Source organism: Venturia canescens, chromosome 7 (genome assembly GCF_019457755.1).
Source record: "Venturia canescens isolate UGA chromosome 7, ASM1945775v1, whole genome shotgun sequence".
NCBI lineage: Eukaryota > Metazoa > Arthropoda > Insecta > Hymenoptera > Ichneumonidae > Venturia > Venturia canescens.
Window position 1 is genome coordinate 3,514,959 of NC_057427.1, and position 135,449 is coordinate 3,650,407.

The 135,449-nt window shown below is 43.8% G+C and overlaps 3 protein-coding genes across 5 annotated transcripts; 2 read left to right on the forward strand and 1 right to left on the reverse strand.

The window, feature by feature from the left end:
* Positions 1-7,053: 7,053 nt before the first annotated feature.
* LOC122413382 (uncharacterized) lies at positions 7,054-78,063 on the forward strand. 2 transcript variants are annotated; one of them, XM_043423687.1, is made up of 10 exons: positions 7,054-8,360; positions 36,873-36,942; positions 37,081-37,544; positions 37,720-38,104; positions 54,944-55,302; positions 58,680-58,743; positions 71,934-72,509; positions 72,630-74,276; positions 74,909-75,010; positions 75,135-78,063. In XM_043423687.1, exons 2-10 carry the CDS (start codon positions 36,912-36,914, stop codon positions 76,736-76,738), a joined length of 5,232 nt encoding a protein of 1,743 aa, XP_043279622.1. In that variant the 5' UTR covers positions 7,054-8,360; positions 36,873-36,911; the 3' UTR covers positions 76,739-78,063. The 2 variants fall into 2 exon arrangements, with proteins under 2 accessions (XP_043279622.1, XP_043279623.1); XM_043423688.1 differs by lacking the exon at positions 74,909-75,010.
* Positions 78,064-87,417: 9,354 nt separating this feature from the next.
* On the forward strand, positions 87,418-94,036 carry LOC122413325 (uncharacterized). Of its 2 annotated transcripts, none has more exons than XM_043423606.1 (3): positions 87,418-87,979; positions 91,452-91,752; positions 92,095-94,036. In XM_043423606.1, the coding sequence occupies exons 2-3, from the start codon at positions 91,665-91,667 to the stop codon at positions 92,706-92,708; spliced, it is 702 nt and encodes a 233-aa protein (XP_043279541.1). In that variant the 5' UTR covers positions 87,418-87,979; positions 91,452-91,664; the 3' UTR covers positions 92,709-94,036. The 2 variants fall into 2 exon arrangements, with proteins under 2 accessions (XP_043279541.1, XP_043279540.1); XM_043423605.1 differs by lacking the exon at positions 87,418-87,979 and adding an exon at positions 91,146-91,270.
* LOC122413324 (alkaline phosphatase, tissue-nonspecific isozyme-like) lies at positions 94,034-96,938 on the reverse strand. Its single transcript, XM_043423604.1, has 8 exons — positions 96,778-96,938; positions 96,494-96,696; positions 96,183-96,375; positions 95,847-96,010; positions 95,408-95,755; positions 95,132-95,330; positions 94,746-94,964; positions 94,034-94,495 (listed from the first exon to the last, which is right to left on the reverse strand). Exons 1-8 carry the CDS (start codon positions 96,917-96,919, stop codon positions 94,311-94,313), a joined length of 1,653 nt encoding a protein of 550 aa, XP_043279539.1. The 5' UTR covers positions 96,920-96,938; the 3' UTR covers positions 94,034-94,310.
* Positions 96,939-135,449: the final 38,511 nt, after the last annotated feature.

Below are 135,449 nucleotides of genomic sequence, written 5' to 3' on the forward strand. Positions count from 1 at the left end.
AATTTCGACGCGGCTCTCGCGCATTTGATCGCGATACGCCGAGAGCCCGGAATGTGATCGGGCATGTCGAAATAGGAGAGAGCGCAGGGACCGAAAAAGTTTACGAGGAATCGTTCGTATGCGCCTCGACTGAGGGTAGAATTCGCTCCTGCTCTTCGAGTACAAGCTCGGCTGGTACTTGGCTCCTCGAAAAAGGGAGGACTCGCAACCACCAGAATCCCGAACTGCGTTTCCTCCGAGCCCTCTCTCAAGGAGGCGAATGCATTTGTGTGTGACGAGAAGACTCGGCACGAGGGAGGGGGGAGACAAAAATGAGAGAGCAGAGACCCGGACGGGGGAGAGCAAGAGAGAAGGAAAGACGACTCTCGGCGGCGAAGAAGAGAAGGAGAGAGAGAAGAGACTACTACATGGCAGGCGGAACGGATCCGCAACATGAAATGAAATAATAATTCATGTAATTACAATACGCGAAGGCCAGGAGCGTATCTATCCCAAGCACGTGTGCGCCCGCGTCCCTGTGCGTTCGTGTGAGCGCGAACGCCCGTGTGTGCACGTGTGTTGGCTGGTAAGAGCTCCGCGCAACAGAATCCGATGTGGTTCACTCCGAGGAAGGCTCGAAACAAGAAGAAGAAGAAATAAAAATACTAAGAAGAAGAGGAGGAGGAAGAAGAAGAATAAGAAGTCAACGAAGAAGAGCAACGGGCATAAAGAGAGCAAGATAAAAGGAAAAGCACGCAGAAGAATGAAGAAGAAAAGTTAAAAACGATTGCCAAGTCCGGGGATAAAGGAATGGCGCGCGGACTCCGAGGAGATCGCGAGCGAGAAAGACGCCACCCCGCGCATCCACCCACGAGAGCCCAGCCCGGCATATTGTAACGAGGAGTACACTCCATTAAGTGCGCGCCTCTATTATACCTAATGCATTATAAAATAATAATAATAATAATAATAATAATAATAATAAAAGAAAAACGCAGCCAGGGGAGCGGGCTGCGGGCGCTCGAGAGAATAAAAGGAGAATGAGCCACAGACGAAAAAGTGCAGTTCGCGACTCTCTTCGCGCTCTTTCTCTCGCGCGCTCCTTCCTCGACCAAAACTTCTCTCGCAATGTGTAACTCACGTGCGTCGGGATCCCGTGACGACCGATGTGTGGGTGTGTGTATATGCTACGCTCAGTCGCTCGCGCGCCGGGCGGACCACATTCCACGTTCGACGCAGCTCCGGAGTAGTGCACTCCGCACAACACACGCGCCCACACTTACACACGTCGATGCGAGAAACTCCGGAGATGTCTGGGTGTTTTGCACCGATCTACCCCCCACCCCGTCCTCGTCGCTTTTGCTCGTGCAATGCATCGATATACATCGCTACGAACGGCCACTCAAACTCATACCGACTTTGATATTTCGACGCTTTTTCACCAATTTCGTTGCGTTCTTGGTGTTTTATCTCCATTTCAGAGCAGGAGGGTTCGTGTTTTTTATGTTAATTTTTTACGCTGCCTCCGTATCGTTGAAATTGTCGAAACATTTACGAAATTATTCGCTACTTTTTTAGTCGATTTTTCTTGAGATTTTTTATCACTTTGTTTTCATTCGAATTGTGCAAATTTTAGTTTATTCTCGGTTTTGAGAATTGGTCTGATTTAGTGCGAGAAAAGTTTTGTGCAATCGAACAAATTAGAAAATGTTTTTTGATTGCGTGACGTTATCATAAATCTCGTTATTCAAGTTCATTATTAACCGTTTATTTATCGTGCGGTTTGAGAAAATGATTTTTTAAAATACAGCTCAATGCGGGAAGCTTTTCCAGTCGCGTCTTCGTTTTATGCTCGTATATGTGTTTTCACTTAACCCAACCGGAGGCCAATCCATAAAGATAAAATAAGTGTGTCGGCGAGAAAAGCTCCCTCAGCCAAAACAACTCCAGATTACTGGAGCTTCTCTCTCGCTCTCGGTCTCTCTTCCGAGTTCTTTGTCTTTCTTCCTCCGGCATATCCTGCAAGGTTTAAAAATACTGGCAAGTCGCTCCCGCAGTAGCAGCCCTTCCACGGTGGAAATATTAATTTTTTTCATTCTCATCTTTTTTTATCTCCGCACTGAGCCATATGGCACGTAGCGAGAGACGCTCATCTTTCCGAGGATGGAAAAAAGGAGAAAGGGCTTCAGAGGTGTACGCGAGTGAGGAAGAAAAGACAAAAAACAACCAAAGCAAAAAAAAAACCCTCGCGACGGATGAAACTCCACGAAACGATATTTTTAGTGCCCCCGTACGTACACAGACGTCAGCACTGAAGAGAGAAAGAGAGATATCAGAAAAGGTGGTACGGCCAAATTTTTCATGGTGCCCTCTACTGCTTAATATCATCGGCGATATGGGAAACGAAAATTTGGAAAAAGGATTTTCCACGTGCGTCCTCAAATACTCCATTCGTTTTATACATTTTTTACTTCCGGATTAAAGTTTCTTGCTATTCGAGACGTTTCGAAAACAGCTGACTAAACCCTTTTTACGATTTAATAGTTTCTCAATCGATAGAATCTGAAACTAAAAGCGAATCGGCAGCTTTCCTTTTTTAATATTTAATTAAAATGAAAAAAAAAAAAAAAAAATTGATTTCAATTTGAAAATATTTTTTGTCGTTTTGATGAATATTTATCAGGATTAAGCCGATCGATTTGGACGAAATGCGATTGAATCGAAAGTTGTAAACGATCATGACAAATGTGAAGGGAAATAAAAATAACGGTGAGGTTCAAAAGTAAACGTTCTGTCAGGGTTCGGAATGATATATTTTATTTGATTTTTTTCGAAATTGCGTATGTTGAAAATTTCACGTGGTGGGATATCCATTTGGCTACCTGGAAATATGGAATAGCCCGAAAAGATTTTTCGTCCTTCCGAGCCTCTATTCAACCCTTCGGATGAAGGAGGCTGGGACAGCAACAGGAGACCCCCGTAGTCAAAGGGTGTCCTTCTAATGGTTTTCTCACACGCCGCATATACACCTTGAACCCGAGAGAAAGAGAGAAAGATTGAGAAAACACAGACACGTAGACACACGGTGGAAGGAAAGCAGCAGCCAGTATCACGTGAATCTCGCCGAACGGGCAAAATCAATGACAGAAACCCAAAGAAAGCCCTTTTGGCTCCTTTTTTCTCTCTCTCCATCTTTCATAGCAAAAAAAGGACTGATTCGTGACCCTGGACGATTATACGAAGATACCTTCTACAGAGGAAGAGAGAGAGAGACATTGATGCAACGTAGGAACCCAAAAATGACCTGCTGCTCGAACCTTCGGAAGGTTTCATTGCATAAAACAAGCCTGGGAACAATTTTGACCTTTTGACTACGATGGCAATAAGAATGCTGGCAAAAACTGAAAGGTTGTAATTACGTAACGTGATCAAACTTCTTAAATAGTTGACGGGAAAACATAAAAAATGGCGATTCGCGGAGAACTTCCTCCGTCGTGTTCGAGGGCAGGATAGACGAAGGCGTAATTAATATTCTGACGACGAATCGTCGCAATTTTGACGTTTGAAAATTTTTTTAATTTTAAAAAATCGAGGAAAAATGTTTTGAATTATGAGAAACGATGGTGGTTCGAGGTTCCAGAGAGACCTCGAACGAAACGACTTTTCTGATCCATTATGTGGAGCGTTGAGAAACGTTGTAAACAGCCCATTGATGAGTGAACTTGTTCCCTGAACTGTTTTTTTTTCTGCAAGGACCGAGGCAACCTGGTGTTTAGTGAAAAGTAGGGAAAGGCGATACTTTATTTAGGCTTAAAGGGCCGTTTCGTTGAACGGTAAGAGGCCACTAATCTGACCTATTTCCTCATTTTTTTGGGTTCCTTGCTCAACCCTTGCCTCGTTCAACCCTTTGATCGCGGCCTCGAAGACCTAACGGAACGTTGATGGCTGCGATGGTGGAACGGATTGATATTTTTTTTCATTTTCCCACATTACCGCATCCACAGGAAGCGTTTATTTAAGGCTCCAGCCGAATACATCCACCGGGTTGTGGAACTAATACACCGCGTGAAACTGCATCGGCTTTCGACCCAGGAAGCTCGGCTGTGAAGCCACTGCCTCAAGAAGTAACGGGATTTTTTCAGCCTCCGCGTCCTTCGATTCAACGAAACCCCTCCCTTAACCTTCGAACCCTTCTAACCCTTCACCGAATTCCTCCGAAATTCAGAAACATCGAAAACCCTTGAGAGATCGATCAACACCCAAGATCCCTCGGCAGCACGAGGATTGGTGGCCGCAGGCCTGTCAGGCAAAAAAATGGGAGTGTCCAAGAGGGGGTTGCTAGGCGAATGGTCATCAGCCACCCCCTACAGCCGTTCAACAGTCTCGATGGGTGTTGTCACGCTTGCCATCTCGAGTCTGCGCCCCTTCGGTTCATTCCCCCTCCTATTCCTAACCCCGAATTGTCCAACTTTATCAATCCTTCCACGCCCTCCAGAATTTCGTCTTCATTTCACTCCCAACTGCCATACTCGTTCGAATCGACACGCAGATTTGGAGCAAAAATTTCTCCGAGCGCTGCGAGTGTTGCGAGAACTTGAGAACTCATCCCTATCGTGGAATATCGTATCGCATACCACCGAGGCGAATACACACTACGTCCGATAGTCGCAAGCGTACGCGGACGATAATCAACGGACACTCGAGATCGTCTTTCACGCTCTTCGAATTTCTATTCACTACAATATCCTCACTCCCCGTTCTTCAATCAGGTGCGTCCGTATTATGGAAACTGGAGTTATGCGGAGGAATGTTGAGACGACGTGAAAAGCCAGGATTCGAAACCGTCGCAGAGAAACTCAACTTTGCCTTATTTTTAACCAGTTTTACTGTATTATATATAAATATTATGATTTTTCCCCCCAAAAAAGTTGATTTCTAATCCCACGATGTCTTGCTCTAGAATTGGAGCCCAATTTAGCCTACTTTCCGGCTCGTTTTCTTTCGCGAGGAGCACGAGGGGTCCATTTATCATTTTCATCACACCGCGGAAGACTCCGATTCGAATTTCCCGACAAATAAATGTTTGCTGCCTTTTTGAGGTAATCAAGAAAAAAGAGGGTACAAAATCTCAGTACTTTTTCGCCGCAGAGTTCTGGCGATCTGAAATTAATGGGGAAACTATCGAAAAGGGTTGACGAGCAAAAAAGTTCAGAATTCTCGAGAAACCGACTTCTCTGGACGCGTGTTACGAAATCCGTGGAAAGCAGATGATCGAAGTAGATCGAAGTAGATTAAGGAGGGAAAGAGCATAAAAGGATGCTGAAAAAATGACTTGGCTAACTTGCACTGTAAATTTTGTCGAGTCAGAAGGGATGGATTCCCGAGACTTCAGCAAGGTGGGAGAAGGGGACGCTGATTTAAGGTTGTTTTTTGAGAAGAGTGGGCTCGAGGTTCGGCTCGGAGCTTTGGAGGGCGTTTGCGATGTTTTTGATCGGAGTTTGGGTCGAGACTCGAGCTTAGGTCCACAAACCAGACACTGTACATTGCTGGTACGTAGGGTTTGATGGCTACGAGAGGGGAATAGTACGAAGGAAAAGGGAGAGGAAGGGGAAGAGACGAGGGGCGGAGGGGGGAGGAGAAGAGTGAAAAGAACGACTGACACGTTGCTCGGAGCAGAGAAACACAGGCGAATGGCAAGAGCACGCCGCGAGGGGAAACGTTTCGTTTAGCTCGTCTCGTGACGATCTGACGGTGGAAACACACGGTTCAGTCGTCTCGCGTCTGCCGAGAGCCACGCGCGGAACCCCCGGCTCACGATTCCGGCCTCGAACGACTCGCTAAACTCGCCATCCCGTAATTAACCTACGGAAAATAAAGCGAAAAAGAAAGGATCCGTTCGGAACGAGATGAGCAGACACTCGGATCCGAGTAAAAAAAAACGTTTTCAGGCCAAACACGTGGGGACACAGCGTCGATTTGGAAATAATCCTGAGAAATAAACGCTCTCGAAATGATGATTGTTTCAACGAGTTACGAATTACTCGAGTTTTCATTAGATGCTCGTCAAAGCTTGGAAGTAAAAATGCTTCGTGACGAACCGAACGCACCGGAAGGAAAACTCCGGTAGCTCTTAATTGTCACCGATGCAGCCAATTGAACGACTCGAGGCTCGAAAGAACACGAAAGGACTCAGGAATGCTCTCGAGCCGATAAATTTATTATAAATTCATCCAACTAACGCGCGCCTCCACGTACATCACAGGAAAAGAGCTTAATCAATTTTCTGTTAATTTATCGTCGTCCAATTAAAATTTCAATCAACTTTATCAGATTCGTGTACTCGAATGCTCAATACTGCTTCATTGTTAATCGAAGGGTATGATTGAGCCAAACAGTCCTCGCGCATCAGCTTGAATTTATGTCCGACGATGTTATTATTCGATTTTATCAGAAAAATTTTCAATTACGCACGTATTTTGTAACGCTCATTCGCATCGGCAAGATTTTCGTAAATCGTTGATTTCATAGGAATTTTTCAAAAAACGCTTAAAAAATCTTGGATGGACTTCAGTTTATTTGTTTTCCATCAAGCCTCTCGCGACGATTTGGAAAAATAATTTCCCTACGAAATTAGACCAATTAATATCGACGAAATTTGATATTTTTGTTAATTTATCAATTCTACACCGCATTTTGGCTTTATGAAAAAAATCAGAAAAATCTACTGGTCGCGGAACTTCCGTTTCTTCATTCCTCCAAAATCAATCCCGTCAGAAATTCCACTTCCACGTTTTTCTATCAATCGATTGTGACTTTTCTTGGGCGACGAAAAAAACGGAGGAATAATAAGTTCTTTTCGAGGTTTTTCCCACCCTCGCTCGTCACCCCGATTTTGGAGCCCCTCCCCTCATTCCCCCTCCCGAGACTGCGCCCCACCACTTTGGCCACGCGGGCACACGCCCCCTCCCCTCTCGTGCCGCACCGACGCTGCCGCCGGCAGCGACCCCCCTCGCTCGAATCGTCACCCCCGATCACGCGCGAGTCTCGCGGCCGGAACAATTCGGCTCTCGTCGCTCGTCCCGTCGAGGTGAGGCCGCGGCACGTCGTTTTCCATCGTCGGTCATTCCGAAAAAACAGCTTAAATATACACTAAATTGCAATCAATCGGCGACGGAATTATCTTCGATAAGTCACGAAAATTCAGTGCCCATTTTGTCGTGATTATTTCGATTACATTATTATTAGTCGATATGTAATCAAATTTTTTCGAGGGACGAAAGAGAGAGAGAGAGAGAGATAGAGAGAGAGAGAGAGAAAAGGAAGGATTCGGGAGGATTTTCTGTACGAGATAATAACGCGAAAGGATTTAAGGATTTGCGGTGATAAAGCGTTACGTGTATATAAACACATAAATAATTACTTATGCATATATAATTGTGTGAATGTATGTACATACATATTCTGTTGGGTGTTGTCAACGTGCTCCGGAAATAGTGTGATCAGTGAAAACTGGAACGTTTTTCATCAAGGTTTGCTCCTCGCATAAAATGACAAGTGATCATCTAGGGAAAGAGTTTTTGAAAAAATCTCCATTTTGTCGCGAGGAAAATATCTGGAACTGGGTAATTTGAGTATCGCGACGATCCCATTATTTTCGTGTTCCGATGCCTCCGTAAAATATCGAGTAACTGGCGGAGGACGATTCGTACTTTGTGATAAATTGGCAATTCATTAGTTTCCGGACGCTCTTTCGCTCGGAAATATTTGACGCGTAATTAGGTTTTCAGCCGATCGATAACGCCCGTGGAACTCCGCCGAAGTGAAAAAATCCGCGGGAAAATTCGTTCGGAGGCGAATGCGCGTTTGCACGACGCGATTGAAATTGTTGCAAAAAAAGTTCATTGAAAGATCTTCCGATGAAAAAATTGCTCAGTAAATGCGATCGGAGATTCAGCTCTTTTTATTGTCCTCAAATCGGGTTTATAATCCCATACCATAATTAATGCGGAAGAAAATCGTGTCGATGAACAAACCAGTGGTGGAAAGTTCGTTGATTAAAAGTTTTTGGCGCCAGGAAAAGTGCTTGGTGAATACCGGTTACGGACGATGAAAAAAAAAATGAGTGCGTGATTCAAGTGCTTTTTTTAACGATCACGGAAAGCGTGCGTCGCTGTTTTCCGCTCACATTAACAGAGGCAAGAAAAATCATTGAAAAACGTAAAATCGTGTTGGGGAGAGAGAGTTCGTTCGTTTATCGACTTGAGATTTATTCGAACGTAGTGAAAATCAATCGGTACCGTGTGGACTATGGTGCTATTGGTTCGTTTTGACGAGCTGGAAACTCGAACTCACGAGATTTCTTCGTTCACTTAAATCACAAGGTAAACAAAATTTTGCGTTTAACGTTCAACGAGCGTAGAATTATAAGCTTTTTCACATTATTTACAACGATTCGTTCTTCATCGTTTTTATCTACCGAGGTTAGCGGCTTCCGCTGCGGAAATATGAGCGTGCGCGATGAAAATATCAATTCGATACACATTTTGAATGATAAACGAAAATTCGAGTTTCTAAAACTATCGATTCCTCCATTCCAACTTCCCCTTTTTAGGCCTCGCGCCCAAACTTTTTGCGATTGACCGAGTCGATATTGGAATTCTTATTCCTCATGGAGCTTCCTCGTATTCAATTAACCCATCAAAATATCTTCTTTCGGTGATTATAAATAAATTTCACGATCCAAAAAGTTTTGAGACACTCTCAACTCGTTCCTCTTCATTCAGATGAGCTGAGGATTTTTTTAGTTCTTTTTTTTTTTTTATCCGAGAGCGTAGCTGCCGGTTTTAAGAGAATCATAAAATTGAGTAATTTTTGTCTGATGGAAGCGATATTTATATAGGAAGGTATGGTCGAAGTGTAGAAACAAAAAAATGCATAAAAGGCAGCTGTTCTGAAGGGGGTTGAGTGAGTAAAAAACCGGTGTACGAAACAATCGGAGCCTTTCGTTGTTGAGGCTGGAAATCCCCATATCATGAGTGAACTGCTTCAGGATCGGCGTCCCTCAAAGGACTTATTTTTCTCGCATTTCTCCCTCTCTCTCGCAATCCTCTCTTTTCCCTTTTTTTTTTCATCCATTGAGCTTATTTTTCTCTCGTACAAAAGAGGTCAACTTCTCGAAAAATTACGATTGTTTGTCCACGCGGTATATATCAAGAACTCGCGATCATTTTTTTTTCTCTTCAATCGTCATATTTCGTACACGCGTAATATGAGATTTAAGTGATTCAGGACGAGTCGATAGTCTCCGCGCGTTCTCGTTATTGTTGTGTACGAGTTCTTGGCTGATGTTCGAAGAAGAGACTGCGATTGGGCTGAAAGCGAACGTTTGGAGGTTCAAATTTTCTCAAAACATAGTAATTCGTAAAGCAACCTTTCGATGTAGCACTCTAATGAATATTAATCGGAGATTTTTGTTTGTCGAGAAGTAAATAACGGATTATTTACTTGGCGCTGGTGCTGGTGTTTGAAAAAGTAAAAGCTCGGCACACGCGCATTTTTGAAGAGACAAATAAAATTTTATGAGCATTATTAAACACAGGATTAAGTAAGTCAGCTTCTCGCAGCTACCGTAACTTTTTCGAGAGTGTTTCATTTCTCTTTACGCGAGAATCACAAGCTTCCTCGAGGGCCCCTTCCTCTTAATCCAATAAACGCTTGGCTGTAATTCTCTCTGTTTGACTTAGGCAACAAAAAAACGAAAGAAATATGGAAGAGGAAAGAAAAAAGTGTCTCCGGAGCGGTTAACTGCACATAAGAGAGCGTTGGCGGCACTTTTCCGCTGCGTATAGGTGAAAAGATTAGGAAGCAAAAGAAAAGATATGGTTTTATAATGATATACGAGTCGAGCCGACTGCTCGCGCAGCAACGCTCTCTTTTGCCTTCCTCAAAAGTAACCGCTGCCTCGGTCTCGGCTCCCCAGGTATTTGGAAAAATATTTCCCCGGTAAATAGTCCTTTTAAAAACGTAAATATGCAGACGTCTTTGCAATTCCGCGGCTCTCGGATCTTGCAACGAAGAGGATTTCAAATACGAAATTCTCGCTCGTCGCGCGTTGTGACGCAAATGCGTAACGAATTCGCCATTAGTGCCTCCATCCGGTGCACAAAATCTTCTCCGTCTTTCTCCATCTCGTTCCTCCCCTCGCGCTACCGTATTATTCTTCTTCTTCTTTTTCTTCTTTTTCCCTTCCTCCGCAGTAGACTTTCTTACGTTTGAGCTTTTTCGCGCTAAGAGACGCACGAGATCGGTGTTTACTCAACACCGTCTCGCTCAATTTGCCCTAATTTGGGAAGGTACGCCTCACAAGATTTCTCTCTCTCTCTCTCTCTTCCGATGGATGGAGTTGGAGGCTCATAGCCAATTTTAACTTCGGTCGTGTCACTCGTTTCTTTCGTATTCGTCCGATAGAGTTTTGCTGACGCGTCTCTATTATCTCAACGAATGAACAGGCGATAAATAAGCGATGGAAGAATCGAAAGCTTTCCGAGTCAAAATCGAGCTGGCACTGCTGGTTTCACAGCAACGTTGCTCATTGTAATTTCGGCGAAAATATTCTGCGATATTATTTGATGATTAGAGCGACTTTGCGCTTTTGTCGTTGGACCGGTTTTTTTCTTCGTTCTGGCTTTTTGCGTAAGAACCGTCATATTTTTTTTTTTCACAAGCATTATGAATCGAGACTTTGGTAGTTTGATGATTTCCTACCGACGAGTTTTCCAGTGCTTTTTTGCTCGCAGTGCGAGTGATTGCTCGATAGAAAGCAGTTGTGCGTTTACGAAACTGTTGGTAATATAATTCTTGAGGAAATGAGGAGAAAATAGTCAAGAGCGATTGACGCGTCAGTAATTACGAGAGGAATAATAAGCGAATGACGAAACGTTGGGAAGCACTCGGCGATTGATTTATTCCGATTGGTCGACCAGCCTGGGAATAAATTTTCGTGCATTATGGTGGGAGATGAAATTTGGTCAAAAGTCACAATTAATAATGGCGTTGAATGACGGTAAATTGACGTTTAGAAAGTGATTGGACGGTTGTAAAGGTAATCGATGGAAAAGTAAACGAAAATGACGAAAGTACGCGAGAGGTGGAAAGGGACGTGATAATTAGCGGGTATTTCTTGTACGAAGGGGCATAATTAATTTGCGCGAGAGGAGTCTCGGAGCATTGACGGACTCGAGCGTTAAAATCGCGATAGCTCCCGTGAGTCGATAAAAAAATCTTCTCGCGTGCAATTTTAGGTTTGGAATTCATTCTCGCATATTCTCGAGTCTGTTGAGAATGAGGGGAAGGGGGATGGGGATATTTGAAAAAAATACAAAATCCGAATGCCCATACTCGATGGTGGCTCGTTCACATTGGCAGAAGCATCAGAGAAGCAGAAAGCCTCTTTCTCGTTCCTTCTGCCGTTTTTTCTCATTCGTTTGGAGTCTCAGCCAAACCGGGCAGTAAAAGGCCTAAAGTTTTTAATACTTTCAGTTGTTTTTATGGCGGCTGGGCATTTGCTCTTTTTTATTGTTCCCTCAGCGGCGGTGTCTCGTTGGAGTCTCGGAATGAACGGGAGTGAGAGAGCGAGAGAGAAGGAGAGAAGTGGTGACCGAGAGAGGGCACTGAGAGTGAGAGAGGAGGAGGGAAAATAAATGAAAAATAAAGACGAAGTAAAAAAGGAGGACGGAGGCGAGAGAGAAAGAGTGAGAAGAGAGAATCGCCGATTTGAGGCTGTACGAGTTTGAGTTGAACAAGGAACGCGTTATAGAACCAGGCGAATATGTGCGCCCGTGTGTGTATTTACAAAAGTGAAAGAGAGCGAGATGGAAAGGAACGAATGAGGCAGAAAGGGAGTCAGTCAGCCCTCACTGATGTACGACTCGCCGAGGCAGCGTGAAAAAAATCCCATAAACCAGTAAAAAAGCATCGGATCTGTGGGCCCCGGAGGGAAGGGGGGGTATGAGGCCCAGGGAGTATCGCCAACGGAATTCCTCTTATGACGAACCACGCGTGATTTTCTGTTTCTCCATCTTCCGCCGCTTCTTCTTCTTCTTCTTCTTCTTCTTCTTATTCTTTTTCTTCTCATACTCCGGAGTCCTCTTCGTACGAGTACGAGATCGTCTGGGCCTCACGAGGAAGAATGAGAGAGAAAGAGGCAGAAAAGGATACATCGAAAGAGCGCGAGTCCTCAGAAGGTTTCACATATATAGAGCCCCCTACTCGCCTCCCCCTTTTTCGAGTCTCTGCTTTCCCGTGTTGGATTAACTTTACGACTCTTCTCATTTTTCCACAGCTTTGAAGAAAAAAATCAGTCTCTGTTATTCTATACTTACTCGTGAACGTTTTTTTTACTCCGAATTTCTCTTTTTCACCATTATTTATAACGGATCCTTCTTGATAATTAATAATGTTTCTTCTTCTTTTTGGAATCGTGCCTCTCGCGGCTTTGAGCTGAGATTATTGGTGGTTACGACGATTAATTTCATTCGGGAATATGAATTCTTTGCTCCCCTCGTGCTTTTTTGTCGCAAGAGCATGAAATTTTGCTCGCTAAAAAAGTTTATCAAACGAATAAGACTTTTCTGCTGGTACATTTTAATTTTTGTATTAGCATTTATTCAAATGTTCACGGATGCTTGGTTTTTCGTTTCTCAAAACTGCGTGAGGGGGAAAAAAATGATTAACCTGTCGCTTATTTCAACGGTCGGTGCGTGCACAACGCTCGAAAGAAAATTTCAAGATCACTTTTGCATCGTCCCTTTTTTCTTGTGTGCCCGCGGTCGATGCTTTCCGCAACGCGTTTCCACGAGCGAATATTTTTTCGTGTTTTGCACCGCGCTGAGCCTTGCGACGTGGAATAATAGGCACGAGGCTGAGCGGAGCTGTTCGAATTGGTGGAGCGACGAGGGAAAGGATGAGAAGGGCGAAGGAACGAGTAAAGCGAGACACGCACATGTGTCCATCGTTTGTCATTTCACGTTCTCTTGTGTATCCGTAACCCGTAGGGGTTAAGGGATGGATATTTTCTTGGCACGAAAGACAATAACAAAGGGCCTAAGTACCTTAAAAAAAGGTGTATATGCAGCGGTGGAAAAAAAGAGTCGCGAATGAGAAAACTCGCTAATTGTACAACCGCTTTCCCACACGTCGATCAACACATATTTGCACGTTGTCGCGAATCTAATTACCGGTGGAGCTATCAATTGTCTTGACATTCATTTTGACTGGAAGAATTTTCACCCTTTCCATGTGACGAACGGAACGTAAAAAACTTCAAAACTCAATCCTGTTAACACCAATTTCATCGAATCCCTAAAAAACAACTTTGAACAAAATTTATTTACGATTACTGGAATGGAAAGTGTTCTCATGAAACGAACGAGAAAATAGATTGACAATTTATTAAATTATTCCAAGTGCATCGCGATTTTAAAATCGTTCATTTACTTCGTGGAAGAGAAAAACAGTATATATAATTGACTCGTGCGTTTCTCGGAGCGAACGAGGGCGGTTTATTCGTCATAAATATTTTTCTTAAATATTACCTCGATCGATCAGTGCGCGCTGCGGTAGTTTTTATCTTTTTATTTTTGGTGCATCGGTTCTCGGACTGTCGCAAGAAGGATCTCGGTGGATCGAGGTGGTTTAATTTAAATCGGTGACTTGGCTGTCTTCGTTTGCTCTCTAATTTTCCCGACGCTCTCGCAATATCGACGACCACGTACAGGCCCGCGTGCGTCTGTGTGTACATTTTTTTGTTACGACGAGATCGCACCACCCCGCCGACGAGTCCCGGACCGAACTGTGCCGTCTTCGCATATACATATGTTTTTTTTCGGCCTTTTTTTTATTTAATTTTTATCTCTTTCTCTGCTGTCTTCGTTGAAGCCCTTGAGGGCACCCTTTTCTCGCAGTCGTACCTCACCGTCCTATCCTACACGCATATAAAGCCGCCCAAGGGATAAGAAGAAGAAAACGAGAAGGAGAAAGAGAAGAATGATGACGCAGAAAGTAGCCCCGAGAGAGGATTCTCGCTTCTCTTTTTTTCCTCTCTTTCTCTCGCGCACTCCCTCTGTGCGCAAGGACTCGGTTTACTCCTTCGCCTTAACGATAACGACCGGTTATTAAACCCTGAGATAATTATCGATTTTAATTATCGACGACGCTTATATACGCAGCCGATCGGGCGAGCTTCATGTGCGCTCGCAGAGACAGACGTTGGGGATGAATTTCCAGGCGCTTCTCTTTTTGTGCCCTTAAGACTGTAAAAAAACGCGGACGTACACAAAAAAAAATGAAACCTTTTTTCCCCATTCGAAATACACATTTGTGCCGCGACTATAAATAATAAATATCGTTTCTTGCTCTCATATTTTCCCCGCTGGCGCTCTAAAATAACAGATTAAAAGAAATCTGCTGTGTATACTCACTGTTTCACTCGTCATTCATCGACGCTTCGACTACCCGCGCATCCTCGGACAAATCCTCAATCACGAAATCTTTTTCTTTTCCTACAAATCATTTCCAACACTTGTTCAATATCCTCCCAATAAAAAAATCTCATAAACCCAGCACAAAATGCGAAGGAAGCAAACCGTTTTTTATCGTAACGTTTGATAAAAGAAAGAAATTGGAAAATTTTCGTTGGAAACAATTGAATATGAAGATTCCGTAGGAAGTACATTGGAACGCAAGATTGTAGAACTTCCGGGCACGTACGTAAGCGTTGGTACGTGAGTCGCCAGTCCGGTACGCAGAGGTCCTTACCGCGTACACACACGTATTCATGTGTAAATGTCTACATGTTTATCCTCATGCGTGTACCTCCACACACATTCATGTTTTTATAGATACATGTTTACATGCATATGCATATATCTATATATTTAGTTTCTCGTGGCCGCTCTAATACAGCACGCTCGGTTTCTCAAAGAGCGACCGGTTCTCTCTCTCTCTCTCTCTCTCTTTCTCTTTTTCTTTCTGGCTCCTGATTCTCGAGCAACCGGAGAGGATGCACCGAGCGAGAGAGATCCCGCGGGGAACTCTCGAGTTTCGATCGCACGTTAAGAAACTGCGAGGTTTTGCGAGCTCGCCGCGAACGCGCAGGGAGGAGGGGGCACTCCATGCGAACGCTTTTATCTACAGTGTCTCTTCGCTTCCGCGCGACCGTTATTCAGGAATTAATTCATTATTAGAGCAAGCGAGTGTGGCGACGTTAACGACATAGGACGAAGGCCTAACCCACATTCCAGGTACCTCCGCTTCTCTCTCCCCCTCGCCCCTGCCCCTTCTCCGTCACCATCACACTCTTGTATCCTTTTCAAGTGTTTTCTCCTCCCTTTTTCGTCAAATTCATAATCCTTGACGCGTGCGTTCCACATTTCCATATTGTTACTTGCGCCGCGTTGCGTTTTGGCTCGATGCTATAGTTCTTTTGAAGCTCAACTCGACACGATCAATGACGGAGGAAACGAGCTCTGGAATAACTCGACCCGGTTCGCTACTCTTTCGTCATTCGATCCAAAATTTCGTCCAAAAATTATCCAGCAAACTTTTCTCACTTGGAATCCTTTCGTCGTGAATTCCCTTCATTTCCATGCCTTGCCCAAAATATTACGAAACGTTCCCGCAGCGACCGGCAGACTCATTTGGCCCACGATGAAAACGCTCCGGATCACCCTGTATATTCGTAGATCCGATATTCGCAGGCCCCCCGAGCCATTATATACGTATACGCAAGTGTGCTCCACTATCTCCTATCGCGTTTCTGTCGTAAGAGACATTGGCTCGCGCTCCGTCCAGTCCGCTACTCGAGACTCTCTCGCTGATACACCTACACGCACCAGACGCAATACGGGCTGCTCAGCCTCGTGTGTACATAGTCGCAGGAATAACGTCGAAAACTGGTGTAACAGGGTGTTCCTCGGAATAGGTTATAACGCGTCGACAACGTTATTTGTTTTCTTTTCTTCCTTGACCTCTCTCCCTCCGGTCCCCGCTCAGTCTTTCTCTGTCTTGCTTTTTTACTCTCTTTCTGTTTTCAATATAGGTTGAAATAATGGAATTCCGCACACAACCGGATCCACGTGAGGTCATTCAATCACCGCGCAAATTAATCGCGCGGACCGTAGCTCAATAACGTGATCCGAGAACGCTGCTGGCGCAGTTACTGGTATACGCGGAGTCTTGACACTTTTTTATTCCAGTTTCAGACGATTGGGTGACATTTGGATTTTACTGAACGTTCTCACGCTGCGGATTTGAGCCTTTCTTTCGAGTGGTCAGCAGAACACTCGGCTTCAATCAGGTTGAAATTCGATGAGGAACGATTTTTGGGGTTCATCTAAATATCGACGTTGAGGGGGGGCTCGATCGAGGTGGTTCGGTAGAAAAAATGATGATTTTGGAATTTCTGTTGAGCGATTTGGTGGAAAAAGAGCTGGGCCCCCGACTCGTCATGGCAATTTAGGAACAATAAAGATTTTCTTCCGATTACCATTGCAGCTTTGGTAAAAGTACCATTTCGATTCGAGATGGCCGACTTCGGAGCCGCATTTGATGTTTTATTGTCCCGAAAACCTCGGGACGGTTTTTTAAGAGCCGAGAGGTTATACGTTGGTTTCTTAAATTCGAGGAAGCAGGTGCCTCTCTTGGTCCGTTTTCTGGCGGCGTCGCCGCGACTCCCATGTCACACGAAAGATACCAAAAATCACGGAAGGACTTACGCAGCGTGGAAAGGTGTGAAGTAACGATTCACGGGTTCGGACGAGAGTCGAACTAGCCGTGAAAGCGCTTGGCCCGCTGGCTAACATGCCGCATCGGTAGTGGTAATAGCAGTAGTAGTGGTAGCGGCTCCCAGTGACATATTTATTACCACTTGGCTAGATAGCGAGGCGCGAGGTTGCGCTAGCTCTTGTTGCCTCTCTCTCTCTCTCTCTGTAACGAAAAGGAGAGAAAGAGAGAGAGAGAGAGAGAGGGTCACGTGTCCGCAGCTTCGATCTCAGTGATACACGAAGATACCTCGCGTTTAATTCATTTCCACCCTTTTTTATCTTCCCCATTCTTTTCACCGTTTGTTTTTCCTTCTTTGTTAAGGAAGCACTCCTTAACTATCTTCTATCTGCTTCATTTTTGACACTTTAGTTTTCTTTCTGGTTCCTTGTTTTTGCTTCTTCGTTACTTGATGCTAAGTTTCCATTTGAGGGGGGTCCTGCTTTGGAAAGCCAAGAAATTGATTGCTTTCGGGGATGATTTTAGGGTAGCGGAATTAACTCGGCATAGCGAACTTTTCGGTGTGGTTTCGAGGATATTTTAAGAGTACAAAATCATTCTTTAAATGTGAGAAATACTAATTTGCACTGGGTTCACGCGCAAAGTCTGATTGTCGCGGTTTATCAGCTGCGTACAATATGTGGAGACCGTAATTATTGTGTGCAACAAAAATTCCAAATGCTTTTTCCATTTTCATGTATTTTCCTTCCACATGAACCTATAAAAAGCCGAAAAACTTGTGAAATTCTATATTCAGAGCACGCTTCTTTAAAAGCTTTTTTTTCAAACTCACTAAAAATATAGAATTTGCACAATTGTTTTGTACTTTTGAAATATCCTTGAAACTATACCGAAAATTTCGCTATGGTGAGTTTTCTATCGAAAAACATGCCCAAAACCATCGATTTAAAAAATTTTTTTATAACAGAACCCCCCTTAACGCTCTTGGATTGTTTAATTATTCACGCTTTCCATTCTCCTTGCTGAGTATTTTTCGTTCTGCTGGTTCTATTTGTTTTCATTCTTGGAGCTCAGTACTAGAGAAATCGAGAGAGTTATTCGTAAAGTTAAACCCGGAAAGTGTGCAGAGAAAAATAATCGGTGCGGACCTATCCCAACTACGGAGCCTCGAAGCTACGGAACCGAAACCCTGAAGTCGTTTCACCGATGACAGTTTTATTAAGTCCGCAGACCTCTCTGTGGTGTATAAACTAGAAAAGGTTTTTCATCTTCTTTCGTTACAACCTTACTGACAGATTGGCCCACCCCAGAGGCATCTCCAAACCTCACTCAGAGGTTTCCCTCTATCGAAGCGATCTCTAGAAAATGTGTTTCGACTGTTTTCGTTTCAAGAGCTCCCCAAAACCGTCGGAAGTAAACGCGACTGAAAATTTCTGATTCGTCGCTTCGTTTATGTCTTTTTGCTCGATAAATCTTTCGAAATTTGCACTATTAACTATTACTTTGGCACGCGCCTTTAAATCAGTTCTCCCAGATATTTTTCCACTCACTTTTCACTCGTGAAAAGCTCGATCAAGTAGCACATCCGGAGAATCTTCAACCCGTGAATTATTCACCTTGTCAATACAGAATTGGAATATTTAGCTCAACGTTTCTCGACACTCCAAGCTGGATCGATGCGTGCCTTTCGATGGGATTGAGAAAAAGGAATGAATAAAAAGTATCGAAAAATAAAGATCTCTCGCGCCACATTGAGCGCCTGGGAGGAGGCCCCCTCGACTTTTTCTCGGTGTCCTCGTGGTCGAGGATGTTTTTCCCCTGCGGTGGGCCCCGGCGTTATTTGGAGCTTGTTCCGCCATCCAAATAGAGAAGTTCCCGCGGTTCCTCCGGTCGGCGCGATGTCTTTCTCTCTTTCCTGTTTTCGTTTGGAGGTTCGCTGCGGTGAGACTCGGGGGGCCCTGAGGAGAGAACAAGCCGGGAAGGGGGCAACTTTTGCCTTATTGAGACCCTCTAGTTCGTGCGCAGGGGAACGATCCTCTTTCCTTCCTTTTTCTTCCTGCGGCACCGGCGCCCTTATGGACCTTCCAGACTCTCCGGTCGCCGCGAAAGCGCGACTTTCAAATCTTGGACAACTTTTTCCACATTCGCGAAGGCTCCGCCGTGCTCGATGTGTGCCCCCGTGCGAGAGCGGGCCAACGACAATTTACGACAAAACCGGACCAATCTTGCCACATTTTGAATTTCAAATACGCGGACGCGCATCAAACTAGTCTCTCCGTTCCGAGGGAAAGAGCGAGTCTCCACTTTTTCAGACAATCCGCGAGAACAGGGGCGCCTCCGGTCTACGAACGAGCGGAAATTTAAATTTACGATTCGGAAACCCCTCCCCCCATTGTCAACGTTCGAGCTCTGTTCGCTGTGTTTTCGACTGTCCAAGCAAACCGATCATTTTCATCCCACTCCTGTGAGGTCTTGGCCTCTTAATTTCTCTCCGCGATGCTCCGCCATCCTCTTGAAATTCATTAAACCAATTTGTATAAGTATCAATTCTAATGAAATATTTAAAAAATCTTACTCGGATGCACAACCATTGTTGTACCCCCCCCCCCCCCCCCCCCCCAAAAAAAACCCCCGCGAATCCCACTAATGAAGTTGTCAAACGAGGCGCACGGGACTCGTCATTTTCGCAAAGTTTCGGACTCTGCGATACGCGATTCGCGGCGCGAAGGTTGCATGGGACTGTACTTGCTGAACACGCTTGTCAACCATCTCATCCGAGTCACAACAGCTCGCTGGGAGTATTATACAACATCTCCCATGTGATAATAATACGAGCGTACAGCGCATCGCTCTCCGACGCGTGTATTGAGTTATTACAGAATGTACGTTACACTCTCACACGTGCGTTTTTATTCCTTTTAACCTCCATGGACGATGGATACACTTTATAAGTTGACTATTATTTACTCTTTTCTCTCGCGAGGTAGCTCGACGTCAAGACTCGATATCTAATTGCGTTCGGTTATAATTCTCTCGTTTGTTTTTTTCCTCACTATTTCGAAACGACGACGCGTGCAGTGCGCGAGTCTTAGTAGGCGTGAAACTTTTATGATTTTCGTGGTTGAATAATAACGGAGATGAGGTAGGATTCCGTGAAGACTCGCGAGAACGAGGGAACAGGCCAACGACCCGTTCGAATAACTCGATTGTACATTTGATTCTCCTTTTTTTTCGCGTTCAATCAACCAGCATCGGTGCTGAATAGCAGGTTTTTCCTTTCTTTCATTTATTCACCTTTCAATTATAAAAGACCGACTGTCGTATTTCGGTGTATACTTACCGTCATTCAGAAGACGATCGGCGAATTTCGTATTCTGATTATTTGGCAAACCGTCACGAGGAACGTGTTTTATTATTTTTTTTTCTCGTGCTCCCTTCTCATTTTTCTGGCTCGCCAGTGAAAGCCGATGCACGGAGGGACTTTTATACCAAAAATTACTTTTTTTTTATAGCAACGTTGGACCATGTCGATATTACAATAATAATCGCTACAGTGTCAAATAATGCAAAAGTTTGGGAAACCGTTGACGCAGCCCATAATAAATAACGCGCTGTGCTATATCAAAAATGGACACTGAGCGAATTTTTATTAAAAACATAGTAAATAATGAAATGATTTGATGTTTCGGTTCTCTGTGCTATACGAAAAATTGCACAGTTTCCTATTTTCCTTTTTACCGCGCTGAATTTTGCTCGATAACATGGCAAAATTCATGCGCCCACCAGATATATGAGCAGGTGTTGCGAGTATAAACATGAAAATTAACTAGTATGGCACACAGTTAAATTTCAAGCAGTCGCTTCGTTCATGAGCGGATTTTGTCGAAAAGAACATTTTCGACATTTCACCAATTTGTCCAGTCCAATTCACCGATTTTAAACATTTCACCAAAGACACGAGTGACATTCAGATATCGATACGTCGTTCGACGCGTAAGAATGTCACAGACCTAAATTTTGCCTGTCGTACATAGTAAAATTTGAGATGACTGCTTTCGACACCAAAATTACTGTGCACTTTATTGGTGAAATGTAATAGAATATGGCGATATAGAAAACAGCGCTGCTACAAAACATAGCAAATATTTCTGTGTTTTCATCCGAAATTATCGTATAAAAGTCTCTCCGCGTGCACTTGGTAAAAATGGCGAAAGATTGCGCGGTGACCGAGTTAACGAACGATTATACTTGACGATTTTCTATACTGAAAAAAAAAGAGGAGAACCAGCAGAAAAAGGCGAAGATGAAGGGAAAAACGAGGTAAAAAGCGCCCAGCGAGTCCCGGGGCCGACGACCCGTGGGTGGTCTTCGCGTCAGCACTTTCGTGCGCGACGAGACTCTCCCGCGAACATCTGGTCTCCCTTGTCTGTGTGCATGTGTGGATATTTTTGCGTATGTGTTTTCGCTGTACTTTCCCCATTGGAATACGCATCGCCACACTCCCGGGTGTATTTTATCATCGATTTTTATTAAAACTCGATCGATCTATCCAACGATTATATTCCATCTTAATATTTCAGGTTTTACGTACAATATCCCATTTGATTTACTATTCCTCGCTCGTGATGCACGGACAACTGTATCTCCTTTAATCGTCACGTACGAGCCTCGCAAATTGGTAAGCCGGAAAAAATGATAAGTCGATCGCTCAGTATGTGAGAAAAATAACGATAGAAACTTGGCTGCGAGAACAACGTGACCCTAATTCGATCGAACGAGACGTCAATTTATCATCCACTCGTTTATCCGCGTGTTGACTCGATTCTATGGGTTTGTTGAAATCTACGTATTAGCGCGCGACTCGAATTTCAAAAATAAAGTCATCGGGAAATGGAAATTTCGATTTTACAGCCTTAAAGCCTTTGGATTTCGAAGAAATTTGAATCCTCGATTCAACCATTCAATTTTCTCTTATGTGTGTGTTTCAACAAAAATCCAATCCTTTCTGGTTCTTTGGAGAAAAGGAATTTCCTTTGTGTCAAAAGGGCACGAGATCGGTGTGCAACTCGATTTTTCTTAGCTCCAGCCTGCTCTCGTTCTCTCTGTGGTCAGATATCCATCGAGATAGGGAATTAGCGTTGCAAAATGCGAAGGAAAAGGGTCGAAGGGTGGGGGAGCGCGCACCGAGCTGTGCAGCCATCGTGCCCCGTGGCGACCCCTCGCTTTCCGGCCGCGCGAGTTCAATGTTTATCAATGTGCTTGCGCGGATATATTTCGTAGCGTTGCTGCGGTGCGTAGGTTTCCCTGCCCCTGCGCCCTGCTCGCTATCGTTCCCGGGCCCGTTGGAGCCCGGCGTAAGCGTCGGGGCCTTAACCCACACGTGATCTCGAGCGCGCAGTTGCACGTACGTGCGTTTTGCATCTCGCGATCGCGAGTATCTGGGTCATTCGTCTCTCCTCCTTCCTCCTGCTGCCGCGCTGCGCTCCGAGCCAACAGTTTCATTGTTTTACGACCGCAATGATATCCTATCACCTCGACGCCTTACTTCAATCCCGGAAAAATATCTTCCGCCATTCCGCCGTACCAAGCAGTTTTTACTCGCGATAAATTCTCCTTCGTATTTTTTACCCACCAAAATCAATCGCGAATGAACATTCGGAGGCTGCGCAGAATCGAGCCCAAGACACGTGTCCATCGATGATCTAATCCATCAACGTCAAAACGACCCACGATTCAAACAAATAACTCGCCGCAATCCTCGCGCTTATGAGAGAAACAAAAAATTAACATTACGCTCTTACCTCTATCGGCGCGTGAGTAATGCCGAGAACAAAAACTCAATTTAATCTACCGTCCCACGGCCATGTGTACCGGATATCCTTTTCTAACACTTTAGACACGCTCTCGCGCAATAATCTTTTTTACAACCGTTGTTGGAGAAATCTCTAGAATATTTTGGCGAGCAATTTCATTTTTAAAATTCAACTTTTCGGTCTTCAACCGCTCTTTCGAGGGCTAATCGTTTTGACGATTTTCTCGATTTATGATTCAAAATATTCGGGTGTAACGCAATTTTGTAATTGTTTCAACAAAACTGTTGATGCGAGTAATAAAATTTTGTCATTTTATTCAACATTCGATTGTCTCCAGACCCCTCGTCGTTGTTTTTCATGCACGAGGTTTGAAAATTCATATTTTTCGAGTGTTTTATTGTCCATCAACCGATGCTACGAGTCCCGTGTGAATGAAAAATCGTTGGACAGCGTTAGTCGGTGTTACGTGGAATGTGAAAAGCACGCTGCGGACGATAGAAGGTTTTGAGTGACATTTTGAGGGCGAAGTAGAGCTCGTTTGTCACCGTATTTTCTCTTGGTCACGAAGAGAGACGTTTGTCGAGGAAGAGAGAGTAAGACAGCGTGGCTCGTGCGGGTCAGTTTGGAGCAGAGTTCATTTATTCCACGGTTAGGCTACGACTATTTCCATGGCACCGGACAGTGTCGAGGAGAGACTGTCGAAAAGCTTTTTTTTTCCACTGCGTGTATGCCTTGGAAAGAAAGAGGAGAAACGTAGCCATTTTTCTCCTTCTCCGTTCCCTCATTTTTGGTTTCGTATTTTTTCTCACCTTCCTTGTCCATCGTGTGGTCTGATTTTTGTTGTTTCTTTTCGGTTCGGTATTCGTCCCACTACTGCACGCATATATTATGAGCTGGTCCTTTTCCTTGAAAAAGGACGAAAAGAAGCGTCCTCAATATCCTGAATCTCCTTTTCTCGTGTCTTTTTTTCTCTTCCTCCCTCGCTCGCTCTCTACCGTTCTCTGCTATTCCTTGTTTTTTCCAATTGTTTTTTTCTTCGCTCACATACATTAAGATAACGATACCTTAGCGTTGTATGCGCGGACCTATCGGTCAAAGTCACATTGCTTCTGCCTCTCGATCACTTAGAACGTAAAACTCTTGTACCACTCTTCCTTATTTCTTTATTATTTATTCGCATTATTATCATTATTTTGATGCCTTCCCGCGTAGCCTCGCTCCTCCTTTCCTGCTCTCGCATCGAGCATCATTAATCTATACTTGATTACTCGCAAATGAGTCCGATGATCCTACGGTTGGTCCACGAAACGCGAGCCCTAATCGTCATTTGTTTTTTCTTTTTATTTTTTACTTCATCAGTTCCTTCCATGCAACGTTTCTCCTCCGTTGTGAGTCATTAAACATTTTTTAATGCTTCTTATTGAGTTAGAAAACGAGCCTTTCGAGTGCACGAAGTAGGCAGGAACGGATACGCTCGAGAATCTCCAAACTTCAATCAAACTCGATCGAATCAGTGAACCGGAGCAACAATTTTAAAAAACCCGACAATTCCAATCGAATTGTTTTTGCCCCCATTGGAAATACTTCTCGATTTCGTTCCATCCAATCGACCCCTGATCAGAAACGATCAAGTTTACATATATACCAAATAAAAGCTTCATTTAGCACCGCGTTCTCCAAGATTAAAATCACCAAACGAATCATTAATCGAGCAGCGCAAGTACGTTGTCACCATCTTTTTAAAATGCCCCTGACCGTCACAAATTGTTAGTTTGGACTCCGTTGATACCTTGGTTTGTCATCGACGAGGATTGTCTTTTGAATATTCAACAAAAAATTCATAATGCAGATTCCTACTCATAGATTTCCGGTTGCGAATCGCTCGACCGTTTCGTCCGCGTATTTTAATTCTTCTTATTATCCATCTAAGCTTCGCTACGTGACAGTGAGCGTTTTGTTTCGTCTTTTTTTTTGTTTCGTTTCTTTTTTCTACAAAAATGGCAGCCTCAAGTCGTACTAAATATATTAACCCGAAAGTACGTGAGAGCGGAATTGTGTGCGCGAATGCTCGTGTGTCACATATTCACTTAGCTCTCGGCGTCAAGACGGTGCGTGCACACGCGTTCACATATGCGATGAATATACAGCCGCGTGCATATACGTGTGTATTATACACGATCGCGCGATAATCGTGTCGCGTGCTCGAGCTCGCTTCCGTGTCTCGGTTAATAAACACATCGCGAAACTGTCTCCTCTCGCCGGGCGGAGGGACTGTTGGTCCCGGGTGTTGGTGAGGCCCGATCGGGGCCGGAGCGCTCCGCGGGGCGACGCGCTGCAAGCGGCGTTACCAAAAAAGGGGGCGACCCGTTCCAGCGAGCCTTCCAAAGACAATGGAACAACGAAAAAGGCGCGAAATCCAGAATATGGTGAACGCGTACGAGCTCTCCGGTATAAATTCGCTCGCTGAATTTTTTAATGGAACGCCAAGTATTGAAAAAAGAAATAAGAAAGAAAGAAAAAGAACGGGTAGAAGACGAAGAAAAAGAAACGAAACGAAAAACGAATGAGAAGTAAATGCGAAGAGTTCGAATGTAAAGGGAGGAGGAAAAAATCGTTTAGCGGAAAGCGCCATTATTGGGTGGGTGGCTTCGTGCGTGTTTATCAATCGCAAATTCAAGAGCTCCAACACGTTCGTCGCACGGTTTTGAAATATAAATTATCCCAGAGAACAGTTCGCGCCAACATTTTTGTTTCCTCGCCTCATCTCTCACCGTATATTTATATATAAACTTATACATCAGCACTAATGTCCCAAGAATCTATCGATGTAGGAAGCACCATCGTGGAACGTCGAAATTTTCTCAATTTCATTTTTTCAGCACAGCCGTTACATACACCGAGAATGCGATGTCAGTTGCAACAATTTGAAAAAGTTTATTTAATGAGCGGTTAATACGCGACAAATGGGGAAGCTCGTATCCACGTCGAGAGGTCTTTCCTCGAGGCAAGAGGCTACGACCCCGCTCGTATGAGTGAACATTCCTATAGACATTACAATGCATGTATTTTGCGCTGAGTGTGTATGAAAGAGCCGCGGAGCAGAGTGAAAGAGAGCGCGGGAGAGGGACGCGTGAGGGAAAAAGAGGGAAGTTGGTGCACGACGACCAAGTGATTAATGGAGTCTCCTTGTTGGGGGAGAACTCTCTACATCCGGGGGGAAGGACGAACGGCGAGGAAGGACCGCGAGGTGGGGGGGATAAGATCTCCGATGAAATTTCTTTCGCCTTTATATTGGATTTCTTCAAAGTTCGTCACTTTATTCCTGCGTATGTTAATAGCGTGTTTCTGATATGAGGAAGCCGAAAGCTGCTCCGGGATTGGACGCAGTTTGAAAGGATTCGAGTTTCGCTCCTTCGCGAAAAAGAGAAACGCGAAGAATTCGCGCGCGGGAGCTTCATTTATCATTCGCGCGCGCAGTTCGCGCCGGACTTTGTCGGTTTCTCTCGTTCTCACTTTCTTCTTTCGTTTTTCGTTTATTGTTGTTGTTTTCTCGCCGTACCTGTTTTTTTCGTAATTTTCGTGATTTCCCCTAACCCCCCCCCCCCCCCACCCCCACCCACCCGCCGGCGTGTCTCGGGACGAAAAGCCTTGAGAGGCCCCGCGGAGGAAAGGCGCACGTGGGATTCTTTTGTTCCGTTCTCTCTTTCATACGGCACACGAGCGTGAAATTCATCCTCGTTTTAAGTTGAGCTCCGAGTCATTATTTTAGGGCTTGTCGAATTGCTCGATGAACGAGCGATCATTCGGAACTGTTTTTGGTTATCGGGACTCGTGATCTCATCCGACGCTGCGGCCAACAATTGGCCATTATGTAAAACGAGCGCGCGAATTCGAGTTGTCACGGGACATGTCGAAGCAGAAAATTTCTGTTAGTTTCTCACTTTTTATCTCTCTCTCTCTCTCTCTCTCTCTCTCTCTCTCGATGTTTCCCCATCCATTAATTAACAAAATTAATGTCATTAAGGCTCGTGTACCTTAATCACTGCGCCAGTTTTTTTACTCGCGCTCCCACCGAGCGCCGCGCGCTCCGCAGTAATTAAATTAACTTCGTGTCTCAACGAGTTGTTTGACGCTTAATAGCATCGGGAAATAATAAATATATCGCGGCTAGTTATATTCGATCGGAATACTGCTGGTCGAGCTCGTATTATTGTTAGCCCCGCGACGAGTGCTGGGTTAGAAAAACGAGTGAAGGAACTCTCCTCGAGGCCGCTCGCCTTCCGTCCTCACTCATTATAATTCACTTCCTCGCTTGATTAATTGCCGTCCTTTCCCCCCCTCCGCTTGTCCCCCGTGGACCCGCCGCGGTTCTCTCATTAACGCATCGAGCGCGGGGAAGCTCACGAGCATTGTTCTTTAACGCTCATTATGCCAAGAACGTTTATACCGAGGTATCGATTGCAAATTTCCTTGTATACGCACCATTTTTCCTTTTTCCCGATCGATGCTTCTTTTTTTTTTTTTTTTTCTTTTTGTCCGAACAATATTTTTTCATACGCAGTCGCAAAATATTTCCAATGTTCGAGGACTCCGTACGCATCATAATGTATTTTCGAAGCTGACAATGAGAATAATGACGTATTCAAACGTATTGGTGCCCATCTATATGTGTATGTGTGTATAGACGCGGTGGATTTCTTTCTCTTTATCTTTATCTCAATTCAGCGCAGCTGCAGCGAAAGTGATAGAAAGAGACGAAAGCCTGAAAAGAAGCAGAGAACGTCGGAAAGCGAGAGCGAGCAATACCTCTTAATCCAGATTGAAAATATGTAAATAAATCCACTCGACTCGGTAGGTGGAGGGATCTCCTTCTACGGTTGAAAGAGAAAAAGAGAGCCCGAAACAGAGGAAGAAAGAATGAGAGAAACGGAGAGAGAAGGAAAGAGTTTAAGACCGTGAAAGAACCGAGAGAGAACTCGCCCCCCGCCCCTGCTCTGCTCTTATTCTCTCTCTTTCTCTTTTCTACTCGCGGTTCCCCATTCCGTATTCCACTGCGTCGAAAAAGTATTTTAATAGAAACGATTCATCATTCCGGGGCCCCGACGCGTTCCAGCTCTCCTCTTGCCTCTCTTTCTTCCTTGCTATCTTCGCTTTTCTCTTCTTTATCTTTCTCGCTGGGCTCATTTCTTTCTCGAGCGCTCACCCGCAGGCTCTGCCAAACTTCTCAGATGTACGGGAACTCTGGTGCTCGTGCCCCGCCTTTGCAAAAGGGTTTTTTTTCCTTCCTCTTTCTCTCCCTTGCCCATTTGCCATTTCAGGATTGAGATTTTTCTGGCCTTTCTGGCAATCCCCGTGCGTCGTATTTTTCTTATTTCTTCCACCCCCTCCGCCGGCCCCCTTTTTTATATTCGTTATCTTTTGATTTATTTTTCATGCTCCTCGCCCTGCGTCGGGTTAGCGCGGTTTGCCACATTTCGAAACGAAATTCAGGACCAAAATTCGAAGGTTTTCACCATGAGAACTTTGGAGTTTCGCGGCCTCTCCTTACGATTCTATGAACCGGTTGAAGCCCCGCGAACCCCCCGAGAACGCCCATGGAGATCGAAACTCCCAGCTCGCCACTAATTATACGTAGAAACTCTCTCTCTATTTCTCTTTTTACGTGTCCTTCGACCCTTATCAAGGATATCCAATTTTTATACACGCGGAATCCTGCTCCCCGCACGATACCCCGTAATATCCATTTTCTAGTTCACTCTCGAGCCGCAAATTCATCCAATACTTTTTGCTAGTACGATAACGAGCTTTGTGAATTAAATACTGAAAAGTGCGGCCGAAGCATTAATGACGCGGTTCTAATTTCGCCGTGACGAGAGTCATTCTCTTCTACGCTCTAATCGTTACACTTACGAGTACTCGCTAATTCGTCACCGAGGTCAATTGGCAGAGACGAGAGTGGAAAGAGCGACCACGGGCCGTGAATAGGCGAAACGTCCTGCCGCGGAATAGCCCGTGAAAAAGGGAAAGTTTCCGTCGGATTTTTGGCCGGACAATCCTCGAGACTTTGAGCTCGCAGAATTTCAATCCTTTTTCTTATATTCCGGTGCATGCTCCCCGATATTGCAGAGAACTGAGGGCACTATCGGGCGCGCACGCTTCACAAATCGTACGCGGACATTCGAGCAGCTCGAACGAACGAGGGAACAAACGAACCAGACCGGACCGGAGCGTATGCTATAACGCTTGGCCACTATAAATCTCGGAAGTTTTAATGCCCCGCAGGCTGCAATTCGTTCTCTCTCTTTCTCTCTCCCTCTCGCCCCGGCAGTTTCCATCTTCCTCTGGCGCGGTGCTGCCCCTCTTCTCATCATCCTGAGGCCCCTTTGCAATATCATATGATCCTTTTTCCTGCATTCCCTCCCCTCGCTCTCTTTCCTCGCGCATAATATTCAAAACTCGCTGCGCTTCGGCGCCGCTTCGTGTTTCTTGTACTCGCGCGGCGCAGCTTCCCTCGCTGTATCTTTCTCTCCCTCTCTCCGTCCACCCCTTGTAGCCCTTCGTATATGCGAATTTGCATACGAGGATAATAGACGCGAGCTTGACGCCGCCGGGGTTGTGCGAACCACCCTTTTTCGCTATTAATTTTATCAAATTATTCAGCGGCCCGTTGTGACGTTTTTTTTCATCGGCATCCGCATCTACTCTCGCTGATTCGACGAATCCCTGGGAGCCCCAAAAAAATTCTATATCCATGCTAACATCAGCTCGGGTTCCGCGTGTATGCCTGCTGCTCCCTATTTAAATAACGAATTTTACCAAATCTCGTTTTATTCGAGATCTCGCATGTGGCGTTTCGCCGCGGCATTAACGATATATATTCCGGTGTGTATATACGCACCCGCGGTGAAAAGGCTTCGCGCGTCTGCCGAGACCCGAAGAAACGGAGAGAGTGCACGTTTCGAGCCATTTTTTCGTCGACGCGATTCCTCAAACGTTTTTTCTTCGTCGAGTGAAAAAGGTCACGACTGAACATTTGAACTCGTTCAAAATCTCTTTCCTATTTACTCTTCGCCCTCGAGCCTCGTATTAGGAATCACGAAGCATCGAAATCAAGAGTATATACGGCTCATTAACACTATAAAAGTGTCGATGTTTTTTCTTCTAATTCGCTCTTCTTAGGGTCAATTAAGGCTTTTTCCAGAGAGAGGAGCCAGCCAGCTCGCGGTCCGTGCGTATTTTGGCTCTAAGCTCGCTCAACTTTCCGAAGCCTAATCCCACCGGACGATTAATTAATTAACCGGGCTGTTCGACTCGTTAATTATTCGAGCTCGACGGGGGTGGCCCGCCGTGCTTTCTATTCCTACGACGCGTTTTTTCCCTTTTCTTCTTCTCCTCCTCTTCTCATCGCGTTCGTGTGTTTACTTTATTTTTATTTTCTTCGATATATCTAATTATGTATCGAGGCTCGCGCGTCTCAGCCGATGCCAATTAGCGGCTCAGCGGAAATTCGAGTTTTACCGTTTCATCGCTGAAAGCCACGCGCGCGCGCGCGCGCACACACACAAAGCGTTACGAGAAGAAATCGAAAGAAATGAGAAGCAAAATGCACTTCGCTGGCGGTCATTTTCCGGCTGGCCTGCCGCTGCGGTAAGCATCGCTTAACGAGCACTCTTTAGCGCATTTCGTGAAACTCAAACGTCCATTATATTTCACGAATAACGCCCGAGCCCGAGAGAAACATCCACCGCGTTGTTTTTTCCTCTCAGCTCCTTTTTTTTATTCCTCTCACTCGCGATATCGTCTCTTTGCTTCCTCTGCGCGTGTACTCGTGTCGGCTAAGACACCGCTTATTAAGCTCGTAGATCGCACCAAGCCCACGGTCCACCAGGCGCACACCATCCTGTAACCGTCTTGTATCCAGGTCTAAATAGTTGGAGTTACGCTAAGTAGAACTAACCACATTAGTAAGTCGTTGCGTGCTCTATTTTTAACGCCTTTATACTTATCTTCACTCGAGCCAACCTGTGTACACAGATGCACAAATATAAGCGTACGGTACACGTGAAAATACTGGTGCAGTTAGATGAGCAAACATTTTTTCGAATCCGCATTTATTCGCGTTTACTTTGAACAAAATTCACGAAACTTTGGGGCATTTTCGCATATATTGGAGGAAAATAAAATCCGAAAGCTCGTTTATGCACTGAGAGTACTTAAAAAAGTCTTCATTTTCGAGAAGCCTGATGCATTTCTGTCAGATAGTTTGAATCGATTTCGAAAAAAATTGTGAGAGAACGTTTGTATGTTTTTTTTTGTTGAGGAATTGTAAAGTTATTTCGGTGATTGCGGTTATTCGTTCGAAATTTCATTTCGTCGACTGGTTTGCACGTTTTTAGGAAACTGGCGGCACAGTCGAGGTGCAGAAACGTTATTCAACACTTTGCTCGCTGATTCTTCGCTTCTTATCATTAAGAGGAAGGTCTCGTTTTCTTCTTTCCTCTCATTTTGTGCGCGGCTGATTCGGGCGCGGGGGGAGGCATTGCATCGCTTCGTGAGCTCGCTTAAAATTACGAATATTATGACTTCAACCAGTTCTCAGAATTCTATGTTTTTCATTCTTTAATCTCAGCCTCTCGTGTTTCACACCATATCTTATGAACACATTCGCCCTTCCCCTGTTGCTCTCCTCGAGCCGGCACACACATTCGTGCCCTCACGAATACGCGATCATTCTCTTGCCCTCTTTCATTCGTCTTCTCCTTACTCTTTATTCCATCGCTCTTTTTCTCCTCCCTTCTCTCTTCCACTGTCTCCCTCTTTTTCTTCTTGTCTCAGAAACTCCGCAGTGCACCACATTCGAACTCTCGCGGGACATTCAATTCCCGCGTCCTCGGACCTGAAATCGGAGTTCTCGAACTTCTCCGAGAAGATGACGAGGAAAAGAGCGAGAAGGGGCTACCGAAGCGTGAAAAAATATTAAAATCGATGTCGAAAGAGAATGTTTTAGAGATGCAGCGGAAAGAGCACATTTCCGAGGAAAATTTTTCACGTTTGCAATCATTCGGAATCTACTTGGAAAACTCGTTGTGAAAATTCCATTATCTGCTTCGAATTCCAAGAGTTTTTGAAAGAAGATCAAACGTTGTACAGTTTCGGATATTTTGGAGCAAGGTTTTCCTGAAATTCAATAAAATTATTGCCACTTATCGTTCGTTCTAAAATTTTTACTGCCAAAGGTTAACGTCGACACAATGTTAAGCACGAAAAACACAAACGCGTTGGGACCTTATACAACATAATAAAATTTAGATCATCTTTATCGCTGTTGTCAAGTGCGCGAGTAATTAATCTTTCGCAAAGTCTTGTGTGAATTCGAATCGCTTGAATAAAGAAAGATGAAAATATCTGTCTGAAACGGTATGGCAATTGTCGAGTAGCGTGTGTGGGTGAAGAGATGACTCGTGGATAAGAAAGGGACGAGTAGGCAACCATGAGCGTACGGTTGCGAAGCTCAGCTCCTGTCTCTTTCCTCCTTTCTTTCCCTCTCTCTCTCTCTCTCTCTCTCTTTCTCCCCTCAACTCCTTCTTTTTTCTCAGTTCCGATAAATAATATATTTTAAGCCAGCATCAGAAGATGAATTTGAATAATCTCTCGGTATTCCAGCGAGAACAGAGCAGGCAGGCCACTCCAGAAGCTAACCGAGACCTTCCCGGTTCTGGTCTCCTTCTTTTTCTCCTCCTCGAACGAATTATGTACAGTTTGATTCAGAATCTCGTTGATACGCGAGTTCATCCTTGCCACAATCTGCAGATTATGTAAAAGTCTTCGAAGATGGAGATTCCAAAAATAGAATAAATTCAGGCGAGAAAAATCGATTTTGAGCTTTCGTGAAACGGATTTGGTCGCTCGCGACGAAGAATGCGGAAAATAAATAATGGAAAATATTCACTCTGTTTTCCCTCAATTTGAAACGACGGTTACGGGGGCGATGCTCCCTCGTCCGTTAGTATCCCGATTTCCACGCGGTGGTGTTTGACATGTAAATATTTCAAAGGGCAATAAAACGAGATTCGACCAAGTTTCGGACGAATGCAGTTGGACTAAATAAAGAAAATCCCTCCGCTTTTCATGTTCGAACTAATCGAGTCTGAAACTTCCTCTAGATGGGGGGGGGGGGGGCGGTGAAGGGGGAGAACGAGAAATAAAAGAAGCGTAGATATGAGGGCTGGCAACATTACATTCAAGTGTTTGACGAACGTGAACGCCACGCGCGTTATGTGGGCCCAGCATCGGGAGAAAAGCGCGGCGTGAGGATGCTGTTTTTTTTCCTCTTGTCTTCTTCATTTCCAGTCCTTCTGGCAACGGCATCAGCGTCGAGAAATGTCGAGTGTCTCGGACGAAGCATCAAGCCAACGTGTACATATAGCACAAGCATTTGCCAGCAACACAAGCAACAGCAATGGCAACAGATCTTTCGTTCCGTGTGGCCAACACGCTCCTCGTCTCTCTCGCTCTTTGTCCACCCGCTGCTCGAGCCTCGTTCTTCTTCTCAAAACTCCATGGGATCTTTCCGGCACAATGACGACAACGGTTCACGAGGTTCTCTCGTAAACTCGTAAACTCGTCGATTGGCGAATTGTCACCACGATATTTTCCAGCCCCATTTCTGATAGGAGAAATTTTTGTGGAAAATCAAAACTCCCATTGATCCATTAGCGATCGTAGAAACGCATCGACAAGTTGTTGATCGTTGGCACCGTTAGATCGCAGTATGTAGCGATGAGCTCATTTGAAATGAGGCAAACGCCACGCGACCAAGTGAATCTTTTGTCGATTTTATTCGAGACGGCTCAATCAGATTGAATGACGCGGTGGTAAAAATCGTAGAGTCCATTTGCGCAATGTTTTTGTCACGGAGTTTGGATAAAATTGAAAAAACACGAACTAAAAGTACGTTGAAGGCAAGGCCTAATGAAGACGCGTTTAAAAGACGCCGAAGATCTTTCAGTCCCACGATGTATTCTCCAAAGCTTCGTCCCTCCCAAAAATAACGTGAAGCAACTTTCTGGGAATCCTCGAATGCCCCTCCGATCTTATTCCTTTTTCATTCACTTTGGTGTCTCCCTGATGCTCGAGTATTTTGCATGGGAATCTAGGCCAACTCCAAGAATCGCGAAAATCCGGCTCTTTTTTGGCTCACGCAAACGCAGCGTTCCCGAGTTGCTCCAAATTCTTTTTTACTCCCCTCCCGAGTCTATTCGGATTTCGAGCTTTCGGCTCGTCCGCTTACTTTCCCTTTTGAATTCCTTCGACGAAAGCTTTGATCAAGAGAGCAGCGCGTCTCGTAAAATCTCTTTTTTTTTCTGTTCCGTGTCACCAAGAATCAATGCAAGTTCTGATGACGTCGTGCAGCTTTGAAATCACTTTTAAATGTTTTATCCATTTTTTTAACCAAAGGAAAAAAAGCGTTAGAAACGCGCAATTTTTCTGTTTCATCGCAGTTACGAAGTCTTTGCATCAAGCATACGAGGACAAACAGTAACACACCGATGTTGTGATAATGTTATTCATGGTCCGCCCCGTTTTGGGACCGGAGTGGGGGCAAAGAGGGACGGCAAGGGGGGGGGGAGAACGGGGCGTCCACGTGAGCGCGTAGGTACAGTAACAGATGTTAATTATCCCTTCTATGTCCAAGTCCACGAAGAAGAAGAAGAAGAAGAATCGAGTTCCTCGTACAGGAACGTGCAGCACAGTCTTTTCGAACTTTGTCGGATTAAATAAAAAATCCATTTCCTCGTTAACTTCGACACTCGTACGTACAAAATGCCAATTAAACAAATCTCCTATTATCTTCGACAGCGCGCAACTCGTGTCCTCGTTTACCAAAGCTGTCGTTGCTACGTGAGCAAAATAGTAGAAGGAGAAAAAATAGCGGGAGAGGAAAAAAGAAAGACGATGGCATTATCATACAATACGTCGATGAGCGTCATAAATTCCACAAAATATTCCGTTCGAGGAATAACATTAGCAAGATCGTCTATTAGAAAGACAAATCCGGCGAACTGACACGTGTTGGGAATATTAATATTTTTTGTTATTTCATCGTCGTAACCCCTGCAAGCCTCGTTCCATCCCCGATCTCGATCTCTCTCTCTCTCTTTCTCTCCTCCTCCTCCTCTTGAGTGTGGTTTTTTTCTTGTTTTTCTTGTTATCGTCAACTTTTATTACGAGCTCACGAGTCGATAGTGGTAGTAATGTGTTTCATAAAGGCGAACACGCAGTCGATGAAGCCGATGGGCAAAGGGGAAAATTAAAGAAACGAGGAGGAGAGGGAGAGAGAGGGAGGGAGGAAAAGAAACAGAAAGAACGAAACGAAGTAATACGAATACGAGAATTAACGATCGCAGCTTTGTGGTACGTGCGAGGCAGAGAGTTCGAGCGCGGGGGCCCCTAACAACAATTTATTCTAGATCCGCCCCCCTGTAATCCCGTTGGTGGGGTGAAACAGGGCGTCGCCTCGCTGACTCGCTCTTTGCAATATCGTGGCTTCTCTGTTGAAGGTGTGCTGTAACAGATGTTAATTATCCCTTCGGTATAGTCCGCTCGTGGACTTTTCGCTTTCCTATCAATCTATTTTTCCCTCCACTTCGTATTGTCCTCCTCATCCTCAATGGCAACTGTCTCCCTTCCGCCTCTTCCCTGCTCCCTCGCCTTCTCGCTCATTCTCTCGCTTTCTCCCATTCCCTGTCATTCTCGAACTACACTCTCGGAGTTTCCGGTCGGGGTTAGCTAGCCTGGGCCTGCTCCACGGGTTTTCACCCAGGGTGGCCTCCATCCAGTTGGCGTGCATGACCAACTCCGTGGTCATGACCTCTCGCTCTCGCGGATCCCGTAAATCCTCATCCTCTTCACCACCCCGGAGCTAAGCCAAGACTGTAATAACTTAGGAACGAATTGTCAAGCCTTCCCTTCGTCTCCCTCCTCCTCCCCGTGCCCTATTATCTGGCAGTATGAAGAACGGCCCCATCAGCTTGTAAAACAATTCCTCTTATTTCGCTCGAATCACTCTCCCCGCGTCCTTGCCCGAGTCTTCGATCGTCTTTTGTCCAACTTCCTGAAAGCCAAGCCGATCGAGTGACGACGCGATGTACAAGCTCTGGGAATCAGCTTCGCAATGTGCTCGCGCGCAGAGACTGCACGCTGCGTGTTACGTGTGCGGAGAGATCCTTGCAGGGAAAAACTATTTCAAAGCTCGAAAATCACCAATTCCTTAGCTTCAGATCGTCGGACGAAAATGCATTTTTCTTTTGTTCCCCACAATTTCCTTCCTTCACGAAACCTCCAAAATGTCAATTATTTATTTTAGTTCGCCAAATAATAAATGAAGTCCAAAGAGCCGGAAGTAATTACCCTTTGTTCACTCTTTCCCTTTGTTGTGCCATTTCAATATTTCGCATTGTCTTAACCTGTGCCATGCTCGTTTGCAACTCCATCAAGATTACGACACGTGCTCTCCGGGTTCATAGGCTCGTTCAGCTCCAGTCGAATCTCGCCGATCATTGCTCGGCTCTTAATTGCCACGAGGCAAAAAAGCCTTCGATTTAAATAGCTATTTTCTTTCCAACTTATGGCATTTCCCCCGTGACAAGTTAGGGGAAAAGAGTTCTCGCAATGGCGGAGCTGAGAAACGCAGAAATATCGATCGGAGTCTGAATTAGATCGCGGATCGAAGAGCGTTGCCAGTCCAGGTTATATCGCTGTTTGTCCGGGTCGAGTAGACTCTCGATATCCAGGTTGACAGTAGCCTCGATTTTAATACGCCTCGAAGGTGCGTATTATATTGTATGACCACATTCCACGGACCCGTATGGACACACCCGTGTCTGGCCTGGATGAGATCTCGTGCTCGCTCACTCCAATGGCAAAATAAATCCCCCTCCCCCCCTTCTCTTTTCCGCCATTTGGTTATGGCTTTTTCATTGTTGAGCCGAGACGACGTAGAACTGCTGAGAAGAAAAGGAAACGAGTAGCCCGCGCACAGGGATAGACGGATTGAGAAAAATGCTACGAAAGACAATGGTGAAGACTGGTTTTAATGGTTTACGCTTGTAGACACCGTGCATACCTATCGGAATTGAGATTCTCGATAACGCGCTAAATAACTAGGCGTAAAAGGCAATTAAGAAAGTTTGAATGATGCAAATGAGCTATTAAGAGAACTCGAAGTGCGGAATTTCCATTAAATAATGGAGCCTCGTTGATTGTTTTTTATTTAATACTCGTGGTACTGTTTTGTTACAGAATGCTTTAAAGAGACGGAGAAGACAAGGAGTCTTCGAGATGTCAGCCGTCACGAGTCCCTATGGCCCAAGTAAGTCCCAATTACTTAAATTATAACGTGTCAACGCTTTCGGACTTCGACACCATAAAATTTGGTCACACGTGCAATTGCGAATATAATATCACTGCGAGTATCGCTTGTTTTATTCTCTTGGTCTTGATTCAACAGCGGAGATGTTATCTGACTCGGTGTACAATTACGCGACGTCCCGACGGGCGACGACGGATCAGGACAGCGATTCACAGTTTGACACGCAGCCCCAGATCGCTTTGCACACGTCGAAAATGCAGAAGCCTCGAAACAAGAGGAAAAATTTTAAACCAATTAGCAGTCGAATGGCCGAGGTTTCCGACGATTCTGAAAGGGACGACGAGGACCAGAGCGAAGAAGCGGCCGTCGACGAAGCGAGCTCGAACGACGTTCTCGAATACGAAAGGAAAACACTTTTGTTACCGACCGAGGAAAGATCGAAGCAACAGAGATTGAACAATAATGAGGCGAGTCCTATGGACCTCTCCGTTGCCACGAGGCCACCCTCCTCCGAGGGCGACGACGACAGCAACGATTCAATGAGGAACAAATTCATTCTTGAGCAGCTTAGGTGCCAGAAACTTTATTTACCCAGTGGCGAGGTTCGTATTTCGTCGGTCATCAACCGACAATTCAATCAATTATTTCGATCCCAAAGTGCGAACCACGAAAATCATGTGCACCATTAATTAATTTTACTTAAAAAAACTTAGTCATTCTTTAATTTCGTTAGCCTCCTATAAACGCTCATGAATTACGTTATTCCGTGACATCCAGGTGCCCAGTCCGAGTTCCGAATTGTCCGACAAGAGTGACAGTCCCGCTCAAGATCACGAGGACATCGATCTCGTTCTCCAGGACGATCAAGATCAAGATTTCAATGACGATAGAATCGATCAGCAGGAGGGCGAGAACGATAACGATAATGAAAACGAGAACGAGACTGACGGCGAGGAGAGGAAGCCGTTCGAGGGCATGAGCGAATACGCCGAATCGACGATGCAAGAATTACTCGCTATTTATGGTTTTCCCAGTGGTGAATTAGCTAAAACGGTAAACAGACAAGCGCCGCCGACCTTCCTCAATCCTGCTGTCGGACACCATTTGCAACAGCATCAGCATCAACTCCAACAACAGCAACAACAATCGCAGCATCAACAAGGTAAGCAGCGATTCCACCATTTCTCGTTTTCAAAGCCACCAAAATAACTACGCTTTGATCGCTCGTTACAAATGCTGTCTTGTAACCAAGTGACAACAGCCCGCAATACACGCTCAGACAACAATAGCCTCGGAGTACGAAAAACGTTTCTAATCAGCAATTTAAAAACAATGAGTTACTGAATAATGGCCGGTAATTAAACGAAACGATCGATTGAACGAGCGGAGATCCACGCGACGACGATATCTAATGGCAGACGCGGAGGTCTTTTCAACGATTTGCGAGGTCACTCGCGGAGTCTCTCTCGCGAAGGCCTTCGGTTACACTTACATTCCTATACAACAATCGTGTTTACAATAATTCTTTTTCCTCCTATCGTTATCCTTGGGGCACAACAAATATAACTTGGAAACGGTGAATTCGCGTGGGCGACCAAGTTACAGTGTGCCAGCGAATCGAGGAGAAACAAAACATAGCGAAACGTTGCTAATGCGAAATGACATATCGGAGCATTGATAGATCGAGGTTAAAAATCGCCGTTTTACGCTTTGCCAAATATTGTTGGACAGCGAAGAAAAAGCCTGGGCAAGGTGAGCTCTCGAATGATCAGAGTCTGGAGGACATCCGCGGATATGTGGAATGCCCGTTATTGTTGAACGCACGAAACGTCGATGGGATTAGGGATTAGAGTATAAAAGCGAAGAAGATTAAGTAAGATAAAATAATGGACAGACGAGAGCAACGCTTTCGGTCGGAGTTGAGCAATATTTCGAGTTCTTCCGATCGATCACGAGAACGAACTGAAGAGGGATAAAAAAACGTAGACGAAGAGAGAAGCAGGAGAGGGAAAAAGAGTTGAAGACCACGAGGAAATCTTCGGTGAGTCAGTTTTTGGCAGAGTGCTTGGAATTTCGTTCTCTTTGATCATCCTTCTATAATAGAGATCGATTATAATGATTCTTCGAAAGTATCGATTTGCCTTTTGTCAAATGTTGATGATTTCAAGCCCGAATGTATGAATCTGACGAAGCTAGATATATATTCCTTGTCAAAGATCGATTCCCCATCGGTTCGTGAGCGAAGTATCTTGATCTTTGATTTTCCGATTGGAATCAGCGACTTAGGTTTTGTGTTATAAACGATGTTGTATTTCAGTCTCTCGCTCTCTGTTCGGGCTCTCTCCCACTCCGTATCGATTGTGTCGGGCTGCCTGGTGCGGGACACTTTTTAGAATCGACTGTACGAAGTCGCAAGTCACGGTAACAGCCACGAGCAACAGAATGTGGGCACTTACATATCGCGGTGGCTCACATATGTGCGACTCCCCGTTGCTCTGGTTGCCTCTGCCGTTTCTTCTTATATACACGTGAATATGTTGATGGCTCTTTCGTTCAAGATGGCCGACTTATAACTCATAAAGTCGCTCGGGGTCTTCGGCTTGGCAAGACTCTCGCAGCAATGCTTTGCCTCCCGATCGATCCTCGTTCAACAACCCGCGATATACTCCTTTCGGAGGTTAACAGAGCGATCGGTTAGCAGCTCTTGCCACGTGGAGTTTCGTTCCGCAGCCCCCTCTCTTTCCCTCTTTTCCTGTCTACGATGCAACGATCACAAGCTCGTTGGGAATGTTCCTTAAACTGAGGCTTTTTTTTCCATATCGTCCATCCAAAATCCAGATTCACGACGATGACGCCGGAGATATTAGCCGGTTAATATTCGACGGTTATCCGAGGATGGCTCGAGTAATCGAAGCCGAAGATCTTGGACGAGGAACTCTGTGCAACATTTGACCGCGTTCGAACGATTGACAGACGGACGTTTTGGGGGGGTTAAAAGTCTCCTTTGCCTCCAGATTCGTATAAGCGCGCGCGCCCACATATATTCTGTTCCATCATCGTTCCCACTGAGACACGAAGCCGCAACGGATTCCTGATTTCTCGTCATCTTCTCACGAGAGAAGAGAAAATATGAGAAAATGATGTGTGTGTGGGGACGCGTATTTGAGCGTGCTTAGCATGAGAGAGAAAGAGAAGGAGGGAGGGAAGAAAGAGGAGAAGGCTTCTAAGGCATCGCTTTGCCTACAACTCGTTGGACCCATTAATCATTCGTGTAGGCCTCGCTCTTCGGTACGGATAAAAGCAGAAGAATGAAAAGAGGAGACGGACAGTCGGACGGACGGACGGACGGACGGCGGAGGAGTTCTTCTCGAGATGTATCCTTGCCTCTCGATCTTCTTTCCCTATCACTCTCTTTCTCTCGTGGCTCATCTCTTACGATGCCACACCAAACCGTATCCTTCTCCAGCGAATCATTTTTTATCTCGGTTTCGTTTATTATTCTCCTGCTTCTTCTTCTTCATCTTCGTTTTTTTCTCTTCTCTCCTTTTTCACTCGAATTTTTTTCCTTTCTTTCGATTTTCATTCGTCGGGTTTCCATTGTCAGTTGCAAGGCGTGCTGAGGGTTCTCTCACCTCTGGAGCCGAGGCCACGCGGAGATTCATTAACTGATAGCGGGCCTCTCTCTCTCTCTCTCTCCGGTGCCGGGATTCATTCCACGAGAAATGGGCGTTATTTTTTCCTCTCTTTTCGTTACCGTTAAATATATTTTCTTCATATTTATTTTTTCGCCCCATTGTTATCGCCGCCGCGCGCGGCTTGCTCAATTTTTACTCTCACTCGGGGAAGCGCGCGAGGGGCGAATTGTAATCTGACTTCAATTCTAACGAATTAAATGAACAGAGTACACGCTAAAGTAGTACCGAGCAAAAAGAAAGGTAGGACCGGAGGATTGCCACGGAATTACGGCGCGAAGAACGGGATCACACGAGACATGTGGAAAAGGAAGACGAAGATCCGCATCGGAGTGAAATTCTCCTTTCATTTTGTGCTTCCCCAACTCGACGCGAACTCACACACGAAAACACACCTCCATACACGAACGTAGATGTTCGCACATGCTTCCACATGATTGTGTACACGTGCACGTGGGTCTAGCCTCTACTCGAGCACGTACCACCGACGGATCGAAATCGGAGCTCCCGTTTGTCCGGACAAGACAATAAACCCGTGTTGAAGATCCTGCCTGTGAAACTACGGGCTCCGTGTCGATCGGATAGTTCGTTTTTTCATTATTTCAAGGGTCCCGCGTTTTTCGAGGGCTTTTCATGCCCTCGTCCCGTTGCAAGTTCCCTCCAGCATTTTTATTTTCAACGGGCGCTTCCATCGCGACGATAAATACAACTCTGAGAGATTTTTTCGCAGCCACCTGTTGACATTTTCACGCTCGTGATTGGGGAACTGCGCGCGAAACACACGGAGAGAGAGAGTCCGATATCGTATAGCTATAGCGGCAAATTGGTCCAGGGTTCAAGCTTCTCTCGGCATTCCATGCCTCTGAATAATCCCTCCCTTCGCTCCCAGACTACTCGCTCAGGGAGATCCCCGTCCGGAGCAGAAGACCTGTTGCTCTCTTACGCTTCACCCGCCCAGACAGAGATTCACTATGCCGATGAACTGTTGAACCAGAGTTCATTGGGTTCGCGCAGCTTCTTATTGACGTTGGTCGATTGTTTGCTTCTTTTTTATATACATTCTTGAGTCGCCAGTTTTTAGTTTTCAATAATTGATTATCGGAGCTGCATTTCGACATTAAAATGTCTCGAAAATGCCCTCGGATAATAAGAAATATGTGTAAAGTTGATTGGAAGTAAATGAGAACGATTACTAAGCACTCGGTTCGCAACGAAAGTTCTTTCGAACATAAAGACGCTCGGCAGTTTTCTTCTCTCCGGGATTTGCGTCTCTTTCATTCCTGGGAACAACAACAGCAGCGCCCCAACAACAACCTCGAAAATGAACAAATTCAAGAGTCGTACCGAACACGGAATGACGAGATCGTGAAACGTTTTATGAAACCTTTTATGAAAACCTTTTACGAGTGCCGTCTGAACGGAGCCGCGGCTCCTTCCTTCACTCTTCTTCTTCTTCCTTCGTTTTTCCCTCTTTATTCTCTCTCTCTCTCTCTCTTTCCAAGCTTCTGCTCCACACGTGCTGCTTCTGTTGCCTGGAATTATATGCCAAGCTCTCGAGTCCGTTTCACGAGCAAAAGAGATTATTAGAAGGGAAAAAGAAAGAGAGCGCGTTCGGCGAGATGGCGAAATATACGTCATACAAATGGACCATTGAATTTAAACGAAAATTCAGCGTTCGTAAAAGTAGTGACGGGTTCATATAATCTGGTTCGAGGTGGGCACGGCTGCGTGTGCTCTATGACCATCCTTCTTGGATCAATTGAATATCTTCTTACTGACTTTCCTTCGCAACCTTCGTGTTATAACCTTTTTTCACTTATTGCTCTTTTGTTTCGACTTTACTACTCTCTGCTTGCATCTTTATCTCTGTTATTCTCTCTCCCTCTCCCGTTCGTCAATTGAGCTCTGACTCACCGTGTGAAACATGCGTACGGATTAGTCGACGTGCGTGCATGACACCAAGACACTTGCGGCGATACGAGAACGAGCTGGCAACGTGTGTTTGCACTTGACGATTCCAACAGGCAAATATACGTAGCACACATCACGAGCACGTGGGAATCCAACTTTTTGTCAAATTACTGTGTTCCACTGGCCCCCGCCGGGGGCCTCCGGAGTTATTTCTCATTTCGCAACGTCGCTGGCCGCAGCCTTGGAAGAAGATTTACTCTTGCGAGCCCAACGCGTTTGCGCATTCTTCGAGCATAACGAAATTAAGAACACTAATTAGTGCATTAGAGTCGGCGGAGCTTGAAGCTAAAATTAGTGACTGATGCGACTGCTGGGCTTCGCTGTATTCCGAGGCTGCGAGTCTGCGGAGAGGCGCGCTCCGAGTATCGATTATCGAGCGATACCAGATGTGGGAATATTTTACACTAATTTTCGTCACAAGTCCGATCTATTTCGCAGAGAGAAACCGGTTTTCGCGTTCCCGAGCGAATCGCGAGTTTCCAATCTGCGATTTTATTCTCCTTTGTTAATTCGCCATTTGGCGCAGCATCGAGAAATCATACGATCTCAAAGGCCGTTCGTTCTAATGGATCGCTCCGAAGCTCCCGATTATTTTTTTAATCACCAACTTTTTTCTTCCCCTTCGCGTTTTTTCCCTACCAGCCACTCTCTCCAGATCTACTTTATCGCGCTCTTCTTCTTCTTCTTCATTTTTTTCTTCGGATTTAACTCCTCCGCGGGCCAGCATCCCTTTTTCCTCTCAAAAAGCCCACGAGCAGACCGCAGGCATCTTGTTTATTTTGCCCGTCAGCTCGCTGACACTCGGACATTCGTTTAAATTTAGAATTCAATGGGATCCTTTTACCCAGTGCTCCGTGGCTCCAAGTTCGCTTCACTCTGCGTTCTTCGTCACTATATACCAATACCCAACACCAACCACCGCTCATTCTCTCCTTCTCAATATCTCCCTCCCTCCCTCCCTCCCTCTCTCTCTCTCTCTCTCTCTCTCTCTCTCGTTCTCTTCCTTCCTTTCATATTCTCCGGTTGCACGCTCGCAGCCTCTGCAACATGCACGACCGCGTACCCTCGTGCTTTTCTGTCCCCCTCGTAACACTCGTCCACAAACGCATACACACGCGGGACGATTATATTTGTTTAATTTCGCCTCAACGCGGATGCTCAATCAATTTTTTCTTTTTCTTTCATACGATTTTACTTTTGTGTCAAACAGCATTCGTTTTTTCTCGTTTCATTTACACATTCCTCCATGAGGATTAAACGGTTTTATCATCACCGCTCCCCATCTTGACTTTCGTTGTTGACTTTTCTGGGAGTTTTTATTCTTTTCAACATCGTTATTTGTGAACACGGACCCATCCATACATGCGCAGAGACAGGATAATAATTCAAGGAATCGTATTCGTGCGAATAAACACGTTACAATAAGTTATCAATAATTGGTTCCCACATTAGTCGGAGCGTCGAAGATTCGATAATTGTTTTCACGTACGTCACGCTATCGATGTAACACGTTTGACGTGCCCAACAGCAGTCGGGTCATTGTCACGGAAATTCATTCAAGGCTCAGCTCAGTTCAACGAACGAATGTCCGCTGTAATAAGAATGAATATCTCCGACATTCTGTATCCTTATAATGAGCATGAGTGCGTGTGTGTGTCGGGATTCGTGGATGAAGTAAACACGTGTGCAAGGATATTTTCGTGATTTGGGCCTGATGATGGCAATCATAGAGAGTTATGAAATTCATCAAACAGCCGGCTCTCGTCATGCATTACAACATCCGAACGCGGCTCTCGTCTTTTTAGCTCCTTTTCATCGAGGACTCCCGCGTAATTTTCTCGCTATACGACTTCTCCCTCCCACTTTCTCGTTTTTTCAAACTTCTCGGTTGTTTTTGTCTGCATTCTTTTCGGGGGCCGGATGGGCCGATCGGCGTAAAAAAACGGTCACGCCATTAGTATTTCCACGCTTGGGAATAGTGACCGATTAATTTTTCTAACAAATTCCCTGGCTCTGGTTTGTAGGGTAAATGGGAGAATACGTGGAGGAGCCAAGGGTAGAAAGGCTTCGGGAGAGAGGGCACCGATTCCGTTTGAAAGATAGCGAGCTCGTTCGTTTCTCGATTTTACTGGAGAGCGCTGAGAAACTCGGAACCATATAGAGCATTACTCTCGTTCTCTCTCCTCCTTTTTCTCTCCTCGCTTTGTGATGCTGGCAAACGCTCTCGAAACCATTAGGAGGAAGCCGCGAGAGCATTGAGCGCCGTAAGGCCCCGCGGGGCCTCGTCAGTCTCCGCCGAAAACCAGAAAGTCAGCTTGTCAAATTAATCACGGATGACCAATCCATCAGTGAGCATTCCTAGGCCGGTGCTCTGCGCCGACGCGCGCGCGCGCGCGCGCAAGCCTCACGGCAAGGATCTTACAGGATCTCATTCCCATCTCCTAACGAAACTCGACGCTCGATACGAGTTTTCACTCCCCTCGGCTCCTCAATATTTCGCAAACTTTACACCAACTTTCAAAAATCCCTCGCGACAATACCTCGATACTCGATTATTTTCTCTACGGATTAACCTTCGCTGTCGCACTCCCAGTGAGATTTCGCTCGACACACACGCGCAAACATTTTTACACGCACGTATTTATGAACGCCTTTCGTGTACTTTGGAATCCGTAACGGTTCATCAGATTTCTTTTTTCCTTTCTCGTACTCTTCAAACATTTTGCCAATGTCGCCTTCGGATATGACATCCAACGGGCAGGCCGCCAGGTTCCAGGCTCACCCAAAATTTTTGATCCTCCGTGTGGCTTGCTTAGAACTCTCCGACACTGCGGTGTCGCAGAATTTGCTCCAATTGCTGATAAACGATAATCGGACTCTCTCTCTTGGTTGCTTCCAGCGGTCGATTACCTTAAAAGACATCGATCGCGAGTTGACGAAAACATCGTCGCATGGCCCGAGCACCAAGGAGCGAAGTAAGAAAAATAATGTAAAAAAAGTGGGCAACTAAAGATGGAAGTCACGCTCGGGTGCATCCATTTAAATGAAATTTTCCAAAATTTCATCGAATTATGTTGGAGCTGCAGATGTTGCAATCTTGAGATTTCGATCATGTTCCTACGGAGGCCTGAAAAATTGTGCGATCGAATTAAGGCCCATGGGATACTCGCGCGCCCACGTTGCAACTCTCCCCGGGGGCCTCATCCTCTCCGTATTAGAGGAAGGCTAATTTTAATATTCAAATTCCAACGGGGGCTAAACCGCGCCTTGCGACGCGCGAGATGGCCCGCGAGAGAACCTCGGGGTAGGACCCAATAACGTAACGCGAGTGAGAACGAGAGAGAGGGAGACTCGATTTGGGCGCGGAGCATAAAGGAAGGGAGCAAGAGTGACGCGCATAACCGATTCTCGAACTCATAAATTTTAAATTATGGCGAGGTAAAAATGAGCCGAGGTCGCATATGAAATTAGCGGCAAGTAGGTTTGACGCTCTAACAGCGCGTTCTCGCCCGATAAATAAACTTGGTGAAAAAAATTAAAAGCATTTTTTAATAGAAAAAAACGGGATCAAAAGATCGGATTTGAGGGCGCATTTTTTCAAAATTCCTGACAAATTTCATAGCGAGAATAAATTCAAGCTTCGGTTTATCGTGATTTCGTTCCATCGAGATTGTCGACGCGTCGCGTTGAACTCCACACGAAAACAATCATTGAAAAATGATATTGAGATATTAAAATTGCGGTTTAAAACGGGCGAACCATGCAGTACAACGATTAATTCAAAGTCCGGAGGTTCCGCGCTGGAAAACAATGATGAAAGTCTGGGAGGGTTCGATATATGGCGTCTCCATATGCGAGAAACGAGATCGATTCGTGGCTATCGTTTCTTCTCGTCCATCCAAATTTTTATGAGTCGTTCTACCTTCATTTTTCCCGTACATAGGGCGAATGTTTTTGGGCCCCATTACTGTCGTACGGTGCAGATCGGAGAGAGTGAAGGAAGAGCGGAGGGAGAGAGAAGGAGCGAGGGGCGGGGGGTCCGTCTGGGCCGTTCGACTCGAATTTCCGGCATTAATTCGACATTATGCGATATTCAAATGGACCCCCCGGAATTTTAAGTCTAACGAGGCTCGTGAGAAGTCTCGAACGAAGCAGAAAGCGAGAAGTTGAAGTGGAGGGTATACAACGCGAGGTTGAAGAAGGTCCAATTTTACCCCATTCTCTGCGCGTCGCTTTCGTCCCCTTCGTTTTTTTTTTTTCCATTTCGAGTCTTTTTTCCAAGGCCTAAAATAATTTTCGCTTCCGTTGGAGACGAATTTTTCTGAGCTGCTCGAAAACTAGGGACTCGAGATCCCAAAACGATCCGATCTTGCTTGCCACCGTTCCTCCAACGAATTTCGAAACGTCATTTTTATCCGGGGAGAATCCGATGCCGTGACGTTTCGCCGAGGATACCCGCACCTTTTGTTTGGGCCCGTTTCATTTCTCGACTACATGCAAGATAATTAATCTTAGGGGCAGTAGCCAAGGCACTGAGAGCAATGATCCTCCCGTGGCTCTCACGAGAGTGAGAGAAAAAGAGTGTTAAGCATAAAAGGCTTTTCGGGTTCGGAGGACTGATAAAAAATGGGCTCGCACTCGGCCCTTTTCGTCCGCTCATCCCTTCCCGCGATCTGTGACTGACCCTCGCGCGCGCAGTTGTACGCAGTTGTTCGTCGCCGTCTTCCTTCGCTTTTGCTTAAGGCCCTTTCCTTCTCACTCTTCCTCCTCTCATCCTCATATTCCTTTATTTATTTCAACCTTCTCCATCATCCCCATCTACGGCTCCAAGGGCCCAAGGAATATCGCCCTTTTCCTTCACCCCCGGCATCTCTTTTTATACCTTTTAGCCGAAATTAGGCTCGATAAAAAATCGTCTGGCCGAGTAACGAGAATTAACGGACGGCTCTATATACGATACATAGAATTTCTCGTAGGGTAATGTAGCCGAGAGCACGGTTAAACGCATCGAGAGAAGGGCTGAGGCCCACTTTTCAAACCTCGCTGCAGCAGAACACCCTATTTTTTCGCTTCTGTGAGAATTCATTCATTTTATTTTTTCTTTTTTCATCGTAACATTCATCAGGCCCCGCGTGCATTAATTCGGCAACGTTTCATAAGTGCGGTTCGTATTTTCAATGTGTAACCCCTCTTTGGCTTTTGAAAATGGCTACTGCGCGAACCCTCGACGTTGGCATCTACTGACCAGCAAACAGCAGGCGAATTACATCCGCGTATATCTTTGCTCCACATGTCAAGTAGGTTTATACCTCGCTCTTTACTTTTCACTAACTCTTTCTCCCCTTTTTTCCTCTCCTCTCCTCCCTCGTCCCATCACAGCTACTCTCTTTCTTCCCATATTCGATTCTACTCGTTTTCTTCAACGGCCGTGAACGCAGTTTTACCGTGTAATAATAGGCCTCTGTTTGAGAGCGTATAACGTTAACGATCGATAATCCTCATCTCTTCTCGATACGTCGTTAAAGTCAAAGCCCCAACCGAGTGACGACTGTCCAGAGCTATGCCATTAAATTCGATGGAAATATTACGGACACGTTTTTCTGTACACACATTTTAGGCTTTTTGCCCTTAAATTGCGAGCAATTTGATTCTCTCGAGGCCTTAACAACACACTGTTTACGTGAATGATCGATTGGAGTTACACTCGATGCAATTAATCCTGAGGGTTCAAAGTGCTTAGGATCGAAATAAGGGCCCCAAGACTGGAAAGAAGGGGATTGAAAAACAGTTTTTTGGATCACAGTCCATTGGCGCAGAAGCTGCTTAATGAATATTGTGAAAAAGAAGCTGCTGAGAAACGTGCAGGAAAATATACGCGAAGAATCCTGACACGTGAACGTACTTTATTATTGCTCGTTTTAACGAATACTTTGATAATGGAAAAAACAAGTGAAACCGCGAAGCAATGCGATTATGAGTAACGAAGTTAGTGGGGGCTCTCGTGTGACTCGCTCGTCTCTTGGACTGCCGGTGGCAAAAAGCACGAACCAGTCTCGAGTAACTGGCGTATAAATAATCGCTCGAATTTCGATTCTCCACAATATTAACATGCTCGCGTTCGTTATTCCATGATTCTTTGCTCGTGTCAACCGAGTCCAAGAAACGAGAAACCGGAAGTTACTTCTGTTCTGTTGTCCCAATAACTCGTATCTCTGCCTGCGCGTCCGTTATTTTTATAACGGAGACATTTAACTCGTCTTCGGGAAACGAGCTCAACGTGAAAGAGAGGAGCCTCTTGTTGCCGAGGCATCGGGACTGCTCGTCGAAAAAGGGGTGAATTCACCCTCGACGCACAACGACGAGAATAAAAAAATCCTTTTCCCATCCTTTATTTCTCTTGCAAATCGTTTTTTTTCCTTCGTACTCGACAAAATTCCTCGGCGAAAGGAGTCCTCGGAGCCCCGAGGGGATGCGCGCACACGGATAAGACTCGAATACCTGTGTCCTTAACATCCCCGGCTCGAGAAAAATCGAGAAAAAAGGGAGAAAGATGAGAGGCAAGAAATAATGGGCGAATGCCGAATGAGAGAGAAACAAACTGTGACGGGGTGACGGGGTCACAGGGTGAATACCGTTTTACCGACTATTAACTCACTTTTACCCCATTCTCAAACACACAACCCCTCGCGGAGAAGTCGTCAGGCCGAGAAAAAAAAGAATCGTTTCGGGGATTTCCGGGCGACTTGTTTTTTCTTCCCCTTCTTCAAACCTCTCGCCACTTGGGGTAATCTTTCACATTTTTTCTTTTCTACCTATTTTTATCCTCCTTTCCCCGTCACTTTCCTTGCTTTCCGTATTTCACCGTCTTTTTTCTTCAACCCCTCGCAGATCCTTCGCACCCCTCTCACTTTTTTCTCATTTTTTTCCAAGGCTTTTTCTCCAGCCCCGCATTCACCTCCTCCCGCTCGGGGTGGCTTACGAACGAGTGCGCGTGCAGGTAGAAACGTGGCTGTCGATATATTCGACGCGTAATACACGCACCTATGTATAGGGGAGACGGGGGCAAAACGGGGTACCCCAGGAAAAAGTCGAAAAAGTTGAAATGGCCACAGCATTTTTTTGCTCTGTTACAATTTTTCAAGGACTAAAATAAAGGGCAACAAAATTTTGGGGTGATAACTTTTTCAAAATTTGACAACGCCATGGGTTTTACTCAGAAACGGTGGAGCTTCAAATTCTTTTTTCTAGCACTTCGTAATATTTATTTTCACTTTTTCGCGTCTCCCGGTCCTAACTTTTTCGACGTTGTAATTTTTGCCGTTATTTCGGAAAAAAAATATTTTTTTCGGCCGCAATGGCGTACACCTGAAAAATTGTGGATTTTTTTACTCCAATTTCAATTCAACGTATACCTTGACTGCTTCGTTTAAAAAGGATTCGAAAAAAAATGCGAATCCTTCATTCTCCCTTAATCCAATTTCCACCGTTTAAAAAAAAAAAAAAAAATTCTTTCCAATATTTTTTTGGGAAATTTCGAAGGTTTCCATCCCATTTTTTTCTCAGGAAAAATAAACCGTATTGCGAGGAAAAAAAATGAGTTTCCGCAATTTTTAAAGTATCCCGTGTTGCTCCGGTCTCCCCTGTATACGCACACGGTATCTACCTGCGTCACAGATCGTAGCTCCCTGAAAAAAGACAGAGCGACGAGACCAAGGGATGATCAAGGACGAGGATACGTGCGTGTACGTAGAGCGGAACACGCTCGATTTAATCCCTGAGAAAAATCGGGGCGGCCACACACCATCTTCCGGGGTTAACCGATTTTCACTGCAATTTTTTTTCTCCCTTTTTTTTCTTCGTACATTTTCTTCTCCCTTTTCATGTACGCAGTCTCATCTCATTGCTTTTCTGAGTCTGGGGTGAAATCCGAGCCTGTGCACCGTGCGCCGTGTGACCCGTTTAAAGGTTTAAGTATCTCGTAAAGATGGAGCATCAAAGTCTTTTTTTCTCTCACTTTTTTTTCCTGATTCCTGGTTTTTTTGGTCTCCCCGATCGCGACGCGTCGAATTCGTCAGAGCTCTCGAGGTATTTCTCTTTCTCGTGGAGTGCCGCTGACAAGTGACGATGACATGGACGGTCAATCGAGCGCATCCTCCCATCAACGTTTTTTCGGTATTATTTCGTTCCAATAAATTCGCTCAATTTTTTCATTTTGATACGCACTTTGAAAATGGAACGAAAAATTGATTAAACCAATTTTCCACCGGATGATAAATCGCTTTCTAGTTGATAGTGATTTCTTGTTTGCTTTTTTTTTTTCAATCGTTCGAGCTCCCGTGGGAGATGTAAAAATGTTGGAAATTACACAGCGATCCAAGTTTATTTATTCTCGTCCTCGTCCGTGCTCATTGGAATATTGAAAAAAGCGTTCGAATCCGGAACTCCGGTAATTTCGAACATCGTGAAAAACGAAATAATCACATTACCGCGTGAAATGATGGATGGAAAGTTTCGTGGGAAGTATTGTAGCATTTATGAAAAAGCTCGACGAAAAAAATGGAAGGGAAGTTGATTCTTTTTTTCCTTCAAGAGCCCGAGAGGAAACCTCGGCACAAGGGGGTTTCGTAATTTCTGAGGACTCGTAATCGATCCCGGTGCCGTTACACGTCCACATGTGGCTTTCCTTAAGCCTTTCCGTTTCGTATTTTCGTATGTATTCTTCCTCCGTTTTTTTCCTCTTTCATCAATCCTCGATCCTAAACTATCGTAGTCACTGTTTCTCCGTTATATGGCCAAAAACCACCTCCCGAAAGAAAAGGTAGTGCAGGTAAAAATCCGAAAGTTTGACGTTCTCATGGATCGTCTTGCAGCATTGCACACACATGTCTGCTCCTATATATTTCTCGTAATATCCGCTCCCGAATCGACGTCCAATGTTATACCTGGAGAAGAAACCTCTCGATGGCCCCCCAAAGGTAAAAGGACCCCCTCTAGAGATCATCCGCGCCAAATACTCTGCCTCCGTCTCTCGCACCTATTCCCAAAAACCCTATCGAGCATCGGAAAGCATTCGTTTATCGTTCGTATCAGAATGCCTCTGTGAATCCTGTGCGACAGAGAGAGAACGGTCGAAATTTCAAAGAGGGGGTTGAAGACGGGTTACGTTGTTTCTCACGCACGTCCGAGAAGAGCTCCAACCGTTTTCCAAACCTTTTTTCATCCTCGCCAAAGATGAGTTTCCCCAATTCATCATGCGGTTAACCGTTTAGCCTGAGGACAAATTTCATAAATTCCCTCAAATTCGGGGAGGCGGTTCAACGGTATAAAATCAATTCAGTATTGCGATCGATTGAATCAACTTTTCAAATATCAGTTATTATATATCCCTGCCATTAAATTACTGTCAAAAGTCATTATTATTTCTCAAAGCTTCATCAAATTACATGTTTATTGATTAGTATCCATTTGTCGATTAGCAGCTCCTCCGAATAATATGCTGCTACAATTTTGAAACAAACATCATTTTCATTCTTCGAGAACGAATAAAATGTTTGAATTCGCCACAACGTTGAGTTTTCGAGACTTTTATAATCATTTTGTGAAATGACGAAAAAAAAAAGTAAATTTCATAATTCCAAGAGGTTCGTGAGCGTGGAAAACCACAAGATTTTCGTTGAACGTTTGATTTGAACCTTTCCGAATGGGAGATGACTCGATTGGAACAAGGTCACCTGTTGAAAAGCAATTACGGGACATTGGTTATCGAGATGTCTCAATTTCACGACTAGCCTCTCCCTTCTCTGGGCTGCCACCCTAAACGAACGAGACGAGGGACCCCCTCCTTGCTGGCTGCAGAGTCTCCTGTATTTTTTCTTCCCTGCAGCAAGTTTGTTTCGGAACCCTCGGCTTTTTTCCCCAATCAGTCGATGGTCGTTCCCGCAGGGCTCGAAGCATCCAATGGTAAAAGAGGCTCGTAGTCGAAGGACCACCCAATCGAGATCCCCACCCGTTTCCTCGATTTTTAAAGGGACTGTGTTTCCAAAAAATCATACAAAAATCAGTGCTCTTGGAATCGTGCGAGAAACACTTCCGGAACGGCCACGACGGCGTCTCGCCACTGAATCATCAAAAGTATCTCATTTTTCATATTTTTATTTCCACTAAATTTCACGTTCAACGTCCTCAGACGATGACCAATAAAAAGGGCGACTCCGCAGAAAAAATATCGTGGATTATAACCAAACGATTCTAGTTAAAAAACGCTACAGAGCAACGTACAAAGTAGTAGAGCTCACAGAACCCGATAATAATCAATTAGCCCAATCAACGTCGCCGGCAAAGACCTTCGAAAAACGAATAAAAAAATCTTCGAATCGAAAAGCTCTCAGGAAACTTATCGAATGACGTTTCGGCACAAAAACAACGACTCGATGCCAATGAAAACGTTACGGTCTGTTACGCGCTTGTTATAAAGTTCCACACGACGATTTTTCAACAGTTAAATCGTTAATTAAAAGTTGAACCGATGGAGATCGAGTACAGAAATCGATTAAACGCGTTACAATTTAATTTTGATTAAATTGAAGCTAAAATTCGCTTTTCCATCAATCGGAAAGTTTCAGATATATGAGCCACGCACTCGTTAACGAGGCTCACCAACTTGGGCTTTCCTCTAACAGCGATACACGTTCGCATGTGGACGTTGAAGTTTCGACAAGTACACCCGGGCCCCTCCCTCTCCCGGGGCATAAACGACCGGATGATTTAAAGCATCTAGTAAACCCACACACTCAAGCTCGCTCGTATCCATGTGTATATAAAATGTTTAGTGTACGTTTATGAGTCGAGATGTGAATTTAAACGTATCGCCATTTCGTGAAGTTTGCCCCGAGCTCGAAACTAAAACGATAAGGGTTGGTGGGCGGAGAGTACGTACGATACTGCACACAACTTATTCTCAAGGGTTACGTTGAACAGCCTAACGAATTTTGCACCACTAACAGTTTGAGTTTTGAGTCATATTATTCGATAGAATCGTTAGCAGAGTGAAAATTTAAGGTGGAATATCAGTGTGACAGGCTGAAAAATGAAGTATTTTTTGGGATTTGTTTTTTTTTAAAGGGCTCGATAAAATTATTTGAAATTTTGTGTATTAATTATTCAAGTAATGAAAAGTATACAAGGATTTTTTATTTTTAGTACATTTTATTAAGCAGAGGAGCGGTCGCAAAATGGCGTCTCGAAAAAAGATTCCCCGACGGTTGACAGCATAAGTGCCACAGCAAGCGTGTTAAATAAAAAATTCAAAAAGATTATTCAATTATAATAGCATAGCTATTGCAGCATCGTAGGAAGTTTGAAAATTTTTATTAGAAAAGAATGACGTTGTTGAAATGTTTTCTGAAGAGAATCCTTTTTGAATAAAGTCGATTGGACAAAATTTGACAGATGTCAACCAGGTCAAAAAACATGGTTTCGAGAAAAACGCGTTTAAAGTTTTGAGAGGATGACATTGAATGACGTAACTTAAATATTAATATGTAACAAGTTCTTTACCGATTAGTCTGCTATCCCTGGACCGTACGGAAGTTCTTTTGCGCCCAATCTCTTTTTTTCACACTGATATTCCCCTTTATAAGGCTCTAGTTGGCTGATTAATTAGAAAAAACACGGTTTTTTTGATCGAAATTTAAGGACTTGAGAATTGACGTTTGCTGTCCGTGGATCTTAATTGTTTCACTCAGTAGTCAAAGATTTTTTTCTCGTTCTTCCATATCCAGACCTCGAACTGGTGGTATTTTGTATGATCGTTTCCATCCGAATTGTTAGAAGCTCATGGGATAGAAAAAATGTTCAACGAAATTCAGCTGGCGATAAAATATTGTTTAAATGCGAATTTGAGGGGCTGAAAATGTGCGAGTGAGGTCGGGATTCCACGAGGGATTCGACGACGGATTTATGTCAGATAATGACTGTAATTCAGCGCTGAGGGCCTGGAGGAATCTTCGGGTACGGAGCATCAATGAGGCTGCACACGACTTTTGGCAGAAATGGACGGAAACGTGACTAATTGATTGGCACGATAGGACACGGTGGCTCGGAAGTGCAGAGGAAGAAAGAAAGAGGCGATCGGGACCGCGGGCTCTGTACGAACCGAAACTCCGCTAATCGATTCTCGTTCTGTGATAACGGATTTCTATATTGACCACGCTGCTCCGAAAAGTCGACTATAAATTGCGGCTGTTTTGCGACTCGCGGACAAAAATAATGAGCACGCAATAAACTGTGAAAATAATTAGAAAAAGCTTGTAATCGAAACCGTTTTATTTGGATTTCAGGAAAGGTCAAGGTGAAAGAAGAAAAAGACGCGTCGTCGATGGCACCCGGAAGTCCTCCAACGCCGCCGCACACGCCTCAAAGTCCGCCGCGACAAAATGCCTCGGGAAACTTGTCACAGGCGAGCCAAACCTCGAATTCGGCCTCACCTTCCCTCGGCCATCCTCTTCAGGCACTAGCCAACTCACCCCTAAGTCAAATACTCGTGCAAAATCCCGCCCTCGCCCAATTGCTCCAACAAAACCCAGCGATACTCGCCCAGAATCCACAACTGGCTCAGCTGCTGCAACAAAATCTTCAGGCGCACATGGGCAGTGTTTTGTTACAGAACGCGAGGCGCGACGACAACGACGATTCGAGGGTGAGTTTCAAATTTTCTCCTTAAAAATCAGCTGAGGATTTGCCTTCGTGTCATTCCGTGCAGCGCTTTGTATACAGACCCAAAAGTCTTTCACTTTCCCGACCAACGAAATCCGTCGTCAATAAAAAGTGATCACCAACTCATTATTCCAAACGATGTAAAAACTGGTGAATTCGATTTCGTTATGAAAAACGTTGGAATATTATCTTTCGAGTTAATTCATCATGGCGGACGCGTGGGTTCGCTGACCCAGCGTGAATAATGAAGCGTGAACGATGCATGAAAGCGGGTGGATGAAAAGTAGTCAAGCTATAACCGCATATATCATGCGGGTTGCTTCTTTTCATCATCAATTAACCGAGAATTGAGATTCTCTCGTGTTATTCACAAAAGTTTTATAGACTCTTGGGGGCGATCTTTTGTTCGTCACTTGGTTCATTCTCTCGTCATCGTTTCGAGCATGCACGAGTGGAATTTACCAATCAAACGTATTTCCTCGTTAAACCGCATTTTCTTTTTTATGGAATAAGAAGAGACTGATGAATTGGGTGTTCCGGCGAGGGTGGGAGGGGGGGGGGGGGGGGGGGATCATTATTTTTGACTCATTACGAAAGAGGAGTGAACGGGTGCTTACGAGAATTCAAGAAACATTAATTTGCATCGAAATTTCAATGTATATATTCAAAGAATGCAAACTTCATTTACTTTGAATGCGTAGAAAGCATCGAAAATAGTAAGAAAAACGTTGAGCAAAAACAAAAGAATGAAAAAAAGAAGCATGGGCAGAGTGAATTGAATAATACACCGCGTATACGCATCCGCCCATAAATCTTATTTGCGTAAATATGCATTTCGAGATCGAGCAATGACCAACTTGGCATTTCCTGGTACAAACGTAAATTAAATAAAATAAGAGATGTAAAAGTTCACGTATTCAGATCATACGGTTATTGTCCACAAACAAACACACGCGAATATAATCACGAAGGCAAAAGGTAAAAGGAATTGAGAAAAATACCGTGTTGCACTTTGAGCGCACATATACACGGGTAGTCACGAGGATAAGACAGAAGGAAACCACACACGAATTCCACGAGTAGGAATCCCATAGCCGGAGAATCGAAATTATTCATCCCGGGGTTGAATTTTTCGTCCTCGTGTCGTTTTACATTACTTTTGCGCCTTTGAATATTAATGGGCATATGCGAGCGTTCTTGCCTCTTTTTTCCTCCCCCTTGATCCTCTCCACCCGTTTTTACCCTCGACCCCTTCCCCGTCATCAACTGTTTCTTCTCTCGTATTTTGTCCCTCTTTGTCTATCTCATTTGTCTTTTGCATTTTCTCGTCTCTGTCTTCCTCTCCTCCCCTCTCTTACGAACGAACGAAGAATATATTCGTCCTGCCCCTCTGTCCCCCTTCCTCTTTTTCGCGTTATGCCATAAGACAAGAATAAAGCAACATGGCATATAATACTCGAAGCCTCTATGTGCACCTCTATCTTTCTTTTCCTTCTTCTTGTTTCACTTATTTCTTTCCTTCCTTTTTTTTCCTCTTTTTTTTCTTTTTCAATCTCTTATTTCTTTCCTCTTCTTCGTTCTTCGTTCGTCTTAACGTTATTCTATTGTTTGCAAATCAGCTCTATTGTTTTCTCATGTACCCTCTGTAACACTCCTTGCTTCCCCTTCCTTCTCACTCGTTTCCTCCGCCTTCCACCTTTCTACACGTACATATATCTTTATATATATATTATATACACTTCCATATGAATATATATATGTATATGCATCTTAGTTTTCCGTATTCTTCGTCTTCTTCTTCTTCTTCTTCTTCTTCCTCTTTTCTCCTTTGGGCTTCTCTTACTCTTCGCCAATACACGGTTGCGAAATCCATGCGCCTGTGGCGATGCTATTCCACTCCTTTTGATACTACAACTCGCCAGCATCGCTGACCCCATAGACCATTATATTCTTCATGTGACTATCTCACTCTTCTCCTCTCTCTCTGCTTTTACTCTTCTTTTTATCCCATTTCATCTATACAATAATAATACCCACTATTGTAATGTATAATACAATTTTTTTTTGTTTTATTTAAAGGCTGTACGCACTATGATCTGCGATAGCGATCGATGGCTCTTGCGCACTTTTTTTTCGTCATCGATCGCACGGTTGTGGATTTTTTTATTTCTGCGGAAGGAGGCGTGCGAGCGGAGCGAATGAGGCTCGTTCGACCGTGGGGGTTTCGGGGCGCGAGATCTCATCATTGCGCGTGTCAACTTGACAGGAAAAATTGTGCGGATTTTGAGCTTAAATTAGTGCTGTTTGGGACAGGAATTGGGTCGTTGGGAAATTTATGATCGAGGCGAACTTTACTCTTCCGTTGGAGGACCCGAATATTTAGACCACTCAACGAAATAATTCGAAAATAAAATGAACGGACAATTACCGAAGTGTGGATGAAAGAGAGAGAGCGGTTGGGATCAGGGAAGGGGGAACATGATGTGGCAACGAGTTCATAAATTCAGTCGCCTCCGACTGGCAAGGGCTTCGGAAATCGTACAGGATTCGAATAATTTGTGGCAGCGCGACGTACGGCTTCCTTCACGCTTCTTTTCTCCGTCCCCTTTCTCGGTACCAACACTCTCTGTTTATTCAATTTTTCCGTTTGTCTTATCCACGGCCCTGGGACACTCGTTGCAGGAATTTCAAATCCAGCATTTTTATTCAATGGACTTCCGGAGTTTGTGGATCGTTTTCAACTGCATTTTGTCCACTCCTGATTCAGTGCTCGAGGTCCACGTAATTTCTTTGGCAAAAGACGAATTATCACGAGACAAACGGGGACAGTGAAATAATCGAACTCCAAGAAATGACGCCAACTTTAAAAAATAAGAAAGCAAATATGAGAATAAAGAAAAATTGAAAGCGATAGAAAACGGAAGCGTCGTCGGTTTGAATATTCGATGCGGTTGCGGTATAAACGTGAGGCAAGGTCACTGATCCGAGACCCAATCAGAGGGTGCTCTTGCTCGGCTTCGAATGATGATTCTAATTAAAGCCACTATTAAGTGCGTTTACTCGCTTTCTCATAAAGTATTCCTCGAATTTTTCTTTCACGAAACCGGAAATCATTGATAATGGCCCCTTTAGCCTCGTGTCTCATCGTTAACATACGCCCAAACCTTCTTCAATTCATGCTTATTCATCGCTCGTTGAATAACCATGCTTTACAACGGTGTCAACGAACCGGTTAATTAATAATGCATAGATATAAACACCCGTGAATAAATATATCGACGAATCTTTAAGAAATATTCGATTCCTTTAAAATATTATGTTTTCATCGTTAATTATTGAGTTGAATTTTATTCGTTTTAGGTCACACCAACGATTGTCAGTCTCGCATCAATGAAGGTCGATTCAGCTGATCCCAAAGTATCTGGTGAGTAAATTTGAGGTTCTCTTTTCCTTGAAAATATTTCGTCCACGTCGATATTCGTTATCCCCCCGTTCCTTGTCAATTTATTAATGATTTTTCGGATCCCGCATTTTAGTTAATCTCCACACGCTTCGTATATGTGGAAACTTTTTCGTTTTTCCGCTTCGAGCAAAGTAGGATGTTTGACGGAAACGCAGCGATATGTATATCCGTAATAGCCGAGAGTTGACGAGAACCGTGCTGCGTCGAGAGTTTCAGCCGGTTTTCTGATCGGTAGAACCCGCAGGGTCAGCGCGCCTCGCGCTTCCCCCCTTTATTGAAATATCCGCCCACAGCATTATGGGAATTATGAAGGAAATTAGATGAATTCCCGGTTCGTAATACTCGACGTACGATTAAGCAGAGAAAAAAAAGGCCACGTAGTTGAGATAAAAAAAGCATTGTTGTTCTTGCGACGAGCGAGCTTCGGTGAGTTTTAGTGGAAATGGGCTTCGAAGTGTAGAATTAAGGGATGGAACTTGATCCGTGTAATCATAATTGATTGCTCGTCTCAAACGGTCTCTTTCGACTCGAAATGTCAGTACTACTTTCTCCGAATCTCTGACAGGACCGGGATTTCGACGAGGATTCACCGCGCTTCGAATTACCGATTATTTCGATGAGGCTGAATTCGAACGCGTGGTCATCCCATAATGACGAGTCATTACGCCCTAATATCCCTTGATTCGTCCCTTGTACGAATCGCTGCAGCGACTTCACATCGCTTCGAGAAGCTCTCAATTCGTAGTGACATTAGAACAATTTCTCTCGGTCGATATTACAATCGTATTAGACGCGATGCTCGAGTTGATGATCGTGAAAATCTTGGGACAGAGGCTCGCCCGGTTGGGAACGAGCGTGGATAAGTTCATTGAAATAAAAGCGCACCGAAGAACGATCTTTCTTTTTTATTCTTTCTCTTTGAAAGCCAAGCGTTTGTATTAGCTGAAAAGGGGCAGGAGGCAGGGGGCCGAGGAAAGAAGGGGGTGAGGGGGATCGTCCGACGTAAAACGGAATAAAATAAAATGTGTTAGGTCGCGAAGTGTACGGTCGCGTCGGACGTTGACGATGCCGTGAGGGGGTGGGTGGGTGATGGCGAAAGAGGGATAGAAAGAGATGCGCGAAAGCGCTCGCATACGGGAACGAGGGATTGGTGTAAGCGAGAGAGAAAGAGCCGGTCAGCAATCAAAGCTGATTAAGCCCACAACTGGGGAATCTGTGGGGCCAGTGTCTCACGCCAATCTCGCCCAATCAGTCGTATGTGGAGCCCCGGGCAGGCAGGGAGATTTAAAAAATAGAATGCCTACTGTCAATTGTCCCATAATTTAAATAAATCGAATAAATGGACAAAGTGGCCAATTAGAGTAGTTGCCACTGGCTTGCCTGCTTTAAAGCTAGCCTTACTCCGTATTTTACATATACATATACACACACATATGAATATAGAAATATATCTATACACGATATCCACATAGCTATAAATATATGCCTGCCTGCGTTATTCTCTTTCTCGGTTCTTCACTCGACGACGTTTGCCAACTGTATTTACCCCCCCACCACCCCCGTCCCTGTGCATTTCTTCTAATCCTCCCGTTCCTACGGTTAAACCCGCGATTGTCGCTAAACCCTTGCTCGGGCTGTTTGGAAAATTTTTAACCGCTCCGCACTCGTCCAATCTGCCAAACGCCTTTCCCCGACTCTCCATCCTCTCCCACTCTCTTTCCCCTTTTCTCGAGTACTCTCGAGCCTTGCTCGAGGAAGCGCTGCTCGAGCCTTCATTTCGAAAGCTCCGGTATTGGTCAATTTTATATCAACTATTTCGACTTTTTTTTGGGTTAATGAAAAGATTCGCCACGAACTCATCTTTATAATCTCTTCGATCCCTTCCCGGGCTGTCTTCCCTTCCGTGACTCGATTTCGTTGGAACGCATGTCTCCTAGCTTTGTTCAAAGTCATTGGCAATTGGCTGAATTGTATGAGGGAACCGTCGTCGAAGATCGGCCGTGACGAAAAGTGAAGTCGTCCCAGGAAGACTCCGAATTGGTAACGTTTCGGTTAGTTCCGATCGTAACGACTAAATTTCACGGTTAACTCGAAACTTTAAATGCGGTTTATGAGCAGTGCGATAAATCTGATCGAATGACGTCGAAGCTGCTCGAGTTTGAGAAGCTTGAATAATCGAAGAAGGGGAATCGCAGTTGTTGGAGTAAAAAGTTTTCGCATTAGTAGCTAAGTAAATATTTGACAAGCTGTCCACCAATCTTGGCGATAGCGGCCGCAGCATTTCAATGCCTTTCGAGTTGCCTCATTCGTTTCGTTTTATCGTCATCGGGACTAATGCAATTGACGCCGTTCACGTATCGACATTTGCAATTTATAATTGCAAGAATATGAGGAGGGGTCACAAAAGAGGCAGCAAAAGCGGGCGGGCCGGCGAGGTGGGGCGAAGGGGTTAATTTCTCGTTTCGTTTTCTCGAACATTAAGAGCCCGCGTCCTCGGCAATATCGTTTGGTCGAAAAGAGAAAGAGAGAGAGAGAGAGCGAGCAGCGAGGCGGGAGATGGAAGGGGACGCTGCGGATACTCAGACACAATGGCACTCTCGTAAAAACGAGAGACCTCTCGTACCCCCAAAGTCCTTTGGTCCGAAGAACGCGAACGCGCATATAAGAGCGAAAGGATTCGAAATTTTATATTTGAAATTTATTATCGCCTGGGCCCTTCGTCGCTCTTGCTTTTTCTCAGTCTCTCACTCGCGCCCTCTCTCTCTCTCTCTCTCTCCTCTCTCTGTCGAGCAGACTTTGAGAAAAGGAATGGTCCTCTTGAGCGTAAAAGGAGTGGGGCTAGGGGGAGGGGGAGTCGAGTAGCCGGCGCGCCAGCGGCCTAATTTATCGTTCCTCAACTTTTTATTAATTTCGGCCATTCGAGAATCGGCTCGAGGCTGAGATAGCGCCCAGGCGAAAAGGTAGAAAGGAAAGGAAAAAGGAGGCGAAGGGGTGGGAGGAGGAGAACACACCGCGCCGAGCATTAAGGGAATACACCGTTCGCGAATCCCTTCAACATACCGGAATGCAGTTCTAATTTTTCGTCCTACCTTTCGCTTCCCCCTCCCCCGCCCCCACCGAATATCACATACGAAACTCACCAAGTTTCTCTATCCCGCTTGCTTATGCACGCAGTCCCGAGATTGCCAAATCAGAGTGAAAAAAGCTAAACCAAAGGGAAAATCATTAACCTTCGAATGTCTCGCCTCCTGCTGCTGCGCTCGGAATTTCGAGCAAATTCACACCGACAGCTTTGACCGATCGAGCTCACCATTCACCAATTATTTCTCATCATCGATATTGGCGATACCGACCTGATTTTAGTACCAAAACCAACCGCAGCATAGTTTTAGCGAACAAACTCACTGCCGAAACTATCAAAGCCAAGGACGAACATCGCGGCCAGTAATGCCGGAAGAATAACTTTGACAGAATTCGATTTTTTCGACGAGACTAGCGTTTACATTAAAATTAACTTCAGTACTGATCTTAGAAACGTCGAATCGTTTCTGCATTCGAATGATCTTCGCAGCGAGATATTTGCGATTATAATTCCGTTAGCATTATTGCGAGGAACGTCGAACGCCGGATGTCGCTTTCCGCATTGTAATTGATTTGTATCGAACGTAATTGAAAGCCATCAATTTGATTCGGATCCAACGAATATTTGGCAATACAAAAAGTGTCTCGCGAAGAGGAGATACGCGTTTGCGGTGTAGCCGTCGCGGCAGCGGGGTGAGGGGTGAGGGGCTCCGTAGAGAAAAAGCTCAGCTTGCGAAAGAAACGAGGGCGTTGTTGGCCGAGTGAGAATATAGAGGGTGGAGGGGAAGGAGCTTGGCCCCGATAGCTTTCGGGAACGGGAAAGGTGCACACGCGAGGGACGAGGACGCGAGAGAAAGAAGCTCTGGCGCGATTGGCGCAATCCGCGTGCCGTCCTCGAAACCGAAAGAATTCATCGACGACTGACCGAGCTGTGATTGACTTTAGCAACGATCCCAAAGCCTCGTAACTCGGTGGCCCCTAAAAATCTTCACTGGCTCACGAGATCGCAACCCGGCAAACGGAAAAACACAGAATCTAACACACGCCATTTTCATCTTCTCTAATCGAGTCATCTTCGTTCCAATTCTTTTTTCTACGACCGACTTTTTAGCGGCTCTGCCGTCGACGCAGCTTACTTTTTCAATCGATTATTCCAAATGCGCCTTCGTAGTTCAAAGACTGAATTTCGTAATTTAGAAATAAACGTCGATCGTGTCGCAACTATGATAAAGATCAAAAATGCCCATCATCGAATCGAAAATAATTGATAAACGAAAAAACTCAAACATCAACGACTAAAACGCATTCTCGTTTCGTCCACGAGGTTTCGTTTTCTGCTAGGGCGGGGGGTATAAATATGGCAATATAGTCGGTAGATAACAGTGAATCGCCAATGACTGTAGCGATGTTTTGGAAGGGGGGGTGTTGAGTACAGTGAGCAAGCCAAGAAGGTGCGATCTCGAGCATGACACGATCGTCCGGCTGAGTTGCTGCGGCAAACGACTTCTCTACACGAGGAGATTTGCCTCACGGGATCTTGGAAGCTCTTTGGATCTTCGTGCAGGCTCTTTTATTGCTTTTTTTCTCTCTTTCCATGTCTATTTTGCATCGTTTCATCGTACCATTATATTGTTATTATGGGCTGGTGACGGTGACGCAAATATACGTACGAGAATCATCCATACCAGGAATCGAGAACAATTGAACGATCGTTTTAAATTCGACGTTTCACAATTTCGTCTCATTCGTTTATTCTTCGTACGTGGATGTGTGTGCGATCCTAAATGGGAAACTTTAGTGAATTGGCATGTATTCGTGCATACTCGTTATCGAAGTCACCCTACACATGCACACTGTAAAACTCTTCTGTATGCGTACATGCTTCGTACGTGTGTGTGTGTCTACGTTATTGTTATATAGATGTATATAATGGTCGATTTAACCCCGAGACGCAATTACCACTCGTTCAGAACGAGCTCGCTCGCGCCGAGTCTCCGAATTCTCAAAGGCCATCCACTCAGACTTCTCGTTTTGTCATTTTTCAAAACGATTTTCTCCATTTGTTTTTCTCCTTCGTTTCCATTATTATATTTCTTCTCAAGAGGGCACGCACTCGAACACGATAATCAAGCATAACTCGTCTCTCTCTCTCTCTCTCTCTTGGTTCATTTCGTAAACTACTCGGAAACAGGACCCTCTCTACATACTTTTCGAACCATGGGATCTCGTTTTAATTTTCACAAATTTTTCGAGGCAATCAATCAACGACAGAAAATTATTTCCCGCTCTTGGAATCTCTTCCCCCCCCCCTTTTTCTCGAGCTAACGTAGATCAGTGCTCCAGTGACGTTAGAAGATGACACGAAAAAAGTATCTTCACTCGATGTTTCGTCAGTGGGCGAGTACGATGTGCGTTCCAGAAATAATATATACACGAAATACTCTTGATCTCTTTTCAACGTATGAGGCTAAAGCTCACACGCGTCTTTCTCATTTTCTTCGCTCTTTAACGCCACAAAATGCTTCGCTTCTCCTTCCCGCTCTCTCCTCGCATGAACCTCGGCGATCTGAGAGTCACGTGGCATCCGGTTTGTTGACTATTTCAAGAATATAATAACGAGTAAGGGTGAGAAAGGGAGAAAGAACCGAGAGTCTCGTCAAGTCTCTAGTTTATCTCAGTTAAACTTCTCTGTATTAAGAGGAGAGTTAATTAACAAGGAAAAAAACGTTGGAAGAAAGCCTGGCGTATCGTGGTATTACGAAAGTCAAATTTCTCCCGAATCATTAAATTCTCTCAATTATTCTTTTCCCCTTTTCGACTCGTTATTTATTCGGAGATTAATCGTGCTTGAGTGTCGAAAGGGTTTCGTCCGAGTGATTGATTGACAATTATTTGATTCATAATTAAGTATTCAATCATTTTAAAAAAGCTGCAAGACCGATGACACTCCATCTTTAGTCAAGAAATAAGCATCGCAGTGAAATTCCTTAAATGATTAATGAAGCAATCATTAGCTTCGATTTTTCGAAACTTTATCAAGTTTTCCAATCGCTTTCAAATTGGATTTCGTGTCAGAACATAATTTTCCCTCGATTATCAAAACACCAATGAGTTGTACGAGCAAAAGTTTAATAGAGAGTTGGTTTATGAATTTTTAAAATCGAACATCGATGAAAATGGGGATGGCTTTTCGTTCCACAATCTTTTTTCGAAGCCTAGGCCAAACTAAAAGTGTTTCGTGTATTGCGATAGAAGAAGATGGGAATAGAGAGAAAAAGAATACACGAAAGCTCGAGTCTATGCAAGGCTATGCACTCGGAGTGCGTATAGATCGCGTGCCAAATAATTCGGTCGTGGGGAATCGGAGAAATTTAAAAAATATTCTAAATTTAATTGCCTCGCGGACGTGACAAGCGATCTCGAGAATTTTCTTTACGTCCAACAGTCTCGTTCTTTCTCGCTCTCTCGCTATCGCCCTTTCGCTCAATTCTTCTCTATTTATCAAGCAAATACTCCCCACTCTTTGCCCCGTTCAAGCTCTTTCTTCGACTGCTTTTTTGTACAACAACCAAGTTGCTTGAAGCTCTTTCGAAATGGACCCTTGTGCCAAAAGCCAAAACGGATTCTGCACACTATTCGCGCCTCGCGGCACAACTAGTTGAAAAATAGACGTGTCTCTCCTTCGATCGAAAGAGCAAAGATACTCCGAAGTTTAGCCTCGACAATCAAGTTCCATGAGGTTACCAACCTTACAATCGCCTCCTCCCCCCTGCTCGTCGTTCCTTATCTCTCTACGAGAGAATGCAATTGTTAAGGGGAGAAAAAAAATGCCAACAAACTGGATGACATTTCGATCGATGTTGCGTCTCGTGGTCAACGACTCTTGGGGAACGTCGATACTTTTTTGCTTCTATTGCGTACATTGGAACTTCTAGCGGAAAATAGAAAGCCATTTCCATTCTTGTCATAGCTTTGAATCACTGTTTCAAAAGGTTAATTATAACGTCAAAGTATCTGACGACGAGGATCGTTCTTTCCGATGATCGAAACTTCGATAGTCGAAATCGAGAGTTTCGATTCGGTCGCATGAGGTGATCCAGGGGGGTAATCAGCTCAGTTTAATTCGTCAGTTTTACGGGAAGGTAAACTTTGAAAAATCGTAATAAATATTAATTGACAGAGCTTATCGTCAAACATTCGAGAAAAATTGCGTTCTTAGTTTTTTATTGTGAGCGGCCCCGAGAGAGAGAGAGAGAAAGGAAGAACCCTTGGCGTATAATCCACCCTTTTTCACGAATAAATTCCCTCCGTTCTCGGTGTAAACCCCTTTTCCAATCTTCGCATCTATAATGATACAGGCAACTGAATATAAAAAGAGAAAAAAGTGTGTGTACAATGGGGCGATGACGTGATCCATTTTTATTTTTCCATGCCTACCAACGGTTAGCCATCCATAACCTCGATATTCTCGGCGTCGAATTTCCTTATTTTGACAGCGGTCTGCCGATCCGTGTCGCTGTAACGCGTACTCTATTTTTCCTTTCTTTCCTCATTTTATTATTTTCATTATTACATACATCGGGGCGAAGAAATTTAACGAAAAAATCTCGTCTCGTTTCACATCTCTATTTATTTCGCTCAGCCGATCGCGCGCGCGGTGGCATAACGAACAAAGGAAATCCATGAAAGCTTAAGGGAGGGTGGGCCGAATCGCGGGGCAAGGTGGGGGGGGGGGGGGACTTAAAATTTTCTCTTCCTTTTTCTCTCTCTATTTCCATCTTGCTCTTATCCACGTTTCACATGTGCTCTCCCCAGTATCCGAGCTCTATTTGAATTTGTCGAAAGGGTTCGATTCTGTTTATTTTCAAGGACGATTTGGAGATGGGGTGGCCCGGGGTGGGCTTAAAGCGCGTTCATCGATGGAGGCTGATGTTACACATAAGCGAGCAAGGGTGTGCCCTAGTCGATATGCGTGCCCTCCCCCTCCTCCCTTTCGAGAAATAAAAAAGAAAAAGAGAGAAAAAATTGTATGTTCCAACGTGTCGCAGTTCGATGGAAACTCGTCGTGAATCGGGGCAAGGACGGGGGTGGCGTTATTCGTCCGAAAATGCGAGCGAGAGGGATGAAAAACGGAAGAAAAAAAGGAATTTTAAGGGGGCTGATTTGGACTAGGGGACTGTTTCACAGCCCCATCACTTTATTTTCTGTAAAAGCGAGGGCACTAAGAACAGCAAGTACGAAAAATCCATACTCCACCGAATCATAGCCTTGATATACGTGTACATGTGGGTACCGGGTGATTAAAAAAAAGAAGCCTCGTGTCGGAAAGAGACGGAAATGTTATGAAGCGAGAAGCTCAATCCCCTCTCGCGTAAGCCCGCAGGGGAAAGAGGTGGGGATAAAAAGGGCGCGCGTGTGGACGGTGGAACACACATTAATTGAACCCACTCTAGCCACTCATTCTCTCTCACTCTCTCTCTCTCTCTCTCTCGCTCGCTCGCTCCCGCCGCGATTGCTTCAGGGTGCAACATGAACACTGCTAAAAATCTTGCACGTGGCGTAAATTTTAGACTCGAGCTTTCCAGGGTATTGATTCGACGTTTCTTTTTATTTTGACTGGTTCGCTTCTCCCGATGTTTACTATGATGAATTTCTCCAGGGAAATAAGTCATTTTGGAGTCGGGGGAACGAATTTTTTTCAACATCAATGGCCTCTTTCACTGCTAACCATCTACAAAGTGGCTTCATTCAATCGCCGAGCTTGTTTGCCTCGACGAATAAGAATTGTGATTTGATTTTTGGAAACTGTTCGAACGCTACTCTGCGCCTGTTTTTGACGTGGAATATATAGTGAAAATGGCGTGGTGCGTTATCAGTTGACCGTACGGTTATAATTGTGCAAGAATTTTACCGTATTTTTCAAAAAGTTTCAAATCAGCTACAAAGTTCATCAAACATAGTCAAGACTCGCTACTGAAAATGTAAACTTTTCAGACAAATTGAGCAGGATTAGGAATCGAAATGAACTTGTGTGTTATTCGTTACGAATCGAATAAGCGAAGGTGCTAAATTGTGGCGACGGTGGTTAGAAAGAGATTGAAAAAGAGGGTGAAAGGAAGGGAGAAAGAGAGAAAAGAGCCACCGGAAAACGGGACAGTAGAGTGACTACCATAACGCAATTTTGACAGAAATAACATCGCAGTAATATCCCAAAGTACATCGAGTACAGTCCCGCGTGTTCGAGAGACAATAAGTCGCTGCAACTTTCCAAAACGGAACCGACACGAGGCTCTTTCTCTCTCTTTCTCTCTCCCTTTATTTCTCGCTCTTTAACTCTTTCGTATCTTAGAATAGTTAGCATCAGCACAGCCTCAACCCATTCGCACTTTACTTCGTCTCGCTTCGACTCCGCTATCTTCGCTCACTTTCTCCGTGCCATTTGTCTCTTTCTCTTTCTTCCCCCGCGTGCATGGCGCTCAGACTTGTCGCATTCCCGGAAATAGTGCACCTAACCTCGCTCCTTCAGCGTTTTCAAAGCCTCCGAGTGAATTGGTGCAAAAACTTTCCTCATTTTCTCTCTTGTTACGTTCACAGAAAGAAAACAATAAACTTCTCAAATTTCTTATTTCTTGGGGAAGTAATTTTCATTCGTAGAGTCAATAAACCCAATAAAATTCACTTTTTTCGTCGCTTCGGTCGTGCCGCAACGAAACAAAACATATCCAAGTATTCCATCCAACAAAAGATTTCAACAGTTCTTCAAGGAGGCTCCAATTCGCACTCAAATTGCCGAGTACTTCGAGCCCTGCGCCACATTCGCGTTGATATTCTAACATTTGGGCCGTGCGTGGTTGAAAAAAAAAAAAAATGCACTAAAAAGACAAGAAAGAAGATTAGGAACATGCGCGACGAGTATACGCGATGCGCGGCCTGGCATTGCTAGTGTGGCCCCCGTATACGCAGTTCACAAACCTGAGCGAGGATTATAAAAGGGTTATTCAGCCGAGACCTACGGATTAAATGATAAAAAAGGATGGAGAGACGAGGAGAGAAAGCGAGAGAGAAAGAGTGAGAGGGGCAGAGTTTTGTGCGAGCATATATGGGAGCTCTGAAATACGGGGCCTTTTCAGACATCGGGGCTCTTTTTGAAAATTTTAAACCCCTCTCTCCCTCGCTGTTCTTCTTTATTTTTATACACATATATATTTTTTCCTTCGGTTTTTTCCCTTTTTTTTATTCGCCCGGTTTTATATACGCATGCACAGGCTCGAAGAGTTTTAAGAACGTGCGGAATAAAAGGGTTTCTGGGCCTGAAAGACCCGCGAGAGAGAGAGGGAGGAAGAGAGAGAGCGTGAGCCAAGGGCCCGCCGAACGCACACGTTCGACTCGTGTACGTTTCTCCCTTGGACCTCCTCCCTTCCCTCCTCGCCGCTCTTTCGGCCGACAAGAGTTTCATATATTTTTTTAAGATTCTTCGTTTTAAGCGCAGTCACGTTTCGGGCTATTTTTGAATGTGAAAAATTGTATTCCCATATGTCCGCGAACCTTCGCTTCTCTTCAACGTTTTTTCTCCTCTTTTCTTTTCGATGATGGCCAAACCCACCGCGCGTCACAGGGACTCTCGAGGTGTGGGCGAGCCGGGGTGGCTTTGCATCGTTTCTCTACTTTCCTCTTTCTCTTTATCTTCCCTCGTCCTTTCTCTTCATTCATCGCTTATTTCTATAACCCATGCGACATGTATGGCACGTTTTACATCATACAACGACGAACGATTTATCGCTCCAAATTGCTCTCCTGCGAATGAACGAATTATTCTAATCATATGCGGCTCGAATTACTCGATAAACAGAAATACGAGCGGGAACGATCGCGATGGTCCGAATATTCAAATTTCTTCATCAAAATTCCCAGAATAAATCGCATCCGGTCGACTGGTCCAGCGTCATATCCTTTTTTTCACTGAACTCAAGCAACGTATCGCGGTACATAATTCCTAACATTTATTCAGAATAAATGTTTCATTCGATCATGAAAAAAAAATAAAATAAAATAAAATAAAGATAAAGGACGGAGATGAAAGAGAAATGTTCGAAATTTGAAGAACAATGACCGGTAAAGCATGTTTAATCATGAAATATTCGATCCAGTCTGTAAACATCCTTGCATAAATTACACGTGAAGATACATTGGGTCGAGGCATATACGAGATTGCGCGCACGTGTTTTTCTTCTTTCGCAAAGAAAGGTAGTAGGCGGATGTGGGGAAAGAGAAGAAGAAGAAGAAGAAGAATGAGAAACGAAAGAAGAAGTAGGGTCCTGGCGAGCAAGACTTTTCCCCTTCCCCAAATCCCATCAAGAAATATTCGACAATTTTTAAACTCGTTTCTGAACACATTCAAACGTCGGGGGCAAGTATTTCTCGGAATCGGGGATGCTCCCTCGACTTTGCGCTTTTTTTTGCAGCTTCTTTTTATACTCGATTTTGCGTCTTTCTTTGTATGCGGAATTGCGAAAAATTTTGATCGCGAATACGTTGACGCCGGGTGTGCAGTTCGCTGACCTTATGGCATGAGCGAACGATCGATCAGGGAGAAAAAAAATCGATGGGACTTATTGCGAAAATCGATGAATTGTTGATTTCAATTTGATGCAAATTTCAATAACACGAAATGCTTTGGCTGTCTTTTCGTCACAATTAAACTGCCACGAAAGTAAGAGCGCACAGTTCGGTGAGAGACAACATTTCCGATTCCAAAAACTGCTTCGAAATTTGGTCTCGCGGATGATGATGAAGGACTGCTGCGCGGTTAGCCGGAACTCGCAACAATTTTTTGCACCTAAGAAAGTCCCCTCGGGGCCATTAAGATTGTTCGGCGTTTCGATAATTTCGGTAGCACTCGCGAATCTCACCGCGCTCGTAGCAAAGCTTCCTCCGAGCGCACTGTTTGCCCGCAACGAAACGCCGACAATTCACGTGAACCTTTTTCCTTTTCCCGTCTCGTTTGTCCCGAGAATGCGAGCCGGCGAGTGCCGTTCCTCGACGAGGAGAGATCGCAACGCGGGCGGTCAACCACGCTTGATCGACTCGTCCCGCGAAATCGTTGAAATCGCAACGACGGAAAAACTCGGATTCCCAGTTTAATCCGGAGCGCTACGGGTCCGCGCAATCGTCGTGCCACGTGTTCTTGCTTTACGATTTTTGGGCAAAACTCATGCTGCCCGACCAGCTCGTCCCGAAATATATTGTTAAAGTTACTCCCCTTCGATCCTTTCTCAGGCCCTCGATGCCTCGCCCTCCTCTTCTTCATTTTTTATTTCTTTCGTCCTCTCGTATTCCACCGTAGCAAATAAAAGCGACGGTACAACCAGTTGTCGGTGATCGCCACCTCTCAGTTGTTGCCGCCACGATAAAACAAACTCGTGGGTCGACGTACTTTCGAGCTCATAACTCTTCGTACGTGTGCATCACTCGACCGCAAACTCAAATTCATCGGCTAGCGCCATCTCAAGATTTTTTTGCAATATCCCACTCAGCAGCACATCGACTTCGAGTCGATATTGGGCACGAGCTCTATTTTACCGACGTACATTCATCGACTACATACAAAATTCGTATCTTTATATATTGCCCCGTATTTGCTCAGCCATCGATAAAGTAGATTCTCATGAATCTTCTGGGAACGTTCAAAATGTTTCCTGCTTTACCAGACGATGTTAAGAATCCCAAGGACGAATACACTTTCGAAGGCCAATACATTTTCCAGTGAAGGTCGATTGAAAATCTTGAACCTTTTACAATCGACCATCGAAGCACCGAAATACGTCTAATCCGTGAAATCTTGCATCCCCCAGTATTCTCGTGAATGAATGACATTTTTAGTGAACAATAAAAACTACCCTGCTCGACTAACAGGGCAGCAGGAAATGGTCCTTTTCGTATGTTATCTGAATATCTGATGTTCGGGAGTAAACTCGGTATTATCGTTTAATTGGTAATTTTCCGAAGCTGCACTTGAAATTGATGATTTATTAGAGAGTTCGACGATAAATCGTGTTGGTTTTTTGTTGCAGCTTTACTGAGGCAGAGCATGTCACCAGTGGCAGAGAATTTAATAGGCTCAAAATCGTCGGCTCCACAGCCAATAATAGATTACTCTCGATACGTGAGGCGTTTCTCTTCAGGCCAAGAATGTGGTAGTCCTTACTGCAAAGAATTGGGGTGCAGAGAGCACTTTCATTGTTTGGACTGCAGCGGGAGGGTTTTCATAAAGAAGGAAGAGATGATAAGGCACTTCAAGTGGCACAAGAAACGCGACGAGTCGTTGCAGCACGGCTTCATGCGGTATTCGCCAACCGACGATTGTTCGGAACGACATCCAAGCCGATCCTGTCCCCACAACAGGAAGCAGACTCACTATCACTGCATTCACGACAATTGCGACAAAGTATACATATCGACGTCCGATGTACAGATGCATGCGAATTATCATCGCAAGGATTCGGCGATAATTCAGGAAGGCTTTCAACGTTTTCGAGCCACGGAAAATTGCGCCACGGAGTACTGTCCCTTTGCGGGTCAACGAACGACGCATTTTCACTGTCGGCGATCCGGTTGTAGATTCACGTTCAAGAATAAGGCTGATATGGGTAAGGGAATTTAAAACTCGATGAGGATTTAAGTAAATGAGCGCGCATCGCGCAAGATCCTGAGTCGATCGACAATCCACTCGCGTTTGGTAACACTCTCGACCTCTTTTTTCATTACAGACAAACACAAATCCTACCACATCAAAGACGAGCAACTGTCACGAGACGGTTTCAAGAAGTTCATGAAAAACGAATCGTGTTCTTTCGAGCAATGCCGTTTTTCCCGGGTCTGCAACCACATCCATTGCATAAGACCGCACTGTAGCTACGTTCTTCATTCCTCCGGTCAATTGTTCTCCCACAAGCGTAAACACGAGCGGCACGAGTCCGAATTGGCGTACAGAAAGTACAAGCAAGCCGGAGCTGGGGGAGCGAGGCCTTCCTGGCCCGCCGAGGACTTGGGAGCCCAGAGCTTGTCGCTGAGTCTGAACGGCGAGAGCTCGAACGAAGGACGCGGATCTCCGTCATACTATTCGATGGAAGATTCCTTCCAGAGTGCAAGCGATTTGGCAATGGATTTGACGGCCTCGAATGCGACGACGCCTGTCGGTAGCCTCGCCGGCGGAAGCTCCACGATAACGCTCAACGAGCAGCCACCCCAATCGCCTCAAAATCTCACGGCCGCAGAACTGGCTTACCTTTCACCCGCATCGTCCGATTGCCCGTGCAATCTTGGCCGCGAACACCATCACTGCGGCCTCGACAGGTGCGGCGCGACGTTGCGAGACCCTCGGGAAGTCCGCGAACACCTCCGGGAACACGAGACTCAGGAACGCATCACCGACGCATTCTTCGAGGAAGGTAACTGCGACGATTCCTGCCCGTACTCCGACAAGGAGAAGCATTATCACTGCAATTGGGAAAATTGTCGAGAAGTTATACTAGCCACGGATAAACCCTTCAGGAGATTGCAGCATTACAAGATCCACGAATACAGCAGACAGCTGAATCTTTCGTGTTCCACTCACGTCCTCTCGTCCGACGTTACGCTGACCCACCTGACCAACATCGACGCGATGTTCAGGAGAAAACGTGGTCGTCCACCAAAGAACCGTGTCATCGAGATCTGGTCGGGTGGCGATCCAACGAGTCACACTCAAGATTCACCCCAGGCCATTTTCACGAGCTTTAAACTGCCAAAACCAACGCCCAGCTCGACGCCCAATGCCACTTGTGACGAACGCGAGGGCAGTGTTTCACCTGCGAACAGCTTGGGCGGTGAACCCGAAGGCTTTTCCACTTACAACGTCGACAGTTGTCCCGATCCGGCTTGTGTTCTCAGATCCACGAAGCATCACCACTGCTCCCAGTCGCGTTGTCACTTCTCCACCGACAGACCCGATCAGCTCCTCATGCACAGCAAAGATTTTCACGACAACGTCGACATACCCCCTGGCTTCGCCTTCTACGACAAATTGGTCGACTGCCGGTTGCCCGGCTGTCACAGCAATCGCGTTAACAGGCATTTTCACTGCACCAGACCGAACTGTGGCTACTCTTTCGTGCGATACTCCACCATGGGAATGCACGAGAAACAGCACACCGGTAACTCCAGTGACGGGCCCTCCGATCAGAGCCCAATGGAATCGACAGGCCAAGAATTACAGGCACAAACAGCATCGATGCTCGTCGGCGAAACTTCCAAGCCAAGAATCCAGGTTAAAAATGCTGCGGAACTCATCGATAAGCCTGATCCGGATGACAACAGATTGATCATCGACGACAAGGAGGCGGGAATCGGGAGCCCGGACGCCAGCAAGACCACCGGTTAGTTGAGCATCACTTTCTAATTCCGAAGTTCATCAAAAGTTTTCATTTTCTCTCTTTCTTGCTTTGAACATTTTGATCTATACATTGTTTGATGTAAGCACTGCATGACTGCATGGGATCGCTCTGGACAAACACACATAGACACATCTTTTCAAGACGATTGCCGCAATGAGAGTGTTCCTTAAAGTTAACGAATTTTACCTGCTTTTGTCTGAATGTAACACGTAGACTATTTCCATAGCATGATTCTCAAGAAAGCCCATCCATAGGAATACCTTCCAAGCACAAATGGTAAATCGAAGGAAACACTTCGTTGAAACAGTGAGTCAGGAACTTGGAATTAAATTCTGAATGAATATCTCATACAATAAGTTTAGTGAGCACGAATCTTCTCTCCCGATGAAACGTCACACGTCAATGGCCCACACACACTCCGCCACTTTCCAATGTTCTCTCTCACCTTTCTTTCGCAAAAGAAAAAATCCTTTGAAAAGCGATGCTGTGCAAAGTGTGTTTCTTTATTTGTTTTTCGTGTGATTCGAACTATGTTTTCTCGTTGTTTAAATCTCACGCGAGCAATTAGAGGGCGGTATTTTTGAAGTGTTGGTTGTTTGGTTGATTGTTGCTAGTGGTGAGGGCGGCAGGCACCTATTATCCGGTCAGCGGACCGCCGTCGTGCGAGCCCGCACTACCGGGCACCGTTCTGTCCATGCGAGCTTCCGTGCACCAAGGTTTGTGCCACCGATCCAGTTTTTTCTGTCTTTGTTTTTTCTTCTTCTTCCAAGCGTTGAATAGCCGAACGAAAAACCGTGTGAAATCGAGTGTCGTTCTCAAGTATGAATTTCGTTATTTCAGAGACGCAATCAATGTCTTCGACGAGTTCGAGTTCGGCCCACACAGTCTATGGACCTGAACAGAGTTGCAGCCGACCGTTTTGCAAGCTCAAACGAAAGAATCACTATCATTGTAACGCCTGTAACCAGGCCTTTTCGGAGCTGGATCGGCTGGTTGCTCACATTGCGAAACACTCGACTGGGGCTATCTTGAGCCAACAGCAACACGACATGGTATCATCGAATCCTCCAGCTCCACCGCCGTTGCCACCACCACCGCAGCAGCAGCAGCAGCAGCAGCAGCAGCAGCAGCAGATGTCATCAGTAGGTGTCCCGACGTCGCAGCACCATCAGCAACAACTGCAGCATGATTATCTCGCGCAATTGTCACAAAAGCATGAATTCATGACTCCAAATGCACAAATGGCGCAGAACATTCAGAGCTTTCAGAATATGCAGAGGCAGATGCAACAAACGCTGGGACAGATGAGTCAACAGCAATCGCAGCAGCTACAGCAGCAGCAGCAACAACAACAGCAACAGCAGCAGATGAGCGTAAAGAAGGAAGTAAAATTGGAAAGTCCGAGAGCGAGTAACCAAGATTCCATGAACAGCGGTGGCCAGAGTAGCGTCAAACGAGAACCAAACGAGGCTTCCCGTGCCGACGAAATCGGCGGCAATGTTTCAGTTTTTGAAGCTAATGAGAACGGTCACATGGTACAACAGCATCAAGGGGCTTCCCAACTGTCAAGCGTTCAGCAATCGCCGAGCGTACCATCGGCATTCGAACTCGGTCACGGTTTCCATTTCGCCAGTCCGGCTGTGATGGCTGCGATGAATCAACACTTGGCTCTGATGAATCAAGCTCTACCGCCGTTTTTACAACACGGTGGAATGTACGGCGGGGGGCCTGGTTTGATGTTCGCACCTGGATTACCGCCCGGCAACTTTTTACCACCGGGCAGGGACGAGAATCCTTTGGCTTCTTTGGCTGCCAATCTGAATCTCAACAAAAGGGAGCTCTCTCCATCTGACGTGAATTCCCCTGAAGCCAAGAAACAACGTCTGCATCATTCAATGCGTATGCTCAAGGACGAACCCGTGCCCGAAGGCTACGTGAGATTTCGCTTCAACGAAGATTGTCGATACCCTCATTGCGGCTACCGCGAACACCAGACTCATTTCCACTGCATGAGACAGGACTGTGGCTACTCGTTCTGCGACAAAACACGATTTGTTCAACACACCGCCCGCCACGAACGTCTCGACACTCTGATGGGTGGTGACTTTCAACAATACCGAGCAAACGTTCCCTGTGGTCGTGCTCAATGCGCCTACACTTCGAGCCTCGGCTCCATGCAAAATAAAGCCTCCCACTTTCATTGTCTCAAGTGCGATTTCGTGTGCACCGATACCAACAAGGTCGTCGCCCATCGGAGACAACATGCCAAATTGGACAGTATCGCTGCTGCTGGCTTTCAAAAATTCACACCGAGTCAGCCCTGCGGCGCCGTGCAGTGTCAACATTCGGGCAAACAAACGCACTATCATTGTCTACAGTGCCAATACGCTGTGCTCGGACTTGCCCAAATGTCAGCCCACAAGTACCGCCACATTGACGGTTAAAGTCTGCCACATCGAGACCGATCACGTCGAGCAGCAGTCCGTTGTGTGTTTCATTCCCTCGTTGGCCAACGAGAACGTTGAGGCCTTTGTGTCTCAATGCCTTTTGAAAATATCAACAAACCGCAGAACGACGCAAGTCGAGAGACGATTGAAACACGTCGCTGCTGGCCATCGGCAGTGTTCTACGAGTGCGTTTGTTCTTCATCAGCGACACTCGGCATCGTTCGTCAGCCAGTTAGTTGCAAGCACTGCTCGTGATCGAGTTTACATTGATGAAATTCGTGCTGCACCATGGAGCCATGCGCGTCAAGCACATTTCCAACAACGATGGCTGTCCCGAAGCCGAATCCCTTGTTCCTAAGAACGACTGATGAGACTATAATGATTTTTATTTCTTTCGAAAAGTTTGAAACCAACGAAAAACATAGGCGACAATAAATAAAAACGGAGGACGAAACGAGAAGAGAGTCTGAAGAGAGTGTATCTAAATAACGGTAGCTTTAGCACACGAAGAAAGACAGACATTGTAATATTTAATTAAGTAGTTGAAAGGGGAGTGTGTAGTGTACAGTTTTCATTTTTCGCACTTCCCGAATAACGCGAATGCCCCCATGAGAGAGAGAGTTAATCGAGAATTGCACGTTTTTCGTCCTCGAGGGCGTCCGCAAGTGTTTTTTGTTTTTTTTTTATGATTATTATTATTATTTTTTTTTATTTTCTTTGTCTCACCGTATTGCGGGAGGGCACGGTTAAGATGGTCCGAACTCGAAAATACATTTCGAGTTTCAAACGTTGGTCCACACTAGTCAACGTTTTACCGTTTATTTTTTATTTTCTTTTCTTTTGTTTTCTCTTTTCCTTTCCCTGTATTATTCACCGACCATGGGCAATAATCAATGGTATTTTAAAATCCTGAAAGTTCGAATGAGTGAGAAAAATATTGCTGTTGCGGAGAGTGTCAACGATCTCGAGAATAATGACGAATTTGACAGACTTTTTTTCGAGATTGCGATAAGCCCTGAAAAAATAGACAGAAAGGAATCGCACTAGTTGACGTTTCAACGAATGAATTTAAGCCACAAAATATTGAACACCATGCATCAGTGAGCCTCTGAAAAAGAAGAATTCTTTCGGTCGTCTCTGTAATTATAAATCGTACTGAATGAATGAGAGGGCAATTGTATGTGCTTCTTCGTCGCAGCGTATAATCGTATTACAAGCAGTATTGAGATATCTTAATGAACGAGAAAAAAAATCGATACAAAACATACACGTCTCGCCTATGAAAAAAAAAAAAAAATAAATAAATAAATAAATAACAAAAACAATGAAAGAACACGAAGACTGCAACAATTAAAGGAGAAATTTTTTGTTATTTCGAAACACGAAAGTGTCGATGAGATCGAAAATGGCTGTCAAATGTCACACGCCGTTGAAAAATTGACGATTGCTGTTCTGATATAGAGAAAAAATCGTCGAGATGTTGGAGATTTTTAACTCAGTATATAGATTCGAAATATACTCTAAAGAAAAAACAATGTTGTCTCCGAGCGAACAAAATCACTAGCGCGAACAACAATTTTGTCTCATTTTGAAAAGAAATGAAAAAAATATATATGGAAATATATATATGTATGTATATTAATATGTGTATAATCGAGAATCGTTAATCGTTTAAGGGCATATGAATAGAAATTAAGCGGTAAAGTTTGGCGCTTTTCTTTGTAAACTATTTAGGAAAAAAATGAGGAGAGCCAATGCTCAAATGGAAAGCGAATAACGCGTGTGGCCAAAAATTGTATCTACGTGGCCGTGTTGCGTAGCCACTAACTGGCGTCTTACATTTGTACCGACAAGGGGGGAGTTATGAGCGAGGAAAAAATGACTCGTATGCACTCGAGATTTCTTCATTCGGAGGTTTTGCTTTTGAAAAAAAGTTTATCGTACTTTTACGACGAAGTTAATGAAAAAGATACTCGACGGATTTGAAACGCGGAAAAAAACTCTGCTGGGATGCCTTTAGAGGTTTTTTTCTTCCGAAACACTAAACTAGAACCGTGCCTTAGCTTTTTTTTTGATTACGAAAAAAGTGAGAGGGTGAAACTCTCGTTTGGATGCTAAAAAAAAGCTATTATTGGACAATTCATTGAGGATCACAACGAATAATAGTAATGACAGTTCGATTCAATAATATCAACGCGAAGGTTGATCGTACCATTTGATAATAATGAATCCGTGCCCTTTTTTTTATAATAGGAAATGGCAGTTTAGATGAAATGAAAAATTACAGTACAGACACATATTCGATGATCAATTCTCGTGGACTCGTAATGTAATAGTGCCTTAAAGAAGTTTTGTCAAGGAAAAAACCATCATGTCGTCAGATCACAAGAATTTTAACAAAAAACAGTTGTACAACGAAAGAGCTGTCCTGAGAATGAGACAGAGAAACATTGGACTTGCAAAAAAGAAAGAAACGATAAGAGTCTATGTTGGATCCCCGAAAATGAGTTAACTTTTTCTTCCGTCTCGAAAATTAATGAATCTCGGGATATTCATTATAACAACAGTCGAATTAGCTTAATCATTTTATTTAAATAGTAGCCATTCCATAGAAAATACATACACACACTTCGATAGTCATCCATCCTGAATCCGAATTCGTCCAAAATTTTTTATTCAATTTTCTGACGTTTCAACACGTGAATTCATACGTCGCTGCGATATTTCCGGATAGCAACGATATTGTGGTTTCGAAGTGGTCACGAGTGTGCCTACATTAACAAACAATCCTTCCAGTTCTTGTACATAAAGTCTCGTATTTCCCTGAAGAGAAATTCTACACTCCAGCGCGATTTTTCAACCCGTCGGAGTTCGATGACTCGGATTTAGCCCATTTCTATATTCATCTATATCCGGAAGAGTATGTAGAAAACGTTTCGATCTAGGAACGATGGACGAATTAGGATCAGGTCATAGCAGCCATATGAGTGCCATACCACGAGTGAATCACGATTCTAAATAAACTTTTATGCATGTAGATAAGACGAGATACGAATTGCAACAAGAAAGAAGCGAAGGGAGATTGAAAGACCAGCGAGAGAGAGAGAGCGAGAGAGAGAGAGAGAAGATCGAGGCAGGGGGAGCTAAAAATTATGAGAATACGATATAAAGACATGCCTGTTGTAAAATATTTATTTTAAATGTTAGGTTTATGTATCCGACAGAATGCATGCTTTACGAATTATTAAGAAAGTGGTGAATGGGAGTAATTCGTTAAATTAGCGAAAAAAGCGAGTCCTTGGCGTTGTGAACGCCCCACGAGAAGATGTGGATGGTTGAAACAGCATCAGGACGAACGAGTCTGGTGTGAGGAAGTTTCGATTCCCGGACAAAAACTGTGAATCCCCGAGGAAGGGCGATGTAAAAAATGTAATTTTTTCAAATCTCTGCGGACGTGTAGAAAAATTCGATCAACATCTTGGCCTCATTTGTTATTTTTTTTTTTTTTTTTTTTTTTCTTCAATTTCGTCTGATGCTCCAATCGACGATTAAATGACCGAAGTGCAGGAGGTACGGTGCTGGAGATCGAGACGATGTACAGAGAATGAGGGAGAAATAGTCAAACGTTCAACTCAACCAACTCGATTATCAAAATATAAAGTATAACTGAAAAAAATCAACTTTTCAAACTTAATAGACCGAAAATGAATATGCTAATCGTACGTTCACTCGTTCAAAGAACAATGTGAGACGCCGATAAATAAAGCACGAAAACACGTGCCCCTGGTAAACGAAAATCGTGCGATAATTAGTATTAAATGAGACGTGAGATTCAAACTAATTTCAAATAAAACAAAAATGGACAAAAATAACGAACATTAATGATAGCAGCAATGAGAACAAAAAATGAGAAGGTAGGAGAAGTACTGCGAGTGTACGAGAGAAAAACTATTATATACTTTTATCGATTATATATCGTTATTAATTAATTATTGATTAATAACTTCTATTATTATTATATTATTATATTATATTATTATTATTAATATTATTATTATTATATTATATTATTGATAAAAACCACACCTTATGTAGCTGTGATTTTGCTTTCAAAAAGTAAATATTAAAATCATATTTATAGCAAAAAAACAGTGTCGACGAAAATTGCTTCTCTTCCTGCTTCGGTGAGAAACTCGATGAATTATTTCCATTCCAACTTTAATTACAATAACAAAATTTTAAATTCATCAAATACCAATTGAAAAAATTCCACATTTTTGTAGAATTCAGGCTTCGTTATTTCTTTCATGAAACTTCCTTCATTTGACGACAGAAAAGTTGTTTTGACTCGTTATCACTAATTATAATTGTTGCTCATTTGACTTGAGCTGAATGGAATATTGTTGGATTGAGGGGGAGAAAGAAGTCAATGGAATGACAAGTCACAATTACAAATGACACATTTTCGTTGATTACGGATCCACGGTTTAGTAAAAATTACGTTTGTTTCAACCTGTTTGCTGTCTCTGGAAGCTCTGACCAGGACCTACGGTTCGTGAACCTCGACCTACGATCTATTGGGCTCTTCTATGAAATTGAAATCGTCGAGATCGCATGGTAATGATGTTATGAAACGAACATGTTTTAAGATTCAGAATTTTCAAGTTTGAGCAATTTTTTACCATCAATATTCTGTGCAATAACAACTGTTAGTTTGGCAATGAAAATGAATGTTCGAAGATGGATTGACACGTTTTTTTTTTCACGAATTTCAATCCGAAATAAAATTTCCCAACGTATAGCTCAAACCACCGACAGTTGCTGCGGAAGTTCTATTTTTCACTCTTTGTTTCTCTCGTAACGACAGTTTGAAGCTCTACTATCGGATGAAAGATAATGAGAGAGGAGTGCGTACGAGCCCACCGAGCGTCTGTGCACTCGGCAAACAGGGCCGACGAACTCGCTCGTGCGTTGGACGTAAATATCCGTGAAACTCGGTACAATTGTTTGAAAAATGAAAACAAATTAGTCTGCATCGGAGTTTTTCTTGCTGATTTCAAACAATGAAAGTGCAAGTCACAATCGCTATGAAAATTCGAATTTTTTAGGCCCTTTCGTTATCGAATAACGTTGAAAAAGGAGGATAAAATCAAATATGCGTAAAAATGAAATTTTTTCAAGCACGAATTGTTCGGCCAATCATCGCGATTGTTTCAAACTTTCAATTCCTTCGAAATAAAACTGTCTTTGGAGACATGCGATTTTTTTTCCCGTAACGGTGCATGCACGCAATGTAAATATTTACTGTTTGTACAGATTCCATTCGGATACGCGTAGCGGCGACTTTCGATTAAAAATCTGGGCCATTAGATTCTGTTATGACGAAATTTAGCGCCGGGATCATTAACACTCTCGCACTATCTCACGAACAAAAATCCTTGCTTCGTCGTAGCGATTAAACAAGAGGCTTCAGGGATCACGTGCTCCGCACGTGAGCATAACATTGGCAATGCAAAAGGCTCCGAGTCGCATTCACGAAAAGTCTGGTTTCAAAACCTGGCCATGGAAAAGGTTAAAGTCCAAAAAATTCAAATTTCTTCTTCACATCGAAATGCAACGATTGCAAAATCCGAAAATAGCATTCAATTCGATCAAAGTGGAGATAAACTTGAGTATTTTCTGCTGATTTTTTTCACCGTCGTTTATAAATTCATCAGAACTGAGAAAATCCAACAAAGTTACTTTTTCCACGAGGTCTTTTGACCTTTTTTTAAATATCCTCTTTGTTTGTAAATAAGTTTCGCCTTGAGGTTAAATGGGAAAGCATCACAGCCCAGTTTTTTTTCTCGTCACGTTTCCATCGCTGTGTGGGAGTAAGAATAGACCCGTGGATGAAATTTTCAACACGGGTTCAATGCATTCCGGCAGATGTTCGAAAAACTTGTCACGTGGGCAACGCAAATGTAACGCTTTCGCTTTCGTCCCAAAGTGTGACATTCATAAGCATAAAGAAAATAAATTTTTAGTCGACTTTAACAACCAGTTTTTTGACAAATTCAAAACAGTCTTCGAACGATCACGACCTTTGAGTTGTTTCAACAAAAGTATGCCATTAGAAATGCCGAATCGTTACTACCCGAGCATAATAAATCCGATGAATCGATAATTTTTCAATAGAGATTCAAAACTCGAGCAAAACTCGACTGAAAAATAACTCACAAGAGTGCTATCGAGGATGTTCGGAAAGTTCTGGAACGCACGTGACTACAATCGCGCAGTTGTCTCGTTCGCTCTGATGAGGTTTAATAAACGAGGTGAGTTGAACGAGACATCAGTGAAATAACGACGATGATGAGCTGGGGTTAGCCTGCTGCAACAAAATCACAATGTATCGGCTTCTGTACGTGTCCGGAGTCTCTCAAGTGGCAAATCATTTGTTCCTACCATCGGCCTTGTCGTTATGAGTAATTCGCGATGAAATCTCAGCATAATTTCATCGTCTCATTAGCATTTTTATCTCGCTTTATGATAAAAAATCGTCGTTTTTATCGTGTGCACGTGCACGTGTGTATGCACATGTCTGGATCTAAAGATGTGACTGACGAAAGCACGAATCGCGAATGTCGGTAAAAAAAAACTTGTAAAGCATGGATGTAAATATTTTGATGGAAATTCGTTCGACGTGCTGAACAAAATTTACTTCGGAGTCAAGGAAAGTTCTGAGTTTTATTCAAGGCCCAAAAAATTTGATCGTGCGACTGAAATATTCAAATTTCTTCATTCTAATGAGAATTTCGTTGGAGTTAACATCATGAATTTAGACAAGGACGAGCGGAGGAAAACGCAGGTATTAGCTCGAGCTATCTGGTGTGAATGGTCTGAAAAAGTGTTCACGTGATACGGATGCTCTGCGCGGCGGTCTCGCAGAGGCGTGGGTATATCACAAACGCAGGCGGGATTGGGGTCCGATCACGCATGGCTCTCGTGCTCAACTCGTTAAATGTTCGTATTCGAGACTCCACGGCGATGAAAAAAGCACATGCGGTCGAAGAAAGAACGGAAAACTAGATCGACGACGCAGAACGGAGCCGTTAGAAATTTCGTATGAAATTAATTTTCTTTTTGTGCATTCGCCGCGTCAGCATTTCACTTCCTCGGATCTATGGAATCGATTTTTTTGCTCGCATTTTATTGGAATAACACGGAGTGATAAAAAATCATAATACACATGCCGCGAGGATGTTTTTTTTAGATTTTTTTAATCTTCGTGCTTTTCGTTTCAATCGACATCGCAATTGTTATCGGGTCGATACTTTTCCATTCGTATTCATAAATTTATCGGCTCTTTCTCTGTTACTCGTACAATGAAAAGCTTCGTGCTGTTGCATCAGAGATCAATGTAATATTACGTAAGAAAATCTTATGCCAAAAATCTTGACCGAGTTTCTATTCTACGTGAATTCCTCGAGATTATTTTGTTTCGATGAGCTTTCAAAAATCATATGCAACACTCGTTTCACTCGCTTACAATAAATTTTCTACATGAATATTTGACGTCGTCCTCCGTACTGTTCCGACCCAATCACTGGAAACGCGTGCTCAATAATCGTGGATTTTTCCAAGATTTCACACTCGAAACCGCTGTTGAAGGAATTTGATAAATTCCTATCACTTCCTTCGCTGATTCCAGACAGAGATTTCACCAGAGCGATTGTTCGTCTGGCGTCTGACGTAATATTTGGGTTCAATCGAAGTGGGACAAAATCTTTGATAGACATTTCCAAGGGTTCTGATGTCGCTGCGTGGACCGTCTGAACTTTTTTCGTAATACTCAGTGGTCGTTACAAATTTGTTTGTCATCGATCTACATGCAGAGTTCGAATTGTGCTAGTTGGATAATGTTCGCGTCGGGGATTCACTCTGATGAAATTGTAAACAACACGAGCGTCAAGAGTCATCCATTCACATGACTATTTTTGAAATAATATTGAGTGGCGAACGATTTTTGCTCCGATTAATCATCAATTTGTCTGCATGAACGATTTCAATGGGTTAAATCCAGTTTCATCCGCTCACTTCATAAATCGCGTTCATTATTTCACGTACCCGAAGATAATGATCGAAAGATAATTATACCAATGGAAATTAAATCATTACAGCGAAAGTTCGACGATTTAAAATGGCACAATCACGATGTAATTGGTCCGTGTATTACAACTGAGGTCAAGCTCGCCCCAAGTTCTTATCGCAATGAGAAATGATCGGACTCATAAAACCGAGTGTTCTTTTTTCGATTCGTCTCGCGAGGATGGACTAACCGTAGCTGTGTCGATCGACGCAGACGGTCGGAAAGGATTTCCTGATAATGGTGAATCATTCGCATTCGATCACTCTGCAACCTTTCATCGCCCTCCTCGATCGATCTGCATTGAATTTATTGATTCCCGATGTCTGGTTTTTTCCCTTGTGATAGAATGACGCGAAAAGTGGTGTAGTCACTAAACAAGTACGATGCAAAACTTGCGTAAAAGAACGGGATGACAAAAAACTACTTTTCAACTGGATAAAATGGAGGAATATTTTTTACAAACTGACGATGAGCAGACGAGAAATGTGATTTATTTTTTCTAAATCTCAAATGGAAGCTGCAATTGCGAAGCTCCTTTCGTCACAGTGTAATGCGAATGAACTTTACGAAATTTTGCAATTTTCTTTAGATTTACTGTGACATCGGTGGACCTCACTCCCAATTAAGATTAAGTCATCGCAGCTTGGACGATGACCGTCTATCGAAGCCACGTGTCAACCGATAGATCGACCCGGAATGGAGACAGAAAAAGATTTGGTCCAAAGGACACTTTCTGCTTTGCAACATCGACACAACAAAATGTGCGAAAATTTTTCTACGTCTTGTGACGCCGGGGGGGATGCATATTTGTGGAAATACTTCAACGCCAACTCGATTATTTGTGCTTAGATTTTTCGAGATAAAAATAGAAAGGAGGTATTTGTCTCGGAGTTCTGAAAAAGAAGGAAGTGACCTCGAGAGCTTTCGAAATCAAGTGACACGAACGTACCACGTGCTCCTTCGTCTCTCCATTATTATATCAACCTCTTGTAATAAATCTGACATACGTGACCAAGCACACATGTTTTCAGCACGCAAGGGAACCAAATTGCTTGTATTGTCTGCCTTCGTTAAAAATCATTTTGAACAACAATTTGTTGATAAGACTTCAAACTCGAACGTAAAGATTCGAAGGCGTTGACCAAGTCGTAAAAAGTGCCGGGCGACCTTTCGTCTCGTCGCCTTTTTGGGTTGAAAGTGAATGATTTTTCTAGGTCATGGGCATCGCTCCGGTGAGCCCTCGGCGAAGCCAGACGAGGAAAAGTGAACCTGCAATTTCTAGGTACAAGGATTCGTCAGTAATGCGGCGGTGACTCTGAGAGCAGGATCGATCATAAAATTTCATGGTAAGGCAGCGCTCGTTATCGTCTAATTTTTTTTGCGACATTGAACCGCTCCAGTCCCATAATAGAACGACGTCTCGTCACGTAGACGCGCGCATTCAGGGATTATTGAAATAACGAAATGGACGTTCGGTTCGACAAACAGATTCACGATAATGGACTTAATTCATACGATTATCTATGAGGCGGAGCCTTTACTCATGTTCTTCTGAGTATTCCAACGCGAACACACAATCGCGGAGATGGAAGCATCTAATCTCTATCCGAGACGGACGAAACTATGAGTCAAGCTTCCAGACACACCTGTAATTCGACGAAACGCAATTGGACACGAAAATAGTCTCAAGTGTCTTCGAGAGCGACTAAATTCGTGTCTTTTCAAAAGGAAAATCTTTCCAGGACGTCTCACCTCACGAAATTCTTTTTTGCAAAGAGGCTACGAAATAAAGTGGCTACGAAGCAACTGGCTCGTTATGGAATTATTTTGCATTATTTGTTGTCCGAATGATACGAGTTTTATTTGAACCTTTTGACTCCAGTTTGCATACGAACTCGCTCGTCGAATTCCCAGTAAACCCGGCTCGTTGCTCGATTCGGATAAACGTCAACATTTGCTACGTTTATTCGATGAATTTTTCGCGTTGAATATCGAAGCTTCGAAATCAATCGATTTTCAGTTAAAATGGAGCAAAGCACGAAGACTTTCTTCAAAAAATTATCTCAGCGCACTAACACGAGAAATACGTTGAAAAAGTGTCTCCCGATGTGTCAAAGAAAACGATTCGTTTATCATGAAAAATTCTTCCCTTTTATAGTGAACAATGAATTTCCTAACACGCGTCGCCGAAAAGGGGCGAGAGTGCGAAAATTCCGAAAGGACGAGGACTCGATGCTGGCGTTTGTTTACGAAAGCGCAGGGTTTTATTCCACTCGAATGGAATAAAACGGGTGGAGGATCGGTTATAGGTTACCGATACCAATATCGTTATCCTTGTCCATTGCGTGCGCAAAAACTCGAATGGTTTCCCTTTGGGTGGCTTCGCTCGTGGGGCCAACACACGTAAAGCGACACACAAGCGAACCCGGCTCGTGGACACGAATACAGAGAAGCACACATTCGAAGATGGAGAAGAGAACCCCCCGTTGCGATGCTTCGGCGCGTTGAACGTTTTCAGGCCAGAATAAACGACCAAGCCTCGACAGACCCGTCCGTGCTCAGTTGTTGTTTGGGTTTCGTACGGCCAGTACACATCGACTCGCCGTACTCGAGCGATATCTTCCAGAGGGAAATTCAATATTTCGTTCTCATCTGTCTGCGTTTGAGCTCTGAAGTTTTTCTCACCTTCCGATTGTTCGAAGTAAAGTACTGAAATATCAGACTATCGATTGGCAAACGAGGACGACGGGTGGCTTTTCTTGGATTCTCACTGCGCCGAAATAACCAACGCGCTCATCAATTTCGTGGCAGTTCTCAGCGGACCTGTGACCGACTGGGGCGATTTTACGCTTTCACAAAATATGGGAATATTTCGGGAATTTCCCATAGTTTTCAATCTCTACAAAAAGTACAGTTAGAGACGGAGCAACCCTCGTTTCGACGTCGCTGTTTTCTTCTCACTTTCCTTCATTTCGGCTACCCTAAGCATTATTCTACACGTGAAAAAAATCGTACAGATTATGGGAAGCCGTTGCTGTTGGAGGAAAGAAGAAGACGTGCAAGGAAAGAGCGCTAATTCCTGAAGAAACCAGACGAACACATCGTAGCAGGTGAGCAATTTTGACTCGTGCTCGAGAAAACTTTATTCGAATCAGGCTCGTTCCATTGCGTCACTAAAAAATACTCCGGTCACTTTGATCCTTCCGGTTTTATGGAAATACCAAATTTTCCCGCATGTAACATTATTTTTCAAGAATTATCGTCACTCCCATTATCGAAGATTATTATTTGTTTTTCTCATCGATCCAATCGCACGAACAGCAATCAGTCTTCGTCCAAACTCCAACGTTGAGTAAATGAGCGTGTGACCAAAAGATGAAAAACATGTTGAAAGACTTTTGAATCCAACTGTGCAAATACTTCTCGGTTTAGCGAAAAAAATGATTATTACTAACTTCCAAATATGAAAACAACGCGAGCTTCTTTACCGACATCTTCGTTTTCTTGACCTGGTAGATAATTTCGTAGACAAAATATTCGATATTTATTCGCTCAAAATTAGCATCTCATTGTGATAAAAAAAAAAAAAAAACGTAAAATTTCGGAGTAAACGTTGCTGGAAAGTTGAACAACAATGAAGTTGGTAATGGTACGATCTTCGGTGCACAGATGGCAGCAGGATCGCGGGGTTGAAGGAAAACGACTTTTCCTCGATTCTCAGAAGCCGAGCTCCGAGGCCCTTATTTCGTACTCTTATAGGATAATTGTTACTTTTTTATTACCTGAAGCGTATTCTTCTCAGGAATTCGACACGAAGACCTCTAACGACTTTCCTTATTCGTTTTAATACTTATCGTTAATTATTATGCACCCCTCGCTCTTTCCGTATTCTGTCTGCCGCGCGTTGTGCAGTGTTTTTTTGTTTCTCGTTCCCATTTCGCTAGAGCTTTCTAATCGTCCAAGCTCAGCGAGAGAGGTACGAAAATAAACGCTAACTGCAAAAGCCGGTCGTGAAGGGAGGCAGGAATTAACGGGTTTCACACTCGCACAATTTGAGTCTTTTGCAAATGTGTTGAGGTAGCAACAACGAAGAAAAATCATTTCGTGCCGAAAAGAAGCCTGCACTCTTATTATTTTTCGCTTAATTTACAAATTTCGATCTGACACTCGAATAATCTTTTCTTTTTTATTCGCCATTTATTTTTCTACAAATTGAATGCCGAAACTGCTCGTTTCACAATTTTACTGAAATTTAATGTTGCTTCGGACTCTCCGACAGACGCATGAAATATTCTTCATTCACCGAGAAAAAAAATCGTTGTAACAACCAAATGTCTTTAGTTGATATTTTTGTTGCTTCGTCCAACTAACACCCGCTTACGATAAATAAGGAATCCGAATCACTAAATTTTTGATTATGTGAATTAACTAAACGAGCAAAACCAAATTTTTTGTTCGAAGAACTCGAAACATTTATTTATTTCTACATAATTTACAAACACTTTTTGATACATTTATTTGAATATCAAGTACTGAATTATCTAAACGGTTTTGTTGAGAATGATAAATATTTTGTAAATCGAATCATACTGGTCAGTTCAATATAACCCAAAATTTGTTGAAATATATTATTATATTAGCCAACATGATTTGTGGAAAATAACAAATAATTTTGATAGTCGGATTTTTTTTTGGAGTAGCTCAATTAAATTTTATTGATCACGAACCAAATCAATAAAGATAAGGAAAAAAATAACTTTAAATGGAATGCACTTTAAGGAATTTTTGTCAAGCAATTTCGATTTCTGCGTACGCAATAATATCATTTGATTATCTTGTGCCAGTTTTTGGTAAGAAATTCAAGAAACCCATTTACGCTGATGAAATATTCAAAATGACTGTGATATTCTTCGTTTTTATAAACGAATTTCAATTGTTGGTGAAACTTCAATTTCAAAAGTTTAATAATATTTTCGGAATAATGAAATCTCGGTGAAAAGAAAAAAGAAATGAAAAATGGTCAGCTATAAGACTTTGTACACTCGTGATGATCACGAAAAGAACTGGCTGTTGATAACGTGGCATTGCGAAATTCCCAGCATGAACGAAAAGTGCTTCGCGCATTATTTTTTCTCTCACACAAGCTTATCTTGCTGATTCAAAGAACTAATATACTTTCTACCACTTGGAAATACATTTTCAAGGCATTTCCTTCAATCACGTATCGAGCTGCTGAATTAGTATCCTCTCAAAAAAAAAAACGTTTCATCCTCATCATTAAAATGCTCATAGTTTTGATTATTCCGATAAAAATTCGAAAGTAAAAGCAACCAAATGTCGTCCGAGTTTTGTTTTCTAAGATATTTCAACAATCTTTCAAATATCAATCCAAAGATGTTCCATGAAATTCTAGAAACTCCGAGGCTATGCTTAATCATTCAAAATGAACTAATGATCGCACCAAAAAACATCGTTGCACGTCGAAAAAAAACATTAGAGAAGCAACGAAAAATTTGGCCTAAAAATAATCGTTGATTTGAACTCTACGATTCGCTCTGCCCTTGAAATATCCAAAATATTTGCGTGCAATGCATTAATTAAAAAACTGTCAAGATTCTGGTGGTCGTAAATCGGTCAATAACCATTGATGCAGTCCACCTTGGCCTTGGTATGATAATTACGTAGTATTTTTTTACAATAAATCATTCACCGCGCGAGTTCTCATGACGAAATTTCCGATTTGTAATTATCATTCGCAAAACATAATTTATCGTTGGAATATTGAGGGAACCTCATTTATCATCACGCAGCGAAGAATTCATGATAAAATGCAAGAAAAAATAGGCAGTTTATGACAAGATTATTACACAATAATTGGATCGAATTGATTACGAACGCAGTGAGATTGAAAAAAAAAAAAAAACAATGATGACAGAAAAAAAGTAACCGGAATATCTGAGTTAAAGAAAAATCTCCACAATCTCGATTCCTGGAATTGTAAACTTTCGTATCACCAACTTCATTTCTGAATGGAAACGTCGTATTTTTTCATGCGCATCACGAAGCGTATAAGCGCCACGAGACCGATTACAAAGTACGATAAAGCGATTAGGAACGAACAAGAGTTCGTGTGTCAGGCACAAGATATTCGAGATGCAAATTTTTTTCTCCGCTTCTTTTCGGCTCATTGGTGTATTTTTAAGCGAAGGATTTAATCGTTTTCTTGTCTCTCGGGTCGCGAGGGCTATCACGATAAGCTCCAAGTATAGTCAAGCTCTCTCGCCTCTGCATATTTTTATTTTCTCTCGTTTAACTACTCAACAGTGCACCGTCGATTGGCAAAGTCGACAGTTCCACGGTGCATGCATGATCGATCGTTTCGATTGACTGGATCAGAAAATGTAATTGGACAAAACGTTGAATCAGTTGCACCATTTCGTTAGACTTGTCGCTTCCTTCCGCTGCGGCTTTCGATCGTGTCTATCTTTTCGAACCTTATTTCCATGCGCGAATACACCGAAACGTTTTTTCAAATGGTGTTTTTTCGGTCCCTGAATAATAATCGTTGGATATATTTTGCAGACTTTATTATCCCGGGAATTCCGCGAATACTGGAACTCGAAAACCTCCAGGGAAGGGAGTCGTCCAAGGAAAAATAATAGTGACAGCGTTCCGTGCTATTTTTCACGGGGAATAAAGCAGCCCGAGAATCCATTCCTACCGCAAAACCTGTTCAACGTAAACCAGCCGGTCGATCGACTCGTTGACTCAAACCGAGATTGGCAACCCTCCACCATGACGAGCGTCTCAGCAATCATGGAAAAACAAGAAATCTTCGAGGCAAAGACAACTCTCGTTCGCCGGGTTTCCGATTTGTTTAAAGGTAAAATTCACGCTTGTAAATGCACTCGAGCTCGATACTTTCGACCGCACGATTTAAGGTCGAAGCGGATGCCTGAAAACTTTTGATAATTTATTACCTCGTTCGACATTCGATAATTCGAGGCCACAAAACATGACGATAAATTTAACATTCAAATTCTCCCAAAAAGTAGCAGTGCTACGACACCGCTGAAAAGATCCACCAAAAAATTGTCGAAACCACGGAGAAGAAAAAAGTTTTCAGACTCCGCCACACACGCACACACACACACACACACATTGGAACACGAGTTTTTTGTGATTCAAAAACAAGGAATAATAATTTGGTGTGATTTCATTTCAGCCGATGGAAACTCGAGCGTGTCACCTCTGCTGTTGAATCACACATCGATGCAGAAACTACGTCACTGTTGTCAAAGTTTAAATCTCTTCCCGAGCATGCTGTACTCGTTTGACCAAAGAAAGGGACAGCTAATTCCAATGTCAAAGGTGAATTTAGCGATTCTGATGAGCAGAATAGCGGAGAGAATATACCGAGTTTATTCGAGTTTAATATTCACGATAATACGAGGTCTCGGTCTCAAGTCGATGAAATCGAGCGTAATTGTCCAGAATACTGATAAACTCATAAAGCCCATTGTCCCGAAGAGTTTATCGGAAAGTAAAGCAGATTCGAGTGTAGCGTCGCGCCAGAATGAGCCAAAATTCAAAAAGTTCGTCGTACAAAAGCCGAAGAGCAATCCATTATTTTTCAAACTCGCCGTTTACCTGGCGCCACTTTTTTTAGCATTTAAATTAATCGGATTATTCACTCTGATGATTCTGAGCGAGGTCTCACCGGGCTTCGTCTTCCTCTTTACGGCGCTCGTGTTGCTCGGTTGCATATCGATGAAGATCTTGAAACACGACGTTACGGCGGTCCAAACTTTGAAGCACGACAAGCGAAAAGATGATTGAGCGACTCCATCGACCGCAAATTCATAATCGATTCGTTCAACAGTTCATCAAGTATCGTTCATTCTCGATTTCCTTTTCATTTTTTTTAACGCCCATAGATAAGCCTCCGTTAGCTGTAAGAAAAGTAGCTGCTAAGTTTGCTCCCAACACCGTCGCGTTATCGCTCGCGTTTGTACTCCGGCGGATGGTGTTACGAGAATATTTCAGTTCGCTCGAAAACGGACATTTATCATTAGTCGTCTTTCCCTTTCGTGATTTGTCGATGAAATTTTCATTTGCGACTATAAAACACGAACATCCTTTCGTTTACAATCATCGCGTGGTTTAACAAAGTCTTTTTTACTCTTAGATTAAGTGATCCTGATGTTACAAAGGCTGTGAGTTATTGGTTAGAGAATGAAAATGAACTTTCTGGAATTTCGGCTGGTTACCATATTTCGATCGATAGAATATTTTCCGTTTTTTCGTAATTAGTTCAGGAAATCTAATTCATATTGTCCTGCAGGAAGGATTGGCCATTTCGGCTCGCATACTCGCTCGAGAAAACTCTTGTCGAAGTTACATTCCTTTGCTTTTTTCTTTCACGATGTCCTGAACCACTAAATCGCTTTGTAACATCACGATATTAATGTTATGGCAGTTGAATTTCAACAAAACTCAATCTACCTTAATAACTAGTGTGTCGCGATTATTACGTGTTTGGTGAGCGTGTGCGCGCTCTCTGATCGGATTGCTTCACCGATTGCCTAGCATTCGTCATTAAGGTCATATACGTTCGACTGTCGAATAATAAAGTGATAAAATTTCCGAAACCAAAGGCGATCGTTCTCGTTGGGAATGTCGGAGGGGCCAACGGCAAACAGATAATGTTGAGCCCTCGCAAGACTACAGTTCATTCGCGACAGTTGAATATTAAACATATTATCGGAGCATGGAATAAAGGATAAAGTCAAATCATCGGAGACGCACACACGCGTTTATGGATATTTTAACGTGCTCGATGGACATTAACGATGAACCGCAACAACAAAAAAGCATCGACTCGCTTCGTACAACAGTTTATTCATTTCGGTGACAAAACGAATGTTATATTTATAGTGTGTTTACGTACATATATGCTCACAAACATATTTATGTACGAATACACGGGCTTAACACTCATCCTCGTCCGAGATATTGCGACGGGCTAAACTTATACTTATCCTGTGCAAATAAAGACTGAAACAATTGTTTAAATTAATTCGTTTGTAAATATAAGAGTTTGAAGAATCAGCTTGAATACGAAGAATGAAGGTTATTCTTGAAATAAATGAAAAATCAAAAACTTCCGACTGGTTTTTGCTTATTTATTATTTAATACTGTACTGGAACAAGATCGTTATAGTTTTTTTTTCAGCTTCCTTCAACTCTTTTCTTTGGACCTTTTGGACCTTTGTAAAAAAACGTTACTTCACTAGAAGAGATAAAATGTTTGATGCGTTTTGTAGACCGCACGCTCGTTGCATTCTCCACAAAGTCGATTTCTTCGTTTTAACTGATCATTATAATTATGATTCTTTCATCGAAGGACAACGAGTATTTTCCCCCTTGTGATTTTATTCGCTACACAAGGTACGATAGAAATATCGACCCGAGGAATCCACCGATTATTGTTATCATCATTGTGCTCTGTTTCGCCCTCCAATCACACGAGCTACTTGCATAAGGCCCAATTTTTGAAGCGTAACCGATCACGTAGGCAACGTAATTCTGCTCGTGAGTCGTGTGGAAAAGATGCGCCCAGGGACCTTCAGAAAGAAAATATGTAATGAGAGAAGATTTTACGTGAGAAAGCCTAAAAACGAATGACCTTTTTGTGGCTGTTGGAAAAATAAAAATTTTTGTTATTTCGACCACAGTACGCAATCGAAGGTTTCGGCGAAACTTGATAATTTTTTCGGTATCAAACTACTATTTTGTCGTTACAGATCCTCCCGGATTTTTTCACTATACGGTATCGAACACTTAAAATTAGAATGAAAATAAAAATCAACAAACCTTTTGCATAAACGATCACGTCACCACCGCCATGATGAGCTTCGTCACTTATAACAGCGGCTTGCTGACTGTAACGATAATCTGCTGTATTTTCTAGAGATGGATCTTTCCTCGTTGGTTTGCCATTGTTCATGGTGTACGCTAAGTTGTTTGGTCCTCCGATGCTGTAGGTCAAACTCGTGAATGGTATACCGTCGTGTTTCGACGACTGGGCTATGCCTAAAATTCAAGAGATTCTCGTGAAACATACAAAAATCCACAGTTAATTGAGAAAATTCACATCGTTGAAACACGGTCAATTGTTTCATGATCATTTTCAGTCAAAAGAAAATTCAACTCGGATGAGAATGTAAATAATAGAAAATCAGTGAACAATCCTAAAATACCGAGAATGGAGCTTCCTCTTTCAGGGTAACCATTGAAATTCATCGAATGCGTGTGGTCACTGGTCACGATCACCAAAGTTTCCATGGTATTGATGAAATTCAACGTTGCGTTGATGGCGTCGGACAATCGAACAGTTTCACGCAAAGCTTGGGCAGCGTGACCTCGGTGATGGGCAAAATCTATGAGGCCACCTTCGACCTTGAAAGAAAAAACCAAGTACTCCGTGGGTTCCCCGAAGAGTATTTCATTTGGGAAATTATGGGGGATTAAAATACCACAAGAACAAAGCCTTTGGGCGACTTTGACAGTATTTTGATAGCTGCCAATGTCATGTCCTCCAAACTTGGCTGACCCAGCGGGCCCTTTTCTCTCTCCCAGTCCATTTTGATGTGTCCATTGGCAAAGATGCCTAGAAGAAATTCAACCTTTTCATAATCAACTTTACTCAGTTCCTCGTTATTTTGGACAACTTGATGAGACATTTTTCTTGCTGATTTGTCTTCCGCCCAAGCGGCAATCAAATCTCTGCCATCGGTGCTGTAACAAGCCCAGGAATCTATCGGATCGAATTGCGTTGCTGATGCATTTGATTTCATAACTTGTCGACCTCCGCCCATTATTACCTTGAGGACGAAGAGACAGAAATTTGAAAATGCCAATAATTCATCGGTGCAACAGAAAAATCTTATTCCACAAATTCCCAATTGATTATACTTTGATATTCTTTCCTGGTGAATCCTCGACCAGTTGACGTGCGATGTCTTTGCACATTTTCGCACTTTTCGGCATTTTTGCCTCGCATTCCCAACCCCTGTTCGGTGTATGAGCGTAAAGGGGTGCAGGCGTTGCATGAGTTACTCTCGTAGTTGTTACGAAACCTGAGAAACAAAAAATATTTGAATCTCATTACTTCTGCTTGATAGAATTTTGAAGTTTTAATAAAACTTCATTGAAAAATGTCTCTCTTATAGCGAAGCACGTGAACTACCGACTGTTGGTAAATCAAAATTTCTCTCGAGCGATCAAACTGAAGAAAGCGGTTCACCAAACCTGTATCTTTGCCGGCTTCCTGAGCCCAGGCTATTATCGACTGAACTCGGTGACTTTCGACGAGGCTGGCTTCGCAGTCGTTCAGTTGAACGTTGGCGTCAACACCTGCCACTTTGTAATTGGTTTTTACGCCACTGAACAGGGCGGTCGCTGTTGATGCAGAATCTGGCACTTGTTTATTGGTATTGTAAGTCTGTAAAGGAGGTAAATAACCGCGGTGGAATAGCACGTGCAATTTCTGGATTTACGAGCAACATAGGTTAACCCGCGATTCTCAATTTCATTCGTTACGTCGAAACATCTTTACTGACCTTGAGTAATCCAACGTGAGGAAATTTTTCCCAGGCCAAATAACTTGTTTCGTAACCACGATAAATTCGGCTCGCCGTTATGGTGTCGGGGCTCATCCCATCGCCGACGAACAAAATGACGTTTTTTGCGACGTTTTCGTTCCATCGATAATTCAAAGAATCCTTCAATTCATCCTCCCCCAAAATCCTCCAATGTTTCGAGTCTAATTTTTCAAATTTTCATGTTTTCGTTGTTAGTGACTTTCAGAATTGCCTTCAGATCTTCACGTTTATGTAATTCTCACCTTCTGTGGCGCCACACCATGAAAACAAAGTTTGCACTGCTAGGAGTGAGGTTAAAAGTATTTGGATGCGCTCTAACGCCATTGTGAATTTCCTCAGAATAGAAGAATTCGAGACTGCTCGACGAGCCGAAGCTAACTGCATTATTTGTTTGATTTAGAATTCAGTCACCGCGTCAAATTATATCAGACGAAGATAAAAAAATCCATTTGATTTTCGTAGGTGATTAGGGGATACAAAAATACGAAAGGAACTCATATCTTTCGTTGATAAATATGAAATCTGCTCAACGTGAAAACCGCTGATTAACATTAATTAAAACAAAATTCGTTAAACTGTTAATTCGACACATTTACATTTCTACCAAAATTCATTTATACCCATAAAATTAACCCCCGTAACATTGCTACCATGACAAGTCACTACCCCGTAACAACTCCATCAAACAGAATGTAAAAACTCGTTTTAAAAAATAAATTTGATAAATTTATATTGATATATCGATATATTAAAATATATTGATAAAAATCTATTAGGAAATATTTTTTCCACAAATGTTCTATCACATCACGGAACCACCTCACTTTCGGATCGTTGGTAAGATACGCTTTCCAGATAACTTATCGAAGATAAAAAATTATCAACTTTCATAAAAACGCTACAAATAACGTATAATTTTATTGGATGATAGTCATGTTTTTACAGTTCGGCGCATATATTTTGGTGTATTGATAAAACTATGGCAATTGGTCGGTGAATATTTTATACGTGAATTTTGGAATTCGGTTTGTTTATGTTCACTATGTGTTTACCGTTCACGCTTGGTTGCTCCGTCGTGCTTGGCCAAGGTCGGTCAGGCAGCGGTCGCGAGTGGGAAAGGGGGGAGGGGATACCGGCCGGAGTGCGAGGCAACAGAGAGAGAGCGCAAGCATGTTTCGCTTCGCTGATTCGCTCAGTCAGTAGTCGCGTGACTCGCGCGGGGCGAGGGGCGACGGTTAGCGCAGAGTGCGAGCGTCGGTCGGTCAACGCTATAGGCATTATCGTTTGTAGGTTCCATTTATTTTGAGAAAACAGGGTGTGGAATACGACACGTGGAATTCTACTCGATCCTTAGTGACTAAGGCTAAAATAATCCTTTCCTACGATTTAATTTTTTTCGATCAACCAAATAAGCCAGTAGAATTATGAATAAATAATATGTGTTTAAACAAATTAAATAAAAACGGTCATAATTTTTTAAAAATAATTTTATTCAATATAATACACTTTATAAAAATAATCCTACTAAAAAAAAAATGATAATAAATCTTAGATTCGTTTTTCAGTTATTTCTCTCTCACTCAAGCAACTAATATGGTCCATTAAAGTAAAAAGTAAAAAGTAAAAAAAAGTTCAGGATCGTGGATCCTGAACACGAAAAAATCTTGACTTCCTATTCGTTTATCATTCCGCAATAATATAAAAACGTTGATACTCATGTTCGATTAATAGAGTGAATAAAAAATTTCAATTCTTGTGCGGTTTTAAATTTTCGTTATGTGGCGAAGTGATAAATAGTTAAATCGCGAAAGCACGAGAAGCGTGGGACAGAAAGTGTGTTTTGAAGATACGTGAAAATTTATTTTTTCATCGGGACCCACGGAACAGGATTGGAGCTTTGGAGGATCATGGAGGAAGAGGGAAAACCTGCGGACGTGAGTAACCACACCAACGATTTTCCTCATAAATATGAATGCATGAAATGCAAAAAATGCTTTTGATGTTCCGAATCCATTTTCTGCCTATTCGAATAGCTCCGAGGATGAAATTTCTTTTGTCACCCCCATATAAATACAGCGTTGTAATGAAGGTCAATATTTTTTTCATAAAAATTGTTCAGCTAGAAAATCTGCTTTATCAACGAAAGTGAGGTAAGTTTATTTTTTCTGTATAAATGAATTTTGATAGGATCGAGTTTCATATAAATTTTTCTATTAGAGATGTAAATGTATCGTCAACTCGGTTTACACTCAAAGAACTTTTGTCGATAAGATAGGTACCTAACTTGGGGACTTTGCACACATATTTCTATCGAGATAATACGAGAGGAAATATTAAGAATCAATTATTTGTTAATTCAATTGATTGTCTGAGCTGTAAAAAATCCTGAATTGTCAGAGGAGAAGTCAGAATTGAAAGACCCTCAAAACTTGAGGGCTTGACGACGGAATATTTGCAGCTGGAGAAGCAGATCTGCAAACTCCAAATATCCGATGCTGATAAGTCAGAACTCTATTTATTCGGATGTAAGTCTCAGAATTGGATATTTCGGGATTTCTTTTTGCAAGTCGATTATAAAATAATATCAAGGAAGTTGAGGCTGTACAGTCATTTTTTAAATCCAAAAGTGTACTTTGTACCTTTCAAAAGTTAGGTCGGTTTACAGTTTGGCAATGTCGCATACGCACTTAAAAAAAAGTTGGAAAAAAAAGCACGCGAATTAGGCTATTATTAATATAATCTCAGCAAATCTCCTAATAAATCTGAAAAAAGTTGACATTATTCAGCAAGCCTTGCTCATGTTGTGCACAAAATGTCATATTTTTAGCATCATTTTTAACGGAGATATCATTGAACGTATCTTGACTTCTAAAAGACTACATGTTAACGATGCTCCTAAACTGTCTGAAAATTTAACTGATCTTTTTTTACACTTCACTTGTCGGTTTAAAGCGATGACATAATTTTCGTTCCAATGCCTCAACTTCCTCAATTGGTTGTAACAACGAACGAGAATTTCCGTGTCTACAAAAATGTATCGATTTTTTCGAACAACGTGCAATCACAGTTCGAGACTTTCAACGACTCTTTTGGAATTCGCTCCCAGCAAAGAAAAGTTTGGTGAAAGCGAAGCAAAACTTGACTCCAGTCGAAAAAATCGTTTTGATTGAAGTTGGACAGAGATATGTAAAATCACAAGAAAACGTCAAGTCTAATAAAGCCCTAATTGATGGAATCGGATAACTGATTACATTATAACCGTCAACGGTTAACCAGATCAGGTCTGTTCGTCTAATGCACATAAACGTCGGTTCAAAGACCCTCTCGTAGTTCACTCACCTCAAAACAGTTATTGCCATTCCAATAATAACTTTTCCGATGGTTCTTCGTTTCTCAGTGAATTCAAACGAAAACTGAAATGCGAAATGACGCGCAGTCATTATCACGCCACTCAAACGTTGCCGGATAAGTTTAATCATGAAGCTCGTTTCAGAGCAAGCTTCACAAGAGGAGTTTCGTTAATTCCCGAATCGAGTTTCTCCTTCGGAACGCTGCTCGCTCGGTGTTTCGAAATGAAAATACCCTCCTCGTTGATATCCGGTCGATTTACTTTTCGTTTCGCCTCGAATTATTGATTCTTTCGTATTTCCTGTAACATTAAGCGTGCACATGACGAATCACGATGCTCAGCAAGGTTCGAGCACGTACTCGATCCGGTGGTCGTCCGGGGCGAAAATTCAATTTCGCCAAAGCAACGAATTTCGAAATATCATTATCATCGAAAGTCCGCACGAGAAGAGCCCTTTGAAACTGGTAAAAAGTTGTCTCCTCGCAACTCTAAGCATGGCTAATTCAAAATGGCGGCAACCTCCCTTATATCATTCTCTCTCTCGAGCCCTAAAGCGACAGAGCTATGGGAAGCATGCTCGTACATAGGAGCCACGATAGGGGTGGGGCCAACGAAGTATGGCGCTCTCGTTGCCCTTCGTCTCAGAACTTCTAAATTGAAATCCTATATTTTGGCCTCGAGTTTCAACGAGTACGTGTAGAAATACGTTATATATATATAAATATGTATACTCGGACGGTGTACATGCATATAAATATATTTACGTAGGCACACGAACGCATAGAGACGACTATGACAAGAGCACGAGGCAACGAACTGTTCGAAAATGTTATTCTACCTTAAGTCGTCGCAGTGGAAAAGCCGAAAACATTTGAAGCTTCTGATGCTTTTGTTTATTTAAATTCACGAGAAATTAAAAGGGTCGTTGCGAGCCTGTAGTTTTTCATGTAATCCGAAAAGTCTCGTTACGTTTATTACGAACTTTGGTGAGACGAAGTTTCGAAAAAGGATTTTACAATGAATTTGTAAAATGAGGATTTCGCTGGGGGAAAGGTTCGCGAAAACCAGGCACCAGGATTCGTACGTAAATGAGTTTTTCTACTGTAGATGGTTGTTCACTCGGCTCTCCGACGAGTCGCGAATAAAATTTAGTAATAAACTATTTTACCACAGAATCTGGTGCAACTTCGTCTCTGGAGCCCGTAGTGTAAGAAACGGCGATTTCGCCGCGGTTCGTCAACAACTGGTGCAATTTTTTTTCACCAGTTCACTGGCAGGCCGAAATTTCTCCACCACCACGAAGCCTGCCGTTGGATTTTTACGATTCTGCGCGAGAAAAATCGGCTTTTTGTGCTCTCAAGCTCCTCGAGCCTGCGCACTTTCAATAGCTCACGCTCGATCTCCTTAATTTCAGATTCATTCTTAATCAGATTGTTGATTCCGTTTTCTGTGATTTCGGCGAACAGAGCCACGATAAATGAGCCCTTGAGAAGCGCTCCAGTTTGCCGGAACGTCCAGTATAGTGAAAGGGACATTAGACAAACTTTTACGTGATTTTTCATACGACAAAAAACACATCTCCGTTTTATTGATTACAATGCACATACACGAGGAACGATTCGTAGTCAAATTTGAGCAGGGAAAAGCGAACCATAAAACGATCCCCCGACAAAATCTTGCACTAATTTCTCCCCTTGTTTCCACTTGCCCACCGCGAAGGACCAAAGTCGTTTCGAGACAAACTACCCAGCGGATCCTTCTGCGTCTACCCGTATGTACGACCCTTTTCGTTTCGTTTAGAAAGAGAAGCAAGAAACTGGTGGAAACTCCTCATCCAGGAATACCACCGTGGCGTACTTTTGTATGGCATTGAAAGATCCAAGAGGGAGGTAAAACTCTTCTGCCCGTTCCTCCGCACATATACAATGGGGTTATAAACTCCGTTTGCTCGTATTTTCCTATAAGGGATGAAGCGAGTGAAACGACGGGAGGTTTGATAAAGAATGAGATCAAAAACGTGTCCGGTATACTGTCGGGATCCTCCGAAATAAAATCGACGACAGAGGATGATAAAAAAACCGAAAAAATTTCAGCAGATCCTCGATCGAGCTCCACGATTCGGGATCCATTTATCTAAAACTCAATCAATTCGTCGAAGATCGAGAAAAAAACAATCGCCCTTCGAATTTTCAGGCTCTCGCGCGCGCACCGTTAAATGGATTTAAACAAATGAGAAAGAGAAAAAAAGTAGTGAGATTATTTCTGAACGATTTTCAATGTCTTCTCGTTAACGAGGAATAGGAGCATCGCGTAGAAGCGAGCGGATTTAGGATTCTGCAATTTACCCTTGAAAAGGGTTTTACGGGGGGGAATAAAATAGCAAGATGCGACGGAGAGAAAGAGGCTGCGAAGGAGGGATGTAGGGAGAGAGGGAAACGAGAGCAAAGGATGGGACGGAGAAATTTGAGAATTCTGTTGAACGAGGGTCCTGGCGAAGAGTGAACCTTGAGCCGCGCGGGTACCGGGCAAGGGATGGCTTCCGCGAAAGGCCGTAAATTCCCTCTTCGTTTCTCGTTCGAAACGTTCGAATATCTCGAGGCTTGTACGAGGGATGTTACAGGGAGGAAAGCAAGAGGAAACGAAGGAAGCGAGAAAGCTGCCAGAGGAAACTCTCAGAGGGTTGCCCCCGCCGTCTCGAAAAGCTGCCACCAAGGGTTGCCATGTGTGTTCTCGTGTGCGTTGCTTTTCTGAGGTACCTACGGCGTACCTTTACAGAGCGAGGAGCGACACGCTCTACGTATATGTCATATATGAATTCGGACAACGGTATAAGGATCGTTTCACCGAAGCCCCTTTCACAAGTCTCGACTTTCTGTCCTCAGGACTTTCCTCGTATCCTCGCGTCCTCAATTCATGCATTTCCAGCTTTCTCGGCGCTTCCCAATCGCCACTATTATATATACTTTATCAACGACGTTAGTTTCGGCCATTGGGAATAAAGTTTGCTCTATATTGCTTCCCTCGTCAACTCCCTTCCTCATTCCACCTCGATTTACATTTGTTTTCGCCTACGAGTTTCGTACGTTTCTCATTGAGGATGAAAATTGCATCACTGAAATGATATTTCGGTTATATTTCGATCGTCACTTTAATTTCTTTCGTTAAAAATTTTCGACTATCCACACTTTCCACGCGTCCAGTCCGGCAGCAGGTGCACTTCATGAGAAGATTCTCGAGTATTTGCCAATATATTTTAGTGTCGAGGTTTAGACACCGAGGCGACCGAGTCATAATTTTCAACCTGCCGCACCGATACTTCGCGGCTAAAAAAATAGCTCAATTACAAATGCTTTTTTCGCTCGTTTCGTTGGACTCGAACATTGCTTCGTGTCACAAGCGAGTGCGCAGTTTAATTTCGGTACAACTTTGCTAGCTGCGGTTCGCTCCATATCTCGAAATTGCATGTTTGCTGATCGATGCAAGTGCGGAGCGTCACTCCTCGCCGCATTTTTCGCCAATTTCATTGGCCACCCTCGCGTACGACTGAGTGAAATACGAATCCATCGATGCTTGGCCAAAGAACGTACGAGATTGTAACATTTGGACGAAATTCACAGACTTCTGTTGAATCGCTACACGCCGAAGAGGGATTAGCCTCGGCATACAAAGAGGCTAAGAGCGATATGAAGGCAGGAGAGTGCAGAAATGATGAGTTTCATCCCTTCTGAAATAAGGTTCGGCGTGGTCCCTTTTGCAGGAGTTTCCGCGTTTTCACGAGGCGTTTTCAGCACGGTATATAGACCAGCGATGGTATAATAGTGGTAGAAGTAGTAGTAGTAACCGAGCGTCGGGTCGGATGGTTGAGGAAGGAAGATGGGGATGTTGAAAACGGGGCGGTTGGGCTAGGAGGGCTGGAACGCCACCGCCACCTTCTTGGATCAATAAATGATTTAACATTCACAAAATGGCGCGGGTTGCCACCGCGGCTGCCGTCGTCGGCGGCAGCAAGCTCTTAAGGGAAGCGCGAGGGGGTGGCGTTCAGATGGGAAGAGGAGAAACCAGAAGAAGATGGAGGCTTTCATCCTCCGAGGGAAGCCTCGCTGCGGGAGAAAGAAAGGGCAAGAGCGAGCGAGGTGGAGAAAGCACCGTTTCGAGAAATAATATAATCTACCTTAGACTCTCGAGAATGCTTCGCTCTCGTATGACGGCCTGTATAAGGGGGTGGTTTTCACCCGTGTGGGTGGTTCCACAACCCCGTGGATCCCCCCGCATCGCACACCATCGCCGAAGCATCATTCTCCCCTTTCAAACTTCGTATTCCTTCTGTTCTCGGGTACTACCGCGCGCTCCCCAACCCCCAACCCCTTTTGCACCGCGCAACCTCGTTTTATCCTTCGACTGCCACCCCAACTCGCACTCGCGGGAGCCGAAGGAGAGACAGCGCTACCGCGAAAACTGCGCCAATATTATACCACGTGACGACGACGACGAGAACGACGAGCAACGCGACAATGACTCTATCAGACTGCGCTCTTCTTCATCTTCCGTTCTCCATCCCTTCCTTTCGCTATTGTAAAAACCGCACGTTACGTCCTTATCTTATTTCGCCTGGGCGAGATTTTCATGTCATTTTCTTCATTCACGTCATGTCTCTTATCGAAATCGATTGTCGAAAGGTGCTGCAGTATCAAAGTTCCTGCAAAACGATCCTTTTTTTATTCAAAATGATTATTCCTGTGACTATATTTGACAGTTGATTCGTTCTGCACGCGAGCGTGATGAATATTTGAAGCTTCTTAATACGAAGCGGATAATCAGCTCAAATTCTGTACCGAAAATTATCGACTTGACATCAATCACTGGTATTTTATTGAGTTCGGAGAGGTTCGAGAACCCAAAATTATCGTAAAAGCTTACCTCAAGAGGAAGCTACTTTTCCGAGCAATCAAATATTTAATCCCCCATCAATTATATATCTCCAATTCGCGTTAGTGCCCGCGCGTACATATGAAATTATGATTCTACGTGAATTTAGTTTGGAGCTGAGCTAAGTTGAAGATTCCCCGCGCTCAAAATACGGCTAACTATGGGGCTTGCAGAATATTTAATTAGCACGTTTTTTTTTTTCGTAGTTAACACTATTGGTTGGGGGTTGAAACTTTCTCCCGTGGGATCCACCCACCTGGTAGCTCAGTTCGCTTCGAATATTTCACCTTAATGGCGCAGTAAAGTGGATTTTAGGAGGGTTTGTAGCCAAGCATAGCAGCGCTGGCCCCCCACACCTTGACGTCGTTCACCCGAGCACACCAACCCTCTTTCTCTCTCGCTTTCTCGCCTCCCTCTCTTTCTGCTCCTCCACCTTGTTCGCGACGTATAAGATCCCTAAATATTAAGAGGGCATTAACGTAGTCGGCCATTTTGCGACGCTATCTCCAGCCTCAATTCTCGAACGCTTCTACCAGCCTCAGGACTCATCCTACTTTAGGTCTAGTCATATGAGGGTTCTTCCTGCTCCACGACCATCGTGTAAACGAACCTACCCACGACTGCCTATGTTATTATATTACAAGTCTACTGCAACCTCTTCCTTTACTCCGCTCCCCTTCGCCCCTTTCCCTCGACCCCTTAAGAACACTCGAAGCACCTTCCAAGATTATGGAAATCGCTAAGGAAGATTACAAACCTCGCCTTTACAACGACATTCGGTATGCAAATTGCATTTGCTTTTACGTTACGCTCAAAAAGTCCCGATCTTGTAACGATACTCTCAACGAAACACTTATAAACGTTATCTTGAATTTTCGACATATCCACGTTCCTATTGAGACTTGAGCCAAGGACAGATAAAATAATGGGAACTAAACTTCCTCGGATCTCCGAATCTTCACCCTTGTGACATGTGAATAAATAATCATTTAAGGAAACTCAGATTTTCCCCTTGTTGGCCTAATATTATTTTAAGGAATCATTCAAAGCAAGTGCTTTCATCCCAACGGCGCTTCGATATTCAGCTGCTGCAGTTTCCTCAGCTAAATTTTTTTCTTTTCCTTCCCTTATTGAAATTTTTTTGAAATAAAAGAAAATTCAGCGCCCTGTAGAACAAAAAACTGCATCAAGATGAACAAAAAAAATCAATTCGAAAGGTGCAGGTCAAGCTCCAAGATCAACAATGTTTATTAACTCCATGCCCCTGGCGACCCTTGGCTATTCACCGTAAGATAGAACGAAGAGAATTTTCGGAGGAATATTTTCCTCCGTTTACTTCGGTCACATATCTTCATTAAGAGGTCTCCTAATAGCCAGTTTCTTGGGATGGTACTTAGTTCTATGGTGGCGAAGGTGTTACGTTTCTGGCGAGAGAAAGCAACGAACAGGCTTCGCTTACGGAGGCAGTTACCATGGGAAAGTGTAGACTCCTGTGGCTCGGGCCCAGCGCTGAGTTTCTCCAAGTTTGTTGTGTGTGAAAACAGGGTCTGATTTGAATTTATATTACTTGGCTGGCGTGGCACAGCCACCGCCATCATCGTTCCCCCCCCCAACCCAACCAACATCCTTGCGATCCTTGCCATCCGCTCTATCCAACATCGCCCCCTCGCGCCCCCCTGCTTGGTTTTACGTCGTAACAACGACTGAAATCCTCCGCCTTCTCTCAACCTATACTACGACAACCGAATTTCCATATATCTGAGAAAGCTCCTGTTCCCTATGAATGTCGAGGGGCCAAGTCTTAGGGGCTGGAGAACGAAATGAATCAACCGTGATTCTCGATATTAGAATTCCAAGAGACATGTTTCATCCCCCTTTAAGAACATTCTCCCCTAATCCTTAATAATTCAGATTACGAATAATCATTATCCGGGAATGCTTCAAGAATTCAAATCTTCCAAACTCAAAGATTAACTTCAATCAGGCGTCGTAGCGCGACACATTATTTTAAGATTTAAAAATTGTATTAAAATTGAAAGAATTTAAAAAAAGTTTCAGGATTCACCGTTCGAATTCTCTAAAAACGAGCGACTAATTAGGACCGTTATTGATAAAAAAGGTAAATTTTAGTCTAAACTCTCGAGAATTGTTGGTTCGAAATCCTTGTGGTTTACGTGATCGAAAGCTTCCCTCACGACCACGGATTCGTTGAGATTCCAAAGAATTTCGAAAAGTATTGTTCCAATACAGAACAAAACGATGGAACTGAAGAACTCGATAAAATTCCTCATAAAATCGGGATCGTGATTCACGGACTTGGGACTCTCCGAGAATCGAGCGCGACTTTTAACGATTTAATAGCAGGAAGAATTGCTTCAAACGGCAGCATTCCACGCGACTTTGGCAGAATTAAATCGTTAAAAGAAAAAGGCGAGGAAAAAAAAACAATTCGGCTAATCGTCGCGGTCGTCGAAACACGGGACCTTGGAAATAACATAACCGAACCTCAGGCATGATCGAGGGTGGGCCAATTAAAAGTGTCGGAGTGGAGGGAATCCAGTGGTACGAGAGGAAAGCGAGAAGCGCGGGTACGGGGGATGGGAGTCAATTTCGGACCTGGCGAGGCTCTCCGTTCGAGCTTTTTACGTGAAATTCACCCTCTGCGAGGAAAAGTTTGTGGCCCACACCTCTTTAATGGTATCTCTATGGAGCCGAGGCTAACACACAAGGGCAGAGAACTGCTTCGAAGTGGTATGGCTTGCACCGCGACCGTGAATACACGTTGTATACGCTCGACTGTGGTGGCCCTACAACGCTTTAAGCACTTTTTAAACGCTTCACGTATTTATATCCCTCGCGGGGACGCTTCCACTTTTAGCTTAGGTGAGCGTGAAACAATTAAAACCTCAACGAACGAAACAGATAACGACAGGACGATACAAACCTGACACGTTGAAACACTTTGAAATATAACGACACGAATCGTGAGGAGCACAAGAAATATTTTCGAGAAAAAATATGCTATTTTTACAATAAATAATTGTAGAAATTTTTTTTAATTCGTCACCAAACTCGGACATTTTTATTGTGGACATTCCTTTGACTGGCCTCCTATACGACCGATTTTCACGAGGATAATTTTTCGGAACTGATTCGTGTCGAGTAACAACACTGTCAATTTCTTCCCTTTTCGTGCCATTGCAAAGGAACTGGATTTATTCTGTTGAATCTAGTAACTTTCTGCAAAAAAGCTCACGCCTAAAGTACTACGAAAATCCATTCCGACTGGATAACGAAATAAAAATGAGCAGTTGAAATCATTTGAAAATCCATCATTTTTTTTCGTAACAATAACTCGTTATTATATTTCGTACTTGAAAAATGGATGTGAAAAACAAAAGTAAGAATTATCGTGAGTATTGGTAACTCCGAGTCGTTGAGGAATAATAAAAAAAAAAGATCGCGAGCGAGGCACGAGCGAGATTGTGGACGTCGGGATCGGCAGATCCGACCTGCAAGATGCCCTTGCGTGCCGGAGCAGGGTTTCTTTCGCACTGAATCTATCTTGGAGTGACGTTCCCTCACAAAATCCAAGACCCCGTGTTCGCAACGTCGAATCACGAGTAAAGAATTAGTGAAAAGCATGAAAATAGTTGAATGACGAGTCGCATCGGTGGAACGCGTTCTGGGTGTTGGCACGTAAAAATCAAACTGGAAAAACGACGCGTAGACAAAGAAGCCTGTGCAAATGGCCGACTTATTTCCTCAGAGTGTGTTTCCACCCGAGAGACAGCAGATGGACACACGAGGTGCAATGGTCTCGCGTACAACAGAAAGACGAGGCGGAAAGAGAGGAGCGGAGCGAGAGAGCGAGTTTATCGAGAGGGAGTGAAAGGGTCATAGGCGAAAACAGATTCGCTTTCCGTCGCGTATCGCGGAATGTAGGACACTCGGGAATTCCCACAGGACTGGTACACCGAGAGAGAAGGCGATTCCTGTGAAGCCAACCAGCCGAGAGCGACGCAGAGTCACAGTGGTTGGACGGAGCCGAAGCTCCACAGTGGCAACCTGTCTGCTCCTCGCTTTTCATCCCTCTCGTCCTCTCCTCTCTCACTCACTCTCACTTGGCCGTGGTCAGAACAGCTTAGCTGACCACCTCTCGTCGACGTGGAGCAATCGAATGGACCCACGAGTTGCCGGCCAGTCGGTGACCGGTAAATTATACGGCGTTCTGATACCTTCCCTGTTCAACCTAACCAATACACACGTGTATCAGGATCTACGTCCTAGAAACACACACACACACACACACATTTACCATCCCGTCCTACTGGGAAGCTTCACGGTCATCCTTCTACGTATATATCTATGTAAACAGGTCATATATAGATACGTATATGAAGACGAGGATGTACATATGTCCATACATACCTGTTCCCCGTCGTACACATGGCGACCAAGCACCCCAAACAGAAACCCCAAGGACCAGTTTCCGTAAACTCGTGTCTTGGACAGACCGGCGTCCACCATTCACTCGGGATACACATCGCAACGGGATGTTCTTTGAGGCCCCAACTGCTTTAGTATTTACTTGTTTCGCCTCTACGTTCATATTGTTTACAAAGTGAAGCAATCTGGGACGTGGAAAATTTGAAATTTGTTGATCGATAGGGAGGAAAATGATTTTTCGAATTCTAGAAAGTTTGATCAATTAATATGTTTTTAATAATTCATGATAAATCAATAATTTTTCGTGGATTTTCGATGATTTTATTGTTCAAGGTAAATCGTGCGGTCTCCTGGGAATCTTTTCAGATTCTGTGCAGCCTGAACTGGAATTCTTGCGGAGTTGAAATTCCTCGCGCGTTACATAACGCAATCTGTGACCGAGCGGAAAAACTTGTTTCATTGGTTGACACACTTAGTTGGTTGACATTCCTCATCACATTTCATGGGAAAAACATCCCGAACGCGCGAATCTCACAGCCGATGAAACATTTCCGGTCGAACTGGTCTGCTCTCGAAAAGTCTACTTCCGTACCGAGGATCGTTTTGAGTAGCAGAAATACAGAATGAACACGAGTCGCACGAGAAAACCTGTTCAATTCTTACCCTCCCTGTCTTCTACTGATACTTATTCGGGAATTCGTAACATCGAGGCAATGGGAAGTCGAGCGAGTTTGAGGCGTTCTGAATATCCACAGTTTCTCGTTGACGTTTGTCAGATCGTGCGGAAACAATTTTGAAAAATTCGCTCAACTCCTTTTCGTAAAAAAATATTTGACCCAAATGAGTGACCACATTCGAAATTGTTTGATAAAAATGTTTGTGATAAATATCATTGAATTTTTCTTCATCGCATCGAACAATTGTTCAGTTTTCAAAAACCTGATTTTTAAGTTATTTATGAGTTTTGAGACACCGAGAATTAGCATTCTTTCGATTGGAATATATTCGGAAAATGCTCGAATGTTTCCCGACGGCGGGCGTTAGTCTGGCTGATCGCGGAGGAAAAATATTTCAGTGGATCTTCAACTCCACTTTCGAAGTTTTTATTTCATTTAATTTTTCTCATTTTTTTATTAGTATCATCTCTCAAAACAATGTTTAGAAAACAATGTGGATTGTTTCGCTGACGCGAAGGTGTCTCAGGAATTCGGAGAGGTTGAGTCTCGAGTGAGTCCGTAAAGTCTGTGCCCGAGGAACACAACGCAATGAAAACAAAGAGCAAAACAAATGAACAATTAAATTGTTAAGCATTTCCTTCCACAGCGGAGCAACGAACAATGCCATCGTTCTGTTTCTACGGCGTAAGAACAAGAGACATTCACACCCTTCGGCTGCCTTTCACTCACTCGCCGTATAGCCTAAGTTTACCTCTTTAAGAATGGCCTTCAACGCTCGCTAAATGCGTCGCTTTTGTCCAGTTTACTCCTGCAGCGTAACAATCAGTTATAAATCAATTCGAGTAATGGCATGCACTTTTGAGCAGTCCTCATTGACTAATTTGTTGACAGTCCGTCAAAGAAATGGAAACGTCTCAAAAAAGAAGCGTTGCGACGAGGTTCAACGAGTCCCGGTCCGAAAATTGAGGCGGAGGATCGAACTCGATTAATCTTTTATAGTTTCATTGAGTAGCCAATTCAGGACTTAAGAAAATACATTCAACTACTCGTGGAAGTCAAGTCAATTGTGTTATTGCTTTCGTCCCAACCTCGGAGCATCGGTTGAGTCAACGACGCCTCGGTTTTTGACGCTGCTTATTCTTTCGTAGTGTAGGAAAAGGGAATAAGGATTGAGAGAAAAATACGTGGACGGATGGTGCTCCGACTCGATTTTCCATAACTGCTGGGTGAATATAAGATGCACCATTAACTATTACTACGCCCGAGGGCGGCGATGCCCCGTAGTAGAATCTCAGAACTATTCGACAAACTCCTTAACGCTCTTGCCTGAATTGTCAGCATTTCGCACAGTTGAGCACTCGTAACGGTTCCGCGTCTTCGTCTCTATCTTTGCGCGGGCTCTTGGCAACTCTCCTTTGACAATTCCGATCCAAGAGACGAGAGCGCGCTCCGGGTCTCTTGCCAGCAGCGGCGGGGCACACACCGTAGCGCTTCAATTTAGATAATTAATGATATGAAACGTTGGAGGTTCTTGTGAAACGAAGGAGCTTTCTCGAGTTAGGACGAGAATGACGAGGTGGGTTAGGATGGTGAAACAGTGCACAGTTCGCTGTCTCCGCATCTCCGCCAACTCGCCCTCCTGCGCCCCTTCGTCATCGTCTTCCTCCGCGCCTGCCCTTCCCTCGCTCTCCTTTTGGCCCCATCGCGCCTCTCTTCTCACGAAACCCCTTAACATCTTTCTCCCAACCCTTCGGCTCCACCTTCGACGAACATTCGCGTCTTCCCGTTTCTCAAGACCGAGTTATAACCTCAGCCAGCTTTCTCCGGGGAACTCCAAGATACCGAACGAACATGGGGGAGCGAACGACGCGCCAGAGAGAAACGCGGCCTCCTGTGATAGTCATGCGACGCTCCTCGTTTTATCTTGCTTCTCGAAAGCAACTCCCCCCTTAAGAGGATCCCTCCCAAAGAGCACTCCAAGATTATTCACTGGCAATCCTATATGCCATGTACAGTTATTACTTCGCGTAGACCGTTTCGTTGCGCGTCATTGCTATTCACGAGCGATATATGATCTTTCACTTGTCACAGCGCGCTCCAAGTATAAGCTCAAACTTCCCGTACTTGGAGCATAAATTTACAAGAAATATCATTGAAATATTCAAACTTTCTGTCATTTCTTCGTTACTCAGCGATCGTCGACCCCCTTAAGAGAGCAGATGCCGCGACAACTTCCCAATGATTAATCCTCGCTCGATGACGAACACTTTGGAAAAGCTGCTTCCAAACAATTCATCAATGCTTTTCACACTCGAATGCAGCTTGAAACTGCAACGGATTTTTTTCCAGGAATGAGGCTTCAATTTAGTTTTCGAATATTTCGAAAAATACCAGAGCATTCGTGAGAATCAAAAGGAAAAAGGACACCGAAAAATGTTATGCGCGTTCGTCGAGAAGTAGATTTCATTGGAGAGTCGAGTTTGACTCGAAGGAATTGAATACGAATGTCCTTTCGCCGCATACATTAGACACGCTGTGACTTTTGGGAAATTCTATTCTTCGTTGTTGATAACTCAATCATGAAATAACGAATGAATACATTTCACCCGTTTATCCATGGGTCACTCGATTCCCAGCTTCGCGTGATTTCCATCGCTGCAGCTTGTACATTTTACTCCTCGAATTGACACTAACCTTCGCCCTCTCTTTCCCTCTCCCTCCCGCGTCCGTTTCTCGCAACGACTAGCGACAGCGAGAAATTGAATTTAATCTCGAGATGAATATCGAATCGAACAAACTCCCACCCGGCGTAATTCTCAAACCGCGCCCTCCTCCGCCTCTCTTCCTCCATAGAATACAACTCTGCGATCAAGTTAATGCGACAAAGTGTATTTGCGTATGTATTTCAACGCGCCCGCCACGTTACGACGCGCGAGAGATGTGTGCAACGGCTTTGCGGAAACGTTGACTAACGCCATTCCTCGAGAGCTTCCTATCAAGCTGTTCAAACCTTACGCACGTGTATTCGGCTTCACTGAATATCTTCGGTGATGTCAAGAATTCGCCTCTCTTTCAAATAATTTACAAATAAAAACTTCAGCCTCGATAATCCGCGCGTGAGTTTCTCGAAGCGTTTGGCACTCCACGCAGTCTTTGGATTTGTCCGGTCTCGGTTTGGTTCTCAAAAAAGTGAACGCAGTCATCAATTCAATTGTTAATGACTCGATTCGGGAAAACCCGACCAGTGAAAGCCACCGATAAGCGAAAAAGTCCTTAAAATCGAGGCGAAGTTTTCAAAAATTTGAAATTTCCAGTTTTACGCCTTAAAATTGAATCGCTTTTCGCAGATAATTTATGCCTGCGATATCAATCTTAGTCAGAGTAACTTCGATCAATGACTGTGACGATGAAAAAATAATCAAAGTAATGAAGATAATAAAATGAAATGAGTTCGCGTCCCCCGGAAAGGTTGTGCCGACGTCTGCGGCCCAACCTCTCGCGGTTCTCCGCCTAATATCGACGTATTTTAGCTATTTTCCCAGGGATCGTCTTTTCCCACCACCATCACTACCATTTCTACCTCGAGAAACGAAGCTTTCTCATGTAAGTGTGCGAGTACATGTTCTCGAGCGAATCTCAACTCCCCCGGCTAGCTTCGCCTATCACTGTATTTATGAGCAACCCCCTCGGCCTACCACCCTCTCCTTCTCCCTGTCCCCGTTTGCCGAGCGTTTCTCTTGCTTTCCTCCTGCCCTCTGAGAACCTTGCTTCGAGAATCTCTCGTCTCCGAGCCTTCATCCCTCTCTTTCTCTCTTTCTCTCTCATCCTCATCTTACCACCACCTACCAACCCCCCTCGAGACTCTAGTGAGTAACGATTTTCCTCCATCTTAGCCCGGGACCGGAACACGGCTCCATCTCAGATTTCGTAATGAGAAAAATCCTCCGGTGTGCACGATACTTGGCGCATCTCGTTAAACTAATTGAAACATTATACGAGATAAGTGCATCGCGTTTAATGCTCGTGTCATTTATCAACAATTCACGAATTAATGAATAATGTTTTCATTCAATAAGTTGGTGTTCTCAAACTGCTTTTAACTGCTATTTTGAATTGGCTGGACTCGCAGTACTATAAAAATTATATTTTTATATCTTTTCGTTTTGTCTTAATCTCCACACATTTCAAAATCTCGAAGTGAAAAATACGTTTTGTGTCCATCACTCGAGAATCTCTGAACCGATCTGAATCTTTCACAGGAGAAAGTCGATCATGATGGATTCGAGGTATCGCGCGACTTTATGAGTTTACGAAAACGATTTTACTGGCATTTGTTTCAAGTTTTTCCAACCAATGTACTTGGAATCCCAATTCATTGCACTTGCCTAGTGATGGGGAAGAGAGACCAGGAAATAAAGATCAAACTGATATTTGCTCGACTTAAATATTTGGTTGGATGAAATTTGTTTTTGAGGATTAATCAATCATTTTTTTGCATTAAGCAGCTGTTTCGACACGACCAGCTGCTCCTGTCAATGTCTGTTAATGTTTACAATAATAAAAACAATGGCGAAACGTAGTCGGAGAAGCTTGTAGCGAGTCGGAGACCTCGACGCCAGGCGAGCTGGATTCTCTTCTTTTTCTCGCCACTTCGTGGCTACTCCTGCATTTGGCTAATTCAGACAAATGAATTGTTTGAGCTCCGAAATAAATGAGTATCACAGTAGGGGAAGAGCGAGCGGAGCGAGACGACTTTCGTCTAAAATAATCGAAAAATCTGTTCGTTCACTCGAGCACGTTGTAACTACTGATTTGTTTCCATTTTCAAATTCAAATTCTTTGTTTTTTAAATCGAATAAATTCACGATAATTTTGAGTAAAACATAGAAGGATCAGTCGATTCAATACCCCTGCAAGAACACACAGAATGGGAAGTTAACGAAGAAAAAGTTAGAAATCATCAGAAATTTGAGGTCGAAAATCCACTTAATTAAATAAAACTATAAAAATCTCGATATTTCGAATTTTGCGTAGAAATTCGCTAAATCCATCCAACGGGCTGAATCGATTCAGCCAAAGAAGTTCAAAGCATTGAAGATTTATTGCAACAAATAAGAAGGGATGTTCGGTAAAGAAAAATGTATTTTTCGCATTTTTCCGCAAGCCTCCATATAAACATCGAAGGAACGAAGAAGGGAGGATGGTAAGATAAACAGGGTGGCCTAGGGGTAAGAGTTGAAGGATCTCGAAGCCGGGTTTTCTCGAACGAGGGTCGTTGCCTGGTGTGGTCTCTCATGTTTCTCATTTCGTTGCATGAGCTCCGTATACCTCGTTGATTCTGTCTGAGATTGCGTCTTCTACAAGAAGCCTCTCCTGACGTCTTCCCATCAGCATGAACCATCCTTTGTAGAAATCTAAGACGTGCTTACGTATATAGCATGGAGAGAGAAAAAGAAGGGAGCGAGAGAGCGAGTGTGCACGGGGGAGCGAGGTAAAGTAAGTGAGAAGCGCTCCTTTAGCTCGGCACACGAGGCGCACGCTCTGTATGCGCAAGAAAGCACCGACCCTCGTTGCGCTTTCGCTATACGAAATATAAGACATTTGGGTCGGATGCTTTCGTCTAGGGCCGGATAGATTTGGGCGGGAAGAGCTGCAAGAGGGTGTTCAAGACGTCAAGACGGAGAAAGAGAGAGAGAGAGAGAGCCTCGTGACTGCTGGTGCGGCACGAACGTGATCGTCGAGGCTTCGAGATGACTCCGAGTGAAACGCCCCTCCAGCCTCCTTACGGATCTCATGCATACATTAACGTCGCTTGTCAGGCGTACGAAGAGCTTTCGATATAGGAAACTCAGGATGAGTTTCCCCGGGAGCAGCAAAGGGGCAAAATTCAGCCTGTAAGACTTAAGACACGTCGCGAGTGAGGGATTCAAGCCCCAGCAAGCAGCGAGAAGCTGGGGCCTTGCTCGAGCTACTGCAACCCTCTCTTTTCCACTGCGCTTTAATGTTGTTCAACGAGCTTTTACGTGATGTACACGCCCTGCGAAGCACGTCGAATTAGTCAATTCAACCGACTGGTTTATCAAGTATTCAACATATGCAGGCTTATCGCATATTATATTGGAAACGCTCACAGTTATTCGAGCTTCGTCATATTTATTTATATAATATTTATAATAATTATAATTACAATAAATATAATAATATTTATAAAATTTCGATAGATCAGAGCTGTAGCCCCGATTCGACATATTTACCAAATTTTCAATGAAAATTTCGAATCTTTACATTCACAAGCACCGTTTTTAAGGGCCCTCGAGCAGACAATTTTTGGTATCTCGACTTGTCTTGGTATCTGACTTGGAGTTTGCCTCGAGAGTTTCCGAGGATAAACTTTCGAATATCATCAGATTACTCTAAATTATAAATGCAGAGCCCAATAGAAAGAGGAAAACTCTCGTTAATTATTATCGATTGGCTTAAAACGTAGTAACGAGTTAAGGAATCGAGCGTCCTCACTATCGTCATTCTACGAGAAAGATCGTTACGGGGGGGCATAATGTGAGGTGGAGGGAAGCCGCAGGCTCATACTTGAAACTATCTCGCGCCAGAGCCATCCCAGGTACAACGAGGATCACAGAAACAACATGCGGAGCCGGTTACCAAGCGAGCCTGCCGGCGAATCCGCCAGGAGTGAAGTCGTTCGAGTTGGAGCCCGAATTAAATTAATTACGCGACTTGAGGGCTATGGGCAGAGGGTTATAACGGAGGGTACCTTAGGCGAGGAGAACAGGGGACGCTCGGTACTGCCTTGGTTTAAGGATGATTAGTAGCCTCTGAAGTTTCCTGCCACTGGCGAATGTCACGTTAAAAGTTAATGAGCACTCGGTATCCTTTAGGATTCGGAACTCGCGGTTGGAATATGAAAAAAGAATACTCCATCACTCCAAATATCAAGCTGTCGAAATATTCAGAGACTAAAAAATATCGAAAATAATCTGTTGAATTAAAAGTATTGCACGAAAAAAAAGAAAAAAAAAACTTAAAATTCTCACGCGCCAGACGAGTATGAGGGGAACGAGGCTATAAGCAACGAAGAAAAAGGATCAACTCTCGAGGATCGAAAATTGAATGTTAAAAAATTTCTGTAAAATCAGTAGAGATGAGTTCATGTATATAAAATGATGAAAAATCTCGTTTATTGAAAAGTCTGAAATTTGCATTCGTCGTCGACCAAGATAATCGAACTTTTCTAAATATATCGCAAATCCTACAACTAATTTAGCTCGGTAACTAGACTTTATCATGTATCTAGAGACGTGGCAACGTCTTGGGGTCGAGTATTAAAAGGAAAATTCTCAAAACGTCGAGGCAACATTGTGCAGCGTTCTCAGGATTTCTGAACACGCTTTTGGACAGAGATTGTAGAAAAAATGTTCGTTCTTCTTCTCTATTGTTTTTCTCGACGTCTGCAAATGTAACAGTTTGCCTGTGCGGAAAGAGAGACACTAAGGAACGAAGAGAGCGCTTCGTATATTGAGTTTCTCGTAGGGCTTTATTGAACTTGCGCGCCGTTTGAAATATTTACATATCCAAAGGGAGTTAGGAATTTAAGTTGGCTCGGTTTCAGGCTTCCGTCGTAGTCATTTTAGCGTTCTTAGTATCGAACGTAGACGACGTCGACGAGGAGCAGCACGATGAGGAAGACCCGAGGCGCCTCCGAACAGGAGTTCTCCGCGGGAAGAGCACACGCTAATGGAAAATGTTTTAGGAGCTTGAGCGCACGTATCTCTTCGAGCACGTTGCTTCTCCAGGCGAAAAGGGGCACGCGGGGGGTGAGAAGAGGGTGCGAGATTGTATAAGAGCGTGGGTGGGCAAAGAAGGTTGCCGGGTTTGTATGGCGAGGGGGGGGGGCGAAAGAGACGAAAGCTAGAGAAACCCGGGACTCTCGGAGCTCGCATGCTGTATAATATAAGGGTAGTTTCCGTTGGGGATGCCTTGTGGAGGGCCTGAGTAGCGGTTCAGTGCTTACCACCCCCTCTCACCCTCGCAAGACGCCTCTCAACCACCGTTCCTATTGGTCCGCTTTATTCAAAATGGCGTCTTCTCCCTATATAAGATCGGTTTTATTAGAGCGCGCCGAGGGCGAAAGGCAAGATGCTGAGAAACTTATGTCCCCGGAGTCGTGCAATTTTTTAAATTCCGGCACCATCTACGTCGGTGTTTCCACTAAAATGTTGCTGGAACTTAAAGTTTTCTTGGAAAATCTCATCCCCTTTGTTTGTTTAGGAATTCATCCAAGTACGAAGATTTTTTTTAAGGTTGTCCAACTGTCTTATTTGTTCGGGAGGACAATACTTTCCAGATCGGAATCTCATTTCGCGTGGCAGTAGCACCTCCTTGGGCGGGCTCATGTTATAATATTGATTTCGTAATTCGTACGAGCTTCCCAGGCGCACACGTGTGTATGTGTGTATCCTTCGCGAAGCACCGCAATTCGAAAAACTATTTTCCCACCAATATTTTCGACCGCTTTCCACTTTTTCAACTTGTTTAATCGTCTGATTAAAGTTGCTTCCTATGAGAAGCGAAACTTGCGCACTGACTTACCAAGTTTTTCAATGCGAGAGCAATCTCGTCATTCCACTTCAGGGACCCACCAGCCCCAAGATATTCATAGATAACCTGTCTCGTCCGAGGGGCCTCGAGCCAAGAAACCAATGTCCGGGATCACCCATTCAAGGGCTCCGCGCTCAACCTCCCCACTTGATCGCAACAAGTATATCGAGATTGACCGACACTCGGACTTCTGTGTGTTGCCACTATTTGTACGTGAGAATCCAAATTAATGCGGGGGCTAAAAGTTTCAAGTTATTCAGCAACACACGTTATTATTCAATGCTCCTTCCCTGAAGGGGGTGACACCATTTTTCATGACAAATCCCACCAAAAAAAAGTGAGATTCGTCAACTGAGCTCAAATGAATGTTTCTCACAACGACCAAAGCGCGTTGTTGAGTCAACAAAAGCCTACCATCCAATCGACGGAGCCATTCTACAAAAAATTAGCAAATTATCTTATTTCTTCTATGCCTTTTTTGAACTAATAAATAAAATTTTTACCGAATATTATTACTGCGAATCACTCACTAAATATTTGACCTAATATCAAGAAATATTTTCGACTCCATCGTATGTTCCGAAGGCATTAAAAAATGGTGACAACCATTCAAAAGATCCACATTTTTTGAGGCGAGAGTCGCGTCCGGTGGATTGAACTTCCACTGCCCCGAGCATGTGTATCTTTGGACAATGTAAACGTGTATATCTGTAGCGTTTGAAGACGAAAGAGGGAAGGGAAGGAAGAGAGGAACTTGTCCGGAAAAGTCGTCGTATGTTGCGAGCGGTGTGTAAGAGGGTGAAAGAACAATTTCGCGCAATTACTATTCGCGGGTGCCCTTGGAACGAGAGTCCAACACGCAGGAATTTCCCACTGCTGACCAGTGGCCGGTGCAACATCTCGAGTCGTGCGCTACCCTTGTACGACGAGATCCACGAGGGTGGCGAATGGAAGGGGAGAGGAAAGGGAAGAGAACCGTGGAGAGAAGCAAGCAGTTTCGGCAAGGTCTGCGCTCCGTTTTCAAAACAGAACGAGATAGGCCCTTGCCGTGTCTCGCTTCTCCCTTTTTCTTCCCCTTTTCGCCTTTTGCTCAGCTGGATGGTCAGCGCCAGATGGAAACAAGTATATCGAGATAAAAGTCTCACGAATCGTTCGAGCACAGGGAACCAGCATTTTCATTCATTTTTGCCACATGCCACTCCATTTGATATCACGAAAAATATAACTCGTTTCGATGCCCTGAAGAAAATGTGAACTGACCAGTGGTCATTCCTGGCCTGTGCTCGACCCTATCGATGCCACTAACTTGTCATTCCTCATTCAATCCACTCCGGCGTGAGAATAACTTCAAACGAATAACTTTTTTCTACCTCTTCGTCGAGAACACGAATCATTTCGCGCCACGTGATCTTTGCCCTCTGGAAATAACGTCCCATTACTTCTCACGTTACTTTTACAGTTTCAAGTAACAATTTCTTGACTTTATTCGGTCGACTGCGACTCAATGGCTGCTGTGATTCGCAACGATTTACTTGCATTTCATTGTTGAACTTTATTCGATCTTCGAGAGTGACGTGTGACAGTAAAAATTCTCTTCCTTGGATCGGGATTTTAAAAGTTGACAAATTTGTGAGGCACGGTAAGAATGAAAAGTTAAAAAATGAATAAACAAAAAGGATCTTTGAATTTGACGTCTTAAGGTTCCAACAGAAGTTTCAACGTCGTCTAAACCACATACACGAGGAAGAGGGAGAGGGGGAGAAGAGAGAAGCGTTCATCAGCGAAGCTCTTCACTGTTCTCTCGTTTCTCGTCTTTCCTCAACATATACCAGGGTGTTCACGTGTCCCATAACATTAATAATGCGAGTGGGAGGTAGAGTTGAATTCACCCTCGTCCGACTCCGTACCCTCGGTCGCTTCCCAACTCGTCGTGAGGTTGGCTGTGATCGAAGGAAGAGAAGTGCCTCAATGCCACGGAACCTCGACAACTTGGACTGGAAGTAAGTTCCTCGAGAGCCTCGGATGGAAATTGACGTTAATGTATCACGAAAGCTCCCGTCTTGGGCGCTCTCTCTCCTTCCTCGATTCCAAAAGCCTGGGTTTTCACACGAAAACCACCCCCTACGAGCTGAGGGAGAAATTTAGGGGAGGTTTGCATCTCACCGTGCTTCCAGCCACCTTCGCGATTACCATTCGAAAGAAAGCTTTTCGGTACACCCCCGAGTACGAACGGTTGCACGGAATATCTAATGCTTACGATGTTCCCTACAACTATCAACCCTAACATTTCCAACCTGGCGTCATAATAATATCAAGTTGTCGCAACTGTATAGTTCTACTTGTACGATCACCAACTACGACTCAACTACCCAAGCCTTTTACCCTATTATAATCCGTCAAAGTTTTCCACCTCATTTGACTTACAAATTCGCACCCAGCATCCGCTTTTTCTTTAGCTAAACATTCCAAAAAAAAAAGAAACGAGAAGAAAATAGTGGGGTGCGTTGGGAAAATAATATTTGAAAAAGGGCCTTAAAGATCGTAATCTTTGTCGAGCAACACAAAAGTATTTGAACTACTATTGAACTCGAATAAAATTTTAACAGGGGGAAATGGGAATTTAATAGGGGAAAATTTTAATAGGAAAATTAATAAGGGGAAACTCGTAGACACCACACTGGTGCAAATTTGCAATCGAACTGCTGAAAACTTTTTATTTCGTCTATGAATGTATAGAATTAATCTTACAACGAGACTTTTTAGGGGTGACAACTTCTAAGTAATCGATTACAATCATCAATAAAATAGAAAAATAAAGTTTGGTTATAAAAAATGGGCAAATTGAGGAAAAAATTTTGAAAACCGGTTTTTTTTTGCATTTTCGTGGATACAAATTTGCACCAGTGTCGTGTCTACTGGTTATTTTCGTAAGAACATTTATAAAAATGATGAAAAAAATGTCTTATCCGGGCACAACATTTTTGACATGATTTATAAATTTTTTATGTATAGTAAACCATCATTCGCCTGCTCGAATTTAAGGTATAACTGGATGGATAGGCTCGACCAAAAATTATATCTGATCGGAATTTCCGTACTTCGTGATGCAATAAAAATCTGAAAAAATTCAGCAAAATTTGGAAAGTTATGAACTTCAATTATCAATAATAGTCCAAAAGTTATTAATAAATTGTTTGAATAAATAATTTTTTAACAATTTTACAGTAAACCCTTGTTTTTTTTACGAATCGAATGTGCGCATTTTTCTGAATGCTCATGATTTTTTTCAGAATTTTCATGAATTTTTGAAATTCCCTTTTTTAAATTTTTTAAGTGGCTCTATTTGTACATTTTTGATCCAGTAACCTTGAGACTTTTCAAAACTGATGGTAATATGTCTTCTAAAACATCCAAAATTCAAAATTTTTTCAAGAAAATTAAAAAAATCCACAAAAATTCTGAAAAAATTCATGAGCATTCGGAAAAATACACACATTTGATTCGTAAAAAAGAACCAATAGGTCACCGCAAAATTATTGAATAATTAATTGTTTAAACAATTTGTTGTTAACTTTTGGGCAATATTATTATTGATAATTGTTGTTCATAGCTTTCCAAATGTTGTTGAATTTTTTCAGATTTTTATTGCACCACGAAGTACGGAAATTCCAATCAGATATAATTTTTGGTCGAGCCTATCCATCCAGTTATCCAAAAATTTAAACCGTTGGACTGATTTTCATTAATTTCACAGAGCCCCGATCTTCGATATTGTTGGCCCCTGACAAAAATACTTATCGATAAAAATAATTTATTACAATTCCCCAAATTTTCGTTAGAACCATTCCATCAATTATTGAGATTGTATTTAAAGATCGCAAACCGGGATAAAATCATACATGAAATATAAATGAACAACTCAAATACAACGAATTCAGTCTCCGAATGTTAATTTCCCACAAAGATCGAAACACGAGAAGCTAAATATTGATGAGCTGCGGTGCGAGACAGCGATCAAATGTGAGGTGATCGGCTGTCAGTGTCAGCGTGCGTCAATCATTCTTTACGAGAGACGAATAAGTTTAACGGTCCGTATCGGGGGGTTCGAAAGTTGCGCGCTCTCCATTCGCACATCGGAGCGTGTCCGAAAGTACGGCTCCCTAACTTATCGATCTTTCAAATGGTACTGGAAATAGGTGTAATAAGCTGGGAAGCATTTGTTTGTACGAGTGTCTCGATGTTTTAGTCGCTGAGTAAGTTGAGGTGGTTGTATCCATTAATGCACGCCATTGGTGTTGCCTCAAAAGGGGGGGTACGAGAAAAAAAGGGGGAGGAAAGTTGGAATTCAGCAAGCGGAGCAGTGGCACGGGGTTTCTGAATCGAGTTTAGTTTAGGTTTGTGTCATAGTTCTCGCTTTTCTATCGTGTTTTCCATCCGTGCTGAATATATTGGAATGAAGAAAAGGGGGGCCCCCTTTTTCCGCCCCTAGAAGTACTCGAGCCAATGGCCGCAAACTCACGTAGAACACCCCCTTCCGCAAATTCTGATTCACCCTCTTTCAGCCCCACTGTCATTTTTACCAGGCGTCCGCGGCTCGGTGCTCTAAGAAAACGGAGAAGCGAACCCCTCGCTATAAGCAAACGAGGACGAATCGTCGGGCTCGGGGCTGAACCCTGTGGAAGCCCGGATTGGTGGAGCGACGAGGAGCGTCTTGACGCCGCCCCTCGACAACCCCGGGAAAATACCGAATTCCACCTCTCGCTCTTTCTCTTTATACTACAAACTACCACCCGACGTACCTACTTCATTCTATTTCCCTCTCTTGATGACCTTCTCGCGTCACGACCCCACTTCTTCTGCAGGCATCACCCCCATCGAGTTATTGGCACTTTAACGAACCATCGAAACTCACAGTCGTTGGCCAATCGCGACTTTATTGCGAGCTGTTAAGGAAGCGAAGATTGCGGCCTAGTCACTGCGCAGTCAATATTCTCCCAGTCATTGGCCAGGGGGGACAAAAATTTTAAATAAAAAACAGTCACAATTGTTTTCTTTTGTTTTTTTCAAAACCTTCGAATTCAAAAAATGTAGAACATTTTTTATGCACTCTAGCTATAAGTAGCGTTACCAATAACATCGTTTATTGAGCCAGCTTAAAAAATGTTTCGTTTCAATTATCTCCGTTTTTCGTTAAACTTCATTTCTGCGGTTATTCTCTCCCAGATCCAGGTTGAGATCGGTTTCGTCTCTGCCAAAAATTGTGCACCGTTTCGCATAGCTCGGGCTTTCCCCTTCGAGATTTTCTCCGCCAACCCTGGCGATGCTTCCTCTCTCGCTGGCTTCACCTTTCTCTTTCTCGTATCCCCTTTTCCAGCCCCTCGAGCACTTTTCTTCATCTCTCTTTCGAGGCTACGTCTTGCAGGCTGCTAGCCCGGCGACGCTGCCTCGTTATACGAAAACCCACCCCCACGTTGGAGCTACGACAAGCTGGGTACGCCTGAGAGTAACCGGCGAAAGACGAGGGTGTAGAGTAATGCTCGCTAGGAGGGATGAAGGCATTTTCGAGGGATGGCACACGAAGGTGGAAACTCCAGGCAACGCTCTCACACTATTTCACAAGCTTCCTCAGATATTAGATTTTACAAGGAGCATGCTGGGATTTCGGAGGGTTGGTTCACCCCCACTAGCTCAAAAGAACGACGAACGAAAAGAGAGAGAGAGAAAGAGGGACAGAGCTAAAGATGGAGGAGAAGGAGCGAGGGGGGGGGGGGGGGAGAAAGAGAGAATAAGGAAAAGTGGATGGAATCGAGGAAGGCGCCTTGAGTCGTACGAGCAAGGTATCCTGGCTTCGAAAAGCTCAGCTACCGGAGTTGCAGTTCTTGGCCCTTCGATCGTCGTTCTGCTTGTCAAAGAGTGGGGTAAATATTAACGTCCCTGTGAAAACCGTTACGCTCTCCGGATCATTTTCACCGTCTCCTTCGCATCCCGGAACATCCCTGCTTGTCTTCCGCTCAATTCCACCCGGCAAAACCGGCTCTCTTTTTTATCCAGGGAATTGAAAGTCAATGACGTTAGAACGTCGTCGCGGTTATTGCGAATAACTCTGCCGTCGGGTACTCTCTCGTAAACTTGGCCTGTGAGCTGATCGACGGTTGGTTAAAAATGTTTGTATTGCTTGAGAACTGTTTTTTTCACAGGTTCGTGATCGCTCTGAGTCGTCGTCGTGAAAAGATCTTTGATTGAAATATTTCTGACACCTGTGAATTCGTTCAATCCACAATCCTTTTTTCCCTAGGATTTTGTGTATTCAACGTCGACCTTAAATTTAATACCATCGCTCACAAGACATCCAACTTTTCTAAAGGAGCAACCTCCAAAAAAGTAGAGCGTTGCCTCCTTTATTATCCTCAGAGCTCGTTATCCTTTACTGGTAAACAGGCGAGTGCGTGAGTTCTACATAGTTTGGCTTTTCGACACGTCCAATGTGTCGCTAGCATCACTGCCGGCCTACTACAGGCTTCGCGTATGAGAGCTATGTGTCAACGCAACTGCATGACTGCGGCAGCTGCACTGTGGCGGCCTCTGCGGCTCGAAGAGCCGGCGATAAATGTTGGATTGTGTATGGATTTTTTTTGCATAATTTCTGCCATTCTGAAATCCGATATTTTTTTTAATTGCAAGTCATTTTTTTCGTATTGATACTTTATTTTGAAATTCGCTGTCACGACAGTCGTTCCTTTCTGTTAGTGTTGAAGAAATTTTTGTCCCCCCTCCCCCCCGAGAATGACATCGGCTCTCAGAGAAGTTTGTCGTCGTGTAAACATTTGTAGGGTCGTACTATTTGAATACAAAACACGGAGAATTTACCAAATCTTCAAATTCAAATACCGGAAATCTGAATTGACGATTGCCTGAAATTCTTAGTTCGAAGGAGCTACGAGGGCTTTCGAAAGACACGTATACAGTGTGTGAAAACACATTTCGCTAATGGTTCACGGTCATTAAGTTCTAGATCGTGTAGTCAGGGGAGCCATCGTTCTCCCTACGATTTCATTATACGTCTTTGCAGTTTGACGAGACGACGTTTTCCAGTTAACGAATGCGAGTTAAACGTTTCAAAGTCTCGGTTATCAAGCATTTACCGGGCTTCAGAGCAAATAAAAATCGAACTAATTAGTTTTTCAGCCGTTCTCAAAAGAGAAACGAGTCAATTTTTTCACTATTAGAGCCGATAAAATATTATAAAATACTTACCATTTGAGGCAAGCTCGTCTTGACCGGACGCAAATGAGACTCGTCGTGAGTCGATGTCCCCGCAATACGAATACGCTTCTAACATCTTTCTTTCATCTCACTCGTCAAAAATTTATGATCATTTTTCAACAGTAAGATTCAACAAAAACTGGAACAGGAAGAAAAGGAAGGGAAACCCTCGGTTCGATTTATTTCAAATCTGAACCATGTCGCTGTCGCCTGATGAGCTTTCATTTCACTAGGTCAAAATGATTCAATGTGAAATTAAAAAAAAAAAAAAAAAAAAAAAAAGAAACAAAAAACAACCAACAAGAAATAAATAAATAACGATAAGTTTTATCTTCATTTATTGCCTTCATAAGATTGCCAATTACAAGGTAGACATAAATAGCTACGAAGTAAGATGATAATTAGCGATGGCTTACTCCGCCTCAATGAAGGAAAGAACAGCCCGAAGCGTTTCCATCATAGCAGTGTAGGGTATGTGTGTATCTTTTGGCAATAGAGCAGTGCTATCACTGCGTTTATTTCTCTTGGTATAACAACGTTGGCAGAGAGAGAGAGAGAGAGAGAGAGAGAGAGAGAGAGAGAGAGAGAGAAAGTGAGTTCCAAGATGAGATACGTTGGAAGGAAAGAGAGGAAGAATTGGAGAGGAAAATATATAGGAGCGGAGTACGTGGGTGAGTTAGACGTGACGATGACTTGAGTCGAGTCTAAATGAGATGAGATGACATGAGAAATATAGCTCTATTGCAATGAAATGTTCCCAGGCAGGTATCCTGGTTTCGGTTATATATACGATTCCTTGTCCTTGCGTTTCCTTTTGTTTCTATAGACCTTCATGCCTGGATGGTAGGTGTAGCTCGCCTCGCTCGCGCGTACCGTTATCCGGCGTTGCTATCGTTAGCTCCTTTTCTCTTCCTCTCTCCCTTCTTGTCCTTCGTCACTTATTCTTATTCTCCCGGCTTACTCGTTTGCTCAGCGTTCTTCCTCTAATAACAAGACGGTTCAACTGTCTGCAGTACAGTTGCCATCGGCACACGCACGTGCATATTTCCATCATTAAGGAAATACCTTGAAAAATAAACCAGCTCCATCTCAGGCTGCTAAGGATGGTGGTAATTAGAGTTTTCTGGTGGAACATTCGATTTGGTGAACACCCACGATGTACGAACGTACTGAAAATCGTTGCGTGGTCAGAAATTCTTGTATTCTGGTATGGAGGACATCGCGTTCGATACATTTTTACTGTAGGCTATTCTGATAAAATATAGAAAAATAAATAACCTTTGTGGATGGTTGAATGTAAAGTTTCATTAATTGGATTTCGTGAACTTGGCTAACCGCGTTTCGTAATACAGAAGGGTCGTTTCGAAACTTTTGTAATAAATTTTCATTCACATTTCATATCGTCTGCTGACTGAGTTTTCTCTGTTCTAAGAAAAAAAGTACACGTGCGTACATCAGACTAGGAAATTGGCTGAGAAAATATCTGTTTTTTTTTTCAATTACCAGTTTTTTACGTTGTCGTCGAACGTTTCGTGTTTTCTGCTGGTGCCGTAGAAGCTCACAGTTTTTCCATAGCATGAGAGACGATGGGAAGGATCGGAAGTAAGGAAGAAGGGGTGAGGACGGTTTTGTTAGAGGATCGGAGATGAGGAAGAGGTGGAAAAGCAAAGGAAAGGCTCCAGAGCTAGAGTCGTATGTAAGACGTAGAGGGCGTGGTCTCGGCATTGATCCGGATCCCCCACTCTTGGCATTGCTTAAAAGTACCTACGAGAAAGCCGCTCCAACCCCCTTTCATTTCTAACTCACCCTCGCTTCTCGCTTCGCTTCTCTTCTCTTTGCTGCCTCATCCTGCGTCTCGTGTTTCCCTGCAGCAGCAGCCGACGACGACGACGACGACGACGACGCGTTCTCCGAAACTCACCCCCTCGAAAAGCGTTGGCCCGGCGGCCCGTAAGAAACCAGCAAGAAATGAATATTCATGAGCCCCAACCGCCTCCAACAACCCCTCGAGCACCTTCTTGGGCTTGAGATAACACCGCTCTGGCGTAGGGCATACTTACACTTCCATACACACATTTATACCCGTGCCCACATACGTGTGAGCTCCACCCAAAAAAGAAGGCTTCGTTGATGGTGCGCACCAGCTTCCAAAGAGCTCCGCAATGCCAACAAGAAGAATATCAAGTCGCAGCCTCTCTTGACGCAAAAGTGACAAAAAACCTTTCAGCTATCAGCTTTGAAGTCGGGCATCCTAACAAACTCCCCTCTTCTATTCGCCACAGAAAAAAGTCACTTTTCTTTTATGATACTATGCCTCTTGACAGCTTAACAAAGTAACTTACTAAATAAGCTGTGATGTAAAAAACGTTTAAATCAATCTTTCAACATCGGTTACAACACCGGGAACGAAAAAAAACCTTTGTCCTCCACTAAAAATAGTCGCGCATTTCGTGTCAAAAAAATCGAGAAAATAAATGGAGTTTTACGGAGACGGTGACACTCGCCAGACAGTGGATTTGTTCAGCGGCTTTCCGTAGCCTTCGTTGAATAATTTAAGAAATAATAATTATATAAATAATGATTATTGAACAACGGGGAAGACGGAATGGAAACTCGGAAAATTATAGGAGTAGCGGGCAATGAATATGACGTTTCTGGAGGGTACACAAGGAGTTTGTTCTAACTTGCAGTCGGTACCAGCTCTGATCAAACATTCTAGATTGTATTCTCAGTTCTCTGCTGTAGAACAGTCTCGTTTTACGTTCGCCAGAGAAGATTCTCAGATCCATCGTTGAGACCACGAGGAGCCTCGGAACCGCTGCGTCTCGTCGAAGCCCTTTCTTCGTGTTTGTCTAATTCGACGAGAAAGCCTCCGACACCATTTGCTTGATTGTTAAAAAATCCCCCGCAGAATCGCTGACTTGCGATTTCGTTGTTGAAAGTTGACGACACGGAGTCCGATTTCGACGTCTTTCCGTTCGTTTCCTCATATCAATAAAATCATGAATTAAATTTTGATGCTGAAACGAAAAATAAGTATGAAATTTCGTCGAGTGGAAAAAGCTTTAACGTCATATTTGTCCTGTCCCAGTTGTCATCGAGCTAAACAACACGATCCCAGTTACAGAATAGAAATTCCATTCGCACGTTAACTTGCATAAGGAACATTTAACTGCCCAGCACATTCCGTTAGGGGAACCTGGTCATACCCGTATATTGCTCCATCCAGTTGATGGATGGAAAAACATAACTTGGCCTCGTCAGAAAACTGTAAATGGATAGCCAGCAGCCACCATTCCTGCGCGTCCAACGCATTCGGGCCAATAGTGAAAGGCTGAAACACTCTCGATCATACATCATCCCCCATGCCATTAAATCGAAATGTAGATGGGTTGCGAGCCTTCGAGATCCTGATTTACGAAGCTGTTAACGTTTCCGATAAAATACGACTCGCCGCTGGTGAACTCGCTCACTCTTTCTCTCGGACCATGCCCCCTCTCGGTGCTTCATTACAACAATTTTACCGCAGACTAAAACCAGCTTGAGAAGAGTGTTTTCTTAAAAAATTCTGGAAGAATTGCGCCTGCCAGTGTCCTCTGGCTCGACGGTCGGAAAGTCCACGAAATTTGCTCGAGTATCACCATGACAAATGTTGCTTCTCAGGCTACCGAATGCCTGGATATCGATCGAAAATCGGCCCAAGGATTAAGGAGGCTTCCATTTCGATCTTAAGGCATTCCTGGAGCTCGGTGTTGCAGGATACTCTGAAGAAGAGTTGAGGCATGTATAACGAAAGTGCGAAGGAGATCCTTTTAAATATTTAGATATGGCGTTCCGTGGGTCGAAAGGGCGGTGGGCCAGGGGGGCACGTTAGAGAGTATTCGTTCTCCTCACCAGGGACCTCGGTCTCTAGAAAGGTTGACTTTGTGTGTGTGTGTGTGTTTGCGCGTTTATGAGTTCGTCTCATCTATGTGAGGAGCGAGACTCATCCAAGTTGCCAACTTTTGGTCGTATTAGCTTTTGTATATATATTACCTCATTTGCGAGAGGAAAGCTTATACTTCTACCCTCTCCCCGGTCCGCACACTACGTTCTACATACTTCATCATGTGGCAGAATATTTATATATATACTATATGCATATAAATATATATAGAGTGGCATATGCACCTGGAGGAAGCTCGATGTGAGTCGCGATGTGAGTCGAGACTGCACTGCCCTTCGTGGTAAGCCAGTCTAGAAAGTACAACGAAACATTATCTACTTTCTGGGAGTGAAGAGCATCTTGATTTCCTAAATGCTTTAACTCGCTTGAAAACCTCAACGAATCGAAGGTCGATGTTGCTGTTGAGTGTTCGTGACCTCCATTCGTGGCGTCGAAACGCCCGGGGCTCTACAAATGAAAAATAAAAGTGCGCAGTTCGTATGGCAAATGGTCGTCGTACTTCTGTTATCGTGGTTTCCATAGGAAGAACGAAGATTTAATCTTAAATGTAGTTTCTCCGAGGATATTGTTTCGGTTAATAAAAATAAAGTAACCGGTCCGTTAAGTTTCTGGCTTGAATATATTCCCCGAAAGTACGCTTATTTGCAAAATATAGTTTAAGCTAGACGAATGGTTGGTGTATGGGCATCGGGAGGGAATGGCGGGTGGTTTTGGGCAATATAGAAGCAGAAAGCGCGGAGGGAAGGCGGCGGAGAAGAGTGAACCGAGGTGGGTAGTTTTCTCGTGGCTACAGTTATATGCCCCCGGACACACGCAGGTGTAAGTACACACGTACGCGAATACTCGCTTCGGCTGGGTTAGCGAAGCCGACGCCGTCGTTTCTCAACCCTCTTTCCTCTGGCCCCTCGGCATCCTCGACGCGGAAGCGCGCCCCCTCCCCAAGCTCCTTTTCCTAGCGCCTTGCAAGCTCATTCCGAGCGAAGCTACCCTCCTCAGTGGGAGCCTCGAGCCAGCGCTTTTCTAGCCCCCTACCAGCCCAACCTCCGCTCTTCTTCCACTAGGAACCCCAACGCGCACCACCCTCTCGCCGCCCTCTTCCTCCGCTCTTCATAATATCCTGCACGTCAGACTTTGAAAACTCCAACAATTTCCTCCTGCCGCGTGGTTGGTGAGAGTCGTAGAGCTTTTCCTAGCGAGAGCGTACCACCACCGGGGATGGGGGCTGAGGGGTTCCACCTCGCGGATTCGCACAGAAAAGGAGCCTGAATTGTGGCTCGATGGAGAACTCGTTTCGCTCGCTGCGTGCAGCTCGGACCTGGATCTTGGCCACGGAGATGCTCCCGTCTGGGGAAAGGGAAGGGGCAACGAATCCCGGGGGCGGGGGGCGCCGCGCCGGATCGAGGAAAAGAGAAAAAGGGAGGCTGAGGCTGCGGCTCGTATCGGCGAACCCGTGCGCGACAAGCTGGGTCAGAAGAGGGTGAGAATGAGTAAGACGAGTTGAGAGTTTATAGAAAGTTTGTGAGATCCCATGTTCCCTCTTCCGAGCAGCCACCCTCTCCGCCCCTCCGTTCTAACCAAAGTATCAGCATAGCCGCGTGAGCATTAATAATTATAAGTAGAAGCATGATGGCGAGCGCCGGCGTGTGTTGTGAGAAACCTCATTCCTCCCTCGTCTTCTCCTCTTAGAACTAAGACGACGCGGATGAGAGATGCAAAACTACCGTGTTCACGACTCTTGTCATTATTCAAAGCGGACGTTACTCTATCGAAGTTGAAGCAAGATTTTCCAACGTCGCATATGCCACGGCTCAACTTTTGCACACCCTCAAACTCGTCAGCAGCTACTTTTTTTTTTTTTTCAGTATTCAAACCTGTCTATCGACTGCTACAGCTCAGCAAGAAATATTCTTCATTCTTCCTGCTTTGAACACTTCAATTTGGCGTCGCTTCGTCGCCCGCCTTGCAAGCGGAGCTCCGATGGTAGAATCGTAAAATACTGTGCCACTGAAAGTTGAAAAAAAATTTCATTCGCATCCGTGCGAGTGCGATTCGAGTCGCTGGTGAGTGTTCGAGGGCGCGAGGCATCGAAATGGGGATGGAAAGGTCATGACGTAAATAGCGAATGCGTTTACACCGGAAACTCACTGCGACCAGTAGCTTGTTCGTGGTATAACGTTGTTTCCGGCTTAAGCAGAGATCTGATGTCGCGGCTCTAACTCGAGATAGTTCTTGAGCCCTGTCGACCGAGCGCGAGCATCTCTGACCCTGAGAAACCTAGAAATCTAATGTCACCGTAACATTGCTTCGTAGTAATGCATCGGGACGAAGTGAGGGAGCGAATGGGGCAGGGAGAAGGCGAGAGCCCCGTGTCCGTTCCTACTTCGCTTCATCTGCTCTCGTCATCTCGGACGAAACCACCCACTCGGAGCTAACTTTTAATGCACGCTGGATTACTGAACGAGTTAGCAGTCCGAGAGGGCTTCGTAACCGCCTTCCATCCAATGCTGAAGACTGCCCATGGAACTTTGGACTTATTCAGATTTAATTATACCGACATCAATGTTCCATCATACCGACCTTCCATTCCACCAAGTGACAGAAATTTCGAGAAAGTGCCTCAGTTCCATCTTGGTTCTACAACCTTCAGAAAAACTCGCGGCCCAAGGTCAAACCCGTGAGAGCTATTTCCCATTCACTTCAAGGCTGTCTCCGATCGAAAATGCTGGCAGATTAAGGATCATCGACCGATATGCCGAGTTTCAGGAAAAAAAACTAGCCCGAGCCCTGCCGGCTTTTGGACTATTCCATTTGTTCAAATCCTCCTAACAAGTAGATTTGCTAACCCGATCCTAAGGTCACGTTGTCGGTGAATCAAAGTCAAATGTTCCAGGTTTTCTATACTAAATATGAGAAAATTTTATTTTTATATTCTTCACAGAAAGACTGTAAATAATAAATCTCGAGAGGGATTTGCGAACAGGTTGGAACGGGCATTTGAAGAAAAAGCGATACATCCGCGGTTAATTCTTGCCGTGAGGTCTCGTTTGACAGCTGAATAAAAGGGGCAGCTAATAAAGTCTCTAATGCGAAGAGTTGGGGAAGGGGATCGAGGTTATGTTTCTCTTCTGTATAAAGCGGTGTTAATAGGACGGTGTAGGTCGAGAGCAGCGGCTTGAAGGATACGGCGAAGAGGAGAGGCAAAACAAAAGTTTCAATTAAACAAAAGAGGGTTGCGACGCGTGTCAGCCGAGGTGTTGGCCCGAAGAGGGGAAAAAGGAAGTGGACATTGCCCCCCCCATACGCCGCTAGGATTCCACAGCCTTTTAGTTCCTTTTGCCACTCGTCCCACTGTCCGAGTAAGATAGCTTTTGATAAAAAAAAAAAAAAAAAGAAAAGAGAGAGAAAAAAACGAGTCGTAAAAACAAACCCCAGTTGGAGCGAGAGGCAAGAACAACCGTGAGAGCTTTTTTTCGCTGCGGACGAATGAATGGAGGAAAAAAGAGATGGGAAGACGCGAAACAGCTTAACGGGGTTAAACCGAGCCGTTGAGAATTCAAGGGGGTTGGTTTGGGGCTAAAAAAGCTAAGCGGTGTTTTATGAACCCAACAAGCGGCCGCACCCGCTCACCCTCCGTGCTCTCGTTTACTCCTTTTCCACTCTCCGTATCACCCATCCCATCCTTGTATCCTCCTTTTTACACCCTTGTTGGAAATTAGAGGCTTTTTGCCGCTAAATATACCGTTTCCCATGGTCCGGGCTCTGCCCATTCCTCTCCCTTCCAATCCCTCAGTGAATCTCATTTTAATTTCCACACACGCGCTCTCATTACTCTCCCGCATACTCTTTTTCGTGAAAACGAGGCTCACCCAGCCCCGAAAGCCGCCACGGATTTTCCTACGTCCGACCGGTAATTTTCTTATTTCACCACATCATGAAAACATGCTCCCGCGAGCAAGGGCTATTGTGAGTCCGAATTACTTTGATGAAAATGATAGCCCCGAGGGAAAAATAACTCTGCGCGCACAGTTTTGTATGCCATTTGAAATTACTCCGGCGGATTACGCAGCACAATTGGGACATGCTTTTTATACTGATTCCACCGGACACTCCTTTGACATTGGCATTATGAAAGAACGTTTTTGTCACGGAAAATATTTCGCATCTCATTCATTCGATTCAGGGCGCAATTAGTCATGGGACTTCGCTCAAGCACCATGAAAAATCCATGAAAAATTCAGCACGATTCATTCATAATTGTATAATTTTGTTTTTCGTTGAATACAAAAAAATAATAATCTCGAATCCTCGAATTCTATTCGGCTCCAAGGAACTTTGAGCAACTAAATTAATTAGTGCTTGGCAAGATGAAAACAAAAACTGATTAAATGGAAAGCAGGAATCGCCAGCTCCCGTACGGCTTTCGTTAGCGCGCGAGAGAATCTGTGCTTGGCAAAGCCGAATTCGGGAAAGCAAACTGGTGCCAGGTGAGTCGCCCTCGTTGAGAATCTTTACGCCGTGGGTTAAGTGAAAATAAAACGCTCGACCAAGTCGAGCAAGAGGGTGTGAAACGAGGAGGTCGTGCGCGCCTCGACGGCGTACCAGAGGGTTGGCCACCGCGTAGTCCAACGGTTCGGGCACGCCGTGTACACATACATGTATACGATCTTTCGGGACTCCCACATAAATTAGCTTTCATGGTTAAAATGCAAAACGGCGAGGCGAGAGCTTCTCTTGGCCTTTTTCACTTCTTTTCCATCATCAGGCACACACTTTTCTTAACAATCCTTTTCATTTCCGTTTCACTCAGGTTTATAAAAAAATCGTAAATTTTTGGAAGCAATCTGAAATCGGCGAAAGAGCAAGAAAATTTTTGAATCTTAGCTCACAATAAGAAGCCTCAAAGAGAATCGAAATAATTTTTTCATATTTCACCGTCTTCGGGGCAACGTTCGAGCGCTAAAATTTTGAGCATTTTGGAGGGATGATCTTTAGGGCCGTAGTATCAATGAGGAGTATTGAGAGAAATCTCACGAGTCTCAGGGGAGCAGTGAGTTTCTCGATGCGTGCGCTGAGGTCTCGATGTTTTGGCACTGAAGAGAGATATTCCTGTAGAGTGTTGGCTCGTGGGTAAACCATGAGGAAACAGAAACGTTGGCCGAGCGATAGAGCATCGATGATCGGTGCGCGGAAGTTGGGAAAGGGCTGTCATTGAAATTCGCGTAAGTTACAGAAATCGAATCCGATTTGTATAACCGTGTGTGAAAGTACGTTTGTGTTTATATATGGAGAACGAAGGGAATGCTTTTGTGTGCTGAAGCAGAAGATAAAGAAATAGTGCGAGACTATAGTAAGACCATTTCCAAAAGCAACCAAGTTGTATCTCACCGCGAGATAACGAGAGCCAAAGAGGCGAATACCAAACGAATAAATATGCGAAATGGCTGGAGATACGACCCTTCGAGTTTCAACGTTCTACGTGTGTTTTGGAGGGAACGAGAGGCTCGCTTATATCGCACGTTTCTCTTTCGAACGTGGAAGAGGACAAGAGAGAACGAGCCTGAGGCAATATAACTCGAAAATGGGTGGTGGTTTGGCTTGCAAGCAGTGAGAGTGCCGTTATCATTTCTTAGCCCATGCCCGGAGAGCGCCGCTTCGCGCGTATCGTTGCCGCTATACCCCTACCGGTTA

Bases quoted from the DNA above. Each gene is read 5' to 3' on its own strand.
- LOC122413382 (XM_043423687.1), top strand. From the start codon at position 36,912: ATGTCAGCCGTCACGAGTCCCTATGGCCCAA. The intron at 36,943-37,080 runs GTAAGTCCCAAT...TTGATTCAACAG, and splicing joins CACGAGTCCCTATGGCCCAA to CGGAGATGTTATCTGACTCG. The intron at 55,303-58,679 runs GTGAGTTTCAAA...TATTCGTTTTAG, and splicing joins ACGACAACGACGATTCGAGG to GTCACACCAACGATTGTCAG.
- LOC122413325 (XM_043423605.1), top strand. From the start codon at position 91,232: ATGCATGATCGATCGTTTCGATTGACTGGATCAGAAAAT. The intron at 91,271-91,451 runs GTAATTGGACAA...TATATTTTGCAG, and splicing joins GATTGACTGGATCAGAAAAT to ACTTTATTATCCCGGGAATT. The intron at 91,753-92,094 runs GTAAAATTCACG...ATTTCATTTCAG, and splicing joins GGTTTCCGATTTGTTTAAAG to CCGATGGAAACTCGAGCGTG.
- LOC122413324 (XM_043423604.1), bottom strand. From the start codon at position 96,919: ATGCAGTTAGCTTCGGCTCGTCGAGCAGTCTCGAATTCTTCTATTCTG. The intron at 96,011-96,182 runs GTTTGGTGAACC...TTTGTTTCTCAG, and splicing joins GGAAGCCGGCAAAGATACAG to GTTTCGTAACAACTACGAGA. The intron at 94,965-95,131 runs GTATTTTAGGAT...CTTGAATTTTAG, and splicing joins AAGAGGAAGCTCCATTCTCG to GCATAGCCCAGTCGTCGAAA.